Source organism: Myiozetetes cayanensis, unplaced genomic scaffold (assembly GCF_022539395.1).
Source record: "Myiozetetes cayanensis isolate MyiCay16 unplaced genomic scaffold, myiCay2020 scf3, whole genome shotgun sequence".
Classification (NCBI taxonomy): domain Eukaryota; kingdom Metazoa; phylum Chordata; class Aves; order Passeriformes; family Tyrannidae; genus Myiozetetes; species Myiozetetes cayanensis.
In genome coordinates, this window is record NW_026087521.1 from 67,981,359 (window position 1) to 68,109,477 (window position 128,119).

Sequence of the window (128,119 nt, forward strand, 5' to 3'; positions counted from 1 at the left end):
TTTGGAGCATAAGGCGTCTTCTGACAGGAGGTATCAGGTGCAGCTTTATGGAAAACAGAGATCTTGTTTTCATGTTCCTAAATAGCAAATTAGAATTACAGGTTTCCATTTGTGGGCTCAAAGATCTTGACAGGAATGCCTATCCACTGGATTATAGTTCCACATCGTTTGGCAGCGATCACTCAAGTTGTCATGAACAGTTTAAATCTCCACCAGTCACATAATTTTTCTCACTGGAAGCAAGTAGCTGGGTAAAATCAGATGGTGCAGGATCAAAATGTTAAGAGGTGCCCACATGGCACATGGGTCTAATAGACAGAGTTACAAGACCTCTAAATGGTACCAGAAGTAGGCGAGTGCCACATCACAGTTCCATAACTTCAGCCCCTTTCTAACTATTTCTGGACAGCAGCGTACTGCCTTGGGATTCGATTCCAAACTTTCATCCATCTAATATATTTATATTTCACCATCATAATGATCTATTTTAAAATGTTTCATATATTTAACCTTAACTCTGTGAGACATTAACTTTTAGATTTAGCCTGGACTGTTACCCTGGCTGTGGAACAAACCTCATTGGTCTTCTGGATTGACAGTTCTCCAGCCTCTAAAGCTAATGGCACTCTGAAGATTTACTGGTATCAACCTCTGAGGTGGTTAAATCATCTCAGGCATTATTTAGCTGCAATTTGCTCTATGGATATTTGGGAAAAAGCACTTCAGCCCAAGGGAAAATAAAACAAAATAAACAAACTGGGCTCCTCTCCATCAGACCCCTTAACATTGGTGTGTTTGCAAGACACACAGCCAAAGCTTAAAAAAAGGGCCAACAGCCTCTTATCTTCCTCTTTTTATGCTACTCTTGTCACTCAGACCTGGACTGGGTTGGATGGACTAGACATAACAACCTGACAGAGGTTGCTTACGAAAAGTGAAAACTGCAAACATCCCCAGAGATTTACCCTTTGGAGTACCCCTTGTCATTCTCTATGATGGAGCCTGTAAGTTTTTAGGAAGCTCACTAGGTTGATCAGATTTCCCTCACATCCCTACCTCTCTCCTTGTTACTCTAAGGTAGCTAGAGCCCATGCACTAAAACACCAGAGGAAAATGTAATCTTGATCACTGCCTGCCAACAAAAACCTGTAGGCTGACTGGTACAAGTTTAAGACATTTCCCATATGTCTACTCAAATTAAATGGCAAAAGATGTCCCACAAGCTGTAGCTTTTTTTATGGGATTTCAAACCATATTGTATTTCCTCTCAAGGAAAGCATATTTACTCTTTAGTTTTAAAAGAGCCACTGCTCTTTCCTGTTCCAGCAATAGGTGAGAGGTTTGCTAGCATGACATCTCTGATATGGGATAACACCTTCTCCTGTGGGAGCTGCAGTAACATGACTTTATATACTAAGAACTGTCCTTCAAAGCTGCATCTTCCGCCCGCGTCAGAAAACAGTGGTGGTGTTACACATCACACTGTGAGGGGCAGTCTCTATGCCTTCAGCTGCCCACAGCCACGTCCTGTGTTAATCCAGGGCAACATCATGTCATTCCAATCACTGGAAAGCTTCACAGAAGTCAGGGCAAAAAGAATCACCAGTGTTCAGTGAAAACAATTGTGAATCAAAGTTGCGCTGCAGCATCAAGACGTTCTAGATGGATTGTAAGGAACACAAGTGCAGAATGTCAGTGGCATTGGAAGGCTCCACTGAGTCTGATTTGTAGATTTTTCTTCCTTTCCCTCCCCCACTTTGGTCTCCTTCACCCCCACCTTATTTTCACCATGTCCCTTTAACAGTGTTCTCAAAGATCCCCATGTGAATTTGGTTCCTTTGGAATGGAGCCCTGCACATAAAATTATCTGAAGCAATCTTCCTTTTATTCTAATGCTGACATTCATAATCCTCTAAGGACTTAGAAGAAAAAGAAGGAATAATATCAATTATGGGAAAAAGGCTTTCATAAACTGTTTGATCTGTTTTGATCTGTTAAAGTAAAATTTAAAAAAAGCCACCATCATTTGCATAACATTTCCCAGGCTAATCCCCAATATAATTCAAATGACATGGTTTAGCATATAGAAAATAATAGAAATTCTTTCTATAGGACAAAACCACAAGGTTTTGTTTATTTAAAATAATTGCAGCTGTGGGACAAAGAACTTTTGCTGCACCAAACCATCTTCATTAAGATACTACACAAAATTGCTTTTTCCCTTCATTCTTTTTAGAAGAGAAAGGTGATGACAAAGAAAAAGAAGTCTAGCAAATCTCAGTTGTTGGCTATTTCAGCTCTTTGGAAGACACAGGACCACCTGTACTCCCTTCAAGGGCACAGGAAGGGACTAAAAGAGATGCCTTGCACAAGTAAAAGGAGAACATCCTCCTCCCCCCAGACAAGGGTATAAATAGCCCTGTGGGAGCTGTTAACCCCTGTCTGCTGCCAACAGGCCTGGTTTGTGCTGACAGATGATGCTCTGACTCCCCAGCTCCCCAGCTGTGCCCTCAGACCTGGGAAGATGCTCCATGTGATACCCCAACATATAAGACATCTGCAATTAAACACAAATATTGGCTCTAGACAGTCACTTGAAAACACAAGCATTTTAGGAATAAATCTAAAAAACTTGGTTCCTCTCCCCACTTCTATGTCTGCTTTCGCTCCATATCAACATAAAAACATCATACTAGCAAATTTCACTTACAGGTTAATATTTGGGAGGATTTAGCTTAAGTCCCTGCATTGTTCCAATTTCTACATTACTCCATGTTCAATGTAAGTATTTGTCAAACAAATAAACAAAATATTCAAGTCTTTTCCCACTTCCCTGAGGAACAAACTAGGAGAGTCACGAGCTCTGGTAGCCATATGCTTTTTCAAGCTGGGACAGCTCCAGGAATTATGAATCTCAATTATATTTTTATGCTGTGGTTTTCTTGTTCCAAGTGAAGAGCAGAGCCCTGATCCATGGTCTGGGCACCTACAGTTGGAGTCAGAGCTGGGACTAGGATTCACACTGCTCTAATTCTTGCTCATGCTGCTCCCCTGCGTGAAAGAAAACTGTCTTAGAGTTGTGCACTTGCTGTCAGACCAGATACATTCCCAGAGCTCCTGGACCCTCCACGCCTTCCTCTCTTCCCCACCTGACAGACCCCTCAAGCCCAACCTGGAAGACTCGTTTGCAGTTTAATGGATCCTGAAAAGAGACGGGGCTATTTTTTCTTTTCTTTCACTGCTGGACCAAACTTGTCCAGCTTTATTTTTTCTGTCCTTTGGTAATTCCCAAAAGAATATCCTGGTCTTTTGCCACATCTACTTCCAGTAGGAAGTCAGAGTTTCCAAGGCACACACAAAGTGTGGGATCAGCGCTAACAGTAGCTTTCCCAAATTTCATGTAAAGTATCAACAGAACAACCAGCAGCTGAGTTAAGGTAAGAGGGGTGCATTCATTTTCACTAACAGATTTCAAAATAGTTCATATTTTGAGTGAGTATTGTTACTATAACTCTTAAATCCCATAGAAATACCACCTGTCACATTAGCATACTCCAATAAATTGTTATAAAGTGCGTTCTTGTATCCAGGTGAACACAGACTGCATAGCTGACAGCCAAACGAGCAAAATTAATTGGTATTAACCTGTTTCTATGGATTTGCATTGATATATCTCACAGTGTTTGATGCTGATAAATTTTACAGCCACTAGGAATAAGGGCTTGTAACTTTTAAAGAAAAAATGTGTTTCTGAACCAGATGGTTGCAAAAAATAGCTAGAAAGTGTAACCAGTGTTTGTGTCCAAGGTTCAACACTCCCAGCTTCATACTTTGCATTTCACCTTATTATTAGACTCATGATTCCTCAACACTGAAGATCCCACAGAGGACTCACACAGCTACTGCACTGTGGAATTTCTTCCATGCCTTTCTGCTGCTTCATTGCTGTGGAGCAACCAGAAAACTCCCTGTCTGCCCTTTGTGCTGCTGTGTCCCACAGCCCAGTATGAACCACAGGTACTGTCAGACTTTGCTTTTTTCTTTAGCTTCAGCAAATGCAACACACATAGAAGCACAACTTAGAGGTCCTTAGAGCACACTGCTCTACTATTAATTTCATCCAGGAATGCTCTGCAGCCAGCTGGTTTCTAACCCCTTACACCAAAAAAATATCAAAACTTCAGACAATTTAAAATGCTGATTTCTGTAAGATTCGGGAGTTCAACAGTATAGGGAACACAAGCAAGAGGAACTGTCCCCCATCAAAGGCAAACAGATGTTGCTATAACCTTTAAGAAAACCCCTGCTCTTGGAAGTGTTATAGTAAATATGTAAATATGCTTTGAAATTGAATATCCTTCCTGAAGTGGAAGCCCTGGAGTACAAGGGCTCTTTGAGAGCATGTTTTGGTTTCATGGGATTCATATGCAACCTTGAGCTGTGCCCGGCAAGGCCAGGAGCCACTGCTACCACCCCCCTGGTAAGAACTGTGCCAGGGAGAGGAGCAGGTAAGGAAAGTGTGTGCACTGGGACTGCAGTCACAAGCCTCTCACTGGGCACCATGAATCTATCACCCCAACATACCACAGGTGGAGGGTTTCTGCCTTGATATAAAACCATCTCAAACATTTTTCATGTCCCTTCCCACCTCTTTCATGTGGAGTTCCCTCACCTCACTGGCCTGTTCATTAAGCTTCTGTTTCCAGCAATAAAAGGTCTCAGAGCTGGCAGAAGTTGCATTGCCATTACATCTGCACTATTAGAAATTAGCTGCACTTTCTTTGTTTACTCTGAAAGAGAAATGAAAGTCCAGCCCCCTTATCATCCCCGCAGCCTCTGCTGGACCAGCTCCAGGAGCTTCATGTCCCTCCTGTCCTGAGGAGCCCAGAGCTGGACACAGCACTGCAGATGTGCCTCCCCAGGGCTGAGCAGAGGGGCAGGATCCCCTCCCCGACCTGCTGCCAATGCTCCCTGGACACCATTGGCCTGCTTGGCCCCAAGGCACACTGCTGGTCAGGGACAGCTGGATGTCCTCCAGAACCTTCTCAAACATTTTCCCTTCTCAGAGGTTTTCCTTCAGAGGGAAAACCAGCCCAACCATACAGTGAAGAGGATTGGGAAGCAGGAGCACCTGTTGGTCTTTGTCCTCAGGAGACTGTTTCTAATTGTGGAACGTGGATTGGTGCTGCTACAGTGAGCTATGTCCCAGCTGTGGTGCAGGAAAGGACATTCCTGGGCCAGGAGAAAAGCAGAACAAACCCAGAGGGTTTGGGGGATTCAGCAAGAGCAGAAACATGGGCACCTCATGAAAGAGACTGTATGGTGCTGGGTACAGGGAATGTTCTCCAAGGGGAAGGCACAGGATGATGATAAGGTGCTTTCTGTCAGGCCACTGCCCTGACCCTAAAAACTCTTCAAGGGTGATATTTTGCCCTTGCAAGCAGCCAGTGTGAAGAGTGGGTAGCTCATGGTCAGCTTGAATGACTGAAACCAAATCACGTTACAAAGTATTTCATCTTCTGCACAATTCATGTCTCATAAATTAGAGGCAGGGGATTCATAAGCTACCCATTGCTTATGAAGTGTCTTCCACAAATATTCCCTTGGACCATCTCCAGGGGAAAGAGCGCTCTCTCTATTCTGTAACTCCTTCAGAAACCTACAAAAGGCATCTGGAGAGAGTTCATATGCAGAAAACCCCAACAGCCCTTTGCTTTATGGGTATAACCCTGAGAATTGAAAGGGCTTTCTCCTCTGAGGGGCTGCCAAAACCTCCTCTGTTCCAAGACAGACTGTGTAGATCACACAGTCACATAGCAGTGTCCACAGCTGCAGGACCAAGGGGGAGGGTTGGGCTGAGGTGTGACCCCTGAGCAGTGTGGGGAGGCTCCTGGCAAGGTCCCACCGTGGCTCCTGCCCTGGTGTCCGTCCCACACTGGGGCTGGGCTGAGCACAGGCAGGTAAGTCCTGAGGAGGAGTCAGTGGAGGCAGCTGCAGAAAAAGCACAAGGGACAAACAGCTACTGCTTGGTTTTGCTTTGGAACAAAACACAGGCAAGATGGGAGACACTTGATTTACCTAATCATGCTTCTAGTTTTCATTATGAAAAGACAGGGCACACTGACAGTGCGAGAAAAACCACCCAAACTCCAGCCTCATCCTTTATTTTTCCCTTCCTGCGCTCATAGAGGGGCTGGAAGTTGATCATTGGAGAGGGTCCTCATCTGCACTGTACTGATTTGCAAAGGCAGTCATTCAAAAATAATATTCTGGGTTGAGTTCCTGCAGAGGGATGTTGGGTTTTTGTGGTGGGGAAAAGCTGGCAACCTTGACTGTAAAAATCTTCCTTCACCCCTTACACATTTATTGGCTTGGTTTCACACCTTGCCCTCTTTGAAGGATTATATGCAGTAACATGATGCTGTCTGGAGCTTCAGACTTTTCAAAGGTGCATTCAAGCCTGAAGCAAAGCCTTGCACCCCAAAAAGTACCACCACCCCCCCCCCCCAAAGTCAGATCTGCACTGATTGCCTTCCTAAACTTTCCCTGCCTTTCTGTGTGTGAAAGAACCGTGCCACTTCTGTGTGTTCTAACACATCCTTCTTAACTCAACAAAATTGCCATATCTGAAGCTTTAACTGCCATACGTCCTATGCAGACATATGAAGCATATTTCTCCTTTATTCATATTTTATTGGAAGCCTTACAAAGCACACAGACCAGATGCCAGTACATCAAATTCATCGTGCTGAGCCCTGATTATCCAGCCCCTGAAGCCCCAGCACTGCCATACAATCCTTCCTTTCAGGAAATAAAAGCCCCAGACCAGTTTTCCCGCAGGACCACTTGTGGGTAGGAGCTGAAACCCTTATTACCAGAGGTTCCTTGGATACGATTTAAGGTTTGAAAGTCCCTCAGATGGCTGTTCACTCATCATAACATGCCTCTCAAAGGCCAGGCTTGAGCTCAAAGCTGGTACACCCACCCAAAACCAGGGAAGCACTCAGCCAAATATCTACTTCCAGCTTAGCTGCAGCAGCCTTCTCTTTTTCTCTGAGTAGGAATGCAGCAGATGAGGAGGGATATAAGCATACACAGAGGGCAACATCCCAAATATCCACCACCGGAAGCTGCTACTATGTGTGAGGAAACTTCCTGGTAGTCACAGCAAAATGGGGCTGTCCCCTGAACCAAATCCACTTTGCAAAGAGGAGATAAAAAAGAATCCCTGAGAGCTCAATATGCTATGCCATGACAAAATACCAATTAAAAATCAATTAATAGAGCAAGATTATCACTAGCCTGACATTTCCTCCTATAGTTTGTGGTGTAAATCAAAGCATGACACACTCTGGAATTTTAGATTTATTTACATGTGTTTGGGCTGACCATATTTACTCACTCAGGGTTTCCACTCCACCACTTGTTAACGCACTTGGCAGGGTCTCATGTAAATACATCTAGGATTTCAAAGGAGGGTCATTCTCTGTTCCCCCCTCCATGCAGGGTGAACATGCCAGAACTATGCTGAGGATATGGAATGAGATCACTCCAGCTCAGTCACTGTGGGTGGGTAACGATGAGGTTCCCTCTGGTGTGTGCCAATGTATTCCAAACCCTCATTATAGTCATGATATATTCATAGGAACACAACAAACCCATCTTTGAAAATGTTCCTCGATTTTCAGTCTACTTGCTGCTTTATGGCAGCCACTCCTGCAGTGCTTTTCTGCTGATGTAATGCTAACTGGCAGCAAACAGGGGGGAAAAGGGAGGGGGTTGGTGAACGGAGGACAAATGGATATAAGGGAATGCAAGGGAAGGATGGTGGAGGACAAGGATGGAAACCCAGGGCTCCAGCACACATTTGAGAGTGTAACTTCAGACCAGTTCTAACCCCTGATGGAAAATCACTATGAGGAGTCAGGTCTGTGTGGAAATCCCGATGTGTGGAAATCCCAACACTTCCATGTGTGGTCAGGCCAAGGGGAGACTCTGCACTCAGGTCACATTCACTGCACTCAGAGTCACACCCTGTCAAACCCGTGCTCCTTTTTTGTTATTTAGGGCTTGGCAGGTAAAGCAAAGCTTCTTAAAACTCAGCCAAGCACCGGAAGTTGCAAAAATTTCAGGTTTTTTTTTGTCAAAAAAGGGTTCAGTGCTACACAAGGGAAGAGGTGCCTCTCCCAACCATAAAACTCCTGCAGCAATTCCCTTCCTCTGTGAGTCCAAGGAATTGCCCTGGTCCTTACAGAGGCAATGCCCTGCAGTGCATAAACATCAGTTCTGATCCCAGCTGACATGGAAGTTTTTTCATATTTATTCTGTGCTGTTGTGGGAATAAAGTCTATGTTGGTCCTTAGCTTTATTTTTTAGACTTTATGGTAAAGAGTTTTGAATTTATTTTACTTAGAATAGAATTTTCTTTCTTTTAAATACATCTGGCTAGTTGGCGTAAAATAGAACTATAGCTGGCTCAATCCCTAGAGTTTAAAGGAATATTTCAGGTCACAGGGGATTTAGCTCAAAATTTATTTCAGGATTATGCACTCGAGGATTAAGGCAAAATAAAATCCATGCAACACTTACTATTTTATATTTAAAATTTAGAACTGCTTTGAAAAACCCAGCCAGAAAAAATATATTTCTTTAACTTGTAAAAGATTATTGTTAATCTTTCAAGTTTTAGTGATGAAGTTATCTTTCTGGAAACTGTACATATCTGTGAAATGCCTGTTTGCATGAAATGACAGGATTTCTTGAAGTCACACTTAAAGTGGGGGTTTTTGTTTGTTTGTTATTTCTTTTGAGGGATGTACCACATTGATAACCCAAACTCTTCTACTGTACTTAGGATGGGATTTCTGAAACCACTCATTATTGCATCTAACTCTAACCCAGCTCTATCCCAATGGTGCCTTAAATGGGAGCAGAATTATGTCATCTTAGAAGACTTTTGAAAATCCCCAATTCATCCCTCATTTAGACCATGATAACTCATTTTTGCAGGGTACTGAATTAACACTCTTAAGAACACCGTTTTTCATGGCTTGAGAGGAATGTAAGGTGGAACTTTACCATCTGGGTTTCTAGAAGCCCAGAAACATTGGGCTTTCCCCCAGGTTTGGGGGGAGACACCAACTGCAGGACCGATGGCCAGTGCTGTGGGGCTCGTGGGGCAGCTTTTGAGCTGGTGTAGGAGATACAGTTTTCAGTGGAACTATGCAGCTGAGCTGCTATGTCTAGCTTCAAACAACCTCTGCATGATTTCCTGAGTGGTTTATGTTACTCAAGGACAGCTGGTACAGGTGACCCCCTCAGATGAGACCCCCCTCCAGAGCTGCCTCCAGCTCTGGGGTCCCAGCACAAGAGTGACATGGACCTGTGGGACCAAGGTAAAAACGAGCTTGTTTCCTGCTTTCCTGTGTAACAACCCTTTCCCTACATCACGTTTAAATGTTGTCTATCTGCTGGTTCCTTTCCAGTCAGCTCCCACCAGGGCTGACCACAGCAAAACAGCTCTTGTGACCTTTGCCATGTGCTGATTTACCTGAATTCAGTTTTTGTATGAAACTACCCAGCTCAGATGAGGAGTACTCTTAATACTTCTTGGGAAGGCCAACAGCAGTGCTGAGAGGGACCCAGCACTTCCAGCAAGTGACAGAAAGAGGAGAAGCTCTGAGAAATCCACCACACGGATGAACAGCGCGAGGCTGGGCAAAAGTGCGTTTGAACGGCCATGAGCAGGAGCCCCAGCAGCCCGTTCAGCTCCTTGCTCCCCTGCTAGGACAGGTATTCTATGCATTGTTTCTTTCTCATCTTGAACTACAGTTTGACTGAAACTCCTCCTAAGCAAGCCCCTTCACTCCCCCACGGCTCTGCAGCACAGCAGTTGTTTGAGAAGCAGGAGTGGTTTTGTGCAGGGTTTGTGGATGTATCCGCCGTGGGAGGAGAAACTATTTTTAGACATATCCTGATGCCTCATTGTGTTTATGTAGAAAATTTAAAAACAGTTGGTCAGAGAAAATTTGCCTTTTACCATGTTAGCACATGAGCGAGAGCTGACTCACATTTTTATTATCTGAGTGGGTCTCATCTACTGGAACCATCATTTCCAGCAGTCATAGCTTGTACTTCTCACATCATCAGTTCCTTCTCTGCATATCTCCCCCCCATATTTAACCTTTCCAGTATCAAGAATAAGGGAAGTGGGAACACCCTATTCACTGCAGTATCCAAAATAAACCACTCTTTTGAGGTTAAAATCAGAACAGCAATTCTAGGATGCAGACAGTGCTCAGCATCTCCCACCTGCTTTGTGCAAAGGTGCTCTGGAAGGCCAAGGGGAAGCCTCAACAAGCAAAGGCTGCCATGAGTTTAATAGAGGAGTCTTTGCTAAGCTATACCAAATAAAGGCAATCTTCAGGATATCAATTTTTTTTCAGTGTGGTATTTTCACACAAAGATTAATACACCTGAGCTTTGTTGCATGAGACAGGTCTCGTGAATCATAAACAAGTCACACAACCATAAACCTGGAAGTCATCTGAAGACATCCTGTCACACAATGCTCCCATCCTAGGACAGAACCAGCCCTGAATTTTTCAGTTCTTCAAAACTTTTATCTATCCACTCTCATGTTTGGTGATAGAAACAACACCAATTTCCTGGGCAGTCCTGTCCCAGTGATTCAGATTCTTACTCTTAATTTTTTTCCTAATGTCTGTTTAAACACCGTCCTCCTCCTGACCACCACTGGTGTAAGGACCAGTTTTCCTTCTAACACTGTGGCTTACTATTATGGGAAACAAAGTTTTGAATAAGAGAAACATGATTTTTCTGAAAAACAAATTCAGTACTTGAGATTGCAAAACAGGAGTTTGGGGTTTTTTCCTGTTTTAGTGCATGTCTCTGCTTACTGGTTTTAGTCAAAAGCATTATGGAAAAAAGCTACCTTTATGGTGCCTCAGAAATCCAGTCACAATCTGATTATGCAGTAAATCAGAAAAGGCAGACTGCTCTCATGGGGCTGAGAGGCTGATTTCTGGACCAGAATGGTTTCAGGAAAGTTAACCCTTTTGATTCTTATCTGAACCAAGCTATTTGAAGCTGGCCTGCCACTTGTTAGTAGTCTTGCTTTTCACCTCCAGAGACTTCAGTTTAAATACTGGTTTAGGTCACAGTGAAAATGAGTTTGGTGGTTTGCATCCATGTCAACAGTGAGAAACCACCACCCAATCCTTCACAAAGGGAGAGTTTTGCTCAAGAGAAAGCCTGGACTGGAATCCCAGAGGTCACTGCAAGGCAGGACACAAGGGCAGTGCTGCAGCTGCCCGGAGAAGTGTAAACAGCACCTGCCACAAGGAAATGCAGGGACCAGCACTACAAATTCACTGCTGCCTTACCTGGGGCCTATTGATTGTTTGTCCAAACTCAGTGAGTTTGTCAAACTCATTTTGAAACAGTACCTTCACATATTATTCCCAAAAATCTGATGAGAACCTCATAATGAGCAATAGTGACAGGGAAAGTGATCTCAGACACTGCACTTGAAATTAAATGGTTTGCAATATGCTTTACCATCATCCCCACAGAAAAGAGCTATTAGAGAAATGATGTGTTGTACAAAAATATTTCTGTATGAAGGTATATTAAAGTCTGATATTGTTGACCTCATGGGAAATACTAAATATAAGGCAAGTCAAAATAATGGTGAGTTTCAGAACAGAGTATGGATTTTACATTTACTATATGAAAAAGAAAAAATAAGCCTAATGTAAAATTCAAAAACACAAATAATATCTTCCTTGCCTTTTGCTCCTGTGGCCCTTTTCTCTTTCAATCACATACACAGAAAAAGAAATTCCTTCTCAGCTGCTTTGCACACACCATGGTACAAAAAGAATTAGAAACACTACCCTTGGTAGGCAGATGCTAAGCCCAAGTTTCTCAGTTCAGGTGTTCCAAAGCAGCAGATGCCATCAGTGAAAGGGCTTCCCTGTAACCCAAGGACTAAAAGGACTTTCCACCAGCCTTCCAAAAAAGTTCACATATGGTTTTAGACCAGAGATGAAAAGGTTTTTTCATCGTTCTATTTTAAAATGGGAACCCAAGAAAATAGAACATGGTAGACAAGTAAAATGTCCTTAAAACAAAAGGCTCTTAAAAGCCTCATCGTGGCAAGAGAGAAGGTTCTGCATAGTTTAACTTCCATGTTTGCTGATGTCCACCCAGAAACATCAGGGATCACAATCCCAGTAACTGTAATACAGACAGGAGGTCTTGGGATTGGCATAAAAAAAGGCATCAGATAAATCCACGGCCAAGGCCTGTGTCAATAGCTATGAAGTACAGGAGGGCAGACTGAGCCCCTGTGCCCCTGACAGCTGGAACCTGGCAGGGTGCTGGGGGAAAATATAGAGGGCACTAATGAATGCCCCCATTAATCTAAATTATGCACTGCACTCATTATTTCCCAGCCATAAAGAAATTGTTTATTGTACAATTTATTTACCCAACAGAACACTGCAAAGGCAGAGAATGGACCTGAAAGTGGATTTGCTCAGATGAACACAGTATTCTACTTCTTCAAAACAATTTCTACTAAATTGACCATTCCACAGATTCCTTTAGGTTGGAAAAGCCCTCTCAGCCCATGGAGTTCATCCTGTGCCTGATGTCCACCTTGTCCCCCAGCCCAGAGCACTGAGTGCCATGGCCAGGCCTTCCTGCGACACCTCCAGGGGTGGGGACTCCACCACCTCCTTGGGCAGCCCCTTCCAAGGCCTGACCACCTTTCTTTCCAGCAAGAAATTCCTCCTGATGTCCAACCTGAGCCTCCCCTGGCACAGCTGGAGGCCGTTCTCTCTCCTCCTGTCCCTTGTTCCCTGGGAGCAGAGCCCGATCCCTCCTGGTTTCCCCCTCCTGTCAGGGAGTTGCAGAGCCAGAAAGTCCCCCCTGAACCTCCTTTTCTTCAGGCTGAGCCCCCCCAGCTCCCTCAGCTTCTCATAGGACTTATCTCTAGACCTTTACCAGATTGCCAATGTGATATTGTAGCTCTTTAGGAGTGAGAAAAATCTGTAAAATGTGACTCCACACATACAATTTCAGTGCAGATTGGATGTTGAAGTGCCAGATTAGACAAACCATTTGGATTTTGTAGGCTTTATTCCCAATGATAAGAGAGGCTAAAAGAGCTGGATATGGAGGAATCGGAGTGTTATGATACTTGTGTTCGTCTTTCTGCAATTACAGGGAAGAATTTAGATGAAACCATTCTGCTGTCTGTGGCTTTAATGAAGACCACTTGCCTTGCCTAATCAAAAAACCAAGAAGTATATAGTTGAGATCCAAAAATATCTTGGTTTAATGACGCACACAGGCAGAAGTTTGTAAGTGGGTAAACTTCCTTGCTGCTCAGCCCCAGTGTACCTGTGCAACAGCTGGATTTAATCTGTCAAGGACTGTATTTTAGTCTAGATTTTAGGCTAGAAACTGAACAGTACCCCACCCAGCCATGCTCCAGTCCACAAACTACTTTTAACATTTCAGTGAGGGTAGAACAATTGTATTCTGTGGGTTAAAGAAATCCAGGGATGATTTGTGTGTTGTTGGGAGCTGAAAGAGAAGAAAAAAAAAAAAAAAAAAAAAAGAGAGAGGAATTCAGCTAACAAAAAAACAACCCAACCATTTGGCCTAGTACAGCAAACAGAACATCTGGACTTACTGATAAACTGATTGATACTTGTGCTACATTCCTTCCAGAACAGTATGGACAGACAGGACTCTGGTCATTACCACCCAAGCTTGTGATGGTCACAGTTCCTAAGAAATAAGATCTGCACTTCTTCCCTATCGTTCAACAGTCACAGACCCCAACAGTCTGCACCAACAAACACAGACTGAGACACAGAGATCAAACACTGCCCAAAGACCAAGCACAAATAACTATCAGCCAAAGGCCAGAACAGTAAATAAGCCAAGCTCTGAGCCTACAGGATTTCCCAGCAGCGATTTAGGAAACCTATCTTTGGACACTTTTTTCCTCCTCCCCCTCCAATCATGGGTAAAATCTTGATACCACTGACCTAAGTGGAGCCAGGTTTTTAACTGTCAGCCTTACCATACACATCCATGTGTTAAACAGATGGTATGAGCTCAGGGTATGATCTCATACCTTCTCAGGCACATTATCAAAGCCCAAAGCATCTACGGCAAAGGACCTGCGTGTGACAAGACCACCTCAGCATCATGAAGATGAGCAGAGTTCTCTTTGCCAAATTTGCAGAAGGCAGGTTTTTCAAAAGGACCATAAAAATGTTGTTTGGCCTGCTCTGTGAGCTCTGACACTCCAGGACACTAATCCTAAGGCTAAAGGGTGAATACACTCCTTGAGACACTGCCCCTTCTCCCTTCCATTTTTGAAGCCACTCTTCCAGCACTGAAGTTCATTGGACTGAAAAGTGAAACACATCGTAATAAAATTAACAAATATCCAACCAAATATCCAACCTAAACCTCCCCTGGTGCACCTTGAGGCTGTTTCCTCTTGTTCTGTCTCATGTTATCTGGAAGAAGAGGCCAATCACAACCTCCTTTTCTCCAGGCTGAGCCCCCCCAGCTCTCTCAGCCGCTCCTGGTGCTCCAGACCCCTCCCCAGCTCCATTCCCTTCTCTGGACGTTCTTCAGCCCCCCAATGTCTTTCTTGTCATGAGGGGTACAAAACTAAACTCAGGATTCGAGGTGCGGCCTCACCATTGGCCAGCACAGAGACACTTTCCATCAGCTCCAGATCAACACCCTCTCTCACTCCATGGCCCAACAGGTATCTGATACAAAGCTGCTCCTCTCGAGAGGCTGATACAAACCTATCCCACAAGCCATGACGTTCATTAAATGTTAAATCAGTTAAACATCCATTTAGGCCTGGGACCCTGGATTGAGTTCCTTGTTTTGGGGCCTAATTATTTGTGACCTCAAGTGCCATTGCAACCACAGAAATTAAGAATCCTCCTGAGTCCGGTGACCAGGACCGAGCTCTGGGAGAAGCTCTGCTTTAGATCAAACAGGTCATTCAAGACTGAATGAAGTGGGAACACTTGCTTTTCATTTTAATGAGAGAGAGGGAGGGAAACTAGCTGCAGTTGACCTGAAGCAAATGTTTTTTCGAAAAGTTTTGCTGAACTGGAAAATCAACTTTTCACAAAGCCCCCGATCAACACAGGGTTTTATGCTGAATACAGATGGATAAAGCCCCCTATTGTATATTACATTTTTTTCCTTAGAAATACTATTATTTTCTTTCTTTGTACCATTTTTCCCTGGTAATTAGCTTTGCTTACACTAAACTAAAGTGTGAGCTTAGACACTCAGAGGTGCAATGTGAGATTGCTAATCCCTTAGTGCAGTCTATGGAAATGAGAAAACCTTCTAATTTTAAAGATTTATCAATGAGTTTCAGTCAATCAATCACAAAAGAAGGATCTCAGCCTGCACATATGTAGAAGGAAAAAGCAATTTACCAGACACATGCATTTGAAAATATAAAATAAGCAACCCCCAAACCTCTGCCCGAATAGAGCAGCAGATCTGGCCAAGGCTGGGGGGGTGAGGAGACCAAGAGACATTCCCGCGGTGTGAGAATGTGCACACACCAGTTACATCTGGAAACACACAACATGGGGTATTATTTGGGGGCTGAAGGTTTCACCACAATAGAGTGTAAGAGGGTCTTTCTGTTGGTGACAAGCCCTTTCACATGGCTGTGCCCTGAAAAGAAAGGAATGCCAACACACCAAGTCACTTCTGCATCTCCTGTCACCATATTTTTCTTTCCCATGCTCATCTCGGCCAGCTGTTAGATTGTCCCAGCTTCTCTTTATTTGAACAGCTTGATGGAACTCTGGAGCAGCAAGGCAGGCAATTCCTGTCCTCATCCCCAGCTCTTCCTGGTCTCATCCATATTTCATCACACAGGCACACAGCTGACTGACTGACTTACACACAGATAATGGTGGGTGGTAGAGCTCTGCAAGTAAATTCAGACTCTAAATTTCATTTTTTTTCTTTGTTTAGTTCTTCTTAGGAGCTTCAAAGCAAAAATTAGCCCATTTTCTTCCTTAACAGCAAGCTCTGCAGAAATTCCTTTTGCAGAAATTCCCAAGAAGCAATTTCAACATAGCTTTAGGCAAATCTCATTTTTAAATGGTAGCTCCAATTCTTCCACTTGCCTTTGGTCTCATGAAGCAACTAGAGATTCTGACAATGGATGCTGGAGTGCTCACCACATTTCAGTGCTCGTCTGACTCCTACATCACTGTGCTATTTGTTTGCTCAAATATTTATCTTAACAATACCCCTGAATGGTTAAGGAGTGTTCTGAATTTCCCATCTGTAAAACAGGAATTAGACACTGAGACATTAAGGACCAGATGATCTCCTCCTTTCCTGCCAAACTCCCAATAAAGAGAAAAGTCTGGACATAAGCATCTAATGTTCCCAAGGTGAAATTTGGGCTCAGAATGTGAGCACATTTTTCACAAACATAATGACTAGGCAAAACATTTTTCACAAACACAATGACTAGGCAAAACATTTTTCAGTAAAAAAAAAAAATAACATCTAAGTACCTAAAGTTTTCCCGCTCTGCTTGCACAGGACTGAAACCTTCTCATCAGGAAAGAGAGAAGCCTGTTTGGGAATTACATACCTGGAGGAGTCCTTAGGCCTAAAATCCCTTAAGGAGTCTGAGCATACCAAAAATACGTTTCCTATATTGGTTCAATACCAAACACAACTGACTTTGTTTTCAGCAAACAAATGACCAAAGTCCTGTCCTGCAGCAGAATAAAAAGCTGTCAGCCCCAGAACACAAGGATGCACTCCCCAGAGGATGCAGAACTGTGGGGTTGGAGCCAGAGGTGATGCAGATTTTCTGGCCACAGGAAGGTGCAGTAGCACATGTTACTGACCCAGTGCTCCTTCCCAAGGCAGGAGGCACAACTCTTGTAGAAAATCACTGCCAGTCTGCAGATGATGTGCATCTACTCAGGCAATTGCACTGGATACCCAAAAATCTCAACTGGCATTGAGAAAAGCAGATCCCTCTGGCCAAGGCCTCTCTCTTGCCAGCAGGGACAGATCTCTCTGTCTCCCACTGCGGGTCCAGTTGCGACAGAGGTACCTCGTGCGAGCAACCTCCAGCCCACATCACTGTGCTTCCTCTGCAGCTGCTCAGAACTCTAGGCCTCTCCACAGCACCCAGCCTTCCCTCAAGGCAGATTGTTTGTTTCTTTCTGACCACAAGAAGAAGGCTGGTTCCAGCATTTGCTTTGGCTAAAGTAAAAACACACTGTAGTGCAGGAACTCTCCTCATCCCTCGCTGAGCAAAACCCACACGGTTCCAGTTCACAGTTCCGACTGACACAGCAAAATAGTTCACAACTGCTTTCGAGGCCGTGGCACTCTGCAGGGAACCCTGCTTTGCACACCTCATTCACAGGCTGAGCTGCCACACGGGCACGAAGGGCAAGGTACTCACCAGAAGGGTTTTGAAGGATGGCACGGGACAGGGTTTCCAGGGATGGTGTAAAGCACAACAGAGGAATACTCAGTCTAGCATGGGAAGGAATGGAGAGCTACCCAGCCACAAACCCAGCTACCCAGCCTGGGGCTCCTCAGGCACCAGTTCCCCCTGTTCCCAGCACCAAGCCTTCTTGGCTCACCCAAGGCTCACTGTAGGTTAGGCATTCCCAGGAGGAAGTGTCCTGCTTTCACTCCTCTGACAGCAGCTTGGGAACAAAGAGAGAAATAATGCTTGGAAACCTTATTTTCCAACTTTGTGCTCCTCCTGGCTCCTGGAAGAGCTACTCCAAATCCTCCTCATTGCTCAGACTCTGCTCACTAAGGCTGCTGCCTTTGCCTGCACAGTCCCCAGCTCCCTGGCACAACTCCTGGCTGTAAAACACAGCCACCAGCAGAAACTTGTGATAAGCCTCAGCGTGGGTCCAATCCCACAGTTAATGGAGACAGAGAAAAACTATACTGAGCTGGGACAAATCTGTAAATTTAACCCCCATCTTTTGTATCATCTAACAGTATGTCAGAAGACCATAACACAGCCTGAAAGAGGGTAAGACAATGTGGTTTCCTGAGACTGGGAGGGACTGGAGCCAGTGACCCAGGAGGTCCCATCCCTTCCCATGCTCTTCTTTTCTTTCCATGCTCCCTTCTTGCTGTTACACATCTAAATTTAGGCTGTAAACTAATTTTAACTGTAAGGGACATGGGGTTGACTCTTTTGAGTGTCTGACACACTGTAGGAGCAGGGTAACTAAAACACAAATGCTTATGTAAATTCATCTTTGATTTTGTAATCAATTTAGTTCACTAATTTGTTGCAGGGATTGGCTGAAGTAACATGCCAGAATTTTTACTGCCTCTGCCATAAAACTGACAAGCGTAGGTTTTCTGTTTTTGTTTTTACTTCCTTTCAAGTGTAATAACTTCCCTTTTCATAAAATGCCAACATATTCTTTTAAAACTGTCAGGCTGCCATCAACCTGGTCATGATCCAGTGCCAGGCCATAGCCAGACAAGATGAGTTACAAGGTAATCTTTTCCCTGCCAAACAATACAAAGATATTGGCACCTTTCTCACGGCTGCAAATCAGCTCAAAGGGCCACAGAAATCAGAAACCCAGGAATCGCTTCTTCCTCTTTCTTGCCTTGCAAGAAAAGTGGTGTTCTGCAAGGAATCTAATGTTTTCATTAACAGCACCCTGGCTTCTTCCCTTTCTCCAAGCCTTTTCCTCCACTAAAGTCCTGGATATGATTTTAATGAAACTGAGGACATCCTCCCCCTCTCCAAGTTACACACTGAATTCCTGAACGCTGGTTTCAAGGAAACACTACTCCCAAAATGAAATACAAAGCAGCTGCACAGCTTTGGCAGGGGAACCTGCACAAATGCCACCAAAAAGTCAATCACTCTCTCAGCCTCACTGGAAGTGTATCAATATTCCTATTCAGGAAGGCCATCCAGCAGTGGAGACCATCCCCTACATATCGTAGAAAAAATAGCACAAAAGGCCACAGAACTGGAGGATTGACCCCATTTTTTCATTTGGCTGCCAGGGAAAATCAGGCTTTTCAAAGCTCCTCTGCTGGTAAATCAACACATCAGCACAGTCAGAGTTTTAAGAGAGATCTTTAAAGCAGTGGTAGTTTCACCTGATTCTGAAACTGCACTTATGTCCTTTGCTGCTGCAGTCCCTCCGAATTCCTTTTGCTTTTGAATTCTTTGAGATGTATATGTGGATGGTACCGAACTTCCACCTCCTTCTTCCACCCCCCATTTGCGATTTCAAAGGAGGACATGCCAGCCTCTTAATTTAATAGCTCTGAAAGGCCCTCAAGAATTGGGATGGAAACAAGTGTCTCCATGCAGTGTTTCCTGGGATAAGTGCAGAGTTGGCAGGTTTGCACATGCAGAGATCAGGTAGGGATTGCAAGAAGATCCAATTAGTGCTTCCGTGAGAATACAGTTTTTAAAAAATATTTTTAGTTGTATGACCATAGAGTACACAGTCACCCCAGCAACACTAGTGCATCAATCCTTGCTCACACCAGTTTACTGAGCAACACAGTATTTATGGTGGTCAAGCTGAGCAAAGTCAGCCTGGACTCTGCTGGAGACTCCCTGGTTTTCACTTTGCCTACCTGGCACCACTGGGAGCAGAGATCCCGGGAGCCAGACCCTGCCTTCAACTCAGTGTGTTTCCAATAAGGTAGAACAAGGGCACATTAAAGGCAGGATTTGCACCCACGGTAGCAAAACGGTTAATAATGCCAAGATTTATTCCCAAACGGAGAGAGCTGCACTCGCTGGCAATGCTTGCAGCAATAAAAGTATAAATATTAATTCTTTCACAACAGCAAGCATATAGGGATATGTTATCAGGTATTTGCTGATAATGCTGTGTTATGGAGCGATAATGGTATGGAGGAAAGGTGACATTTTTTCAGAATGATTTTTCAGATCAGAAATGTCCTCTGCAAAGCACTGAATTAACTAATATGTTACTGATAGTTATTGCTATAATGACTGGCTACTAGCACTGGAACTAGATATCCACACGTGGTACTCACAAAAACACCCATACAACAAGTGTAGTATCCATCACACACATCCTTTTTGAAAAGCGAAGCTATCATTGGAATTTACTCAGCTTTGGGCTCTACAAAAACTATTTAGCAACAGACAGCAGCCATTTACTAGAGAACTGCAGCAAGGTATTATCTTTGGGAAACCTGACTTGGAATTTCCAGCAGTAGGTTACAGGTCCCCGAACTGGTAAGGGCACATAACTCCAGTACTCACAATACATTATTTGCACCCTTTAATCCAACACAAAGTATCATTAGAAAGGTAATGTTTGCAGTCATGTTAGAAATCCCAGAGCCCAAAGCATGCAATATTACGGTGATGGCAGCTGAATATCAAACACACTATTTCAAGGTATGAGGTTTGGGACAAGCACACAGACTGGGATAGGAAAAGTTTTGCAATACTTCAGCTCAATTGTTCTGGAAGCATGAAAAGAATGATTAAAGAAAATAGAAAAGAAAGGGGACACAGCTCACTGAAAGCATGAAGTGATTTAGGAGTTTGTCTAGTTCTGCTTAGGAAACCAAACGAACCACTCACCAAGAGAAAATGATATCCAGTAAGGAAAGGAAATCAGATGAATACACAATTTACACATTGTCCAGATAAGAGATATTTACCTTCAGATAACTTTAAATTCAACTACTGAAATCAAGTATTTCCGGTCTCCAAAACTCTTGTGACTTAGACCAACATCTTTATAGCTCTAATCCGTGTAGTTTGAGATGGGGGAAAAAAAAAAAAAAAAAAAAGGAAAAAAAGAAAATCAAACAAAGCTTGAGGTACCTACACTTCAACTCCATCTGTTACTGGATACGCAGCAAGATAAGGTACAGTCAATAAGGAAGTCCTCAGGCAATCTTCTGCCTATAGAGCATTCCAAACAAAGTAGTCCTCTTTTTCTTCCTCAGTGTATTTCATTTGAAATGTTTAACTAGAAAATGGGATTAGATTAAAAACAAATTTCCAGGGAGAGCTGCACTTAGGCTGCACTCCAAAGCCAGTGAGAAATATTAGATATGCAAGCCATGATGATGGAGAAACCAAATTTCCACTCTTAAATTATATAGTATAATTAGCAACAAATCTACTCAGAAAAAGATTTTAAATATATTAGTGGTTAAGCAGCACTTTCCTTTCTGATGACATAATGCTGCTCTTTATATCAAATCCAGCCTCACTCAAGGGTTGCTTTTGACATTAAAGTGGAGCCCAATAATATGAAAGTACATTAAAACTGGTGTGAAGTTGAATTTTACATGCTCTCCAAGACATCTTGAAAAAAGTGGTCAGGGTTGTCTTGGTGTTATTGAAACCCGGTTTCTTTCCTAATACATGAAACTGTACCCACTGGATCTCTGTGGGTCAGGAATCAGCACCAGAATCATTCTCCTCTCCATCTTTGTGCAAGTCTCAATGAACAGGCCTCTCCTAATGTCAAAGAACTCAGGAGGACAAAGTATCAACATTCCCATTTTGCACATCGTGCCACCAGCTTGGAGGGTTTTGGACAAAAGCATGTGGAGGGGTGTGAGGCAAAGGGAAAAGCCTGCAGTGTGTCCACCAGTGAGCTCACCATCTCTTGTAAAGGGGGCACTGGTTTGATGCCAAAGCTCTGATAGTACACCAAATAAATAACTAAGCTAAAAGACAAATCTTATAAAAGACCAACCTAACTCCTCTCCTAAGGAAAGGACTCACTCTTCCCAGGAAATCTCATACGCTATAGGATGTACAGAGAGTGAGCATTCATTTGGGCAAGGACTGAGGTGCTGCATGCACCTATAAACTCAGTCTGGTTCTTGCCTCAGAGAACTTCCAAATACAGAGGTCAAGAGAGAAGACAGAGATTCAGGCAGACAGGTAAAAAGCCAAAAGGGACACAGGGACAAAGGAGAACAGCCTTGTAGAGGTACCTGCAACAAGCTGCAGACAAAACTCTTTGTAGGCATTCCTGAGGTGCAGGCTAAGGAAGATCTTGAAGGACAAGAACATAATATGTGATTTTGTATCAGAATCCTCTGACACACAAACAGTAGCAGTAGAAGGGAAGCTTGACATATTCAGCATATGGCAGTGCACAATTTTTAACAGAAAAATAACAAAATAGCTCTGGAAATGTCACCAACATACTTGAGCACAGAGTAATATTTTTAAATTATCTATATTTGTTTTGACATTTCAGCCTTTACTATTTACATACTCTCTAACATTAATGTTGAATCAATCTGGCTTTATTTTAGCAGGCAACACTTTATAAACACTCTAAACCTTCAAGTTTCCTCAAAAATGCCTTCAACATACAATTTGGATGACAGCCAGGTGTGAAAATCCACCTCTAGCTGAAAAGTACTAAGAAAAGGAATGAACTTTGGAATGGAGAATATGTGAAGTTCAGTTACCCAAGTCATGAAAAATACAGCAAACATGCAGAGTAGCTGGTGTGCCATCTCACACAGGCTGATTGCCTAATCCACCTTTCTCTGGTGGACACTTGCTCATAGCAGACTGGTGAGTAAAGCAGTGCCAGGGCTGTGAGTCACATTCACACCCCAGTTCAAACTTTCAGTGTATTTAACAGATTTGCCTTAAAGAAGAAACAGTCCCATAGTAACATCACAGTCAGACCCCACACCCCAGGCACCCTACAGATAGAAGGGGATCACTTTCTGCAACACAAATGCGAGTGAGAGAACCCTCAACATTATTTGAAACACCCAGCTAGTAACTTTTAAAAAGTAGTTTACCTTGCACATCCCTTTCCCCTGATGCTCCACCAGCATGGTCGAGCTCTGGGAGGAGGAAAGGTGAGATTTCTGGTGAATGGCAGGAGTCAGTTAAAAACTAAACACTTGTCATATTAAGTAGAAAGAATCTACTATCTATAGCTATCTACCGAAACTATGGAGCAGAGTCTGACCCCACCTACAGAGAAGTTGAATTACAGGCTATTTGTTACAACAAACAGAAAAATCCCAGGGGACCCAAGCCAGGAGTCAGGCTGGGCAGTGTGTCACAGCTCTCTCCCCAAAGTGACAACCTGTCCCTGCTGCAAAGAGCAGCCCTGCAAGGAAAAATGTGTTCCTTGCCCAGTCAACCTCCTTTTTCTCTCTTGGCCCCAAAGCCAGGAGGAAGACAGTTTTCCTGCTGTTCATCCCATAGGAAGTGCTGCACCTTTTCATACAGGGAATGGGAAATAAAATGTTACACATGAAGTGCAGATATCCTTCAAAAACCTTAAGATGGGAAAGGGTAGGCCTGTCAGTGGGAACAAGCTCTGTAATACACATAAATAGGCAATGTATATTGGCACAGTGAAGTGAGGCATGCCCTTGCTTCTTTGCTGTCCTTCACCAGTCAAGCAAATTACAGTAATGTTACTATTTTGCAAGGTGAAAAAGCATTTCTTACCATCCTGAGTCTCTAAATGATCATGTGGAGATGCTTCCCAACTACCAGCCCTCAGATCTTAAGGTGGCAAGAAGCAGGACTGCCTCAAGGAGGGCAGGGCATACACTCACTCCTTGGAATGCAGCCTATCACCTGCTGTGGTTTTGGCTAATTGATAAGAGAGCATGGCCACATTTCCCTTCTAAACTAGAAACAAGGCTCATGGCATCAGAACTGTTACAGCAGGGCAACAGTGGTAGGAAAGAGGAACATGCTCTGTGATCCCTTGATGTAGGAGGGGTGGGCAAACAGACCCCAGCTTGGAAAAGAAGTGTCTAAAACCGAGCCAGCTTAGGCCAAACACCTTGGATGCCCTGAACAAGGTCTGCACAAGAAATAGTAGATTAAACCCCATCCTCATCTAGAGGAGTCAAGTGTAAAACAGGAACAACTCATTTTCTGCTTTGGCATGCAAACCCAGAGGGACATAGAGAAAACCCCTCCATATGTCATCCCTCCCAACTTCTGCTGCTGCCAAAAACACAGAGGAACTGAAAACAAGTAGTTTTGCACCTTTTTTGCTTTCCATAACATGTCAATAGGATAGAACAAATTCAGAAAGTAATTTGGAATACAACAAATGCCACATAAGAGCTACTATTGCTGCCTCTGCAAGGACTGGTGATGATCCATTAGAGAACTAAGACAGCACAGAAGGCCAGTCACTGCCTTCCATATACAAACTGAATATGTTATAATTATATTAATCTTCTTACTTATAAATCAAAATTTTAATTGAAGACCTAGTTAATCGTAGGAAGCAAGGGCAAGTATAAGCCACAGCCCATTTGCTTGCCAGTGTATTTGAATACCATTACCATAAGTGCATGCATACAGCTGAAAGGTAGAACAGCTATAATTGAGGGGGAAATTTGGCCTCGTCTCTAAAATTCAAGCTAAAATGATAGTTAGATTCATATTAAGTAGAAAAAAAACCCCAACCATTAGTTTCCTAGTTTAAACCTCTCACTGAAAACACACTTTAAAATCTGATACTAAACAGCCCAGCCATAGTCCTGGTACAAAATACAGCACTACAGATGACACACTGGGAAAAATAAAACAAAATTAACATACCAATGTTTGTGGCTGGACCACTGTACCATTACTGGCATTATGCTTATGTAGTGATTCCATTGGTGTTTTGCATTACATGGCAAAACCATAGATTCCCCTTCTAAGAAAAGAACTGTTTAATGTGCCAAAGGGTACATCTGGAGAGAAGTACTGCCAGCCTGCAATGATAACAACAAAAAAAAGATTAATCCAGTGCCTGCTGGCAAGGTTTCTAAATGATGATGCTCCTCACAATATTCCTATTAAGAATCATATTTTGGTAATGTATTGCCTAAAGCTGGAAGGCTGGAAAGCATTTCTAATCATTATTCTATGGTTTTTTAATTTTTTTGGCAAATCCTACAGTTGCAGGGGAGACGACTGTGGTTTTGGTGAGATAACATGTATTATTAGTGCTTTGCTTTAGATTTTTAATTAAGTGATTCTGTTGCCTTTCACTGTCAGAGACACTATCAGGCACAGAAATCATTTGATCATCAAATGAGTAATTTAAAATGTAGCCTTTTGCCTGATAGTGTGGATTTAGTGGGGTCATGGGGTATTTATGGTTCAGTATATGCATCAGAGAAAATGGGTAGAAAGGACCTTTTAGGTCACCCATGGTCCATTACAACACGTACTTCCCAAGTGTATTACCACAGAAAGTCCAGTTGGCCCTTCCAAGCAGTGACTTCTGCCACTCCTCTGTGAGGTTCCTGCACAGGTCAAGCTGCTCCTGGCAATGGGATTCCTGCAGGAGGGACCTCAGTGCCCCCTGTTACAGGGATCTGTGTGGCTGAAAGTCTGCCACTGTGCATGAAGCCCTGCAGTGTAGCAGACCTCCAGCCAAAGTTTTACATTTCAATTATGCCTCCTTTTTAGCAAGGCTTTCTTCCTATTTTACTGAAAGGAAGCAAAACCATCCCAAGCATTTTAGAGCTCACAGAGTGATACAGGCAGAGCCAGATCTGCTGATCAACCCCAGTGACACAAAATACAACCTCTGCTCGCAGAAGAAGCCCAGCAGATGTTGTGGAAGATGCTACTGCAGCAAGGCACACAAGTAATTCAGGGTAGGTTTAAGACATCACCAAGCCCACGTGTCCCAGCAGACAGGGCAGGGGCACAGAGATGTCTTGGAGCAAAGCTCTGTGTTGCCTGAGCTGTGCCAAACCACCCGAGAGCACAACCAGGCAGACTTGCAGCTCTTCTAGAAGCTGCAGGAGCTCTCTGGTTTTCAGGTTTGTATCTTACAAAAGGCCATCCAAAGAATAGGAACGATGATTTTTCCACTAAAGGTGAGTGATTTTCCAACTGAAACACCTCCCTGATTCGGAGGTTCTAGGCATGCTTTCTGGAGTTCTTGGAAAGAGTCCTACCTTAGAGGTCTTGGAGCAGAAGTTCACCAAAACATGTCTCTGGAGTTGTTCACAACTAGTCTGAAATAGTCTGTGGAGCATATTAAATACTCAGCGGAGAAAAAAAGATGATGTCTTTTCCTAATAAGTATTTCACCCCAGAAAATTCCAGCATGCAAGCTGACATAGCTGAGGCAGGATATTTCAGGGATGACACAACAGTGCACGTGACAAAGCAGACACAACACAGGTGAAGTATTTAAAATTCTGTAAAAGCTTATGGGTTATAATTACACTTGTGCTGCTTTCTTAGGGCTGGGGAAGGGTGAGATGTGGCTCTCAGGGTTCCACTCCTCAGAAGCTGCCTTTATGTGTGAAATTTCTCCTCAGTTAGAACAAGGACACTCACAGAGTGGGCTCAGGGGACTGCTGGTTTCTAAGGGCACATATACAGCCCCATATATGGCATCACTGCTCATTTGGGTGTGTGGGACTGTGCTGCAGAACACCTGCAGAGGAGATGTACCCCTCCAGACTTCAGCTAGCTAATTACCACCATCCACAGCATCCATGACCATGGACAGAGTTAAACCCATCCTTTTCAGAAGTCTCTGTCATCCTCTCGCACACATGGACAAATTGCCAGGCGTCACAGGAAGCTTCCGTGTACCAACATGTGAAGAGTGCAAATCACAGTGACATTTATCAGTGCTTCCCACAGCTGGGAGCACCTCCTCATAAACTGACCATGTACAGTAAAAGACAGACTTGATGTTTGCAAATGAGTCAACTCTGGCAAACAAACTCACCTGTCCTCCAAATATATTGACATTTTTCATCTCACACAGCAGTTCCTTTAGTTTCCCAAAGATCAGAATTTTTACATTCCAGGAGGTAGTTTTCAAGAGTGCTCTCTAGTTCCTTCCTGAAGAAACACGTTTGAAAATTGATCTTATCTAAGTTATTTCCTTCTCTGACACAGAATATTGGTGGAAATTTGAACAATGGACTCAGAGTAGCATCCCTGTCAACAAGGGAATGAGGGGAGTTAGACACAGGCTATGGAACTTCCCAAACAGCTTTGGGGGCTCATCTCTACAAAGTCTTTTATTATTTGTTTGCTTTTAATGCTCAGACCTGTGCTTCGTTTTATTGAACAATCAGCTCTGAAGTCTTCCCAGGGGCATTTAACATGAGTCTCTTATTTTAGTGTCAGACATCAAGTCCATAAGTACAGCTCTCATGTCATGCATCGTGAATTTCTGCTTAACTTATTTTTATGCAGTGAAAATGTTGTACTTCCTGAAAAACCATGTAACAGCAAAAGAACAAAGTTCACAGTGAAAATAGATTTGAGGTGGTTTTATCCTATGATAATGTAACAGTTCCTTAATATTTAACTTTCATAATAACAGCTGAATTAGACACATGCTTCCAAAGACTAACTGTTCCAAGCCTGGCTGTTTCACAGATGGTGGATGCAAAGATTAAGTGACTGCCTGAAAAGTAATACAGGAAGTCTGTGGCAAAGCCAAAAACTGATTCAAGGACTCCTGATTTCTATCCATTGTGGGAACCACAAGGTTATTGTGCCTTCCAACTGGTGTTATTATTTTGTACCTGTATACAGTGTTTGCACTCACCATTAAAATTGCTCTCCATACCATTTGAAAACACCAGCTCTTACCTCCAACAAGCCCCATGTTCGACCTCACCAGCCCTAATGGCCCCTCAAACCTGGATGGAGCCCCAGGAGCATCTTGCATCATGCCCCCAGCACTGGCAGCCCCCCCTCCTCAGTCCCATGAACACAACCCCACAGACCCCCTCCTCGCCCAGCCTCCTGAACACGAGGTGCCTCGCAATCTGCCTGCCAAGCCTGCAAATCTGGCAGTATGGAATGGAAGTCTCACCTGTGCAGTGGTGTCTGCAAGATACCTGTGGTTCAGGAGCCCTTCCCAGCATGGTCTGGGAGACCCACACTCACCTGGCACCCAGCAACTCCCACCACAGGAACGAGCTGCGGGTGCTCCCGGAGGGACCTATGCAAATGTATCTTTGCAGAACTTCAATTCCAGGGAAAAAACCCCAAAGCTTTCACCTTTCATTTGGGATAGCTGAGAACATGGAAAATGAAAGACTGCAAGGGAGGGATGTAGGCAAACTCAGCTGGCTGTTACTGCCCGTGTTACTGCGTGCACTGTGCAGCCTCCCTGGTGTGATTTGTCTGCAGCTGCACAGCACAGCACAAATACAACCCAGGCACTGCACAAATACAGCCCAGGCACTGCACACCAGTGTGTCCTGGCACTGATCACCGTGAAACAGCTGCTGCACCTCGTGTTCACACGGCACTGCCTCGCTCACGGTCTGCCTAAGTCAGATCCTGATGTGCCAGAAGCCATCACCTCCAGCTTCCACACATCTGCTAAAAGTGTTGAGGGAAAAAAAACCCTTGAAAAATGTCTGTATAGAGCAATAAATGAATATGTAAGTCCATAGTGCATCTAAAATCTAAAATTAATCACTATTTTAAAAATAGCCATTACTCATCTTTTAAAAATTTCTTAATTCTCACAAACACACATACCTATGTTTATTGTTCCATAAGCCAGTTCATCCAGATTTGTTCCTATTAGCCAAATTCCATAACTTAGAGTAGATCAGAAATGAAAAGCTGGGTCCTGTCAAAGGATGCCAGAAAACTTGTGATTAAAAAAGATTTCAGGGATGAAGTTCCCCAAGTAACCACAGCAAAGCCACATATTGATCACTTGAGCTCAGCATTCTCCCTTTCCCAAGGGAAAGGACTGTTTACATCAGTTTGAGAGGAAGTGGTAGAAAGAATGACTGTAATAGTGCCCTGTCCAACATTATTTCCTGGCGCTCTCAGCATCTGCTGATCTTTGAAGTGCCTGTGCATGAAGTGTACCTTTGCTGAACTTCTCAAAACATATGAAATCTCAACTTTTTTTGGAACAACAAAATCAAAATTAGGTGATCACGGATATGTAAAACCAATGCCACCTTCTCCCTCTCTCTCAGTCCACCAGCAAAAATTTTTTTTGAACCCCACCAGCACCAGTGGAAATGTGTTATTCAGTAACCTTAGAACAGATTTTATTTAATTCATTTCTATTCCCTGTCTCCAGTCAGAATAGTTCCCACAGAAAAGTCAGGGAGCTGTGGAATGACCATGACAGCAAAGAAGGGAAAGAGTATTACCATCAGAGACCCTACAGTGATCTCTTGTCAATATTAGCATTTGCACGTTCTTTTTAATATAGACATAGAAATTGTGAGGAAATATTCCTTTCCAGCTATGACGTTCTCCCAAGGGTGATGGCTTTCAAAGGAATACCTTACTCATGCTATTCATGAACTGAATTGCACAACATGGAAAACGAGACCGTGCTTTTCCCAACAGGCACAAGGAGGAAGCAAACAGGCCTCGTGTGGAGGCTCAAGCTGAGCATTTGATCACCAATCCCTGGAAGACACTCAGTCATTGGCAAACTGTTCTCCTGCTCCACAACACACTGGACAACTCGCTGACAACTTCTTTCTCTGACAACTTGCTGTTACTCCAGGGTGTGCTGGGCAGCCTCCAGAAGATGCTCCTAAGCTCCCAGTGCCTCACAGGTTCCAGTACTGATCAAAACAAGAAAATGCTGAGCATTTTCTGTGAGGGTTCTCCTGTTTAGCAATTCAAAAAATTGAATTTATAACCCCATTCACTTTGTTACCTCACTGATAAGACAGGATATTTTCCTCTTTTAGGTTTATTTTTATGGAATGACAGGAGATAGCAGGAGCACAGAGAGTGAAACAGAAGGCATCTGCTTGGCATTCAGTGCCTGACAGTCGCTAATGCCGTGGTTGGAAAAGTTTAACCTAGAATTTGCCTTAAAAGAAATAGGGGAAAATAAGGGTAATAAATAAAAAGAGATATGTGACTGTGGTGGAGGAACCCTTGTGATCCTGCACTGCGAGAATCAGTGGATTTGGCACTCAAGGAGAAGGAGCACTGCTCTTCCCTCCATGCCAGCTTCCACATAATCCTCCCCCCCATCTCCAGCACACCCTTCACAGCAACATGCTGTCCTTGGCATGACCCATGTTTCCAGCTAGTAAAATCCCCCTCTCTTCCCCCCATTCCCTCAGAAGGCATCAGTTTTCTATTTTAAAAATATCAAGTCACCCTATCTCAGCTGCATTATAAACAAAGACAAACAAAACAACCCAAAACAGTTTTGTGTGTGTGGAACAAGAAAAAAAAGCACTTCAAACCCAAAGAAGTTTCCAATAAGTCACTCATTGAAATTCAGGAAGAAAAAACCCCAAAGGGTAAAAATACCCTCACGTATCCAAGTTCTCTGAGGCCATTTCTTTCCCTCATCTGTGTTCCATCATGTTCTTCCTTATCCAAAAAAGTTGTGGTGTCCGTGGGAGTATGAAAAAACATTGGTGTGACCACCGAGAGGAACTCTCTGTCTGGCAGCACAAAGCCACGCGTTATCCCGTCTCCAGGAAACCAGCCCTGCTCCGACAGTCATAAATATTCTCTGATGACAAAGCAAAGGGTGGTCATTCATCCACACTGAATAATACTGGAAAACCCAGAAAAGCACACTGGGATCTGTGCTCTGTTCCCAGCACCCAGTGCTGTCACCTCCACTCTCGGTGGAATACAGGCAGGAACACTGGGCTTCTCCCTCTCAGAGGTCCCAACCCACCTGGTGGCCATTACATTTATCTCAGGACAGTCTCAGCCAGAGCAGCACTGGGAGAAGGACTTCGGGGTGCTGGTGGGTGAGAGGCTGGACATGCCCCATCCCAGAAAGCCCCCGTGTTCTTGGTTGATCCCACAGCGTGGGCGGCAGGTGAGGGAGGTGATTCTGCCCCTCTGCCCCTTCAGGTGAGACCCCCCTGCAGAGCTGCCTCCAACCCTGGGGAACAGCACAGGAGGGACATGGAGCTGCTGGAGAGAGTCCAGAGGAGGCACCAAGATGAGCAGAGAGATGGAGCAGCTCTGCTGGGAGGAAAGGCTGGAGCAGCTGGGATTGTTCAGCCTGGAAAGAGAAGGCTCTGGATGACCTGACTCTCCTGTCCAGTACCTAAAGGGAGCCTGCAGGAAAGATAGAGGCAGACTATTTACAAGGGCCTGGAGCGACAGGGAGCTTTCAGAGCTTTACAAAACATTTATCCATGTGTTTTCAAAAGGGAGAATAAAACAGAAAAAAAAGACTTATTACACTACTAACTTCACACTACACTGCAGAATCAAAGATCTCCCAGTTTTCAGGAGAGTGTTACTTGACATTTTGTTGCATAAACACTCTGCTTGTGTGAGCAGATCTGAGTATGATCAGTAAGGTATGTCACAGGCTGGCAAAAGTTATTGATGAGGAAGTTATCTTTGTGACCAACCTTCCCTTAGTCAGTGGAAAAAAAAAAATCTAAATGTAATTCACTCTCCTCTGCTGGTCTCCCTTTCCACGCCCCAGCCTCAAAATTAGCATATTTACAATGAATAAATAAACAACCACTCTATGCTTACCTGTATGCCTTCTCCTCTTATGCTAGTCTTTTAAATTCGATTTAATCTTGCCACTCAAGGTAGAAACAAGTAATAAAGCAACCTGTTTATTAGTCAGCGCAGTTTGAGAATTCTGTTGGCATTTCTGCCTCTGAGGACATGAGGGGTTGTTGACACAGCAGAGGCCAACCGTGCATTCACAGCACAGGATATCACCGAGGGCCGCACCGTTTACTCCCTGCACAGGTGACTGCCACCAGAGAATGCCATTGCTCAATAATGTGCCCAGGGACCCACGGGAAGGACTCAAGTCATCTGAGACCTGTATTGGGAACCTGCCAGAGACTCCAGCACCACCTCAAATTTGCACGGAATGGAGGAATTGTGGCCGTCTTCCGCAACAGAGATCAACAGGACAAGGGAGAGAGTCAGGAAGAGCCAAAGAGGCACCCCAACCCAAAAACTGGTTACATTTTCAGCTGGCATAAATAAAGGGTTTAGTAGTTAAAAACTAAACAAAACAAAACAATCAAATTTTCAAGTTTTTGGTTTAAGAGAAAGATGAAGAAAAAACCTTACATTTAAAAAAAAAAAGTTCACATTTTTTGTTTTTTATTTTCAAGGAGTCCAGGATGTGGGCAGTGTGATCACCTGGCCACAGGATCCTAGCAAGTGTCAATGTCTCCTCATAGAAAATGATTATGACATGTTACTTTTCAAAATTTAAAAAAGTATTTTTCAGAAAATTGAACACAACTAGAAGGGGGAAAACTGTTCCCCAGACTCAGGAAATCAAAGCTGTAAGAGCAACAGATTTCCAAGTGGACAAGTCAACATCAGTGTGGTACAGTCCAGCACATGAGATGATCTGCACTAGGGAAAAACTACCTCACCAAGAACTGAAGGCTCAAAAATAGATGCAACACCTGACTGAAAAAATATTAATGGACAACGAAATCTTTGTATCATCTGCACTTTGGCTTTATTTTTTTAATTGTGTATCAAGTTAAAGTGAAACATCCAGTGATTGAACACCAGTGTGAGGTAAATAACAGCCAAAGCTCATTGAACTCTGCCAATCAAGAAGCACAGCGTAGGATCAGTGTAATAAATCAGAATAATTTCCATACCTCTCAAGGATGCAAGGGCCATAAGATGAGATCCAGCTTGGTGGGTGCCTGCTTTTAAGCCCATAACTACTTCCATTGATTTTGAGAACATTACCCAAGCACTTTAGTTCAGGTATATAGATATGAAAAATAATACCTGTGTGAGTGAAGGTTTAGGTTAGGAATTCATCACTGGAAGCACCGAGAAGCTTTCTGAACCAATGGAAATTGTAACTCTCTCCAAGACTCACAACAATATAAAGAGACTCTGCAGTTAAAGCGAGAATGACTGGAGGCCCCAGTAGCTTGGGCAAACCCAGAATTTACAGCCTCTCCCAGCATCCCACTGGAGAATTGTTCATGAATTTTCCAGACAGTTTAAAGGATGTTTCCTGTCCACCTTCCAACAAGACACAGTTCAGAAGAACCTGTCCACTCTAAAGGGTTCAGCCCCAACCCCACAACGAGTCATATGCCATGATGTGACGCTCAGCTCAGGGCCCACATGTGACTTACTCTACTTAAAAAAAAAAAAAAAAAAAAAAATCAATACTATAGCAGTTCTGCTAATTTCATGTTAGTCTTTCAATTTAGTCCTTCCCCCCATCCCTCTCTCTACTTCTCCCTCCCACCCTGATCTCATTTTTCCCATTTCCAATGAGATTTAGGAATCTGCCCAATGGCAGGTGGGTGGAGGCACTCCAGATACTACGTTTGTTGGTTGCCCAGCAGTTATTTGTGGTTGACTTTTTTGGTTGCCCACAGGAATTTCCAGGGTGGTGTAAACAGACAGATGTGGGCTCTTTTCTGCTATACAGATCACACCATAGAGAGATATCAAAGGGAAAAACCAAACCCATGAATAATGCACCAGTGGCAGCATCTGAAGCTCTGAACTTTAAAGACTGGCCTCTGAATTTATTGGTTTAATTGTTGGGTAGGGACATTCAGGCCACCAGATAGCTTTTGAAATCCAAACATCACTGAAAGATTTCCCAAATATTTAGAAGTGTCTACAAAGCATAAGTGGGCTCAAGTAGTGGCAAACTCTGAGCTGCTCCCGCCCTGACAGCACTGCCCTAATCTTACAGGCTGAAACTGCCCTTCCCTCCTTTCCCTCAGCAGCACAGTGGTTTGATCTATTCCATAGCTCATCGCTGCTGTAACACTGGGAAGAAAAGGGGAGGGTTCTGAGGGTAGGGGTGGCAAGGCAGATGTTTTGCTGGTGGAGATTAGTAAAACTCCACTGATCTCAGATTAACTCATTTTAGACAGGAAATTCACTCCCTTGTTCTCTTTTCTTGTTTGTTTCTACTGTTACCATTATATAAAAACTACCCTTGCCATGTAATTTTTGTGTGCCTTGTGCTTTCACAGAAGACACATGGTGACATCTTTTCCCTTGAGATGAACAAGCAGCCCATCATTAAAATCATGTTGAGTCAATGATGAAACTTACCAATCGTTCTTGCTCCGGAATTGCCAGATAAAGCTTTTCTCATTTATTTTTCCAGGAGGATTTGTATATGTTCCTGTCAGTCTATTTTGGAGCATGGCAGGTTACAGAGGCACTTTGATTCATGGCAGGACATGGATTATTTCAAAGTGAAGGCAAAAGGAGTGTTGGCTTTAACAGCCTTGCACTGTCATCTTGCGGTTGCAGCGCTCAGTTCCTCACCCTTATTTGGAAATGCCTGGAACAGGAATTTGATGTGAGCAGGAAGAAACGGTGATTGCCTCACTCCCGGGGCTCTGGTTTGTTTGGAGGTCTCCTTCCTGCCACTCTTGTGACAACAAGACAGACTGACCTTGCCAGCTCTTTCCACTCCAGTTCTTTCCATCTTCCTTGGTGAGAGGAGAGCGTGACCTTGTCCATAAAACCATCATTATTTAGAAGAATTATCTCCTCCAGACTTCCAGCACTTCCACCATGAACACATTTTTGGGGTAGATTTGTGCACAGTCCTCCCTGCTGCCTTAGCTTTACAGAGGGAACACTGCCACTGTCAGCTCCTGATAAGTGACACAGCTTTTTCACAACTGAGGCAAATCATTTCCAACACTTTCTCAGCTTTACTCACTTTTCCAGATATGCAAGCAACAATGATTTTTGCCTCTTTCCTGGACTGCTCAAGATACCAGCCAGTGTAGGATTCTCCTTGTAGACTTTTTCAGGAGTTATTTTCCTGACATTTTCTTCATGTCCAAAAGGTAAGAGAAAGCCCTGAGCCAGCCTGGTTTCCCTTCAGCTCCAGTTGTGCTGCTCCCAGCCAGAGACCTGTTCTCCCACCTGCCTCCTTATATCCTCCTGATGGCCAAAAAGAAACCATATTCCTCACAGACACTCAAAATCCATCCCCTCCCAGTGAAACCTGACCTCATCATTTATGAGTGAGTGACCAGAAATGAGGAAATCAGCCCCACTAGTTACTTGGATGTGCACAGATTCCAAAAGTTGCAACCCCTGTCCTCTTCTACAGTCAATACTTAAATCTCCTATTATAGAGATCCTTCCTTACCCTTTTACCAACACCAGGAACCAACAGCTTAAAGCCTACATTATTTCTATTTGTGCTCTTTACTTCAGTTGGTTTTTTTCAAGTCAGAGAAAAAAACCTCATAAGGTCACTATTGTTACCTTCAGTTTCAGCTTCTCTGTTTGGGCTGCCAATACTTTGAGGGACTGTTTATTTTTACAGAAACCACGTTAACGTTAAAAGTTGGGGCAAAAAAATCAGAAATGGGTTTCTAAGGGCCTTAGTTTAGTACCTTAGGGTACCTTTAGTTTTCTTAGGGAAAGAAAACACTGTATTTTGATTAGAACTGTGTTACTATTGTTGTCCTGAATGGAATATGGGGTCTGGATTGTGAATTCCCCATTTTCACAAAGAATTGTCTACAGTTTAAATATTGTAAACCATGTTTACTTCCACTTTTATATGTGAAAATTATCATGATCTTGCAAATGGATTGCCACAGATAGATCTGTGCATCAACCCAAAATCTCACTGCCACCAGAGGGATCTTCTGCGGACTTTGGAATCCATTAAAACACCATTCAGACTACACATGGGGGTTATACTTTAAAACTCCCAACATACAAGATATTTATTCAAGTTTCTTTTTTTCAGCTATAAGCGGTTTTACAATGTCACAATTATGTATGTTATCCTCACACTTTGAAAATGACTACATTTTGGGGTAGCTTTAGAAAAAAAACTTCTTTAGGGATAAAATGTAAAACTAATTCATAAAGAGGATTGCAAAATGATGGGGTGATATGGAAACTTTGGGAAGGGAGACCTACCACCAGTGTGACTGCTGCTATCAAACAAATGGACGGAAATTATAGAACCATCACAGAACTATGGAACCATTAGGGTTGAAAAAGATCATCAAGTCTACCCTGATGAAGTGCCCCATCCCCACCTTGTCCCCCAGCCCAGAGCACTGAGTGCCACAGCCAGGCCTTTCTTGGGCATCTGCAGGAGTGGGGACTCCAGCACCTCCCTGGGCAGCCCCTTCCAAGGCCTGACCACCCTTTTCAGCAAGAAATTCCTCCTCATGTCCAACCTGAGCCTCCCCTGGCAGAGCTTGAGGTTGTCTCCTCTCCTCCTGTCCCTTGTTCCCTGGGAGTAGAGCCAGACCCCTCCCGGCTCTCTCCTCCTGTCTGGGAGTTGCAGAGCCAGAAGGTTCCCTCTGAGCCTCCTTTTCCCCAGGCTGAGCCCCCCCAGCTCCCTCAGCCGCTCCTGCTGCTCCAGCCCCTTCCCCAGCTCCAGTCCCTTCCCTGCACACACAACTGTGAAGAATCTTACTTTTGGCAGCCTTAGCAGAGATGTCAGGAGACTAATCCAGCTGACAAAGGGTGTGTGAGATACCCCGAGCCCAGGCCTTGCACAGGAGGGTAGAGCAAACCCCAAGCCATAGGCCCTGCTGCAGCGCTGGGTGCTGTGGGAGCAGCCAAGGCAGAGAGCACAGCGGGCACACAGCACCAACCAGCTCCAGCTGCCGGGCCCTTGAGCAGGAGACCGGCTCTGTTCTGGGGCCCCACTCCGGCAGCAGAGCAGACGAGGCTCAGAGGGGCCTGCCCCGCGCCCGGCACTGCCCCGCGTGCAGCTGGCACCGGCGCGGCCGTGGTCGCTGTGATGTGGCAGCTCTTTGCCGAGAGCTGGACTGGGACCACCAACTCACTTCAGACAGGCCACTAAACACCCAGCTGAGGGTAACCACGAGGTCGCTCCAACTTGGGCTGGATTCAAACTGAGGACTGGGAGGTGAAAAGGCTCCGAATTCAATTACCAGTCCCCTGAGTCATCCCATCCACCCTCTATAGTTAGTTCAAAGTACTCTGGTAAGCAATATCTGAGGACATTACATGTGTTCAAAATGCTAAAAATACACATCTAAGAGGGTAAGGAAAAGATCAGATCACCCAAAAGTACATTTTCCTTTCTGTTTAAAAAGAAAATAAAGGAAAAAAAGAAAAAAATCATAATTCTAAAACTTCCAACTTTTTTTTTTTTCCAAATATATAAAAGGTTCCCCCTGCCCACACCCTGCTTTTCCATACCAATTAATTTCTTGCAAATACCTTTAGAATACTAAAGAGAGACTGTTCCTAGGAAAAAAAAAATATTCCTTTTACCTTTGTATTTTCTAAATAGCTAAAGCAGAACTAGAAAGAAGGAGAAAGTACTTGAGGGGGAGGAGGGTGAGAAGGGTAGCAGGAACAAAACAAAATGCTAAAAGCTGGATTAAAAAGGCCCCACGCTGAAAACGCCAAGTCCCGGGGATTCCACCAGGACTTCTCAAATGTGGGATTTGTTTGAAGAGCGACGCTGCCCTCTGGTCCCCCAGGATATGGCATTCTCAATGCAGCCCCACAGGGTCACCAATCCATTTGTGTCACCTATCCCCGGATCTGACAAGTCTCCCCAGGGGCTCAGTTAAACAAGCCTCCAGTTTTTAAACAAAGTGGATTTTAATTGAGAAGCACCTGTGGCGAGAGCCCCCTAGCATTATTAAGCAGCAGATTTCTCCCAGTGAATCCGAGAGGCAGGAGTGGGGGGGCCGCAGGGAGGCGGGGGCTGCCCATACGTCACACCTGCAACACAGAACCAGCCCTTTCATAAAACCCCCTTGGAGAAATGTGTAGGATTTGCCTGCACCCCACGACGAGTGTTTTTCCCAACAAGCTGTTCCCAGGGTGCTGAAAAGCTATCATTCATGAAAATGATTGAGGGGGAAGGAGGCACCAAAGGGGAGTTCAGGAGGCCACGGGCACCAGTGGGAGCTGCAGAATGAGATCCTCTGTAAGACGTGCACCTGTTTGTGGCCACCACAACAGCTCAACTAGAAAGGTTACAGTCCCAAAGTGGGGGGGTGGGAGAAGGGGGGAAACAGGGAAAACATAATGAAAGCTTGTCCTAATATCAAAATACACATTAACCCATGGGGTGCAGGCTCACAGCAGATGGCTGTAATTTAGAATAAAGCCCTGGCAATGAAAAGTACTCAGAACTCAGGAGGACACTTCAGACATATCCTGGTATCATAAAACAGACATAAGCTTGGGTCAAAGACTAGAATTGCACCACTTTATAAAATATGGGGCTAAAACTCCCACTTATTAAACAAAATTTAATGTTGAGCAGTTGAGAGGAGGTGCCAAGATCTGTCCAAACATAGTAATCAACAGCTCCTGTACACAAGAATTTACAAGGCATGGAAAACAGAGGGAAGTCGATGTTTGGATGCTACACAAATACTGAGAATGACGAAGAATGTGCTGCAGTTTTAATGACACTCTTTTTTTGCCTTGTTTATATAAATCAACCTCACTTCTAAGCAAAAATAGGATGTGCAGAAGAAGCACATGGTGCAGAATAAAGGGGCTAAGGAACAGAAATACCATCCCCCTCCCATTCCATAAATGGGAAAACAGGATTTTTTAAATGGTTTAGCAACAATTTCAGATTGCTTGGTTGTTTTTCTTTTAAAATCACCCTGAAATAATAAGCTACTGCTTGCCACAGTGCCTTGATCTGCAAAATTTGATTGAATTTTTTTTTTCTTTCTAACACTGACAACTTGGACTTAGATGGAGAAAGACTATTTACTAGAGCATGGACAGGACAAGGGGGAATGGTTTCAAACTGACAGAGATTAGGTTTAGATTGGATAAACTAAAGGCATTGCATAACAATTCTGCAAGTGGACAAACAGGTTTAAATAATTCCTGAATGACAAAAGGAAAAATTCAAGCAGAAATCCCTGTTGTACAATTTTGTCTCTAAATTGATGTTTGCTTGTGCTACAAAAATGAAAAGAAACTTCAAAGTTTAACATAACCATGTTATGGAAGTCATCTGAAGTTTAAACACTGCCAAGTGCAAATTATATGTGTCTTGCTCAGGAACTTCTGTGATGTTCCCATGGCATCACCAGTGCAGCAGTAGCTGCACTTCTGAAGTCAGTTGAGATGCTATGCAGCAAAAAACCAGCACGTTAAATCTAAATGTTCCAGGCTTCCCTTTGTCTCTCCCTCCTATGAAAAGTAATGCAAAACTAGAATTCTCTGATTTATTTGTATATTTTCTCTGTACTGTTTAAATATTATAACTTTTTTTTTTCTAAATTATGTACTACTTTTAAAGTAAGCTGTAAAGCTGCAGAAAATGCTGAGCATAACTGCAGAGCATCCTTGATTCCAGTAAGAACTCCAACTTTAATGATTCCATGACTGTATAGGGCATTTAAATGCAGTACAGAACCAATCCTGCCCAAATTACATTTGGAAGTTGACATCTCTTTTCTCTTCATCTGGAGAGGGGAGGCTCTTCCTAAGAGACAGCAAACTTCTGTAAGTGTGCAGAGAACAGGAGGAATGATGCAAACTAACCCTACTCTCTCATCTGACTGACAATGTGTTCTCCATCTTCCAGGAGACCTGAACTCCCCCCTCTCTCACCCCTCAAGATCCACACCCATTTGCTGCTGCCTTCTGCAGTCTGGGCAGTCCCACATCAGATGGACACCACCAGGCAGTTCTGAGGGAAGTGCTGGGAATCCCTCAGTTCTTGGCTTCTTTTCCAGCACCACACTAGTGAGATGTGGAAAAGGTCCTGTACAGACACTGGACTCAAGACTGGAATATTAATTCAGCAAATTTAGTAGCCCAGCTCTCAGGGCTGCTCTCAATATATAAACTAAGGTTTTTCAGAGCTTAATTATGGCCAAATTAGGGCTGGATTATGCCAGAGGATCACTCACATTTATGCTGGGAATAGATAAGTCTGTAAAAAATTGATTTTAGGGATACTATTGACATATGCAGAAAACAGTGCCAGTTTCTCATCCTCATAAATTCCTGGATGTTATCACTGGGAGAGGAAGCTCCCCTGGAGAAACCAGTTAAGCCTAACGCATGAACACCCTCCCCTGGAATGGTTTTGCCTCTGCCAAACTCCAAGCGACTGGAGCCGGATGACCCCACAGACAGGCTCGTTGGCAGCGCCTTGGGCAGCTCGTCAGGACCCTGGACAGCACCACAGGGATCCGGTGCCCGGCACACACAGGGATGATCACTGCACGGGAGGATGCAGGCATTGGAAAGGGAGGGGAAAGGCAAGGGAATCAGAGCAGCACAGAATGGGCTGGGCTGGAAGGGGCCTTAAAGCCCAGCCAGCCCCTCTCGGACTGTTCTTGCTCAGTGAATAACCACCCTTGTACCTGTTCCAGCTTCTCCTCTGACCAGCTCTCTGTCCTTCACAATTACAGTCACACGGAGCTCAGGTTTGTGCTCATGCCCAGAGCAGGGATCCTCCACTCTCCCTTGAAAGATAATTCTCAGCACACAGGAGCTGAATTAGCCTGAACTGCAGCATGGCAATACAGTGACTTCTTCTTGCTTTCCTAATTCCATCTGTGGTACAATCATAGAATAGAATCACAAAGTGGTTTGGGTTGGAAGGGACCTTAAAGATCATCTGCTTCTAACACCTTGCCACAGGCAGGGACACCTTCCACTGGCCCAGGTTGCTCCAAGCCCCGTCCAACCTAGCTTTGGACACTCCCAGGGATGGGGCAGCCACAGCTGTGCCAGGGCCTCCCCACCCTCACAGGGAGGAATTTATTCCTAAAAATGCATTCTTCTACATTCCTTCATAAATTCCCCCTTTTAATACAAAGAAGTCTACTCTAAGCAGACAGTGAATTCTAACCCAATGGTACAGCTCAGGCTCGGTACAAAGACTGAAGGTAATTTTGGGTACAGCCTCACCTTTTCAGTACTTTCTCGTTTGCAAATCAGGGGAGTTTTTTTCAGAGTCTCACTACACAAACACCTGCACCAACCTCAAAATACAAAATCAACTGTTAAATAAAGATTGTGACAATGGCATTAACTGCCTGGGATTTGGGGTTTTGTTGCTTGTATTTAAAAACACATTTTACAGGTACTTTACGCAAAACAAATCTAAATTATTAGAAGCAGTAAAAAAATCAGAGCTTTGCAAACATTTCTGGTTATTTCTCACAATTTGCAAGAAAGCTCTTCCAAAACCTATCCACTTATGATGAAAAAACTAACTCCCTATTCCCTTTTAATAACAAATAGATCTTAAAAAAAAAAAAAATCAAACAAATCTGACCACTTTCAAATTGTTTGAAAGCACTCAAAAGCAATAAGATGGTCACAAGACTTGATCTGCCTGTTCTGCCCCTTTACAAACTCACTAAAGCTTGCTTTTTATGACTGATTGCTGTGCTGTATTAATCCCTGAGCATATAAAACGAGTCTAATGGAGACTGGGACTCCACTGGGGAAGGACAGGGAACCTGTTGTGTTCCAAGAATTAATCCATCCTGGAAAATCAAAAGGCAGCCACTCACAATACAGTAATCAGCATGTTCTCTGCTGTGAAAGCCCTAAGTTTGCCTTTTAGAAAACACAACTATTACTTCATTATGCACCGAAACACATAAAACTCTTTTATTTGTGTTTGTTATTATTTGACTTATATTTACAGTCTCGTGCATATTCCACTGGTGAGTATACAACTGTCAAGTTAAAAAAAACCACCCTGTCTACTCCCATCTGCTTAAAAGGAAAGAGGGACTCCCACTGCTTTTTCCACAACCAAAGTTCTCTCTGGATTTGCTTTGTGAACAGCATTTTAACTCTTTATCACCCTAAATAAAAGGAAATTCTTTGCATTTTTCCTTACACAGAAAGTTCATTTTCTGTTCCGGACAACTCTCTGTATTTTTTCCTCAGTTTGTTAAATCATTTAATATGAGTTTCCTAAGAAGTGGCACTAAAATAAAAATGTTTGAAGCTTTATGTTACTCAGTTGAAAACAGCTTCATTTCAGATGGTGCTATATTTGATGGTCCTTTGTTAGCAAAAGTTTAACTCTGTTTTAAAAAGATGAATGATGCAGCTTTCTGAATAATGCTTTTTTGTATGTAAGAGTAGAATTCTTTTTTTCCCCCCACTTAGGGGTGAGAAGTATGAATCTTTCACTGTGTTATGGAGATAAAAATAACCCTCCAAACCCAACTGTAAATCTAATGTGACACACTAATGATGCTGCTAAATGACTTCTGGCCTAAACACAAGAATTAAGGTTTAAGGGAATCAATGAGAAGCCACATGCTCAAGAAGAAACACCACCTTTTCCCTTCAGCCAGGAAAAGGCACCCACCTTTATAAACAGCAACTTTATAAACCAGCATTTCACCACAACAGGGTTTAATACCCGACAAAATGTTCCTGTCAAAATATTTTTTAAAAGCAAATAAAGCACTTTGCTTATAGTCACATTTACTCCTTGCTAACACAAAGAACACTTCTCTCCCTGTTTGTTTTCCAAGTAAAAAGTCACTAAAAGCACCAAGAGTTAACGTCTTTGTTCCTACTGCCATTATACCTTTCTAGACCCCATTTACCTGAGAAAGGGCAGAAGACAGTAGTGTTGGAACCCCACAGGTGTCTAAAATCCCACTGGGTCAAATCCATAGTCCCACCAGGGCAGACACTGAGATCCTCCAGTTAACTTGAAACCATCTCAGCAGTCCAGCTCCACTCACCAGCACTTTTAAGTACTGCTGTGGCTTTCTCTCAGTTCAAAGGAATGAGTTTTTTCCATTTTTAAATCAAAAAACTGAACTGGAGGAGCATAAGCTGATGCACATGGTTGAAGGCTGGTTACAGACACGTGGAGTTTAAGGACATAAACCTGCCTTTCCGTTTAAGAAGGGATAAATGCCAACAAATTAACTTTCCTGAGACCTGTGAGTTCGAGATCACTGGAGGTAATCAAATGACAGTAACAGGACACAAGCACCAGCCCTATTGAGCTGCAATTCCTGTTTTGCTCGTGCATGGAGCGTTACACTTCTGGGCTTCCAGAGCAAAGCTATGGCACACACAGAGTTAACTGTGCCCCCCACCCCGGCTTCACCCCCCTTCCCCCCATCTCATTCATGCCACATTCCACAGTGGCAGGGTCCAACAACAATATAGGAGGGTACCCAAAATGAAGAGGCAGGGCCTTCCATTCTTCTGCCTCTCTTGAATTAATTAACTGGAAATGAGTTTTGTCAATGTTTTGGAAAGGCAGAGGGGTGAAAAGAAACTCCTAGAATTAATCACAGTGAGAAACTACCTCTTCAGCAGTCTGCCAGAGTTCAGAAAACCCATGAGAAGTGCAAAATAAAAGGAAAATGGGCTGACTTACCCTCCAAAGGAACAAATAAAATTCAAACAAACACCCAAGTCTCCAAAACAGAGACATGCCCCAGTGCAAAGGAATGCAGCATCTGTTGCCACAACAGCTTCAGCTTTGGTTTTAATACACTTGTCATGAAGACTGAAAGGTAACAAGGTAGAAAAGAAGGTTTACTAATAATTTAATTACACAGAAGGCATGTTGTGTTTAATTCACTAAATATTTATGTACATCCAACATCCTGTCGATCCTTAGATAAATAGAGATATTTGAGTCCCATGACTGAAAACTTTGATTGTTTAGCCCTGACTCAGCACAGATCTTTTACATGGAGAGAGCAGCCTGCAAAGCTGCTCTTTCTTTAGAGAGTTTTTTAACAACAGTTATCTCCAGGTTCAGCATAGGAAATTATCACAACCCAATACTGCATCTATGACACCCTTCTACTAAGGAAACAAGAATTCCAACCCACTGACAAGAAGGACTTTGTTGCACAGGCTGATTTACCCAAGTGTTCAGGAAACACAGAGGTGTGCTTTTGTTTACAACAGCAAGGCAGAAGCATCATTTGGCAGCTCTTCTGACAGGGAATGTAACACTTCCAGCAGACTGGGACTGAAAAGGAGGAAATCTTGACTGGCTGGGCAGGGAAAACTATTTTATATGAGAAATACTCCTTGGTTCAGGAGGGCTTTTTCCTGGCAGACCTCAGGATTAGCCTGCCCTCCTGCTTCTCCATCTCCAAGCCCATGCTCTCCAGGGCAGAGCCCTCGGCCAGCCCCTGCTCCTCCAGCCCTGCAATCAGCTCCTGGTTCCGCTCATTCTGCTCCGTCAGATTCCGGATGGCAAAAACTGCCCACTGGTTCACAACTGAGGGGCAGAGTCAAGGACTGGTTATTTATTTAGAGATGAAACACTGTTTATTGTGATTTATTACTGCATTTCCCTCCCTCTGCCCTCCTCCAATCCCTCGAACCCCAAAACCCAACAGAAATCAAGGGTTTGAAAAAGTAAGACATTTAAGACAGGTGTTGACACTGAACCTGCAAATACTTTCATATGACATAACTTAATTTATATTAATTTTTATATAGATATTAATTTTTAATAGAATGAGGTATGTCCATTAACTTCAGGTAAGTTTATCAGGGTTTGTGTTAGGAAAAAAACCCTAACAAAAACAAATGAACTGTAAGAATTAAATGGAGGTATTGTTTCAAACCAAAATTACAGTTAACTGAAATATTCCAATGATCTTCCTAGTGGGATTAAATAAAAAAAAATCAGTCACACTTTAACATTAGACTTCCAAGCTTATTTCCAAACAAAATAAGCTGTAAATCATGTCCAGGAAAGACAACTACTATTTTCACTGCAAAAGCTGAAAAGATGTAGAAAAAGAGAAATTATCCAGGTTAATATCTGAAAATAGCACAAATAATGTCACAGACACTTAAAAGTCTTTAACTTCTAATGTTACCTAAGCTGGGTCCTTTGTGCCTGGGAGCATTCACACACCTTCCCGGAGACCCCAGGATCACCAGCAGGGAGCTCCTGCTGACCTTGGAACGGGCACAAGCTGCAACTCACTCACCTTCTAAGGTGGTCCCTTGGGGCCAGGATTGAGGCACATGTCAGGGTTGTAGACAAAGGATTTAAATTCCCAGGATTATCAGGCAGGCATCTTCCAAGTGAACTACAGTGTTCATTTTATGAAGTGTCAGAGATGTTGGTCCCAGCTCTGCAGCTGAAAGGTTGTTTGATATAATCTTTCCCAAGTTACCCTTTCTGAATCACACAAGTGGTTTGCCTGCAGGGCACCAATTATTTACTACATGTAGCTTCACATCCAGGAGAGGAATACGCATAATTTACTCATCTCCTTGACGTCTTTTGGGTTGGAGAGTGTCTAAGCACAGAGATAAGATGGTGTTCTTCTGGTATTTGCCAGGGGGTGACTGGAGGGAAAAACTCCTCAGCTGGGGAAAATGGGAACTTCAGACAAAACAACAGAAGAGAGGAACTGGCCTTACACAATCTTACATCATCTATCTTACACATCCCCAACAGAGAGAGAAGGGTTTGGACAAAGAGCAGGCTGGACACACCTGGCAGGGAACCGCCCTGCACTGGCATGGGTTAGTGAAACAGTCTCTTGCCTTTTAGTAGCATTTTATATTTATTTTCACAGTCAAGAAGTCCAGAACTGAAAATCAAAAATGACAAAGCACTAACAACTACAAGGCCTTTTTTTTTTTCCCTCTGACAGAGCTCTTTACACTTTACCAGGAAACATGTTGCACACCTTCTTGGTTCAAAAAACTCCAGTGTGAGGTAATGACAGAGGAGAGAAATTAAGACCAAAAAAATGTATGCATCACATCAAGGCCTTAACAGGTGAACACGACAAAGAATATCAATGTATTCTCTTCTGTCAATACATCACTACTATAGTTAAGTGAAAAGACAAGTGCCAAGCCACACTGAAGTTACATAAACTGAGCATTTCCACTGAAGACTACATGTGAGCATATAAAACAAAAAAATGCCAAAGAAGTATAATCACATACGAGCAGACTCTCAGTCAGCAGCACCAGGGGTGAGAACGGATTTCAGAACAGCAAAGCACGCAAGCTCATGAATGCTGAAGAACCAAGGTTGAAACCTTGCAGGTCTTTCCCAGGTCTGATTTAGGGCATTGCACCAAGTGCCAAAAAGCAACACAAAGTTCTCCCATTGGACTGTGAGAAACATGCTACCACCCTCCCTGGCTCTGCTCCTGGGATGAGGAGCAGATCTTTCTTGTGTTCCTAAAATACAGGTCTGTGTAAAACACAGAACTTACAGAAAAGAAAACTTCCTTCAAGAATAACAGCAATTTTCAGAGTGGCAGTTCTCAGCCTCACCAAGTGCCACACAGACACAAAAGTCCTCGCAGAAATGCCTGTGTGCATTAGCCTTGGCAATAATCCTGTTACCATCACCCTTATGCCCTTCAACACAATCCCACTGCTAAACCCCATAGCAAACGCTGTTTCCCCATTACCAGATCCACCCATGCTTACATAATATCTCAGACATCCCCATTATCTTATGAGCTCTATCACCATTCTGGCATTTATCATTATTGACTACTGTAGCTGAAGCTGTAGAATGGTTTCAATAACATTTTCCTTCCTTCACAAACTCCTTTCTGTTGTAGGTTGCCCATTGTGCCTGCACCATGAATATTCATGACCCCTTGTTCATGCTGGGGGAGGCTGAGCCTTTGGGGGGCTCGGAGCAGACCTGAGTGTCAGCGAGATTAAAGCCAGGCCCCAGCTAATACTCACATTACCCTCTTGCTCCTCTCCAAAGACAGAGACACAGGGAGAAAATTAAACATATTCGAGAGTCTCTAATCCTACCAACACTTTAAGCACTTTATTGTATGCTCAGCTTTAGAAAGAGAGCTTCTAAAGTTGCCATAGCTACTACAAATAGGAGCATGAGCCTGTTTGTTGTGAAACTGCACCAAAGAGAAGAAACATAGCAAGTGCAGCACATCTCATGGCACAGACTTGTCTGGATTTTTCCAACAGAGTTTACTGCACTCTCAAATGAATTCACATTTCAGACAAGAGAAAATGATGATATTCTGTCACAGGGAAGAGAGCATACAAAAAGAAGAAAACAATTAATTTCATTTTGCAGAAACCTCATCACCAGACTACTTGTTTAGGGACTGAAAGCAAACATTTCTGTGCATTTAAAGCAACTCTTTTCCAAAACCCTTCAGTACTGTGTGCTACGGGATTCCTATGCTATTTTGACCTATACAAACAATATACAAATAAAAGTGGATCAACTTGCCTTGTCTTCCATACCTGTGTTAACAGCTTCATTCCACAATTTAAAATTTAAAATAATCTCCACTCCTCTGGGTTGTAACTTCAACTGTCAGGGAGGAGGGAACACAGAGAAAGAGAGGTGGAGAAGATCAGCCCTAAGGGATGAGAAATGTTACCACCTGGAAGCCATGAAAATCTACACCACTAAATCCTGTGGAATTTTGGCCACTGACTGCAAAGGAAACTTTTCACAATTCTCCTGCTTCTTTTCCCTTGGACTGTGGTCCAAGACACTGCTGGAGTCAAGGCAGGAGCCCAGTGACTGGTCTGTAGGTGTAATGGGGTGTGAAAGTACCCCCATGCCCTGCCAGGAGTCCCTAAACAACATCCCGTGGCCATGCATTACTGGGGAGCAGGACGTGCAGACCAGTTCTCAGAGAGGGTATTCCAGCTTCTCACTCCCATATAACCAATCCAGCTGGGACTGAACATTCCTGACAAGCCCAATGCAGCGATCAGGACCCCTACAAACTGTCCCATAAAGCAGTTTGGATTCTAGGTATGGCAGAGAGCAGACAAATTATTAATGAGGTTTGAGGCTGACAAAGTACAAGGAACTGTGGAAGTTTATTGCTTGAAAAAGGCAAGTTTTAGAAGTTAAGTATTACCATTAACTAATATAGGATACTGAAGAGTGATGACAAGGAGAATGATATACATAGATCTGTTTTCTTAAGCCCCCTTCATAGTTATTAATACTGAGGAATCTCTAAATACAACATTCTTGGTGGATGCTTTGATTTATTACACAGTGTAGGGACTTTTTTTGTAAGTTAGACCATTCCTTGCACTACAGTCAGTTTTCCATAATTAAATTATGGAAATTTACTTAGGAACTTATGGAAAATTACTTAGGAACTTTCTTCCTTAAAAGTAATTAGGTCTCATGAGAAAAAGGGGATATTCATTGTTCTATCCCATTACCTCATTTAAAATGGATTTTTATTATTTAAATATCAACTGCATTTTAATCAAATATAGGAGATACAAAACCTTATTAAGAAAGTCAACTCCCATGGGTTGGAACCCTCATCAAATGGACTGTTTATGCAACCCACAGCTAAAGCCATCCAACTTTATACGACCTGTTCTGGAACAGATCTATAGGGCTAAAACCCAGAGACAACAAAAATACAATTCTTGTTAATTGTATTTCTTTCTGGTCTGCAACAAATAACCCAATTTTCACTCAAACTTCTGTAGACTGGAATGAAATATGGAAGTGTCACGTTAGAAGAGTCACTTCCACTTGCAGACATGACTGGATTACACTGAAAAGACAAACCATTTCCCCTTCAAGCCTTTCAGTCCTTTTAAGCGCTTTTGTTTCACAGTACCTTGAAGATAAACCCTCTCCCCATTAAAGAGGTCTCTGGACAACCACCACAACTGCCCAGCACAGTTGGGAGCGATGTGCTGGGACTGCCCACGTGCAGCAGACAGGTAGTTCTGGTCCCCCCCATCAGCCAAATCACTTACACAGCTCTACAGGTTTCTTACTGTTGGAGGTTTTAGTAGTTTTAGCAAGTCCTATGAGCTGCATACGGTGATAGCAACTCTTTACAACTCCTCTACCTTTTAAAGTGAATTCTACTCATGCTTAAGATATTGCCAAAAATGTAGTAACAAAAAATGTAAAGAACTAAAGATTTTTATCTTAATTTACCTACTTATTTTCAAGAGCCTAATTTATATTTTTAGAATTAATGCATTGGACTCTATTTTTACCTCACACTGAATTATCAGCATCAGAAAACTTCAGAAATTCAGCCTATACAAACTTAAAATACTCCACCTAGAAGGTAAAATAAAAGAGTCTAAAATATTCCAATTGCCTGTATTTTCTTTTATTCCAGAGCAGTTCTTGCCACCTGTGACTGCAGTCACCATGCTCTGGGTGACTGAGTGAGCTTTCAAAAGCTAGAAATGGGCAGTATTGTATGAACTGGCAATGTCCCTCCTTCCTTGCCCTGCTCTTGCAGAGTCAACACAGCACAACCCATTTAACCCAGAAGCCTCCAAGGTACAGAGGTGCCCCTGGATGCTGGGAGAGGCTTTTATTCCTGCCCCCACTCATGAGGGATACGATCTGTAACACAGGGAAGGGAAAGCAGAGGTTCGTTTCTAGTGCAGGTAATTCTCACCTGGTACAAGGGATGGGTGGGAGGGCTGGACCATCCCGTGCCCAACAAGGCTTCACTGCCGCCACAGCGTGGCAGCAGAGCCTCACCGGACCCGTGTGCCATGGGAGCCGGTCCTTCCCCTTCCCTCTCCTCACCTGGCCTGTCCTTCCCTCTCCTCACTTTGAACCACTCACTCTAAAGTCACCCAAACAGTTTCAGTACAAAGGCAACATTCTCTGTGATTCACAGCCTACAGAAAATAGGAAACATCTGTAGCAGAAAATAATTGTACATTAAATAGTTTTTCCACTCCCCAGGCCCTCACTAACCTCCCACACCAGGAGCTCTGCCTTCCTCTTGCAGACAAGCACCATCTTCCTGGCTGCTTGTTTTTAGCTCAGCCTCTGAGCATCCTACTCATCATCTCTAATGATGAACTTTTTTTCTTTTTTTTCTTAAGTGTGCCCTGTGGGATACAGGGACTTGTATCTTCTGTATAACCAGAAGACAGGAATGTTAAATCTCACCTATGACTTTCAGTCATTTAAGTATCTACAGACAACAAATATCCTTTTAAGACCAGAATGGACAACTAAACCCGCCTTTTTCTGCATTGACTGGGAGATTCCACTGTGTCCCCAAATAAACTGTCCCAGGAGGTGAATCTCTCACTCATTACAGCCTGTGATTTATTTCTGGTTTAGATTTGTTCAGAATTGTTTCCAAACATTGATTTTCCTTATAGATTTTTAAAAAACAATTTCCACATCACAACCAAGGCACTCGGTAAAGCATCCTTGGCATTAACTAAAGAAAGGATCCAGAAACAGATATTAGCATGAACCAGAAAGTTAGCATGAACTAAAGAAAGGGACATATTCCAAGCTTTGCAAAATTCTTGTGTCCCTTCCCTCCATTTGGATTTTTCAGCATCCCTTTGGAAGCACAGGCACCAGAGCTAGGCAAAACATTCTGCCCAAACGTGCTGTATGTCTGATTCCAGGTGCAGGGCAGCTGCCTGCTCCCCCAGCCATGAGTCATTCAGAAAAAGTGAAAACCAGCAGCTCACAACATCCAGTTGCCCTCTCACTCCCAGCTGTGCTCCCAGCAGTGCAGTCCAAGCTCCCAGGGCCATTTTCAGCAGTGTTCAGTCCTGACAGCCAGAGCAAAGCACGCAGCTCATTCTGAGCTCCAAGGCTTTAACTACACTCTGTGATGTCCAGCTGAACAGCACCCCACGGTCATTAAATGGTGTTTACAGCTCCAGCACTCGGGGTTACTGAGGCATTTCTTACCTGCAGCAATACAGGGATTTTTCTCCCCAGATCACTGGTATTTCTGGGTTAACAGTTCACATAAGACACACAGAGGAGTATTATACATCCAGACTGTTATTAGCCTCTAATGCCTGCCAGCTAAACATTTAATCTATATTCTATGTCCTGCCTTTTGTGCTCTGTGGGACTTAAAAAACCCAGTGCCAAAACACCTTAGCATACTATGAACTTCAACACAAAATTTGGGTCAAGCACTCCAGAGCTACAAAAGCCATAGGACATGTTTAGCTCTGTCAGGGTATTTTTATTATAATGTCTCTTATGCCAAAACTTACAGAACTTCCAAAAAAAATTAAGCCATAACCTCTAGTTTGTTTTCCTTTGCCCTATACTCAGACTTGTAATACTAGCTTGAAACCATGAATATGACACATTCATTTGTGCTGCTTAGACTGCCAATTTTTTTTTAAATTATGACTTACATTTTTAATAGAAACCCATAATTTATGAGCAACTATAAATCATCTGGTTTTAAAACAGAAAGAATCACACTCTTGATCGATCTCAAGTTAGTGTTCCACAGTCAAAATATTCTCTTACAGTCCCTTCTCTTATACTAACCCCACATTAAGAGTTCATGACAAATGTGGTACCGGTGTTAGGAGGCTGTTATGTTACAAAGAAAAACCTTCCATTGTTGTTACCTAACTGTTAAAAATGCCTCAGTTTATCTTCTCTTCCCCGGTATGGAAAAAAAAATGCAAAAATTCCATCAAGTTGAAACTCGTGTATCAAATTACTATTAAAACCTGCCACAAACATTGAGATATGAAGCACAGGGGGGTGGTACCTGTGTCCACAAACTGATTACATATCACTGGTCCTTTTAAATATCCTGGGACGTGGAAAGAAAAAGGCTCCACCCTCACACAGAAATATATTCATGTGCATTTACATGCATGCATAGAGAAATAAACAGCTTTTCTAAAATGCTTTAAAATGGAGATTATAGAAGTCAAATAATGCTTTCAAGAATTTGGCACTACACTTAAAAACCCAACCTGGTTCATACCTGGCATGTGGCAAATTATAACTTACCACTCTAAGGTAGATGACAAGTTGAGCTGACACAATTTGGACTGAAGCTCTTTTTCTGTTTATAATCTCTAGGGATCCATCCATTTATACGGATTCCACAAGGATCTGAATGCCAGCTTATCTTTCAGCAAAATACGTGAGTATTTTATTGATTCAGGGTCTCTGAAGCAGGTCTGCTGCTTATGGTCATCTCATATGTCACTTTATGATAAATAATCAAAACAATGAAGGTAAATGAAACTCCAGTTCCATCCTCACAGACACCAACTGATGCCCAGTGTGCACCCAAAAATAACAGTGGTTAAAATAAATGGGTGTTTGGAAAGATGCAACTAAATTATAACCAAATATGAGTTTAGCAAAATAGCCATTAGCCACAATTCCATCTAGGATTTCAGGAAATGGCTGCATCTCCTTCAGGAAATCTCCACACGCCAGGAGACAGGACCAAACCCACGAGGTCAGCGGAATGGGCTGCAAATGCACCCTGAGTGATAGGAAAGGTTAGGTTTGGAACCATTTGGAAATCGAAAGAACAGTTTAGCCAAAATCTGAGGCAGGGAAGGCAAATCATTCAGGGCTCAGGAAGGAGCTACACAGGACAAGGCTTTCACCAGCTGAAGGTAAAACTGTTCTAGTAACAGTGACCAAAAATGGGGCAACAGGAAAATGTCAGAAAAAAGCTATTATGTAAAGCACCGGTCAGATGTCATCCCAATATTCTTTGGAGGTATGCACAAGAAAAAATGTCAAAACAACAGACTGAAATACGATAAGGTGGTTGTAGAAGGCATTCCATTCTCAACAATATTTCTGAACCACTCCTAGCTTTACTTAAAAAAAAAAAAAAAACAAAAAACACAAAACCTTTGGCTCTCAAATTTCTAGTGCTCCGTCTCAGCCCAGAGGGGAATTTGTCAGAAGAAAGTCTACAGAAAAACCAAGCAAGCTGTTTGAGCTATAAAAGCAGTGAAATATTATATATTTTCTTAATTTCCCTCCTTTTTTTTTTTTTTTTTTTTTTTTTTTTTTTTTTTTTTTTAGGGGGGGATGTCCTCCTGGTAACTAAAGATCTGCTTTCTTTCAAGAATTGAAGCCTGTCATGGATTTAAGTCCACCAAGAGGATTAGGGCAGAGGACAAATATGACAATATTTGGTTTAGAAATAAGAGTTATTAACTTTAATTCCTCACTTTTACATGCATGAGTTGGTGCCTACAGAGATTACTCCTCTCAGGGGATTAGAAATACTAGAATGTAACATTTGAAAGAGCCTTCTTGCATTCTGTACAGCTCTGTTACACTTCCTCCAGCTTTCACAGGGACCCTGAACATCACACGTTTCTTAATGACAGTTGTTGTCACTCAGCATTCCTGGGTCACAACTCATTGCTGGGCAGAAATGAGATACTAAAGAATAGATTCATATTCACATCTCTGCACATCTGCTTCAGTATCTTATAAATTCTCAAAGAAATTAATAATATCACCCCCCCTCAAAAAAAACCCAACTCTGAATTTCAGTATTTTTTAAGGTATTTTCAGTATTTTAATCATCATGTAGATGCTCTAGAAAAATGAATTTTAGAAATTATAGAACTTGCATCATGAAATATACTATTAGGAATTGTAAATGTCCAAACACAAAGTGTAATCTGTGGTCATTTCTGGAAGACAAAAAAGGGCAAATGCTTTAATTCCTTGGAATATCTTTTTCTGTACTGCACACTGCATTCCTTCTGTGGTCTCAAGGCTTTCTCATATGAGTAGAATGTTGCATTTGATACGAATAAGTTGTTCCTGGGGAACAGCTGGGATTACTGATAGAGTTAGTAGATGTGGAACCTCTCACAAGAAACCTCCACATTTTCGTTTTCATTCTAAGATGAAGTTTCTGGCAGTAAAATACTTCAGAAGTGCAGTCTTTGAGTCGGAATTTAGATCTACCAAATATCGTGCCTAATGCAGTAAGTTTTTTGACTGGTTTTTCACCCTTCACCGAGTTTTGCCCTAAAGAGTCTGCAGCATCAAGAAAAGATAAACAGTGGTCTAAGACCTTCAGATGGGCAGCAAATGTAAAGTGTGATTTAAAGCAAGATTAAGTTATACAAATGCATCCTGTGCCCCTTCCAACAGGGAGCATGCACCCAGATCCTCCCCCCTTGGAGCTCTGTAATAATCCCACTGAGGACATTTCAGATAAATACTGAAAAATCCTACCTGGAGTGGAATCCAGACCCCTTTGGTCCATTAACGCTGCTGTAAGAACAAAACTGGGTAACTTGCAATGCTTCTTTCAAGAGTGTAAGAATCCTCCTGTCCCACAGTGACAGCAATAGACAGGTGACCTTCCCTACTACTACCAGGTGCAGTGCTCGGGAACAGCTGTGGTTTTCCCTCTCACCAGGATAGATAACAAAAAGCTTGAAGCCTCTTGGGAATCACTGAAGAAACTGGCCCATCACTGCAGCCCAAAGAACCCCACCCTGATACAACACTGGGGGAGATTCCTTTCTGAGCCACACAGGCCCCTGGGATCCACTGTCTCTAATAAAATACAGCTCCAAAGAATTCCCAGCAACCTGCAGGAACAGGACAGGATCTGATCTGCTGAGTCAGGTGAAAAAAATAAGCCCTTCTCAGACTGTTCTTGCTCAGTGAATAACCACCCTTGTACCTGTTCCAGCTTCTCCTCTGACCAGCTCTTCTCTGTCCCTCACAATTACAGTCACGCGGAGCTCAGGTTTGTGCTCATGCCCAGAGCAGGGATCCTCCACTCTCTCCTTAAAGATGAATTCTCAGCACACAGGAGTTGAATTAGCCTGAACTGCAGCACGGCAATACAGTGACTTCTTCCTTTCCTAGTTCCATCTATGGTAAAATTATAGAATAGAATCATAAACTGGTTTGGGTTGGAAGGGACCTTAACGATTATCTGCTTTCAACCCCCTGCCATGGGCAGGGACACCTTCCACTGGCCCAGGTTGCTCCAAGCCCCATCCAACCTGGCCTTGGACACTCCCAGGGATGGGGCAGTCAGTGAGAACAGGCAGAGTTGACTTCCACTCGCTGATACTGTGCTTCACCTTTGGCACTATAGCAAACAGATTTATGCTCTTAACCTGCGCTGACAAGTCCCATCCTTCCACTGCTGACCTCAACCACTGCTGGCTAACTAAAAACTTGCTGTCTGCCATGGTTGTTAAAGTCACAGGGACGCAACGTACTGGCTGATAGAAAGTAACATGCTGGTAGTGCTCTGTGTCATCCAAGGATAAGAGTAGCAGCAGCAACCAGAAATAATGCAAAATTGAAGCCCTCTACCAAAGGATACACTTTCCTTTGGCCCAGGTAGACTTCAAACTTACTTATTTCAAACTTACTTGTGCAGGAAAGCAAGTGGCAAAGCGACAAGGAAAAGGGGAATTCCATAAAATCACACAACAGCCTGGGTTGGAAAGGACCCCAAAGATCCTACAGGTGGGCAAGACCTGACTGGGCATGAGGAGTTCACTGCTGCTCTCATCAGTACTCTGGGTCCTTTACAGATCCATATCTGCTCAATAACACGATTTCATGTATGCTTCTGAAAATACAGAACCAAAGAGGTCATATCAAGCTACTTAATGCACTGGCAGTACCTGAAGGGAGTTTTTCAAAGAAAGGCAACCACTACTGATGTGACATTATGCTGCATTCTTTGGCAACACTCATGGGATAGCCACATGTACGTGAAAATGCTCAACTCTATGATGGTTCACTCTAAAAACTCAAATCACACTCCTATTTTTGCTCTCCACTGGCTTCCATTCAGAGGCGAGGCTTTTTTACAGCATGTGGCCTGGTTTGGTTGCAGTCTGTAACTTCGAAATAAAATGTCTGTCAGCTCCCCCAGAATTCCTTGCTGGCATCTCCCAAAAACAAACTGCCATTGTTGTAGACCAGAGCAACTTGATTTCCTCCAGCTTCAGCCAGTTTCATGAACCACAATTATACTTGCTGCTGCCATGAAGTCAAAAGTATTTTCAATCTACCTCTCGGATGACTTTCAGACTGAATATAACAGAAGCAGCTTTGGGAAGGAGCATCTGAAAATTATCTTGTATTTTCTACATTTTCATACATCATTTAAACTAATGTTTAAATGTACGGATGTTCATAGCAACCACAGGTTTTCCTTTCACAAAGGCCGAAAACTCTTACTCCTAGAACACAGCCATCTAGGTGTTTACTTGTATAGATTATATATATGAGTGTATATACATACACTCATATATATAAACATTAATCCTCACAGCAGGATACATTTTCTTCAAATAACCTGAAAAACAGGATTTGGAGTAAATTTTTTATTGGCATTACCCAGATAGGCATGTCCAACCCACTCTGCTATCCTGTGGCAGGTTTAATTTTTTTGTTCCTAAACACACATTATGAAGGTAAAGCAAAACCTTTCCAACTTTTCAGAAGCAGAACAAGAAACTGAATTTTCAAAACTAAAATAAATAGCTCATGAAAGAACTTGTCCTTAATCTAAAGGCAAACTATTCCACTTGTATTTTGAAACAGTCTGACTTCTTTTAAATAAAGAGGAACAGTTATGATTAGGGGTGCAGCCAGTCCCAGACAGAAGATTTAAAAGCTACAGAAAAAGTGATACTCAACCTCCTCTGAAGTTTAACTCCTCAGGCCCAAAGGTCTATAACGAACCCAGTCTTACTCTGCTTAACTTTTCCCCTGTGCTAAAAGCCCAACAGCTCACAGTTGAAAATCTGGCATCTTACAGCATTTCTCCATTGAATTTACTTGGAAACACGCAAAGTTGTAGTAGTTGCAAATTTAAAATACCAATTTGAACTACAGAGGTACAGTAAATTTGTTCTTAACTGTCCATGATCATCTTGGTGTCTGCTACTAAGGAGGGTGGTGCTTTGCTTGTACTCACCAAATATTCTGAAGGAAAAAATACTACTTGTTAGTATAAATGGAAAGGTTACAAGCCTGAGATGTAATAAGACAAGGTAACAGTTCTCCCAAACTGGGCACTGAAAGATGAATTTAAACAATTAATTAGAGCAATGCAAACATGTCAGTTGAACTTTGTAAGCTACAAACTCCCTGGTAGTTCTACGAATGCTACAGAACTGTTCAGGATCTCACAGCACGCAATTTTAAGGCAATGACAGGTTTACAAAGGAATTTATTTTAGGATAAGAGCAGACCCACTTCCTCTTGCAGCATTCTTCCATACGCTACAAAGAAAAAGACTTATCAAAGAATTTTTCCTCTCAAAGGTAATAAAGAGCTCCTTTAACATCTAACATGGCAGTCTGGCTTCTCCTGATGAATCACATACTTTAGGGGAATCATTTTTTTTCATCCTATCACTTTTACCACCAAAGTTACATTTTTTTCTTTAGAAAATTTTGTACATGTAATTTGGAGGCAGTGAGAGGTCAGAGGATGGCCCAGGCTCTGCTCAGGGAGGCCCAGCAATGGCACGAGAGGAACAGGCAGGAACTAATGCCCAAGAAGTTCCACCTGGACATGAGGAAGAACTTCTTTGCTGGGCAGTGACCCAGCACTGAACAGAGACCAGAGAGGGTGTGGAGTCTCCTCACTGGGGATACTCCAGAACCATCCTGTGCCATGTGCTCTGGGATGACCCTGCTGGAGCAAGGAGGTGGCACCAGATGAGCCACTGTGGTCCCTTCCAGCCTGATCCAGCCTGTGATTCTGGGATTTGTGCTAGGCAGGACTGGGGTGCACAAAGAGAGCAAAGAAACAGCTGAATCTCTTCAGAGATGATGCAATTGTTATGCAGTGGAGTCAGGCCCCACATGCTGCTCAGGACCTGGTTGGTGGTGTCCACAAGAATATGCTGCAAAGCAGATGAAAGTAGAGACACCTGAACTGCAAACTCCTCCTCTGCTTCCGTGTAAGGCCCACTGGGAAAGCAGAGATGAGGAATGTTAGAGGCTGGAGAAGGGCAGGGGAGCACTAACGTCATGTTAGAGCACCTGGAACAGCAAGAGGTCAGAGCCATGCACAGAGCAGCAGCCAGGAGCTGCACTCCAAACGCTGATGCAGCAAACCTTGTCACAGCAGGCCAGTCCCCCCTCTGCCCACGTGCTGCTCACTCATCCATATCCCCCAGTACTCTGTGCTATGGATCAGTGCTGAAAGCTCACATTAGGAGGTGTTACCATGTCTTTAAAAACCAAGTAAACGAAGTTTTATCCTCTGGTAAGAAGTTTATGGTGCAGTCATAAAATGTCAGCCTGTATCAAAAGGTGTAAGAAGTCCCACATGGCTCAAAATGCAGTAAAGACTCCCAGGGTATTTTATTTTTACCTCATTCAAGATTGTAAATTAACTTTGAAGGCCTCCAACTTTATCCACTTTTACTAACAGCTAAAATGAAGGATTAATCCTAGAAAGACATTCTAGAAGTGGTTGCACAGCTGTGCTTTCCAGCACAGGAGTCACTTGGGACCAAAGCTCCCTACCCAGTTTTCTCAGGGCTGCTCTTCTGATTAGGGAAGGGAACTTTCCCTGCCCTTCCCACCTCATCCAACAGTGCCTCTTCCCTGAACTGCCCCACGGAAGTACAACTCTGTTCCTCAGTGCCCTGTCCAGAGCTACACTGCCAGGTCTCCAGGTACAGGACCAGTGAGGAATGTAAAACTCATGCACATAAAGCAATAAAGTAACTCAGAGGATGCTTAACACTCCTTGCTCCTCCACCCAGCTTGTTAGCACTGTGCTGTGATCTACATTATTTCAAGGTACATTTATATGTAGATGATGTTACACAGCACACAACTGAGAGAATATGCAACGTTTTCACAACTTTGTGTGGGGTTTTTTTTAATATCTGTTAGAAAGTAACCTTTTTCTTATCAATTAATTTTGAAACCCTGTTTCATGTGTTCAGTATACGAAACCTGACATGACTCTACAAAGGAAATGCATTTGCTTTCCAAACACACTTACCAGAAACTTAGAGCTAATGATCAGATGGCACAAAATCCCTCACTGAACACACTTGGCAGGATCCCTGTGCGCTGCTTGAAGAGATGGGTAACTCTGCTTAACAAATGCTTCTCTTCAACAGTTATTTCCCTCTAACAGCAATCTGTCTTGGAAAGTCTCTGCTCTTAAACCCCAGGAAAAAAATAACATTAAGCACAATGCCATTTATATCAAAATCTCCCCAACATTTCAGTAATTAGCACCACTGATTTTCTCAATTATACACATTCTTATGACAGCTTGTTAGCCTTGACTCTGTGCTTACAATAACCTCCCCAACCCCTTTTATTAAGTGCAGAGAATTGATGGGGTATTGTTTCAGTCCCCTGAATAGATGTTTCAATGGAAGCAGAGGCTCCAAGATCTGACACAATGGCCAGAGTCTGAAATCAGACTTCTGTCACAGCTGGCTCTCTGAACTGACATTCACAAACCAGCAATATTTATTATTTTAGGAAACAGAATATAACCACAATTCAACTTACTGAGAATCATGAAAGCCTATTTGTGCCTTTGCTCACTTGTGAACCATTTAAACACAACTTAGAACATCCTGATGCCAGTCACACTTGGGCACCCAGTGAAAGCAGTGCTGGCATCAATCTCTGAAACCCCCACCTCTTCTCGTGAGTCACACTCAAAAAACAGAACTCTTTTGTGAAGGATACAGGGATTGTTGTCATCAATGCTGCAGTTGTCCAGAATCAAGGGGATGCCATCCAACTCATACACCTAAATAAAAGCAGAAGTTTAATTTAACAGATGTCTCAACAATACAAATAATGTTCCATGCAAGAAATAAGTAAAATATGTAAAAAGGTAACAGGGATGTTTCATCAAAAATATTAAACATACTACCATGCATTGCAGAGCAAATCTGGTGTCAGCAGTGAGTATCAAAAAACAGTGACACAAGCAGACACTAATTTCACATTCTGCCTTCATTTAGCCTGTGTTTGACTGAGGTATTTCCTGTGGGGCTTCTCACATGGAGGCAGACAAGCCATGCTCATTGACAGCTCATGTTTGCTTCCAGAAGGAAGAACCAGGAAAAACTCCTGAGTGGAAAAATGGGGGGAAAAAAAAGTTGAAAAATACATCTCCCCACATACCCAAGTTCACAGGGAGCCACACCTCATGTACCTTCAGAAATCATGTGTTACCTGTATGTGCCCATGCACAAATTCTTTATATCAAGTAAGAGCCACTGACATTTCTCCTCTGAGAAGGTGTTTTTTATGTTATTAGCAAACCAGCAAAGATGAGAATTAGGATTTTTTGTTTTCTGACCATACCCCACACAGGGGAATTCACAAATTTCACTGATCCATGTGTAGTGTGTGTGAGATAACAGGCATAACCCTAATACACACACCCACACCCCCATACTACCCAGAACTTGGGACAAGCTGATGTAACAATAAATATGGAGCAGGATTATCTAAGAGAAACACATTTCCTAGGAGATTTGTGCAGATTTCTAAGGTTCACTGCAACATCATGCATGCACAGTTACAGCTTTAGAAAGTGCTACGTACTTAAACAAAATCTTGTTCTAAACTAGCTGCAAAATTTCAACCTTGAAAATAACTTAAGACATAGGAGCTTTTTTTTCATATTACAAAAGTAGTTTTAAAAAACCTTGAGAGGATGAGGATTAACTGATTATATTCTTATACCAATATATTATTTATATGCTTTAAGGCACCTGGACATTGTCCTGGGCAACCTGACCTGCATTGAAGAAGGAGGTTGGACAAGAGGTTCCTCCATAAGTCCCTACCAAACTCAACCATTCTGTGATAGCCAAATTATATTTGTCCAAATCTTGAATTCTTTAATTCCTTTAAATTTAATCTCAAACCAAGAACTGTCAGGTAAAGGAATTTAAACAGAATTTAGGCCATGGTTTGATGATGGGATTCTCTCTTCCATCTTTTTTGTCCCAAGCAAGATGCATTTTTATGTACCAAGGAAAACAATATATCCCAAAGTTTACACTGCAGGATCATCATCTTTCTGAAATGCAAGTTCTGTGATAAGAGAAGTAAGTCAAGTAGAAGGAGATTTAGAGGTGAAAACCCCAACAGCCTATGGACCAGTAAAACTGAATTCAGAGACAAATCTGAACACAACCCTCTTACAAGTGTCTTTTCAGATAATCCTACTGCAGAGTCTCAAGATAAAACATGAGAAAGTAGCAGTGACAGACAGCACACACAGCCAGGCAAGCCTGACATGTATGAAAAGCAAAGAGCTCGGTCAGGTCTTAAACCCCAACTTCCACATCTGTGCTGACATGCACAGCTTTACCTACATGAAGTACAGTTAATAACACAGGGTTAAAAATATCCACAAAATGTTTGTGCTTTCTCCAGAGGCCATGTATGATATCACACTTCAAAGCCTGAGCAAGCAGTGACCTCTCAGTAACACAGCACTTGCACATGCTGGGGAAATGCTGGCTCTTTGATGTTCAGGCTGCAACCAAAGCCTGATGCGCCTTCAATGGTACCTTTTATTGTCCACCACTGAAATGCTGAACAGCACAAATTAATCTGGATGAAGTGCTGTCAACTGAAACAAACCATGCAATAATCTGCTCCAGTTCAACTCAAACAAGACGTTTGGTTAAGAAAGTAAGTATTTAGGGAAAGCAAGATTTTAATTAAAATCCACACATGCTTCAAAAAGTTGCAGTGGGAATATGATGAGATTCCTTCAAAAATAGGAGCAGCAGCAGCAAACCACAGCTTCAGTGATACCTTCACGTACAAACCAGTTGCTAACTACCTCTGCCTCACAGCCACTCTTGAGACTCTTGACTTGAGAGACTCTTGAATATCACATAATTAAACTGGACATGTCATTTGCTCGACTTAGGCACAGCTTTTGTCACGACATTAACAGCTTTGGTATGTCACCTGTGACTTCCTACACAGGGAAATGAAGCAGGGGAAAAACCTTACAAGTTATCCACCCAAGACAAATCTGTGTACTCCTGAGTGACTTCTGAAATGAAGAGACCAAATCCTGAGCAACCAGCACTAGGAAAGTTCCAGTTCATGCCAGTTGTTCCTGAACCAGCAGTGATCCACTGCAAGGGTATTTTATGGCACCCTGAAACGTGTGCCTGTGTTCAGTAGTGGTCTGGCTGCGATGTGAGTCAGTTCAGCAATTGCTGTGCAGGGCAGAGCCATTTCTGCAGCGAGAGTGCCACAGACAGTCCGAGGGGGGAATCACCATCCCACCCAGGGGTCCCACCTGCACTGCTGAGAGTCTCTCACATCTTCTCACTCTCATCTCCCTGTAACCTCCCACAACACAAAAATGTGGTAAACGTCAAGAATCGTCCTACATCTCAATCATGGGAACTGCACTGCCCAATTCAAAGTGCTCAGGAAATTTTTCCCACTAGTTATTTGCCTTGGAGTTTTTGCTCCGAAGAGAATTGTCTGTGAAATGCCCAGTGCAGAGCAAGGCAGGGGACCTTTTGAAGGGATCTTCTGCAGGGCTTAGGGAAAGAGTCAGTATTGCACAACACTCTAATCCTGCTTTAAATATGGTGTGAAAGTATCCTGTGAAAAAAACACCTAGTGGCTGGTGTGAAACTGGTTGTAATCCATCCAGATTTTGGGAGAAAGTATAGACCGAAAATAAGAAATAGCACTGTTCTGGTGTCTGTCTCATAAACAGAACTGCTCACACTGGTCTGTGTTACACATCTCATTGAATCCATTACCATGTAGCCTATTTACTGAATCCTTCCTTCTAGCAGCAGCAGTGCCAAGCTCAGGGGGAAGAATGCAAATTCTCCAAGCATGACAGTGCTTGTTGCTGGATCTGTCTGCATCTGGAAAAATGCAAACACAATCTCCAGGTCCAGCAACTGCACTGACAGAAAGAGGAAAAATAAAAATAATCCAGTAAAAAAAAAAAATCTCTGCACAGAATGATTAACACTTCAGGAACTGGAAATACTACCTAGTCAAGTAAGAGTACTATTCTGCAAAAAGAAAACTTGTGCCTTCAGATAACATAAGTTAGAACATGAACTGCTCTCCCACCAGAATGTGACCGATTTTCAGCCTTCAATTGACACAGAAAGCAGGATAAGAAAGGTCTTTGTTTCAGGCACAGAAATACTCCTGTTTCATAGAAGTTGAGTTTGGTCAAACTATAGATAAGAAAAAGGAAATGCACTCTCAGAAATAAAAGAGAACTAGAGTTTGAGTGTCCCATGCTAACACTTGTTCCTCTCTTTAATCATTACCGATAAGCACTGAAAACTAGAAAGACAAATCTCTAGGTTAAAAGAGGTTTGGGGCAGGAAACATGTACTATAGAAATGAGTCAAAACCCGGGAACAAGCAGGAACCATTCATATGGAAAAACTCCAGATACAACATTCATTACACATCACCAGTTTCCTACCAGACACAAAGTCTGTCTCCAATCATGTTTAGCTCCACAGTATTCAATTTCAATTCACATTATGGAACTTAAAAGGTTTCTGGGAGCAATAAAACAGGCAAACTTCACATTTTTATGGACTTGGCTCCTTGCTTCACTGTTTGCAATGCTCCCAGTTGTGTCACACAGCTGAAAGCACCAAGCCCACCAAGCAGCAGCACCTGGTCCACATGTACAGCTGTGCTGAGCAGTTACCAAACTCAGCCTTAGTTCACAGTGGATCTGGGCTCAAACTGCCACTACACAACTTCCCCTCCCAGAAGCACCTCTTTGGTTGCTCATCCACCTATCTGCTGATTCTCACGAGGCTAAAAGTAGGAGTCTAACAATAATTCTGATCCCTGTATCCCTCAGACAGATTAAACTGGTGAATGCACAGGGCTGTAACACACTGAAACACGAGTCCCAGGCTCCTGGGGCAGATAGGTCCCCACAAACCACCTGACAAACCTTAGCCATGAACACTCCACCTGGTCCTGCCCTGGGCAGGTGAATAGTTATGACCCTTCCAATCCCTTCCGTCTCCTAAGTCTACATGACTATCTTAGTCAGAAATGACACCAGAATGAATTATGCCCAAGAAAACGAATCAAATTACACACACTTGGGGATCTGTTGCCAATCTTTGGTCATCATTAAAGATACTTTTAAGCCTTTTAATGGAAGACCATCTGAATGTACCACATGAGGACTACATAATGACAGTGTAACATAAATACACCCCTCAGACTCTGACACCAACCAGGCTGACCAACAGCAGTCTCTTTTCCTCCAGTCTATTTCCTCTTTTGAGCACGACCTGCTCAACAAGTAGGTAATTAATTAGTGATTAGACATCTGAGCAGAATCCAGCACTCAGTGTGAGTAACAGGGCAGCTTAATAGAAGTAGGAATGTATCAACTGGTCAGGTTCCCAAACGGCTCTTCCACATCTATGATGGTACCAAAAAACTTATTTATTTCTTTTCATTTCTGAGTCCTGGGTTTGGGCTTTTTTGCTTTTCCAAGCTGCACAAGTGACAGGAGATACATGGGAGATTCTACTCCCAAAGACAAAAGAACCCTTCGATCCTTTGGTGCCAGCAGATTCCCGGGCCTACTGCAGACTCCACGCACTTTGGCTTAGAACAGAGGCAGCTGCGGCCATCAGTCTATTACAGGAGTTCACCACATCCTGCAGATCCACTGAAATACTTGTGGACAGAGGCTCCCTTCTCCAGGACATCACAACAGACTTGCTTAGCTGGTCTGAGAGCTCCTTGCATCGGTTGGAATGACTTTGGGAGCCAAGAGGGACCTTTATGATCCTTTCAGCCAAGACCACGTCCCCAGAACACTCTCCCTCTCTACACTGTCCAGGTAAGCAGGTACTGAACATTTCAATGGCTGAAATTCAGAAATCACAACAACAAAACCTGCTGCTCCTGCTATGTTAATGCCAAATACATTCTCCCTCTTTTGGCATTATTTCCCAGAGAGACGTGGTTTATTTCAACTCTCCCATAAGAAGCAACCCTTACAATAAAAAAAGTCTTAGAATCTAAGATCAAAGGTACCTTTGTGACGTCCTGAAAATCTGTGCACAGAGCTAGTTTAGAAGATGAGGGTTTTGGCCCCACACAAGAGGAAGGGATGATGAAGGTACCAAGCACACCATCAGGTCTGAGCCAAAACAAGCAGACACTGGAGTGTCCAGCTACCAGGACAGGGTAACAAGCCATCTCAGCTGCTGAATAGTTTTTTCCACTAGTCTTTCCAAGAACAAAACACGGGATTTTCCAACCATTGAGACGACAATATAAACACTTGAGAATTGAGAATAGGTTCCCGCAAAAGACAGTAACACAACTGGAACTTTTGGTTTTTTTGAACAATTTTTAAACAATTCCACTTTCATCATTGTCTTGGACAGTTCCTGAACCAGAAGCCACTTTTCAGTAACAAAGAGATGCTGCCATTAGGAGCAGGACGTTCGCTCTGTTTTAGACCCGTGACCTGACCTGGATAAAGGGAGGTCCAACACAAGACTGATGTTGCTTGAGACACACCACTCTTGCCTGTTCTGGCAGCAGCAGTGAGAGAGAACAACAGTACTGAGCATCATCCAGGATGAAATCCTGCACTTCAAATCAGCTGAGTGAGTTTGTACAAATCTGCATCAACACCACAGCACACTTTTAGGTACTTCCAGTCACTCACTCTCCTGTTCTCCATCCATCAAACCCAATAATCAGGTAATCTCAGCTTGATGATTTCCAATCACTGCTATAAAATTGGTTCTCTTAATTTTCCTCTTTCATCAGAACAAAAAGAAAGTTAAAGCAAATTAAGTGTTAAGAATCAGCTACATGACTAAACCCAACGTGTTACAAGAGCATCAAAATTCCAAAACTGTATTTGGTTCCAAAGCAGAGAGAACTGAAGACTTCAACTTACTTCAAAGTTCTGAAAAAACAGGGATAGAGGTTGACTAAGCCACACAATTCCTTTCAGCCACTGTAATCATCATTGTAATAGGAAGTTCCCAGTCACTCTGGCAAGTTGCCACTGTTTTGGTAGGTATGGTATTTTTGTCTCCCTTGTCAAGCTTTAGAAAGCATTTTATGAATCTCTCCATTAAAATGAGGGACTTTGTTTTGTTGGTTGCATGTACTGGGTTGTGATTTTTGGGTGGGTGTTATTGTTTTGTTTGTTTGGTGGTTTTTGTTTGTTGGTTTTTTGTTTGGTTTTTGTTATTGTTGTTGTTGTTGTTGTTTTATTTTTCACTTTCACATTTTGTATTACATCAGGATAGCTCTTCTTCTGGAACAACATTCCAGGCACTCCAATAAAATATCCCCATTCTGAAAATCACTGACATTACCACAGAATGTTCCTGTTGAAGGTTTCCTCATTACTGTCCCACATATGATCACAGCCAAAAATCAGCAGCACAGCCTGTGACTGTCAGACTCTGCTCTGTTTCTCATGCCAGCTTTGGTACTTCATTCTCCTGCACACACCTGCCTTGCTGCTCCTGAAACACAGTCCAGCTGAAATCCCTGAAAACTGCTGGCTGCTTATAGCTTGGAAAGAGTAGGAATGGAAAAGGAAGAATAGCAATCCAAACTCATACTCTGTTTGGATGAACACACACCCCTACAGAGGCCACATGTGTCATCACTCTCACACATCACTACTGCACTCCAAAATGCTTCCACTCCCAACCTCATGGATTACAACTCTTACTTGGAAATATATGAATTCAGCAAGGACAAATAAATGCCAGTCGGATGTTCCACTCTCTATTGATGACTTCTGTTGTGTTTGGCATTACTTAACAATCTCACTTTTATTTCACTTCGAAACAAGAATTTAAAAAAAAAGAAATAAATAAAAAAGAAATCAATGTCAGACATATAATTTCATTTGTAGCAAATGCTCAAATGACGAAAACCCTGTGTGTGAAAATATCGAGGATGATTTCAAAACATGCAGTGCTTTGTGCCAGAGATTGCTGCATTTCCTGGTGACATGAAATAAACAAATACAAGACCCAGCACACTGAATCACCAACAGCCTACAGCCTGAGAGCAAAGTCCCACAGCCACCCAAGTGGGGGTAGTTTCCCATAATTCCTCGGAGTTTCCTATTGCAATTGTTAATGACTTTAGCAGTGATAAATTCTTTGAAGGAGCTGTAAAGAATAAGTTATTGAGCATGTTTATATCACCCCAGTCTTCACAATCTAGGCGGGCTGGGATGAGAGGAGAAAAGGAGAAACTTTGTTGGTTAGAAGACTGGAAACAGCACACAGACATTCATCAATGGCACTCCCAATTCTCTGCTTCCACAGTGTCTTGCAGGCAGAGCTTCCAAGATTTTAGTGACAGGTCAAAGAACAAAGCATTAATTTTCTAGGAGGTGTGTAAAGGACGTGCATTCTGTTACGTGTTAAGTATAAAACTAGGCTTCACGATAATTAAATTTTTCAGTAGTTTAAAGCACAGTAAAACAAAGTATTCCAGGAAAGGACTGTAAAATGTCTTTATCATGCAGAAATGGTAAATGGGAGACTCCAGGACTCAGCTGGTTACTAAAGCCAGCCGACAGTTTAATGGTGTGTGCTGCTTGTGTTTTAAATCAGAGCAGTCAGGGAAGCCACAGAAGCCCCGAATGCTGCAGTAAATAATCTGCCACTCTGAGCAATGTCAACCTCACACTGCTTTATAGAAAATGTTACCTTTTCGGAGACACACATAAATAACACAGCTACGGGCCTTTTAAAAGGGACAAACCCAAACCAATCCCAAATCTTGCAATTACAGGAAGAGTTTTGTTTCAGGACTAACAGATGTGGTCTCACTTTACTGGGTGGGGTCCAGAGGAGGCCAATGCAGGTGCAAAGGGAGTCTCAAGCTGAAGAAGCTTTAGACATGCACTGTTCTCCTGAGATTGATCCCTGACTCCCTCCCAGTAACTTCTTCCTTCATGACACCTCCAAGTCACAGAGCATTCTTCATGCGAAAGTAATTCACTGGTTTCCTTTTTATTTTATAATCCTGTACAAAACAGCAATCTTGGTCTAAACACTTCCTGTAAAGCCCCTTCCCACCCAAACCATCCTGATATTCTGTGATTTGCTGGCCAGCTCAGCTAAAGAAGTGGGGGAAATCCCTGTGCGTGCACACTATTCAAGCATTTCATGTTCCTCACATGGTAGAGCAGAAAGGTTTTTACTTTGGTTTGGGGTCTTTTTTTACAGTTTTTATAAAAACAGGATCAAACCTTCAACAATTCCAGGATTTTGCCAGTAGCAATGTTTCCTTTTTAACTCCAAAAGAAATCTGAATGCTGATCTTTTAATGACTGCTCAGCATTCTTGACACCTTTCATCCCTTTTGCTAATGGAACTGCAGTTTTCCCACTGACAATCATTACAAAGCACAATTCTGGTGGCATAAAGTTTTCATTACATTTCCATCATATTTTTGGAAAGTCCCAAACTGCCAAAGCACAAAGCTTTGTGCCAAATGATAGTCTGGGTTACACCAATACAGTAGTTCAGTACCTGCCCCCTCTCAGCCCTGCTCTACAGCCACAGTAACCCATGAGAGCAGAATAAATCCCTGCACTGGCCCAGCCCTCCTGTGGCACTGACAGTGTTTCTTTGCTCACAACCCAGACTTACAGAAAGTTGAGTAATTATCCTCTGCATTTACCTGAAACTCCAAGAACACACATTTTCTTCTAATGATTCCCCAAGCGTAACCTTTGCACAGGATCAGATTCTCTTATTAAGATAAATTTAGCCACCTTGTTGAGATTAAGATCAACTTTACATTTAGAAAACAAGGCTCCTGATGTTGTGATTTATATGTCTATAAAAGCCATATATTTATTATGCATGATATACAGTAACTAAGGTATGCACTAAATTTCATGCTGAAAGCTGCTGATGCCTCAGGCTACTGAGCGAGATGATACATGATTCTGTACATAAGGAGATTGCAAAGCAGTTTCTTAATTTACCTCCAAATTACAATTACCAGAGGGTTTTCTGAGTATTTGTCTCTAAACGTCTTGTAGTCTGGTAATAACAACTGCAGGTACTATGAAAGTAAAATTGCCAGCTTCTGGCTGAACTTGTACATCCATGATGGACAAAATTCTAAGTTTTTTAATGTGTAAAGGTGTTGTTCACATGGTTTTTAGAATGCCATAATAAATGTATCCTTTCCTATTGTCAATTCAATTGAAAATATTATTGGGCAAAACAAGGCATGTACATATACACACTCAAGCACTAAGCCAATTGTTTATAAAATTTTAAGTGTTCTGGTTCGGTATATAGTTATTTCCTTTCTTTAACTTGATTACAGGCCTGTGCCTATAAAAGTCAAGACTGCAGGTTCCAACTGAAAACTAGAAAGAGTTCTTGTTTCAAGACAGTTTCATTACTCTACATTAAGTAAATGTATGTTAGTGAAATATCATTAAAGGAAACCTATCCAGACACAGCAACTCTTCCCAGTAAGTCCATTACAGAAAAACAGATCTCATCAGAACAGAGCTGGAGGGTACATTCCAAGGGATGAAATTTGTACCAAAATAAATGCACTCATAAAAATTAGAAATGGTTTTAAAAAATTTCAAGTCCTACAAGTCACTATTTTTGATTATTTTTTGAAGACTTCTCTAGGAGTTTAGTAATAACCAGTGTTTTGTTTGAAGCTGATTTTCAAAGGGGCAGGCCGACACTTTTACAGCCAAGCCTGCAGGAGCAGGATGACAGTAATGGTGGGTCAGAAGGTGAGAGGAGAAAAAGCCTTGAATCAGAACCTCCATCACCTACCACCAGGTTGATCTGTTGTAGTGGAACTAAAAATGACATTTTTAGTTTTAAACTTAAAGACACCTGTAAGCTTGGGTTTTTTTCTTCTCAGCAGCTCAACAAATTCTAAAGGCACTAAATGGTGAGGTGCTTCTGAAACTGCACAATTCCAGAGCTGGAATTAAGAAGCAACACCAAATACTCCATTTAAATCACAAGTTCCAGAAGAACTGGCAGTAGTGAACGTCCTGTCGAATTGCATCAGCTCCTCATGAGTGGAGCTGTGGGGAACAGGCAGGGCTGAGAAAACCAAACAGACCTGGCAGGAAAATGCCAAAGGAGCGACATCCATGCACAAGGGAACACAAGTTAGATGCAGCTTCAAGGGAACGTACCAATTTATTATTAATTTCTTTGAACCAATTTACATGTATCAAACCAAGGGAAGGTGCAGACAGGATATCACACTGCCAGCATTTCTGAAGTTTCCACAGCACTTAAATAGTGTTCCATGATATCACACATAAGAATCTAAGTAATTTTCAAGACACTATAAGGCAATATATATTATATATATATTATATAAAATATTTTCAGGTAGTTTATAGCAAGTTAATACTCAACTTCCACTGAAAACACTAAGCCTGCTTAATTGCTCCAGGGGCCTTTGAAAATCTCAGCAAAAGAGAACAATAAGCAGTAAATCAACCCTTTCAAAATGAGAGCAACCCCCTCCCCTCCACTGTCATTAGGTATTCCACAAAAATGTATTTCACTTCCACAAACACATATTACATCATAGCAGGTCAGAGACAGAGCTATGCAAGAGTGATTAACAGGACTAATAAAACTTTTCAGATATATTCAAGACTTTGATTATATACTCTAATACAAACAGGGAAGTGGAAGATCATTTCCATCTTCCCCATTTAGAAGACCACACTATAAGAATTTGTCAGACAAAGACACTTTGGGCAGTGCTTTTCTTGCTGAAATTAAGTTAGTCTAACAAAATTCTGGAGTAAAGCCACATCTTTTATCACTCAAAGAAAACAAACAATTCACATTTAAAGCTTGCTGCTTTTTCCTCTTTTTCCTCACTGTGCAAACAAAATTGATTTTCTATGCAGGAATTATAAAATAAAAGGTTCCAAGTGGTTTGATAGAGGCAGACTTACATAAAATAAAAGGTTCCAAGTGGTTTGATAGAAGCAGACTTACATTTTTAAAGTGACATGAAAAATGGAGGGACTAATTCAAAGATTTAAAATCAAGTTCATGTAACAATTCCCACCCACTTGCCTTCAAATTGAAGTTGAAATTTGAAATTTAGTCTCAGACTTTTTTTAAAGAGTGCAGAAGTGAGAACCACAAGGGAATTAGGCACTGGTTTGCATTGTATAGGACTGAAGTAAAAGGTAGGCAGGAAAACACTGCATTGTTATTAAAAAAAAACCCTCAGCATAATTGTGAAAGTAACTCAAAGACACACAAAAAAATCACCTCCTTTACATGACCAATTCCAACCTCTATTTCTAGACCAGCAATACATTCACATCAAGGTCAGGTATCTGTTTACATGTCAGAGTCCTGCCAGAACAACGTGTAAACTCACCTTGTCTTGGTTTTCCTTATTTTTGTAACACAAATTTCCAATCAAACGAATGAGATGAGATTTAAAACCCACAGCTGGATGTGAAACTTCTTCCTGCCCTGTCACAGCATGTGTGGCAGTGAAAACATTGACAGCCTGTTTCCCAGCGAGGTGAGTTAATCTCAGGGTATCTACAGAAAACAAAACGACTTTAATTCAGTACCACCTGGAAATCAGTATCACTTGGCACAGAGCTTCACTACTGATTGTTGAACTCAAACAACACAGTGTCAGATCCTCAGCACCACGTCAGAACTGTGACAGTCGGCTTCCTTTCGTGGTTTGTGGTAGTACAACCATGAAAGACCACCCCAAGAGGGGATTTTTGCACACTTCTGATACACTAACATAGTTCAGACATGAAGTCTGAAGGCACCACAAATACACTGCTAAAACCAATGGAGGTTTGGGGTTTTTTTTTAACCTATTTCTCTTCACAGTCCATAAGCTTTTATAATTTACTCACAAAATGGCAGCATACCTCAGTCTCAGAAAGTGATGAGACTTAGGAAAGCACAGGTCAGGGTATGTGCACCCCCTCCTCATTCCTCCTTGAGTACACAGAGCCTGTCTGGAACATCCTGGTTCTTTTCTTCCCTTGCTCTTTCTTAGCTTCTTTCAGACTGTCCTTTAAAAGTCACTGAATTTAGTTAGTAACATTCTCACTGCACTTTACTTTCAGTTTTCAGAAATTTGGGAAGGAAACAGGCATGGAGGAAAAGCCCTGTTTGTACTTCTGGAGGGAATTCTTCCATGCATCTTCTGTGCATCCAGCTGTGCTGCGCCTTGCACCACTCTGTGTACAAACAGCACATTGCTGACACTTGAATCAAGGCTCTGTTGGGCAACAGGGGCAGAAAATTTCCAGAAACAAATGAAATATTTGAAAATGTAGATTAACCACATCTCCCATTTATCTGTTTTATGGCAAGGTCAGAATCGTAATGACCACCTGCTGTGGAAATCCCATTTTCGTTCTCAGAGCCCCCGGGGTGGAGAAGCCACCAGATAAACCCTGGGTGCTCACTCACCGATGGCTGTTTCCAGCAAACCAGGCAGAGCCTGCAGATGTTCCAGCTGCCCAGTGCTCGAGGTCATCTCACACAGAACGTCGAGGAGACGAATTGTCACCAGCGCTTCCTGGGAATGGAAACGGCAGTTCTGAACACCCTTATGAGGAATATCGTAGAACAGAAACCCGGGGATATAAACTGGGGGCAGGAACTCTCAGCACCCCAGGTTCTTTGCAGGTCTTCTAAAACTGCCAAGAATACATTTATATAAAATGAGGACATCTTTCTAAAATAACAATAATGTATTACACTGCAATAACCTCTTTCCTACAGTGTTATATGTGCCTGAAAAACCATGGGGAAACCAAAACAGAGCCATAAGGGATAAAATTTTAACAAAAACACAGTAGCTTCCAAAAGCAGAAATACAGAAAATTGCTAGCTGAGAAAATTATTTCTGTATAAATGTTTTCTTTGAGTTTATTCAGTCGGAGTGCCCTGCTTTAAAGACACAAACACCGCCTGCAAGACAGCAATTTGTTATCCGCAGGAATTCTGTAAAGTTCTGTGGTCAAATGAACTTTGGCTGCGAGAATTTACATTACTCTTGGGTAAACAGAGTTGGGATCAGAGATGCAGCATATTGGTGAGGTATGAGACACACCATTTTATTTGCATATTATTTATTCAGCCAAAGAACTATTTTTTCTCATGGAAAATACGTTGGTGCTGTTCATAATGACAGTCCAGCACTCAGAGAAACTACCTTGTGAGCACGTGGCACAATCTGGGACACCACCTCTTGCTCAGGAGCCAGGCTGGGGCTGCACGATGATCCCACTCAAGGTGTGGTACCTAAACTGCAAGCAGCCATGAAAAGGCTCAGACACAGGTCACAGGAACTATTCCTGCCTTGTGTGGTCCAGGACAAAGACAGGCTTTCTTACCCACAGGATAGTATTTGTGAATCCATATAATCGATATAATGTAATTAAAATCATTAACAATACTGCTGAGTGATTAAGTATTATGATTATATCCACTCCTTGCTCATTGAAGACACCAAATCACTACAGGGTCCAGGTCCTAAAGCTTAATTTCCATTTTTTATCTCACACAGGTGTAGGAAGGTGCAAGTCCTGCCCTAAATTATTCAATAAATTGCCTTCAACAGCACACAACCAGACCGTAAAAATACATTCTGCTACTAATTAGGAACACTCCAATTGTATTTCAGAGACAGTAACTAGCTATTCACAACTTTCAAGAACAACAAATTATTTAAAAACCACAAAAGAACTCCCAAACTCTTATCTACATTTGAAACTCAATAATTTCAAAAAAACTGTTTAAACATCTCAGGTTGGCTCCCTCCCCTGCTATCAACCAAATTTTGTTTTTGCCTTTCAGCTTTATGAAAGGAAGGTAGTAATGGAAAATACTTCCTTTTGAAGTTCAAACCCCCCAGATATTTTGAAATCTGGAGAGCCATCTTGATATGGATGAAATGTGAAGAACAAATAAGGAAATAATCAAAGAGTTTTAAAATTAACATATTTTGAGAGATGCACAAAAGATATTCCTTATAAAGAGATGAAATAAGGACTTCAAGTCCAGGGAAGGGTTTTATTTTGCAAGCATGGTTGAAAGTTAGTGCAAGCAAACTCATGCCCAAGTCAGGCTTAGAATGGAAAAGCTATTTTAAATGTTGGTTTAAGCACTGCAGAAGCATATGATTAACTTCTCATGGGTTTAAGATGGAAGCTACAAACCTGAGGTTCCTTAAGGAAAACCAGCAGTGTCTACATATAATAAATTAAACAGTGCATGGGACACCCAGACAACATTTTGGGAGTCAGGCCAGTTCAAGGACTGTTCCCAAAATGCAGTTTTCAATGTAGCCTCGGAGTTTTGGAGTCCAGGGCAGATAACTGGGACAGAGCCTGGCCAAGGCCCTTGGCTGCAGGGCCACAGAGCAGTCCAGGCAAAGCTGAGCTCAGTGGTACACATTGCCTAAAGCATTTTTCATGACAGACTCCACATGCACAACTGCATTTTCTGCAGTCAAGTACAACTCTTATGCAAAACCTAAAATATTTACACAATTAAGGAGAAATCAGTGCAATTCTTGATGATTTCTTGTAAGAAAAGAAACAGCTTTATGAATTTGGGCTGGAATTTCTCTTTTCCTGTGGCAAGCACACGTTATGAACAAATGTACACACACAGTGCACATGTACACATACTGCCCTCCATTTATTCAGTTATTAGGGCTCGTATTCGGTGTTCATTCAATGAGCCCCACTTCCCACAAACAGTGACACTCAACTTAGAGCACATTATGTGAGAGAGGAATAAGAACTCGGTGTCAGGCAGGTCACTCAGTAATATTCACAGTGCTGCTGCCCCAGCACCTTCAAGTTGGACAGAGACCTCCTTCTGCTGGGTGCAAATGAATGGGTTTTTTCCAAGAACTGAAACCACAGAATACTTGGAAAGTAACCACAAAGGATTAAAAAAAAAATGGGGGAAAAACCCAAAAAAATGAATTGCTTCAGTATATGTCCTGTTACTGCCAAGCTAGTACCTTTTCCAGAAACAGCCAATTAAGACAAGAAGAGTTGTTGTGTGGTTGTTGATTTGTGTCTGTTTGTTTTCTTTTTAACACATACAACTATTATCTTCTCATAAAGTGATTTTTAGTATCTTTCATAACACCTCTCAAATTTAAAATCCTTGTGCCTATTTAAACAAACAAAAAAGTCAGCAAGTACAACACTGTTTAACATTATCACATAAAAGCATTTAAGATCAGTGTTTCTGCAGTGCACTCTGCCACTGCTTTACCAACCTAAACTGGGAAGTAACAAGTGCCCCTTAGGTCACAGTGGCAGTGAGGACTCACCACTTTAATATCTGTAATCAGTCATACCTCATCTTCTGCCCCAGCTGCATCAGTTAACCTGAGCACAGCTCCACACTGCTCCTGGAAACAGCCCGCAAGGAAGGTGGCGTGTCTCGCCAACACCCTCATCTCCTCACCGCTAACACAGCTCTTCTCGCTCACCTTCGACATCATCAGCTCTAACAAAGTAACCCTGGAAGCACAAAACAACTTGTTAATCACCGAGCCGAAGAACGATCAGTAGAATCTTTCAATTAATACTATCTGGCCAGACAGTCAGTATTTTTCTCAAATCTATTTGAATTGCTAACTTCTTATGCCCTAACAAAATGTTACTGTGACTGCACATTCCCTCTGTCTAAAGTTTCCACCAAATCAGCTCTTAAAAGCTGTTGTTAAGTTCAGCAAAATAAACACAGACTTTTTGTCAGCTTCTGTTTGAAAACAGCAGCTTTTCACAACCCTTGCCTTGTCCCCAATCCTTCACTAGTTCTCCCCCATGACCCCAAACCAATTCAAAAAAGCACGAACAGGAAAATAAAAACTGATATGTACTTTACACATCAACTGTTCTTTACAGTTTTGTAATTCCCACTTTATGGACTAAGCAAATCCAAGTTAATTACTTGTATATTCAGTAAGAATCACTCGGCATATTAAGCCAGCAAGTAAGTGGATATATAATGAAGCTCCTCTATAAAGTGTACTTGGGTCATTTTTCTTAACAGCCTCAATGTCACTTTATTTCCAATATCCCTTCACAATGTCAGGGCAAACTGGAACCAATTAGTGGAAGCAGGGTTTGGAGGTGGCAGAGGCCCTCCTACAGATGATCCCTGCTCCGCGTGGGCTCCCAAGTCCCTCGGTCACTCTCTCAGCCTGAAAGGGCACTATTTATTGAATGGATTCAGGAACAGGCTCAGGGTTTTCTTTCACTGAAATATTTGCAATTCAGATGGAAGGACCAACATTTAAACATGTGGAATAGTTCAGATGCTTTTTCTTTTAAATTTACCAAGCAGGTTGTCAGAAGGGGAAGAGAAATGTCTTTCTCTGTGGAAAAACCTCGGTCACTGCTTTATTAACCTCCAAGAACCTACCCCTATTAATCACATAACAGCTCCTCAGTCCTCGCTGAACTCAGCCCTCGGTGTCACTGATACAGCTGCACTAAACCATTCTCTGGAGGAGCACAAAAACCTTTTCAACACCGTGGCACAGAAACACTCCCGGTTCCTTTGGGAGGATGAGCCCCCTCTCCCAGGCTCTGCTTGGTGCTGCTCTGCACCACACCCTGCCCATCTCCAGGCTGACAGAGCCCAGCTCCCCAACACCCCTCAATGGCCAAGGCTTTCCCACCTGGCCCTCGATACAAAGCCCAAGCGATGTGTCATTCACCCCCAGACAGGACTGGGCTTGACAGGTCACTTGACACCAAGTGCAGGGCCTTCCCAGCATGTGCTGAGAACACAGGCTGCACACAGACTTTATGAACACAGGAACTATTCCAATAAAACACTACCTCCTGCTTGGCAGGATTCTAGTCAGCTCTTGTTGCACCAATAATCCAAATAATACCCGTTTAGAAGTGACAAGCAATCCTTCTGTGAACAAGCTGGAGGGTCATCACATAAACTATTCAACAGATTAAAGGGTTGCCAATAGGGAATGTTTTGCATGACTCTTCCTCCTGCAATATAATTTGGTGCCTTTTTCACAACCATAATCCTTCCAGAAGAACAGGAGTGATGTTAAAACACCACCTGCATGATATTTCTTTATAAAGTTTCCTCTTCTCTTTAGGCATTCAAGTCAAACCGTTTTCCTGAGTTTTATTCCAAGCACAGTCGTTCAGGACATGCCCATCTTTCCCTCAATTTCAAGCAAGTCTTGCCATTCAGCCCATAATTTTCTGAGAGCAACACGCTTTGTTCGAGTGCAAGCTCCCTCACATTCCTTTCTTCTATTGTTTCTCTCAGTTTTCTTCCAAGACTCACCCTAATTTTTCCAAGTTAGTTCTCCCATACAATGCAATTTGCCCATTTCCTTTAAATGATCTCACGACTGTTTAGCCATTCAGATGACAGAGTTTATTCCTACTTGTTTGCCTAAATACAACAAATATGTATATACTTGGAGCTGAATACAACACATATGACAACTGTTATTACCAACTGAATTTTTCTAACACTCAGTTAAGTATCTAAAATGTAATTCTGTACATTTTATTTATGATTATACTTCTATTTGGAAATAATCATGCCCTATCATTTTCCTTTTCCTTAGGTACCACCGAGGAACATTTTTTGTGAATCTCTTGCTTTCTTTCCTCTAGCCAAATTTAAACCAGTTCTTCTTGATGCTGACTAAACTGGCATGAACCTACCAGAAGGAAGGAGGGCTCTGCAGAGGGACCTGGATAGACTGGAGAGATGGGCTGACTCCAATGGGATGAAGTTCAACAAGGCCAAGTGCCGGGTCCTGCACTTTGGCCACAACAACCCCTGCAGCGCTACAGGCTGGGGACAGAGTGGTTGGAGAGCAGCCAGGCAGAAAGGGACCTAGGGGTGCTGATTGACAGGAAGCTGAACATGAGCCAGCAGTGTGCCCAGGTGGCCAAGAAGGCCAATGGCATCCTGGCCTGCATCAAGAACAGTGTGGCCAGCAGGAGCAGGGAAGTGATCCTTCCCCTGTACTCTGCGTTGGTGAGGCCGCACCTTGAGTATTGTGTTCAGCTCTGGGCCCCTCAGTTCAGGAAGGATATTGAGGTGCTGGAGCGGGTCCAGAGAAGAGCAACCAGGCTGGTGAAGGGACTTGAGCACAAGTCCTATGAGGAGAGGCTGAGGGAGCTGGGATTGTTTAGTCTAGAGAAGAGAAGGCTTAGAGGTGACCTCATCACTCTCTTCAACTACCTGAAGGGAAGTTATAGCCAGGTGGGGGTTGGTCTCTTCTCCCAGGCAACCAACAACAGGACAAGGGGACATGGGCTCAAGCTCTGCCAGGGGAAGTTTAGGTTAGATGTTAGGAAGAAATTCTTTACAGAGAGGGTGATCAGGCATTGGAATGGCCTGCCCAGAGAGGTGGTGGATTCACCATCCCTGGAGGTTTTTAAAAAGAGATTGGACATGGCCCTTAGTGCCATGATATAGTAATTAGAGTTGGATCAGGGGTTGGACTTGATGATCTTGGAGGTCTTTTCCAACCCAATCTATTCTATGATTCTATGATTCTATGAACTTAAGACAGCTACAATAAAGTATTTGCAATCATCAGTAAAACAAACTTCTGTCTCCTATAGCCTGCAAATAAACCACAGCATTCAAGTGCAATTTAAATCTGGAAGCTCATTATTACAAAATACAGTGCTGTCTCAGTAAGCCTAAAACTAACAGTGTAAAATTCTATTGATTTTATTATCATCAATGTTTACATCAAGCATGCCAGACACTGAGTACCAGACACTTGGGACATTCTTCCTCTAACTTAGACTCCTCTTTGCTGAAACACTTCCCTGACAGCAATGGTTCCATGAGACAAATTAGGTCCTTCCTCAAAGCTTGTACTTCTTTCATCTTCAAATGATGCTTGCAAGCGTTGTATTAAATGCAAAATGGTAAATTCGTGAGCAGCTGTAATTCAGTGCTACTCTGTGTCTGTGAGCACTGCCAGGGACAGAGACTGAACACGAGTACGAAGAGGTGCCACTCGTGGGACTGCAGTGCCCCTTTCCCGGCAGGCAGCTGGATCTCTGGCTCCATCCTTCCGTGAGGACACCCCCCATGGCACAGCACAGACACTAAACCCTGAGCAGCTTAGGAACACCTGAAGCTATTCCCCTGCATTTTTCTTGCTGTTAATCAAGAGAAAAACCCCTTCCTAAAAGGGACAGCACAGATGTACACATCCTAAAGATTCTGCAATGTAATTAAGACAATCAAGGCATTAACTGACATTGTCCATGCTCAAGGCTAACTTGGATGAAAGCAAAACAGGCTTTTCCTAAATATTTTTGCCAAATACCTGCACACACGTGCAGGGACATCTCCAATCTGCTAAAAAATTCAAGAATCTCCACTCTTTTAGCTCAATACTGTGGCCAAATGCTTCTCCAACAGGCCCCTGCAGAGAACCAGCAGCACTGTCACAACCTCATGGGATCATCCATGTGATCCTGCACCAAAAGCCCTTCAGCCAAGGGATCCCATCCCTGTCTGCACCACGGGGTGTGAAACAAAATCAGCCCACACCTCTCTGGAGATTAATTACACCTACTGCTTTAAGGACACCAGGACCCTCACCCAGTCCTGCCTGTCCTCAAGGGCATTATGAAAACATACAAACCACCTGCCCTTCATGGTATTCCCCAAATGAATTAAACCCAGTTCATTCACTTAAAACAGTCTTTCTCAGCTGGTAGCTGGTTAAGGAGCCCCTGCCTCCAGGCACATATTTGCTCAGCTCATATTTGTTCCCATTTGGTCATCCTGAATTATGGAGGAAGGCAGTATTTCCCTCCTCACCATTCCCATCCCATCCCTATACATTAATGATACTTAATTTACAGTTCAAAACCATACTCTTTCTTTGCCTGACACCCCTTTTGTTTCCTTATAGTCTCCAATCAGTGTCTGTACCCTCATTCATAATGACACCAGAAACATAACAAAACACAGTAAAAAACACAGTAAGGCACTGTTTTGTTTAGTGCTTTGTCTCTCACCTGCAAAAACTGTGAAGGGGGAACTTACACCTTCCCTGAGCAGATGGGGAACAAAGCAGCCATGGTGAACACACAAATAAGACAAGATCTTCAAGCAGTTGGAGGAGCTGTAGAATTCTAGGACAGGGTTTCCCAAAGTTCATTGCCTTAAAGTAATTTTTTTATCTTCCCCAATTCTCTATTAAAGCAATTGTAAGTGGACATTTTCCCACTATAGCAATGGCCATTTCCCATCAATTCAGCGCATATTTACTCAAGCACCTGAAGGAAAACCAGCTATGCTTCTTCAAGGTGAAGGTTCGCTGAAGCTTCTGAACAATGAAATATTGAAAGATAAGCAATCACAGGCACCTGCACATGTAGGTTTTGCAGGTTCTGCTCACCCATACTGGACAAACTTGCAGCTTTAGCAAAGACCTCCTTTTAATTTCCTGTCATTACAAAAGAAGTATGAACAGTTGAGGACGTTTCTAATGGAGCTGTAAAACCCTGCAGGGTGTGGTGCTCTTCTGAAATCAAGAGCCAGGCATAAAATCCTGCCCTTTTTTTGTGTGTGAAGTATTCCTTTACCAAGTAATGGCGCCAACCTGGATTCTGCAACCCTACATAAATCACTGCCAGTTGTGGCTAAGCTGTAATGTTAACCAACCAATTTAAAACCATTACTGACATAGAAACATGTATTTAGAGATTTTGTGCCAACTCTGAAAACCACACAGTTTTTCAATCATGTGAACAGGATACTCTATATGGAATGCTAAATACTGAAAGCCACATTGGGTTTTGGGGTTACCTTTCTTGATTGCTCAGTTTGGCATAGAGGGCTTTTACCAGCTCAGGACACTGTAGCAAATGGTCTGTAACAATCAGGAACCTGAAGGAAGAAAGGAAAGTGTTACTGGTGCTACAAAAGCAGCATCTACATTTATTCCAAATAGTGCTGCTTAGTTTTACTTGTATATGAATGGGTGACTTGCTTTTGCAAGTCAGAAATAGCCACAAAATAATTGTGCATTGTTCTGCAGTTTTTCCTAACACAGTGAGGACCATTTCCCATCAGTTCAGCACACTTTTACTCATAGGCTAGAAAGAAAGCTGATCAGTCTTTGGTCAGTTACACAAAAGGTACACCACAATTCAAACAATAAAACCCTCATCCAATCCTTTATGCACCTCAGTGTTGACCAAAGGTCAAGACTGAAAACTATTATTCTACTCATCACAACATCACTTTTAAGCCCAAACAGTCAAAAAAGTGGCCAAATTATTTATTTTTTTTAAACTTAAATTGATTTTTTATTTATTTTTTCATCTAACAAACCATCAAAGCAAACAGCCTCTCTTAAAAAGAATCCATCCAGAACTGACAACAGCCTATTCTTTCTTCTTAATACTTTCTCTGGAAAGTGTGGCCAGCCTGCCCTTATGCCAGTGCCAGTATTTACACCCACAGCAGTCCACAGCAGATGACTGTCCTTTAATTTCAACCCAGACTCGTACTCCCAGCATGATGGGAAAAAACAAAGTAGGTAAAAATATTTATCTCTTCAAATTACACTCCTAAGAGCATTGACAGTGCCATTTATTCCTCATAGGTACACGCAAACTAAATGATGTATTTTTAAAGCAGCACGTTTGGCTACTAAATATACAGTAATGACAGGTCAAGTCTCAGAGCATCATCTCAGCTGATGAGGCCACAGAGAAAGAACTCAAACCAAGTGATTTCAATATTGCCTCCACCTCTTCCCTAGTTTTCCCTTTGTTGAAAGCCTTTCTTTTGTGTGTAATCCACTACACAGCTACCAGGTAGATCACACAGGAGCCTTCCAGCTGCAACAAAGTACTTTTTAGACAAGTGGGGAAATAGGAGAACAAGAGGTCCAAAAGATTAACAGCTATTCCATTTCTAACAGTAACTGTGGACTGAGCCAGCCCTGGTTCAGTTACTGTAAATGACATTTTTTAGAGAGGGAAGGACAAAAACTGTTTTGTGCTGTGTTTTTTTTTTTACTGTTATTTGTACATTAACAAATGGAAAAAACCCAGCAGAGGCATAGGGAATCAACTTAAAAGTGGCATGCTGGGGAGTGAAGAATTAATTCAAGAGTTTCTGAACACAAGTTTGACAAAACAAGGCTCCCCCAAAATCAGGAGCAAGATGTGCTTCACCCGAGCTGCCGTCACACCTGAGCCGAGTCACCAGCAGAGCAGTCCAGGGGAACACTCCCACTGTCCAGGGCCAACGACTCACAGCCACCCACCCTAAACCTTCCCAGTGGTAACACCTGACCTTATTTTTCAGATTTAAATAGGAGCACAGGCTTAGTCTGGAGCTGTGAAAGGAAGCGGCACAACCCTCCACACTGTGCAGAACACTCAACTTGGCCTCAGTGTACAAATTCCAGCTGACAATGCAGCAGAGTGCAAGTGCATTCAAGGATACAGCCTGAAGTCCCACTTTTTTTCTGTGGTAGAGACTATGAATTAAAATCTTAATTTTCATGTTTAACATTACTTTGAGGAAACCTTGAAATCTGCCTTGTAATTAAAAAGTGATCCATAATTACCACGAAAAAGACCTAATGCTCCCAGGTGCACATCCCTGGTCATGACTGCAAAGAAGGGCCAGGGTTCAGTCATTCCTTGGCTCTACACTCCTGTATTTACACACATTTTTCACATTCACTAGACCTCTACTGCTTGAGGAGCTTGCAGTGTTTCAGACTTAAGTTTCTGCTTACCCTTTTGATTTCATGACACAATGTAACACCTCAGAAAAGAGAAGCTGTGGCTGCCTCATCTGTGAAGTGTCCAAGGCCAGGTTTGATGGGGCTTGGAGCAACCTGGGCTAATGGAAGGTGTGTCTGCCCATGGCAGGGGGTTAGAAGCAGATACTCTTTTAAGGTCCCTTCCAACCCAACCATTCTGGGATTCTATGAAGTGTCTGCTTCTGTATTTAAATGTCTCTTTTACCTTGCCCACATCCTGCACTACGGCATCATGAAGAATAGAGCATGAGCACATTTTTTACAAGAGTATCACCAAGAGATAACAGATAAACTATTAGTGGAGAAAAGCACTTCCAGCTCTTTCTACCATGCCCAGAAATTTTGGAGGTAGCTAAGCAAGGATGCAGCAAACTCACTCCAGTGTCTTTAGTCTCAGCTCTGTTTTTCATTTGGGGCAGGGGAAAAGAGGATGAAAAGTAAGCCCATCCACAGCCCTAAAATAAAGACATTCAGTTTTGGGTTACTGACTGAACATGGCATTTCAGATGCACACAAAAGGCTTTGGGAGGAGATCGAAACTCTCTTTGGGGACCAACAGCAGAAACACTGGGATAAACTGAGGACCACTGTAATTTAGTGAAGGAAATGGTGAAAATTAAAGCTGTTATGCAAGCGTAACACAGGAACAAATGAACAGTGTTAAATCTGCCAATTTTCTTAACTTTTTAAAAATTGTTTGGTCAAAATCCTAAAAAAATCCAGTGCTTCCATAGCAGATAAATACAGGAGGAGATGTTCAAAGACTTTCCAACAGCACAAGGCCTGTATTGTACCAGACTGAAGCTGAGAAGCAGCCAAGACGACGTGGTATGAGCTGCATTTGCACTCAGTGTATTCCAAATGCCCACTAAGATTGCTCCAATCCAGGCTGGGTGCAAGTAATCAGCTTCATCATCAAATGTCATGCTCCACATTAAGTTGATTTGATCCCATTAGCAAGTTTAGAGAACAGGCTCCTCAGTCTCAGAAAATGAGGAAGAAAACCCCTGTAAATGCTTTCAAAGTACGAAGAACTAGCCACGGCAATTCTCTACTTGATCAGCAACTTTCTCTTTCAATCTCAAAACCAAAAGCATTTTTCATCACCCTACAATAATGCCACTATCCAAAATATTTAGTAAGAAGTAAGTAGCTATCTTTTTACTGTAATTTAACTGACAAATGTAACAAATCATCCAAATTTTGAAGCAAAAATATAGAAAATTCAGATGGTTAACCTTTCAAAGCCTTATCACCAGCCTTTTTAGATGCTTAAAAAGCAATGTGTCTCATGAGGAGCTGTTTGGAACCAGAGCATATTTTAGAAGCAGAAGTATATTTTGTCCTTGTGCAAGAAAACAACCCTGTCAAAAGCATTTAATAAAACCAATCACAAGTATAAAGCTATTTACTAACAAATGGAACATGCGTTGTCATAATATCTCTGTAAAGGAGATAATTCACTCCACTCCAACACCAGCACTTCTCACTCAAGAGAAGAATAAGGACACCCATGCAAGGCTCAACCCCGTGTCACAACACTCCTCTCCTGTGGGCTGTGCTCCAAGCACTGAACATCCTTCCATCTTCCAAAGGCATTCCCACAATGGAAGCATCCTGTCCACAGGCCATGGCAGTGGACATGGCAAGTTCAGATTATGTGCAACAGTTCTCTGATTCAGAAGACACTCCCATTCAATTTGATGCCCACCTCTGAAAGGCACTGAAAAAGGATTTATTTTTACTTATATGTGAAATTGAAACTATTTTTTTCTGAAGAGCTCCCAAGAAAAACTGGAAGATGATGAGCAATAGCCAATAGCACTTTGTGCTAAAAGCACTTCCTGCTCCCCTCTCTCCACAACACACACAAGAAGAAAGAGGTGACAAGATAATGAAATGTGTGAGGCTGGGCTTTGAAAGATTGAGGAGATCTGTGCCAATTCACTGCTACTGTAAACAGAACGTAGAAGCTGCTCAGATCTCTACAATTAAGGAAACTTTTCCCAATTGTCAGTACTATTTAAAACCACAGTTGAACTTGGAACCTGCAGAGTAATTCCAACTTTCCTGGAATTAAAAAAGGAATTACTTTCTGGAGAGGAGAAGGAGGGGTTGGGGGACATCCTAAACTGCCCAACAGAAGAAACAAACCTTCCTTCCCATGCCAAACAGCTGACCACACTCTTAATATCACTCTTCTGGAAGCCAAAAGGCACATTATGCCTCTTACTTCAAAATGGAGGATTTTTCTCCCTTGCTCTTCAGGAATCAGAAATACCACCTGATTTTCCTTTCCTTATTAGCTACACTGCCCCACCCACACACTTGGAAAAACTGATGACACAAGGTATACTCTCATCTCTAATGGAGGCACCAAAGTATTTCTAAAATAAACAGCTTTTAGAATACACATTGGTCTCGGTTAGAATAAATTATAATGTAATTTGGTACTACTTTTTCCTAATTATTTTACAAAACACATATGTTTGCAGGTCCAATATTCTAAAATAGATCTCACATGACGTTCTGTGCTGGTTTCTCTTCTAAATACAGCACCTTCCAAACTGTGTGACACACTGTGCTGCTGCTGATTAACACAGACCCCAGAGGGAGTGGAAGTGGATGTCTGGAGAAACACAGAACAAATACCTTTTAAAGGCTCCATGATTTCCCAGAGCCTAAGGCATAGCTCTCTATATATTTAAGAAACAGCTTCAACTGAAAAATCAAATAAAGGGGTAGTGCTTGGCAAACCTTTCCAGCACATTGCACCTTGGGAAGAAGGAGAGAGAGTTTGTTACAGAGGGCTCTCCATGCCTGGTAGAAATCCCACAGAAAGAGGGAGTAGGGAATACATTTCAGTTACTGAACAGTGTATTCCAGCTCTTTTTCCTAAAGGAAGGATGTGTCCAACTCCCTGACAGTGTTTTGTAGGCAGCAGCTGCTGCAGGCAAGCAGCACCGGAAAAGGGAATTACCTTGCAGAGTAAGGATGTTTGCTTATGTGTTTAAGATACTTAAACATTAACACATTTAACTGTTGGAGCAAGTCCAGAGGAAGCCACAGAGTTGATAAGGGGACTGGAGCAGCTCCCCTATGGAGACAGGCTGGGAGAGTTGAGACTGTTCAGCCTGGAGGGGAGAAGGTTGAGTGGAGACCTCACAGCACCTTCCAGGATCTGAAGGGATCCTAAAGGGAAGCTGGAGAGGGACTGTTCACCAGGAACTGGAGTGACAGGACCAGGGGAACAGCTTCCCACTGACAGAGAATAGGATTAGATGGGATATTAGGAAGAAATTCTTCCCTGTGAGGGTGGGGAGGCCCTGGTAGAGGATTCCCAGAGCAGCTGTGGCTGCCCCATCCCTGGAAGTGTCCAAGGCCAGGTTAGACAGGACTTGGAGCAGCCTGGGCTAGTGGAAGGTGTCCCTGCCCATGGCAGGGGGTGGGACTGGATAAGCATTACAGTGCCTTCCAACCCAAACCATCCCATGATTCTGTATGTTCAACTCAGTATGTCAGCAGCTCAGAATGAAATCCACGAATCATTAGAGACACATTGGAAAGATGGAAGATACAGAGAAGATGAAGTAAGGCCCTGGAAAACCTGCTCATCCCTTTGAATAGAAATGTAAGATGAAGAGAGGGGTGGAGGAAACAGAGCCACAAGATCACAGTTGAAGAGACAGATCTGCTGCTTCTGGCAACTAAGTAACACTCAAAGGGGAAAAAAAAAAGTCTCAAGAGGGTGGAAACAACAGAAGTAAGAGGTTTAAAAACTTCCCATGTGCAAGGAAGCCTTTTAGAGGGAATGCTAATCCCAGATCTGATCATGAGCAGAGCAAGCTGCAAGTAGTAACAGATCATTAGCTGCCCCTGAAAGGGAGATAAAACAAATGCAGTATTAGAAGAACAAATGAAGGCAAAGACATGGGGGGAACAGGTATAAGATGAATCACAAAAAGGCTCTAGAACAACTAAGATTCAGAAAAATCAGCCCCTTTAGAGCAAGGAATTCTCTCTTTCCCTTTCAAGGAAATGCTGTTTGAACACCTGCTCAATGTTTGATATTACACTGGTGCAATGCACTTTTTGGGTTAGATTTTGCACTTGTGAATGCACCTGACCTGTGTTGACTTGAAAACAGTGCCAACATTCCTGAAAGATTTCCATTTATAATTCAGACTGCACAAACTGCCAAGAAACATACTACAAACTCATCACTTTTTCTTTCAATTGGAAAACCTGATAATGAGCTCTGAGACTTTACAAGCCAATAAAGTACTAGGAAAGAAAACCAAATGTATTATTTTCTTAAGGGCTGGAAGAAATTCCATTGCTTTTCCCCATACAAGGAACTGAGCATTCTGACAGGAATCAGAGGGCAAACTTTCTGCAACTGCCTTATGGCAGGGCCAGGGTTACTCTTCCCACTCCTCTCTTTACCTTCATCAGGGTCTTTTATCTTGTATAAAACTTTACCCCTTTTTAACTTGAAGACTACCCTGAAGAGAGTTTCCCACCCACATCAAACATCCACAGTGGAGGTAAGACATTTTCATCATAACATCCACAGAATGCACTTAAGACTGGGGAGATCAGGGAACTGGATCCCTCAGCATTCATTTTGATGCTGCATTTATTCTGTAATTACCATCAAAACATAAATTTACCACCACAGCTTTCATTACTCAGTCAAAACACATTTCAGCCTATCAATACATAAAGAAAATTAACGATTATCAAGATAATTATCTGAAAACCAACCCTTCTGTTACTGCAAATGACAAAACTAGACTTAGCTTGCCACTTCTGCAACAGAAGTCTCCATCACCTGACCCTGAAATTTAGTTTGCTTTCTGGAAACTATTTGTGTCCTAAGCAAATTGACCTTGTCATAAAAAAAGCCCAGCCACAAACAAATTTAAAGTCATTTTTTCAATACAAAGGCAAACTATAAAATGACATTTGATTTTCATTGTCATCTTTACTCTGTTTAGAGACTTTCTAAACAACTACTAAATCCCCGACAATTCTTCCTAATTAAATTTTGAATTTAAACATGACCTTCAAAAGAATACTACAAAAACATACACACCATTTTTTTTCCCCTGGGAATACATCACGTAACAATGAGTTGAATGTGTGTCCTTGCTGTGCAGAGCAGAACACTTACCAAATGCATAACTGACAACAACATTTACAAGAATGGTCATTAGCAAAAAAAAAAAACCCACAAAAACTCAGCAGAATAAAACCATTGATTAGATGCCTTAAAGTATGAAAATAAAGATTCACAAACAAAACTTGTTCTGTTTTGGTATAAAAATGATGGCATGTTGCACTAGACAACAGATCTGTTAACAGAAAAAAAAAGAAAACCCCCAGGTTTTGTGTGGCACTCCCAAGCTCTACTCATACACGTGTTCCTTTTCTGTGCTAACTTTAAAAAATCTCCACAGACCAGTACACAGATATAAATTAGTTTGCATTCTAGAACCCTGTTACATTAAAAACAGAAAAATAGATCATTTGAAAATTCTCTTATTCTGTATATCCTCAACAAAAAATGTACCCTTATCTTAGCAACATTCAAAACAGCCACTGAAACTATCATGAAAATTTTCTCTGTACTAAGTGGCTAATTCCTAAATATATCTTCATTTACCACTTAGCAGTGACACAAATGCAGACATTTGAACACAGAGATTTACACCAGGAAAACACAGCTCTGAAGATACATACGACCACTCAGACTCCAACTGCTCTTTGTAGACTCTCAAGACGTGCAGAGCCACAGCCAAGCTCCCGGGATCCAGCAGCTCTCCCACCTTCTCCGAGTCCAGGCAGGTGAACAGGACCATGCAGCAATAGGCAACAACCTTCTTGTCACTGTACGTCAGGCACATCCTTCCAGAGAAAGCAAGGAGGGAAGAGCATGGTAAATGAGCCGGGACAAACAGGCCAGTGGCACTCAGGCCACTGAGCTGCTCTCACAGACAACCACGAGTCTGTCTCTGCCGGAGAGGGATGGAATGCACCCACAGAGAGGAACACTCCAAGTCCCAGCTGAAGGGCAAACTTGACAGGAAATTTAAAAAAAGTCATGCTAAATTAGAACTAACTGAAGAGCTAGAAATGGAGGGAAACAATAATAAACTGCTTCTCTCTTCATAAGGTTTCTACACCCAGTGCTGACAAACAGGCTTCAAAAACCTGCTCAGAGCAATTATCAAGTTGAACGGAAGTGGTTTTGTCATCAGCTCACTATGAAAAGTCTGGGCAAACACATCAATTACACTGCCGTGTGTCTGCACAGAATAGTTTACATAGTATTTCATTACATAAACATCATGGAACATCAGGAAGATATTCTGGTGAGCTTTGGAGGGGGACAAAAGGATTGGAAGACACAACGATTAAGGAACTTCTGTAAATTCCGCGTGACCAGCAATACTGAAAGGTCTGCACAGGAGTGAGAAAAGAAAACGCTGCCTTCTTGGAAATGAGTACAACTGCTTCAAAACACATCTGAAATAAAGCTCATGTCTGAAGCCCGTCATTCAAAATAGAGTTTTCTTCCAGTTCCACTAAATTAAATCAATTTACGGTTAGCGTAGAACAAGCAGGTTTTGAAAGGTCCTGACCCCTGCGGTTGACTAACAAAAAACATCTACAGGATATGGTCTCAACCATCCCCTCCTCACCAAAGTTATTTTTCAGAGTTTCATGGTGCAAAGGGCACAGCCACCATGTCCAAGAGATTTGAATACAACCACAGAAATGACACCAGAAGAAAACCCGCATCCATGCTTACAAGAAAAGATCTGGGAAAGCACACTTCCAAAGGCTATTCTGGGAATCTCCATTTCCTGCTGCAATGTTTCCAAGAAACTGGAGACTACAACGAAGAGCTGAAAAAAAACCCCAGAAAATAATATTAACAGGAATTCAAAGCAACACTAATACATTTCATATAAATGACATTTCAGTATTACAGACACACAGTGCAGAACCTTCTCCATGAAGATTCAGGTGCAGGATTTCACTGCTACTGTACATAAATATTTGCATTTTCTCTTCTAATGCAAATATTTTACGAAGTGTTTTAGAATTATACACAGGACTTGTTTGAATATTAAAGACTGGCAACTGGTGATGACAGAAACTAATTGACAGTTCCTTGCTGCTCACATTACATTCTGTTTAGCTGGTCAAATCATTAAAGAATATGATGATGTACTCAATACTTGCTAATTTCTATCCCAGAAAAATCAAAGCCAGCACTCCAAGTTACTTTGCCTCCAATTTTAACACTGACCTCAATACGGCAGATTTCTGCTCTTACTACAAGGGATTTATTCTAGTCTCCTCTCAATAAAGGTTTAAATATGGCAAGATATTTCACCACACAAGTTAATATCCTAGAGCAGCCAAAAGGTGTAAATTCACAAAAAAGAAAAGCATGAACCCACAGACCTCACAAAATTAAAACACTTTTGTTGGCCCTATTGGCAGCTCTCAATAGCCTGGCCCTTGTTAACAGGCTGGCAAAGAAACTTCAAATTAAATGTTCAAATTCAGTTTAAGAGATATTACAAATATCAACCTATTACAGATGGAGGTGGCTGACATTGCCAGGTTCTGCAAATCTAAAATTAGGTCTCTTGGAAGGGTATTGTGCCAGCTGGTAGCCAGATTTCCTACAGAAGTCTGGGCATACATTCCCTTGGGAACAAGAAAGCAAGTCAAAAATGAGGTCACTGGGTCTTAGGGAATAGTAACTTTTCCTTCTATATAAATATATAGATTTTTAAGGCCAAAATATCTATGTCTTATCCATAATGCACTTTGAATCATATTCCCCTCTAGTTCTGAGGATCCCTGTTCTCTCCCTGCACATCTGCAGTGTTTTATTATTTCCTGCTCGTCTCTGTGTTTCTGCTTTTCCTGCCCATCTGGTTCCCACCCTGCTGACTCAGGAGTTTTCTGAGGGACAAGCACAGGCACACCAGAAGACATTTTATGGGAAAAAACCCAAAATGGTAGCAAATCCTAGGAACAAGGTATTGCTTCCCTTAGGGAATTCCTTACCCACACTGTGAGGAGAAAGGCCTCCCAAGGATAAAGGAGGTTGGCTGATTATACTCAGCCTTTCACTGGAATTTGCTTGACCTTTTCCAGCTATGAATTACCCTTAGAGATTAGACATTAGAGATTAGTCTGTCCAAAAACTAATACAGACTAGGGAAAAAATGCTACAGATCTTTTAAAGTTACCATTCTTACTGCACAGACAGTGCTTTTCTCCTCTGCAAAAACTTCATCGCCATAAAATCATAGAATCCTGTAATCATTATGTAGAAAAGACCTTTAAGATCATGAAGTCCAACCATCAACCCAGCACCATCATGTTTCACTACAAATCATGGCCTCAGGGGCCATATCCACACATTTTCTGAACACTTCCAAGGATGGTGACTCCACCGTTTCTCTGGTGGAGTCACTTCCAATGCTTGACAATCCTTTCCAGGAAGAAATTTTCCCTGATATCAAATCTGAACCTCCCCTGGCACAACTTAAGGCCGTTTCCTTCCATTGCCTTTCCACATCCTTAGAGCAAAAGCAAGAAAATCTAGAAGCCGATGAAGACAGCCTTCCATCTTTCCATCTGCTCAATGTGCTTTCTGAAAAGGGGAGGAAAATGGAAAAGAAAGAAAAAGAAAAAAAACTACAAGACTATTTCAGTTTTCCCATGAAAATGTACAGATCTTTATGAATTAAAAACCATTACCAAACACTGACTTAAATAATTCTGTAGCTATCAGCACAGCTAAAGCTTAACTGAAAAAATGTTACTCTGTGTGTGGTCAACAGGACTATTTTTAACCTGATGGTCAACCACTGGGAAATTACATGTACTAAGATGTAACTTCTGATACACAGATAGACCCTAGAGCTGAAGAGATTTCCGCCCTCAGTGAGACTTCAATGGTTCCTGTAAAAGAAGGGTGTTCTTTGGCAAATGCAAATACACAGAATGCACCTTTGCCTTCTCAACCAGCCTGCAACGGGTTATGGACACTTCTCTAAGTTCTGCAAAAACAATTTCTTTGTACAACGGTGCAAGAGGTCCAGGTGGAAACACTGACTCTTTAGCTAATGAATACTGGTACCTAAATGTTTGTCTACATGTCAACTGATCTTTTAGAGTCACTCCAGGCCACCCATGCAAGAGGTGAGGCAGCAGATACTCAATGGTCCTGCAGGAGGATGGTTTAAATGCACTCCAGCAGTTCAGTACCTTCAGCATCACAGCTCCCTCTGTTCCTTGCAGTCCCTTATGATGACACAACAGCTGAAACAGGCTCTAGTGCACGCTTTTCATTTCATTATTAGCTTGAAATTATATCATTTGATAACTATATTATATGGTCTGAAGGAAGGGACCACAGTGGGGCACGTGGTCCCACCTCCCTGCTCCAGCAGGCCATCCCAGAGCACATGGCACAGGATTGCATCCAGATAGTTCTGGAATATCCCCAGTGAGGAGACTCCTCTGTTCAGTGCTGGGTCACTGCCCAGCAAAAAAGTTCTTCCTCATGTCCAGGTGGAACTTCCTGGGCATCAGTTCCTGCCTGTTGCTCTTGTGCCATTGCTGGCCCCCCTGAGCAGAGCCTAGGCCATCCTCTGCCCCCTCCCTGCAACCCCTGACACACATGGATGGGGTCCCCTCTCAGTGTCTCCTCTGGAGGCTGAACAGCCCCAGCTCCCTCAGCCTTTCCTGCTCCCAGAGATGCTCCAGTCCCCTCATCATCTCCAGCCTCTGCTGGACCCGCTCCATGAATCTCCACAAGCCTGACCTGTATCTTTCTCCTCACAAAGACATCATTTCCCACAGTGTCATTTGCAGAATTGGATTTTGTATTAGATGAAAACTTAATGCCTGAAGTTCTTAGGACAAAGACTTAAAGTATTAGGATTTTGAAATACAATACACTGTTTCCTTCTGCTCCACATGGTTGGAACAGCAGCCCTTGAACTTGCTCACCAATCACTTTGGAAAACCTTGACAGCAACTGCAGAGACTTAAAACAGTCCTAAGAGATTTCTTTTTATTTGGGGCAGACAGCACAGTGATAGCTGTGATCCTCTGCCTTTACTCCAATTACAAAACAAACAGAGATATAAAATAAATCCAACCAAAGCTGTACAGCATCACTGGGCAGACTGCACACATAGGGCCTGCAAACCTGCATGTCTCATGCAATGCTCTGCTAATCACTAACATGCAGGAAGGGTAGAGCTGGAGTGCCCTCTTTGCACAGGGCAGGCACTGAGGCTGACAAGGACCTGGAGCACATCCCACTCTGCCAAGCGCCCTCCAGACCACCTCTCCTTGTTTGTAAACAGTGCAGAATGCTCTGTGATACACTGCCACCCCTGGGAAAATAAAACCTCCACCTCAGCAAAAGGTGTAGACCTCTATTACTACAGAATTTGAGTTTCCACCACTATCATCCGGTCATTGACTTGTTTCCTTGTGGCTGCAAGTTAAAGCAACTTCCAGTCATAAAAAGAGTTATTTGCCTCTTCACCACCATGAATCATACCACAAATACTGATGAAAATGTATTTTCCTTGGAAAACAGTCTGTCTAGACTACTCAAATTGAATGTCCAATACATATATGGGCTCTGCCATTTAACGTTATTAAAGTAGTGCTCAGTATTTTATTTCTGTAAATAAAATGAATGTCTAGCTACCGATTTGATTTCCGCCTTGATCTTCCTGCACTTGCTGCAGTGCAGACTAGTAACCCACTTTTACCATCTGTGGAATACCAGGAATGTTGTGTTTAATAAGTTTCTGCTCCCTCTCCTCATCTCCTCCACCTCCAAAACAGAGTCGGACTCTTAATTTTTTTTTCTTTCCCGCCAGAAGTGCCAACTCTAATATTTCCAGAACATTCCAAGCACTGACTGGACAACCTCTCTGTTCTTGGAAGATAAATGTCTAGGCAGAGTATCAACACTGTGTTCTGACTGAACAGGAGAATTTGATTCAAAGGCAAGTGAAATCCCCACCACGCTATCAGGAACATGGAGTCACAGATGAATCAGAAGAGAGCTGGAAGAAACCATCAGACCACGCATCAAATCAGCCTCTGATGCAAATTAAGTTCTAATGAAGTCTCACAATGGGAGACTCAAAAAAATTTATTTGTGCATTTACTAGGAAGGAAAAGAGTCAGTTTGACAGACCATTGAGGACATGAAGTTCACACTGACTCTGATTCAAACAGCATTACCGAGGCTTATTAAATACAGTAATATTAAATACAGACATTTTCTTTATCTCCTGGTATTTTAATTGCATTGTTTTGTTTTTAGAAAGTAAACATAAGTGTTCTCATTTCTTTAATAAATTATCTACTAAAATCTCAAGGTATATGATTGGGACTCCTGTTACATCCCTACAAGCAGCAAAAACACATGCCTGAGATTAGTTTCCTATGTGAAGTAAAACACGTCTAAGTGCTTGCAGACCTGGAACTGCATTTATAAGCTTCCTGCACACATTAGCATGAAAATCTTGTTCTTGAATCAGCCTAAAAGCTGAGCCTAAATCTAACACACATTGTCTCTTTAAAGACCTTGCTGTAGCAAAATCAGCAAGTTTGAAGTACTGGGGAGTCTCAACCTGAGCTTAAATCATGCCACGAAACCAAGAAAAACAACAAGAAGGACTGGCCACCCACTACGCATTACTCGTGGTGTCTGACCCTATGACACACTCCTACATGAGACCTTGTATAGGTCTGAAAAAAAAAGTGAAAAAAGGAAATTATTAACAAGTAAAATACTAACCAAGATTATGAGCAAATTTCTCCAATTATTTTTGATGGCATACTGTGGATGTTGTTTTATTTAACCCCAAATTCCCACCTAGTGTTTATACTTTCCCTCAAAAAGCTAAAGGATCTTTTTCTGTAAGTCTGTGGAAAGGGTATGGGACTTCCTCCTCTTCCTTGTAGCATTAATATTCTGCATCTGCCTAATAAATGGACCATGGGCCTTTTGCAAGGACAAAGAATGACAAATATACTTACATTAAATATTTTTACTTGCATATCCACATTAATATACAGCAACAATTTTAGCACCTACCTTTTTGTGCATTACCATTTATTTTTATTAATTTTTGATACCAGTAAAGGCAGTTTGCCTCTTCTCATAGCCATATTATGGTCCCTTTTGTATCACACGTGCTGTATTGCCCAGAGGATAGAAGAAAGGGAAAGAACTCGATGTCTCTTGGTAAAAATCATGTAACTCGGCAATATTCCCTAAAATTATCACCAAAAAGTGAATGACAGGTACAAGGCATTTCTCTCCAAGCCCACAGCTGGTAGCAAAAAAAGGATGTTGCAGAAGGGGAAATAAATGTTGTAGCTTGTGGCTGAAAAGCCACAGTCACACAGCTCCCTCTTTTCCACCAGAACAATGCTCCTGTAACTGGAGAGTCTGGAAGCTGTGCCTTGGCAATGATAATCAAAAGGTTGAGAGAATGCCATGGTGAACTTCTACACAATTATAACCCCTTGGATTTTTATCCTAACAAGCAACAGTTTATCTAAAGACAAGCAGATGCCTCCCATTGTTCTCTCTGCCCAGACCTTCCTCCAGCTTTTTTCCATCCCCTTCCATCTTCACTTTTCCTGAAGGAAGAAGTGCAGCATCCTTGGGCCTCTGTGGGGGGCTCTTTAGAAGGGGTATTTCCTCTCAGCACATATGAAAACAGTTCAGTTCCTCTTCCCTGCATTATATTTAGGATATTCTGTCTTTAGTAAGCTCTCTGCAATTAAAAGGTTGGTTTGCCCCTTTTTTCCCACCTTTATCTTGAGATCCTGATGTCCCTGCTGGAGAAGACACGGCAACCATATTAAATCTACAGATATTTCTGCAAGGTTTGATTCACATATATTTATGTAGATCAAAACCTCCCTCATTATGTCTCTTGCTGAGACTATTTGCTGGTAGGGTAGGGGACAGTAAAGAACAAGGAAGGAAGGAAGGAAGGAAGAGAAGGGCTTACAGAACACTGTATTTAGAGATCCACACAAATATATGCATTACTGTTCATTTCAAGCCTCAACCAAAGTAACCAGAAACCATTCCAATTAAATAGACATCAGCAAACTCCTATTTCCTTTGTGCTCCAAGTGGATATCAGTCCACATTAGAAAACCACTATGCATGTGGCATAAATCAGCAACATCTTGGCAGGCTGTACTAGAAAGCCTCCAAATTGCAGGAGCAGGAGAAAACCAAACCAGCCCTACACGCTGTCTGAAAGCTGTACCAGCAAGGGGAGCAGGGAGCCCACAGGGCAGCCCACTGACCTGCTAATTGTGCTGCCTGAGGGATATTCCCTCAGGTTGGTCTCTCTCCTAGAAGGAGCAAATTGCTTTACACTGACATTGAGACATCACCACCTCTGCCTCCCAGTACAGCAATCAATGAGTGCCATGGGAAGGACACCTTTGACCATCAGTACAACAAATACCAAACTGTCAGAAAACAGCAGATTTTTAGTCACTGTTTCAAAGTCTGTTCCCAGTGCCATCCATGCCATCAGTACCTGGCAGGAGAACCTCATTAGGCAGGATCTGGTCTGTAGTTCAAATTGTACCTCGAGAAGGTGCAGAAATAAAACATTTTTATACTCACAGTCCACAGTAAATAAAATAATTCAGCTCAGCACAGCTTAAATGGAGAGAGACAGGACAAGGGGAACAGCTTGAAGCTGACAGAGTAGGCTTAGATTAGATATTAGGAAGAAATTGTTCCCTGTGAGGGTGGGGAGGCCCTGGCACAAGTTGCCCAGAGAAGCTGTGCCTGCCCCATCCCTGGAAGTGTCCACATGTCCAAGCTTGGACAGGCTTGGAGCAATGTGGTCTCGTGGAAGGTGTCCCTGCCCAGGGCAGCAGGTTAGAAGTCAATGAACTTTAAGGTCTCTTCTATCCCAGGCCATTCTATGATTCTAAATCAGTCAGTCACTGCAGAAGCAACAGGACTGAGGTAGAGAATCAAGCCCACAGAAGGAAAAAACCACTACCAAGAACCACAGGATTCAAACACAGTAGGACCAGATCTAGGAAAAGGTTTTAAAATGAGAGGGACTAATAAAGGACAAACCACAGCAAACCGGAGCTTACTGCATTTCGACACCAGAGCCTGTGATGATCCAAGCCCTGCTGGAGGTTGGAAGCCCCACTCTCTCTCCTAGGGCTGTAACCCTTGCCTTAGGTGTTCCACCAAAGTCAGCAGAGACAGAGCAGTTGTACATGTAGGACTGCAGAGCAGGGCAGGACTGGAGGACTGTGCACGTGGTAACTCCCACAGCCCAGCAGCAACTCCTGCCTGCACCACCAACCAGCCAAAGGGCAACTGCCCACAGCCAGAAATCCCTGTGCTCGCCTCCCACCAGAGATGTTTCTGGTAGATGCTCACACTCACAAGAAGAGCTCAGACTTGGTTAAAAAAAACCCAATAAATTAAACAAAAAAAAAAAAAAGAGCCAAACAAAGGAACAAAAAACCCCACCCCAACTGAACAACCCCAAATGGTACAAAAGAACAAACCAATTACTTAAAACCTTCCTGTCTGCTAAAGTAGTAAAATGCTCTGAGCTATAGTAATTAGGGGATAGCAAAACTCAAAAAAACAGAGGATTTTCTCAAGCTATGGAAACATGAAACCAAAATCCCAATACAAGTGCAACTAGCAGTTTACTCCTACCAGATAGTGTATCAACTGATTGTTAGGGCACACACTCTGCAAATGCTACAGAGACCATGAAAATCCCAATATTATTTTTACAGATTGGAAAAACACAAAGGCCAAAAACAACACCAATAACTCAAATAAAAAACTCATGCTTATGTTTACATAAAAGTTTGATGAGTATAATATATTCGTCACGCTCCCACAATTATTCCCCGAAAATACTATAAATATTATTTTGACAATGTAATTATAGTTTTTACTTTAACAGTGGTAGCAAAGTGTTGGCACCAATCCCCCATACAAAAAGCCTAACAGACAAAGCAAAGATCACACATAGGAAGCTGGCAACTCTTAGGAATATTCCTATGTCCCTTAATCTCATGGTTAAAAAAAGTCTGTTAAATTAGTATCTGGTTTATTTAAGCTGTAATACACAAGTAGTTTTAATTATGCTAGCAGTAAGCAAAAGGAAAACCCCAAACACAAAAAAATAAATGGCAGTGCAGATTTTTAAATCCTCTTTATTTCCAAGCAGCTGAGAAATGCTCCTTTCCTGCTGCTGTTTGGGAATCACCCCCACGCACTGTAGGTCCTTCTGGGAACTGCTCTCTTCCACTTCCTCTCCCTCAAGAAAAGCCAATATGAACCTAAACTGACAAATGTCACCCATTAACAGTTCATGATTGGCCTCTATGACAGGTAAAGTGATTCCAGCTTTACAACCACTCACTCATCCCACATAAATCACCACCTACCATGACTCCTACAAAAAACTCTGCAGCACAAGAATTTCAGTAGAACCCTCAGAAACAAAACAACAACAGCAACAATCCCCAACAAACAGCACGCCTTCTCCTCCAGAGATAAACACAGGAGGCACTGATGTGGGAAGAGAGGCAGGATTAACTTTCCTTCCTTAATCCTATTGGTTTAACAGCCATTGTGTATGAGAGTCTCCAGGACACAATTCGGAAGTTACAGCTTCTCCAAATCCATATAACAAAGCCTGTGTGAAGAAACGTGTTCAGACAGCTACAGACCCAGGCCATAGATAATAAAACTCAGGGATGGTTTCCCAAATGCACTGGGTGAGCTCTGAATATCTGCTCTACTATGATGTCTGTCCAGTCAAAATTTACAAAATGTATTCCATAACACCTCCAGGCACGCTTTAAAATATTTATTTTTTATATCATTAGTGGTGATTTGGAATGTAACCATTCAGTGCAACAGGATTAAAGTACTACAAAAAGCAAAGACAGCAAAATGCAATTTTTTAAAAGAATAAAATAGAAGAATGAAAGTTACTGGACAATACATAAAAGACAAGCACAAAAGAGAGTGACTCCTTTGGTCAATATTGGTATTCATTAAAGAAAATTCAGGTTCCATAACTGACCACTCTGTTTCTCTTTCCTGTTCATTTAAAATACACTGCTGAATGACCAGGCATTTCAAGTGACAAGGTACACACTAAAGTATCAAAAGTGGGGGGGGAAATAGACTGTGATGCCAGTAGATAAGCCATAAATGCTCAGATTTTCAAACTAATTAAGGCTTAAGTATTCAGATTTTCCATCTAACTGGTTCTGCAAAGGTACCCCTCCAATGCACTCCAGAAAGGTCTAAGTATTTACTTCTAGCTCATTGTCCTACTGCCAACACAGTCTTTTTAAGAGGACCAAAAGTAGGAGTGCTGGTGCTGCCACTGCCTTCTAGGGGAAGAAAACAAATAAACAGATAAATACTGACAAGAGACAGAAAATGGTTAAGGACACGTGGCTGCCCATTAAAGAAAGAATACAGGAAAACCAATTCAGCATGGTTTGGCAGGTTTGAGGCCATCTACCCTCCCTGCCCTTCCCTATCTTCCAAATTAGCCAGTCTCAGTTTTCCACTGCCATTCCAATCTGCCAGTGTTTCAGTGCAGAACTGGGAAAAGGTCAGAGCAAAGAAACATCTCCTGGTTTGTTTCACTGAGCCATGACAGAACCGAAGCTTTATTTCTCCCAGCCTCTCTTAAAGAAGTAGAAATCACTGCTATCACTTCACTGGTATTCACCCATTTTTGCTTTCAGGAATGCTTTTGCAAACAGAACAATTCAATCCTGTTTTACTTGAGTTCTTATTGAGAAAAACCAAAACATTTGATTAAACATCTCCTTTTCTGTAAATCTTTGACAATGACTTTGAATTAACAACTTTTTAGAAGGGAGAAGGTACCCGGTGCAGCTGCTGAGAATCTTCCCATCCATTTACAGGGATCTCTCATAACAAAACTTCAGCGTGATTTTCTAGTACTACATGAACTCCTACAGCCTATAGTTCAGTGGCTTTTGAAGCACCGCATGTCTTCACCTTCAAAAGCTTACAAAGAAATCAAGTATCCTCCTTTGCTCAACCCTGGGATGTTCTTCTGCAGACTTCAGGAGAGGTCTTGTTACTTCATTAAAGATTAAATGCTTCCATCCCATCTGGCTTCTGCAAGAAACTCATCTCTGAACCTATACATAGGCCTAGGTCCCTTAGATCTTATTTCTGAAGCACATCCACAACCCCAGGTTATTTTTTTATTTTTAATGTCTACAAAGGAGTGATATTTTTACTTGGACAGAGCTTTGACTTCCAAGGTTACTCAGAGCTGTCTCTTCTGTGCTGACAGATTAAAACACACTTTCCAAGGTCACTTGCTTCCTAGACAAGGAGCCACCCCTGAAGTACCAAGGGGTAACTGGGGTTTTCATTAACTAAAAAAATATGCATTAGAGTTGATCAGGTCCAAACCAGCCAGAGCATTTAACCACCACTAACTGAGGCCAAACCCAAGGGATTCCCAAGGGATTAATAACGCTCCTGGTGGGTAGAGAGAAAAGAGGTGGCAGAAAAGGAGAGAGAAAAAAAAGAGAAGAGCTAAAAAAGGAGGAGAGGAGAAAAAGGGAAAAAAGGGAGAGAGGAAAAAAGGCAGGAGGAGAAAAGGGAGGCATGAAAAAGGGGAAGAAAAAGGTAGGAGGAAAAAAAGGCAAGGAAAAAAAAAGTGGGAAAAGAGGCGGAGGAAAAGGTGGCAAGAAAAAGGTGTGAGGGAGAAGAAAAGGGCAGGGAAAAAAAGATGGGAGGGAAAAAAGGCTGAAAGCAAGAAACATTTTTTTATAGCTCCCTTGTAAGAACGTGACATTTGCAGTGCTCAAAAAATGTTTAAAACCAGATATTCCATATTTTCTCACACCTCCTCCCTGAAGAAAGGAAGCATGAACAGGTGTTAGACACCTGATATTCATGTTGCTGAACATCCTACCAGAAAATGCTCAAGTTACCATAATAAGCACAGTATTAAAAAATTTACACGGGGTCATCTTTCAGCACTGCATTTAAAGGAATGCTTTAAGTTCTGTTCTGAAGAGAGTATCTGTAGCTGTTTAATTACACCTGAACACTCAGCAGAAAATTGGAAGCAAAGTCAAATTCCTGTTCAAGGATATCATCCACTACAATTTACCCAAAGTTTCTAGGCTTTGTAGCATTCAGAGCAGTGAACACCCCAAACCTTACTCCAACAGCCAGCATACCTGGGCACTAATTTTGGCTGAGATCCCCAGCAGTGCCGGTGTCATGAACACAGGGTGATCACATTTTGCATCAAAAAATTCTGCATCAGCCACTGTGTCTCCAGAAGGACAAGGGCAGGGATTGTGCCCCCGTGATGTGTCCAGTTCTGGGCCTCTCATAAAAGACATTGAGGGGCTGGAGCATGTCCAGGGAAGGGACTGGAGCTGGGGAAGGGGCTGGAGCAGCTGGGGGGACTCAGCCTGGAGAAAAGGAGGCTCAGGGGGGCAGGGGGGACCTTCTGGCTCTGCAATTCCCTGACAGGACGGGGGAGCCTGGAGGGTGGGGGGGGGCTCTCCTCCCAGGGAACAAGGGACAAGATGAGAAGAAACACTCTCAAGCTGTGCCAGGGGAGGGTCAGGTCGGACATGAGGAATTCCTTCCTGGAAAGGGTGTTCAGGCACTGGCAGGGGCTGTCCAGGGAGGTGGTGGAGTCCCCACCCCTTGGAGGTGTCCAAGGAAGGACTGGATGTGGCACTCAGTGCTCTGGGCTGGGGGACAAGGTGGGCATTGGGCACAGGGGACTCGATAACCTGGGAGTGCTTCTCCACTGATTCTGGGGTTCCCCCATAAACACATTTTGAGGTAGCTTACCCTGGTTGCTTAAAACCCAAAACTTCAGGGCCACGGCATCAGCACAGCACACTACCACCAACATCTGTTGGTTTAAAACAAGCTCAGCATCCCCAGGAGCCTGGAAGTTTGGAATGCTGGAGCCATGCTCAGAGCACCTTGCAGGCACACACTGAGAGCTCAGTTCTGCTCAGAGAGGACAATCACCTCATTCAGAGAACTTGCACAACAAATTGTCTCACACAGGGCAGCTATCAGACACTCAATGCCTTTTCATCTGAGAGGGTAGGAAAGTATTTTGGCAGGTGAATCGTTTTTAAGCAATTACGTTGGAATTCAAGGCACATTCTTCAGCATGGGCAGTATTTTGAGGTGGTGAAAAGTTTGAGATGATCTGTTTACAAACAAAAAGATTAAAGCTCCTGTGTCCAAGCTGGAGTGGAAATAAATGAGGATCAAATGGGGCATGCCTATAGAACATAAGTTTGCTGCAAAACACACATGCCTTCCCTTGCAACTTACTATCTTTTCCTTTTTTTTTCCAGATTTCAGAGGTGAAACCTAAATTCAGATCTCTCACTCCAGAATTTAAAGATCCATCATCTTGACAAACCTCAATGTACCTTCCCAAAGTTCTGCTGGATTCTGCTGGAAAGTTCAGGATTTGCCATAGGAAAAAGGAAAAACAAACCTAACCCCCCAAGACACATGCAATGAAGTGAAGGAGATTTTCTGCTTGGGCTTCTGACAAGGATATTTCCTATGTCCGCTACAATCCCAAACATACTGAACTACTTCTTAGCTCTTAAGAGATGTGGGTCTGCTTTAAGTTCAGATAAAGTTCATCTGGCAGCTTCATCAGCTACTCCTCTGGCAAGTGCTTTTTGCCTTGGTACCCAGAGCAGGAAGAAAAAAAAAAGGTTATGAGGAGACTTTTCTTCTTTCAGTTAAAAAAGTAACTAAAACAAAAGGGATGTGGTGAGAGCACTGTGAAAATTCCACTAAATCTACATTCTGCAGAGACTTCATTTTTTCCCTATGACTTAAAGTAAAAAATCGAGTATCTCTGCTCCCAGAGAACAAGGGACAAGATGAAATAGCCTCAAGCTGTGCCAGGGGAGGGTCAGGTCAGGCCTGGCCGTGGCACTCAGTGCTCTGGGCTGGGGCACAAGGTGGGCATTGGGCACAGGGTGGGCTCCAGGGGCTGGGAGGGCCTTTTTCAATCCTAATCATTTCATGATTCTCTGAACCCTCTGCACTCATCCAGCTGTTGGGTTCACTGTGCAACTCCTTAGAGCAGGGTCCCTCCTCCAAGCAGTAGAAAATTGCTCAAGACAGATTCCTGCTATTCCTCCAATTATGAGAAGAGACACGAGGCTGTGGAATGCAACTCAGAGTAACCTGGGAAGGAAGCTGGGAGAAAGAGTGAGGACCAACAGTCAACTGCAGCAACACCTTACGGGAAAGGCCTAAAACTGTTTGGGGTTTTTTTAATGTGAGTATGAAAAAGAAAGGAGAATATTATTACAGGGTCAGCTGGCTTGCAGGTGGGACTGGACAACCCTTAGAAGCCATATGTAAAAATTAACTATTTATTTTTAAACCTATCTGAACCCTTAAGAGCTATTTCAGGACAGGCACTCCAACTCACCTTCAAGTTTTCTGGCCCACTGCCTTATTATGTACTCAAAACAACAGCTTTGTCCATGGCTGACTGGGACAAGTACTTCACAAGCACACAGGAATTTTTTTTGGTACCATTAAGAAAGAAAAAAAGAAAGATATAAGCTGAAAACTCGCAGTAGAGTTGTTTCAGTAAATATATTGAAGTGAGGAGCCCAATTAACCACATATATAACACCTGGGCCTAATATAAACTATTTTTAAAGTATTTCTCCTAGCAGAGAAGATGCAAAGGATTCTGGATTTAATTGAATAACTACTAGCAACAGTTTTTAAGTCACACTACTTTGCACAACACCTTCTTTTTGGCTGCTTTGATCACAGCCCCTCCCTCAAAACCACCACACTGGTCACAGTGGCGGCCACAGAATACATACTTTATTTCATTTCTGGTTTTATCCATTTCAGATTGTACTACCCTGAACCCTCCTACAAAAATTACCACACCACTCAGACTTACAGACTTTCCAGGGGATAAGAGTGCAAACATACCACAGATCAGGTTAAACCAATTTTTCAGTCTGCAGGAAGAATTTTCAGTCTCGTCTTCATCAATACAATAATGCTGGAACCTCATATTTACTCAGCCTACAATGATTTGCTCTGGGAATTTTTCACAGGAACATGGTCTGAAACACCATTTAGTGCTGTTCACACTGCAGTACAGCATTGCCTCTTTCTCCTTCTATTTTGTTGCTGTGGAAGCAACATGAAGAAGGTACTTTAAAAAACCCGAAGATATAAACAGGCATCAAGAGGGATCATCCAATCCAAGCAGCCATTTGAGGGAGGAAACAGGACACATATCTGAGTGAACAACTTGAAATATTCCAGTTTACACCTAATTATCTGCTAGAACAAAATACACATGCTACTCTAGCCCTTTGACCTGATTCTCTATATGAAACATGAGGGAATCATGAAGCAGAATTATAGTTAATAAACACAGTACCATTTACTAATTTCATGTGTTTCTTTTGTTTCAACAGTGCTATCCAAGCCAAATTTAGCAATTTGCTTCGCTTTTGAAACTACGACTAATAATCCACAGTCGAACTGAACTGTTCCCTTCTGAGGTACCCCCTGCAGCAGGAGCTGGTGCTCGAGTTTCCACTTAGACCAAAGTTCATCAGATCACTCAGCAAGGAATTAGCAACACTTGCTTGTTTAGAATTTTGCTCCATCTCCTGCAGCTGCTGGGCATCCCCTCTGAGCCCACCTCCCCAGGACAGCTTTTGGGACCCTCTGCTGTCCAAGGCTCCAACAGGGACAGCATCAGGCTGGACAAAGGCAGCATTTCAGCTCCCATCACTTTGATCTCACTGGTCTACAAAGGGGTTCCCAGTCCTCCTGTGACATGGCTTGAAAGTCACTCCTGGGTGTCATCAGTTCCCCCTCTTCTTGGCCACTGAGCAAACCCTCTTTTAGCCACCCACAGGGCTTACAGTTCTGGCCCTCCCACACCGAAGGGCCATGCTAGCACCGCTGCTCCTTCCCTGGCAGCGGGATTCCAGTAAGGGGTGCAGGAGTGACCCTGGCTTAAGCACAAAGCCTCATGGGCCTGGAAGGCTTCGTTTTGAGCCAAACACAGCAGCAAAAGGAAACCCAGTGTCCTGGACCCACTGCTCCCCCCAGCTGCAGAAAGGTGTTTGAAGGTAAGGTACTTAGGACAGCTGCTTCACTTGCTTCCACAAAATGACACAAAAGCTGCAGCGGGAACCCAGGGAAAACCTCATCCAAGGAATGGGAATGAAAAGAAATAAAAGTGGCAAGACAAACCAAATGTTCCTCATCACTCTCTGAAAATGCCTTAATCCAGTGAAATGAGTTTGGGAGAAATTAGTAGCAATAACTACCACTAGGGAGGAAGGGCTCTGTAGTTACATTTTCTTTTCACTGCATAGAAAGAAAAAAACCACCCACTAAGGAAACATGAACACTACTCAAATCAGCACTTAATTCTTGGCAGGTATCATCCTGACTGGACAGCAACCACCATGCACAAGTGAAAGTTTAAAAATCATTTTTAAAAAGTCACAGCCACAGTCTGCTTCCTGGAATCAGATAAATTATTTCAAGTTTCATAAAAAAAAAATCATTTCACTGCATTTGCATATGGAATAAAAAGACAATAAAACGGCAGAACATATTTTGAATGAAGGTACTACAAGAACTTTTCATTTTTGCAATCCAGATACCCTGGCTCATTTTAAAGAGTTTCCACATATCTTTCCTTTAACAATGTACAGGGAACAGTTCATGGAAAATACAACTGGACTAGACTTGAGGTCAAGATTTTTTTCAAGCAGTGTAAGAGAGGCTCCCCCTGATTCTTAACTACAACTGAAGAAACAATTCACCTTTATCAAACAAACACATCAGTAAAGTGACATCACAACTCCTACATAAAAAAAATATAATACAGGCTATACCGTTAACAAAACCCCCAGCCTTACCAGGCAATAATAATTCTTCTTTGGCTTGCATTCCATGAAGCAATTTGATCAAATGGACAGATGTAGAGATGAGACCCAAGTTCCTATTTTTAAATTGAGAAAAAAAAAATAACAATTTGCTCAATATGAAATACACTCAAATAAAATTAGGAGGCTTTTACCCAAAGTTAACAGCAAACCTTTAGCCTCTTCAGGATCTCCAAAATAAAAACCAGTTTCTACTAGTTCACTGCCTATCAGTAGCCACATTACTGCCACCAGAAGCAAATCTAAGGGGTTTACAGCATCAGCCTGCATTCTAACAATTCTGGATACAGTACCTTCAGAGCTAAGTACCCTTTCCTCTCTTTTTGTTATTCTTCTAACCAGATGTTAAAAATTAGCAAGTTATTCCTGTAATTTGAACAGCTTTACTTGTGTAAAAACTTTGCTTTGTCAGAAGGCCGTCTAGGGAAAGAGTCATGTACAGCACTTTGTAATAAACTTGGAGGCTTTTCAATGCCAACAAAGCAGTTTGTGACACCATCAAAAACCAATGGGGCCAGCTCAAATACACAACTCTCAGAGGGAAGCAGAGAAGGTCAAGTAAGCATTTATCCTTCCTCCAGTGAGGAGGAATCATAGGTGCCATCTCAGAATGGTTTGCGTTGCAACTTTTGTGGCGTTAACAAAACTCTGCCCCAGCACAGAAGCTACGACTTGGTCCCAGGGCAAAATTACATTTAGTTCAATAAATCAAATTTGACAAGTCCCAAGAAGCCAAATTTGAAGACTGTAATCCACAGTAATTCTTTGTGATCCAACAAACTTGTAACAGGCCTTTGGGGTTGTGTGTTTTTTTTTTTTGGTCAGTTGGTTTGAGGTTCTTGGGGAAGATTGGGGCAGGGAGAGCGTTGCTGTTTTGTTGGGGTTTTAATAAAAAGCAGCCAGACTACCAGGTTTTCACTAACTACAGCTGGTTGTATCCCAAGCATCCCTGCAATGCTGCAAGAGACATAGGCAAAAAAAAAGAGAGTCTAAATAACTTAAGGAGCCAGAATGACTTTTCCTCCATTAATATCAGTTTGCCTGGGCATGTATCACGGTTAATATGCACAAGTTCTACATGCTGTCCTTTGCCATGAGGGCCAGACAGATCTAAATGTACCTTAAAAGACATACTACTCCTGTAACTGATAATTAAGACTATTTACTCATTCATTATGTTATCCAAAAAATTGAAGAAAGAGAAAAAAGGGTATTTATAGAGTCAGGCTTCCAACAGGCTTATATCATTTGCATCATCAACTTGTATTAAGGACCCTTGTTCCATTATTCAGGAGGGCCCCAAACTCTGACCTACAAATGGGCAGCTATTTTTGTTTCTTGCACATTTGATTTCAAGTGATTGTATCAAGCAGAAAATGTCAGTTAATAAATCAACAGAGCAGTGTCAAATAACAATCTCTGTACGAAAGCACACAAAACATCAGAAGGTGATAATTTTTCATGGGTTAAAACAGATGCTAACTGTACCTCATGAGGTGTTGGTTCCTGGCACACTCCACACAGGCATTCCTCAGGCACCTGAAGCACTCGGCTACGAGCAGAAGGCAGCTGTCCAGATCTGCCTGCCCACAGGAGTCCTTGCAGCTCTGCTCAATGGAACGTGAGGCACTCATCAGGATTTCCAGGAGATCCCGAAATACACTTTCTTCTGCCATTTCTCTGAAATAAATAAATTTGCAGTGAAAAAGAGAAAAAATGCTCTGCTGCCAAAAAGAAGTTACACTTCTTACTGTAAACCCGAAGATGTTTCTGCAACAACCTTTAACTATTCATAGTATACAAAGTCTTTCAAGTGGACAAGGAAAATACATCACACAATCCTCCCACCAGTGTTTTCAGAAAAGGGGCTGTAGAAGAGTTCCATTCCCTTAGTATTCCCCATGACTTTTCAACATCTCTTTGAAATTTTAATGAAAAGGAAAAAGTCTCCCCAGTGCACACAGCTGGCTTGTTTACACATGACACTACTGCTTTAAGAGGAGATACTTTAATTAATTAACACAGTTCAGGTGTCCAGCATTAGACCACAGAATCATGAAGATCCTGAGTTGGAAGGGGTCCACAAGAATCATCAAGTCCAACTGGAACGGAGATGAGTTAAACACATGACACACATTGCTAACTCTGATATCACATGCTGGTGAAGAGGAGCCACACCAGAGTTCATGGCATTGCTAACGGAAGTTCAATCAATTTGCTCATCCAATACTTCTGACAGGGTCAGAAAAGGAAATCCAGATGCAGCCTCCCTGAACTTTAAAGAGAATTGCTGTGTAATCAAGGTCAAACAGAAGAAAGTGAAATGAGACCAAATGTAAAGTAGCACTAAATAAAATGCTCACACAGAAAACTCTCCCTAAAGCCGAATTTAAAACTTTCTTGATCAAACACTTGTAGATGATACAGTATTACCTGTGTTCTGCTGCTCACTCAAATGTCTAAATATTCACACAATTAGAAATTCTACCTCCTCTTTCATAAGTGATCACGTCCATAAATCAAACCACAGAATCACTGAGGTTGGAAAAGACCAAAAGATCGAGTCCAACATTAACCAAACACTGCCAACTCCACCATGTCCATACACGTCTTATCTATAATCCCTTAGACATGTCTGGAGACATCATTTCCCACCCCTGGTGCTGTCATGTTTTCTTTCCTAGACTAAACAAAACTCGTTCCCTCAGTCTTTACTCACTGTTCACATTTTCTACGTCCCTCATAAGACCTGTTGCTCCAACAGTGACACTGCTATGTTTGTCTGTATCTTACTGGTAGCACAGTGCATCAACATTGAGGGCTGCCAGGGTGTGCAGGAAACTTACAGAGAAGGGAGAGCACATGGGACTGGAAGACACAAAACAGTGCACATTAACAGCCCTAAATTGCTACAACATTGGATTTCAGATTCCTGGGGAGTATGTATTTCATTCTGCAGTCTCAGAGCTCATCAAGAACAATACACTTACACATTCTCCATCTACATTAAAATATTTAAAAACCCACCACAGCATCACCGAGGATTATGCGGGGGAAATAACTACATTTTACAGTCGTGCAGTACTGGGAGTGAAGTACCAAAGTGGCACAACAAAGACCAAAACCAGAGCTGGCCCTCAGCCATAATGAAAACAGTGGAGCTTACATAACCTGAGAGGTCTGGAATTTGGTTTTGTTTCAGGACATAAAATATATTCGTGGAAATGGAACCTTCCAATTCGCAAGAAGTGGTGCAGCTCCTGCCACTTCCTGACGTGCCAAAACACTGCTCGGTGCCTGGGGCAGCTGTCCCCATGGGAATGCAGCCCGGGAGACGTGTGTCTGGCAGAGGAGCCACGCTCGGCAGGAGTCCTCAGGCGTCCCAAACACGCATAAGTGTGTTTTCTCCATCGAGCAGAACGATGAGCTGTGAGGCAGCTGCGTCCTTAGACACTGACACTGATCTAAAGTGGCAACACGCAGCGGATTCGCTGCAGTTTCCTTCCCATCAGCCTATGCCATGTGTTGGACTATCGCACGGAACTGGATCCGTTTCGGCCCCCCCTGCTTTTGGCAGGAGCCGGCGGTCAGTGCGGGCCGTGTGAGCGCCCGGCCGGGCCCCGGGGAAGCCGGGGGTGTGCAGGTGTTCCACGGCGGAGGCTTCTGCGGCCACCGAGCGCCTCTTTCCCGGTTCCGCCCGGGGCCGGGCCGGGCCGCCCCGGGGACCCTCTGCCGGCACCGCCGCCCCCCCCGCTACCTGCGCCGCGGCTCCCGGAGCAGCCCCGACAGCGCCCGCACGCTCTCCAGGCGGGCCAAGCCCAGCGCCGCCGCTCCCGCCACCGCCATCACGGCCCGGCCCGGCCCGCCCCCGCTATAGCCCGGCTCGGCCCCGCCCCGCCCCCTCCATGGCCCCGCCCCGCCCCCTCCATGGCCCCGCCCCCTGCCCCCTCCATGGCCCCGCCCCGCCCGGCCGTGACGCGGATGGCGGCGGTGCCGCCCGCCGGGCGGAAGGAGTTCTGCGGGAGTTCTGCGGGGCCGGCGGCAAAATGGCCCCTGAACAAACACTAAAATACATACAAAAATACATCAGTTACGCGAATAATTACATCTCGCATAGTATCTACAAGTGTCCTTGCCCGTTGGTGGGACTAAACGAGGAGTTGGACTCGATGATGCTGCGGGCTTCCTTCCAACTCAGCCTGTTCTGTAATTCTGTGATTTTTAAGCTATCTTCCCACCCAATCCATTCTTCTGATCCTGTGATTCTGTGACATTAATTTGCTGTAATTATTAAAGTATTAACCAGCCGCAACAACAACAAAGTTGTTTCATTACTCATTTTCAATTAGTAATATTTGTTTTTAAATACAGTTCAGCATGTTCTAAACATGTATATAAAAAGATAACCTATATACATGTAGGGAAAACAAATATCAAGCTTCCCAGGGATTAAAAGACTTAATTATGGCCAAACACTGTAACTCATAGGTGTTGTACCTCAAGCTCATCTGATCTGCCCGGTTCTGTGCACACACAGAGATCCCTTAAAAATCCAGCTTTTCCCCCAAAGAGCTTAGAGTGTAAATAACATTCATTTTTGTTAGCAGAGATTTAGAGGACTGAAAGAGGGAAAACAATCCACCTAGATCCAACTATTCCATCTGAAAATAAAATTATGCAGAATTTATTTTTAAGAATTCTCCATCAAATTAAGAGGTAGACCAGACTCTTGAGGCAGTGGTGTTTGAATCTGGACACAGAGAAAGATCCATCCCAGCAGAGAATCTGGAAGACAGAGCAAATGCTGGCTCTGCAGGAGGAAAAGCAGGTCAAAGGCTGTGAATCCCTTCCCATATCAAAGGCTAAGAGATGGCCACTCATCATCACAATGTATATATTGGCCTTGCCCCTTCTTTACTGGGGGCAACTTTCAGCAAAAGATAAAATTTGGGCTCTGGAAAAAGTTACTTTACAGTAAAGAGCAAAGCCCGCAGCACGTTCTATTTCCGGCATAAATATTAGTTTTCCAACTCTTATTTGGGGTCTGTGTTAAATTAAGTATTACTTGGGCCACAGTGCTTTGAAGCTGTAGACCAAATGCTTTTATTTTTGTTCTAGTATTTAATAAGATCCAGTGAAATTGGTTGATTCACTTGGAGAAATGCTTTTGATTAGCCTTTGTTGTTGAGCAGTGAGTCCCTACCCTCATGCCAGCCCTCAGCTTCACGCTTACACTGGGCAAAACAAGAATCATTCCTTTGTCAGGAATTCTGAACACCTGTATTAAGATGAGGAAGAGCAGATCTGAGAGGAGGTAGCACCACCTTTTTAACTGCCAGAGGTGGAACACAAACAAGCTTTTAAGTTTTTTGGATGTTTTCAATAGCAATGAAGAATCCATATGAAATGGATACCACAGGCTGTCTTAAACCCAGGAATAGCTATGGCAGTCCAAAGCCAGCTCCAGAGATTATTTGGCTTCAGATGAGATGTTACACGTGTGTCTGAGGGCCATAAAAGAGCAGTTGCATTTGATGCTGGGGTGTATGTGTCACCCCTTTGTTATGCAATATCAGAAATAAATTTAATTCTTCATCAGAAAGAAATCGTCTGGAAAGCAAAGCTGCAAGGCCTCGGAGGGGATGTTCAAAGCACTTACACCTTTGTCTTGGAAACAAGTGGTGTCTTCCAAGAAGTAAGCACGGATGAAATGCCGTCTGCTGCACAGTTGTTGCTTGGGAAATTTAATTCACCTGCTGTCCAGCCTGGCTCCTGGAGAGGTCTGATAAAGATACTATTTGAGAGATGGGAATACTTTCTGAAATTATATGTTCTTCCCAGAAAATAAAAATAAATATCCCTACTAAGAAGCGGAAATAGCCAAAAAGCTCCTCACCACCTGGTTGCTGTTGAGGAGTAAAAAGGCATGTGCTTGAATATTTTCAAGGTACTTACAAGTTATGTTCTTCCCTAATAGATGTGTCAAGCCTGGCCCCTCTTGAATGGATGAGCAAAGGGAAATGCCCTCAGGGAATCCCGTGTTACTCGGCCCTGCTCCCATTTGTCAGCAGTGCTGGACCTTGTCAATGCTGAGAAATTTGCTGAAGGGAAAAGACAAGGGCTAAAAGAGTGAAGAAAAGAAAAACCAATATAGTGACTCAGAGTATCTCCTATTTTGAGTTACTGCTGGTGACTGGAAGTGGAGAATTGTAGCTGTGATCCTGACCATGCTCCTTACTGTGACATAGGGATTAAATCCTCCACCTCTGTCGGCAGCCTGACATCTAGTGGAGGTACAACAGTGGGCAGCAGAACTCAGCCTGAAATCATCCGGCTGCAGAGTTCATTTATCCACTGCAGGTGTGAGTTCATTGAATTTATTAATTCCATTTGTGAAATATAAAATAATGAGTTAATCTACTCATCTTTATTGTACACTAAAATCACAGGAGATGGGTCCCTCCCAACTCAGGATAATCACAAGGATTCAGAATCACAATAATCCAAGACTTTAGAAGGTTTTCTGTACCTACAATACTTGTTCAGCAGATAAGTTTTGTAAGATGAGTGCAATGGGCCTGGGATTGGTATCTTCATGTTAAGAAACAAATACCTACAAAGTTTGCTTTTGCAGCATTTCTGAAAGCCAGTCTTATGTCACCTAAAGGAATAATATTTGGGAAGATACTACTGGTAACTAGAAGTTGCCACATACATTATCTATTTTCTCTAAGGACAAAATATACCCAGTTGTTAGACTGACAGATACAGATCTGAGAAATAAAGGGTTAAACTTCAATTCTGCAGAATCTCTTTCTTTAGGTCTCTGTTAATTTCTGCAGCTGTAAGAAACGTTAAAATAGTCATGAGAAAAGGGTGCTGAAAATTGTGAGCATTCATTTTAATATTATCCTACAAAGCTCATGAAGTTCTAGTTAAAAATCTCAGAACTCATTTTCTTAGAATTGTCCTATGCCAGCTTAATATTCCTTTGAAAGACACACACAACCTAAGCTTTAAAAAAAGGAAGAATTATGGCTATTAAAATAATATCTCTAGAAGGTTTCAGAAGGTTTGTGGATATGGGGATATTTTATTGCCTTTTAATTTGCAAACCTTAATGCACTGAAGAAATATCTGATGAAACTTTCCTGTCATACCTGTGGATCTGAAAACAAGAAAATTATGTTTCTTTTAAACCAGTATGTAAAGTGTGGCAAAAAAAAAAATCTAATTATGTATCTGAAGGAACCTTTTGTCCATTCATGTTTTATATGACTTTTTCCCACAATGTCATGTCAATAGACTAAAGTGATAGATTATTAATTTTTTTAAACTGACATCTTCACTTTCTTAATCAGCCACAAATATAAATGAAATTATATACTTTCTTTCTGCATTTCCTGAACATAAGATTCAGCCTCTGCAAAAGTCATTATTTGTATTTATATGACAGGCTTCTAAATTTAAAAATCCCACACTCTTTAATGACTGGGAGTAAGAGTGCTTTGGAGCTATAAATACCCCAGCTCCCCCGGAGATAAAAGCAGATTTTGAAGGAGTGGGTTGTCCATCTGGTCACCTGTGCAGTGTCCTCCTAAAGCCCCAAACCCATCCAGGCAACACCAGCCCCGTGTCTCTGTGTGCCACACGTCACCCACCTGCCAGATCCCAGCTCCGTGGGCTCCATCAGCTTCCCCTAGAGATCACCGGTCTGGGTGTACCTCATACCGCAGGAACACAGCAGGCAGTTCCTGCTCTAAATTAATAATTAAAATATTAACTATTAATGCCCTGCAAACACAGACATGATCAAGACACTGCCAGGGAAGGGCGAGCCTGCTTTTTGATCTGAGCAAGTGCCGATATTCATGGAATACAAATTCTGGTTTCACCGGATGGGGAAACCAGGAGAAAAACCAGCGGTGAGTCAGAGGGGGAGCCTCGGTTGACAGGAACTGAGTCTGGGATCTGACTTCTCTTTTCCCCCTTCCCCTTGCCCATAATTTTTATACCCAAGACTCAGCACTGTCACGTTCAGTGGGAGAAACGTGGAGTCACTTGATAAATCAAAAGCAGGTAACAGAGTCAGTTTTTTCTAGCAGAAGACAAAGCTTTGTAAGACCATCATGTTAGACAGAGAGTCTGAGCATGGTGTGCACCTTCATTCCTGAAGCAAGGAGTGCCTCTGCCGAGGAATCTGTTATAAATCACATTTTTAGTGAGAGTGGCAAAGCCGCATAACTCTGGCCTCGGGGAATCTGTCTAATTTGTCAGCTAAAATTCAGTCTCCCGATAGAAAACTAGTCTATTCATGCTCTGCAAAGGCTAATTACCCATGGAAGGAATCTGCTCAGGGAACTGTCAGCAGTGATGTGGTGTGGCACCATCCTTGGGCTGGGAGCTTCCCAGGGAAGGTGGGCAGAGTTCCTGCTCCTCCTGTGCTGAGCCCCAGCCCTGCAGCCACTCTGCCCATCTCTCCTGAACACGTGCACTGGGAGTGGGATGTCCTGAGGGAGGTGTCCCAGTGGGATGGCTTTGCAGGGAAACCCCTTGCTCCCAGCAGCAGGCTGCCCTCTGTGCCTGGAAGCAACAGGATTGTCTAAAAGAGGCAGGATTTGCAAGAAAAGGGATGTTTGGTCACACCATCAGCACAGCTCAGAAGCCAGGGGGGTTCTTAAGCACCCACATCCTTCAGCCCTGCAAAGGAAGCTGCTTACAAACTCACTGTCCCTTATGTGTCCAGACAGAAAGGACACAAATAGCATACAGCAAATAGGAGCCTCCAAAAATAATCCTGAAAAAACCCCACTCCTTAAATTCTTAGGAATTTGGTTTTTATAATCACTCATGTTCATTGTGAACTACAAAAACTCCAGCATTGAATAAATTGCCACAAATTTAACATTTCTTATTTCAGGAGAACTGAGTTTCTTTACTGGACTAATAAAAGGTGTTCCAAAGATTTTCTAATTACAATAAGAGTTTAATTCCCTTCTATAATGTTCAGTGTGTAGTATGTTTGGGTTTTTTTCTTCTGGGATACTATCCTCTGTCTTTTGTCCCAAACTTTGATGAGCAAAGTCCCTCTGTAGCTCTGTTCCAGTTTAGTGACATTTTTAAATGACCATGTTTTAGTGCTACTAAATATGTAGCCCAAACTTATAGTATGTCCCTAGGATAGCTGTGGAGAGCTTTGCAAAGCAGTGGCTGCTTGACCGTGGACATGACTGCTCGGATGCCTTGCAGCTGCTACAGGTTGATAACGAAGGAATGCAAGAAAACAAAGCCCAGCTGTCCTGGTAAATTAAAGGAAGAACTGTCTCCAGCAGGAAGATGTTATGATTTGGACACTGATACCTTTAATTAGAATGAAACATAACAAATCTTGTTTTGAGTTCTGTTCTCTGGGAAAGTGTTCTGTTCTCTGGGAAAGTGTTCTGTTCTCTGGGAAAGTGTAGCCTTCTGATTTTTGTTTTCTAAAGATGTGTTTCTGTATCTATAGCAAATCCTTGTAGAGAAAACAACCTACCACCCTCATTCTGACCAATGCGAGCATTGCATGCTGTTCGCAAAAATACCATATAAACCTTTGTAAAATCTTTAATAAACGAGACTTAAAGCAATTTTCTGCTCGTGTCTCCCAGCGTTTTGCGACAGATAGCAATGGAAATGGGAAGAGATTTTGGAACAATTGTTGATTCTTGGGGAAAAAAGTGATCATTCACAGTTACTTGCAACCATTAACAACTAGAGGTTTAGTACCTGTCAAGGCCAAGTAGTGATCCTGTAAGAAATCTCTTTGTTTGACCTTTTAACTTACTTTAGCAGGTTTTTTTGTCATGCAGTTATGAACTGCATGACAGGTCTCCTGGACTGAACTAATTGTATAAAATAAGGAAAATAGGTATGAACAAGAAGATGATTGCTTGGATAACAGTTATGTCCAGCCCCAGTCTGTAGCCACTTTTTCATTTATTATAGGAAGACTTATTTGAAAAATACTGTTAACAAAAACTGTTTGCTGCAATTGAACGTATAAGGCAGAATGACCAAGTAAACCTGACTTTAGAGGGTGCTGAGTGCAAGTTTGCAAGAAACTGAGCAGTCTTGGGGTGATTGTCAACCTTGAAGTAATGTCCTTGTTTAAGTTTCTTGATGTAGCAAGGCCCCTCTGTCCTGTTTGACTCCATCAAGTTTGTGTGTTTGTTCTATTAGATGGCATCAATAACCAGTCTCTTCTCAAAGTGCTGTATGGAAAAGGGGGCATAATTGTCTGAAGAGGCCTGCTAAGTGTTTGCTTTTAAATCAAAGAACACTTTTGAAATATTGAATAAAGAGGGACTACAATATATAAGTCACTCCAACCCATCTCAAAAATACTGATGCACATTAATGATTTACTCTGGGCTCATACATCTATTTGCTTTTGCATTTGAAACACTGCATTGTTACCTTGGTAACCCCAATATCCCACACAATTTAGCTTATTCTCCGTCTAAAGTACACCCTCTTGAGGAAATTCATACAGGTTCTCATGAGAGTACTTTTCCCTTTTCCCCCCATTGTTTGTAAAGGAAGAAATGGTTTTGTCATGAATGGGCCACTTTTGTCTTTTCTTCCTCCCCTCTCCCATCCCATTAATGACAGCTGAGTTTTGAACAGACACACATTCAGCCCGAGCTCACCATTTAACAATGATCCCAGTCTTAAATGAGTTTGGTGGCTCTACTCCCATACTGATATGCTGCAAATGCCCTTTCTCAGGAATTCCTCTCCTTATTTGGGAGGATACCTTCATCCTCAATAATCTCCTCTCACACGTGTTCCTCTACACGAGGTGGGGGCTGCAGGACGTGGGGCAGGGAGTGTGAGAGGGCAGGATGGGATATCTGGCATTGCCACCTTCCCACAAAGCCTGACAGGGCAGGTGATTCTGGGGAGGGAAGTCAGAGCTGGAAAGGAAGACAAACTTTGCAGTTTGTGCTGTGACACAGCCCAGAGCTACAGCAAACCCAAACTAGACCCTAAGCAAGCCCCAGGCAGCTCCTGAACCAGAAAATGCCATCCCCATCCCTCCTGTCCCCTCCTGGCACAGGGCACCATGGGGCTGCCACACCTGTGTGAGCACAGGCCAGAAAGATGCCAGTCAGTGGAGAGCTCTGGAGAATCACTCCCAGGAAAAACATGCCCGAGAAGGGGTGTATGGAGGAGTCCATCCCCTGAGCAGGGACAGCACAGACACAGCCACACACTCCCTCTGCTAACGCCAGAAACAGCAACAACCTACAACCTGTGGGCTACAGCACAAATCAATGTTTGTTCCAGATACTGATTTTTATAATTAAGTAAATTTCTTCAGACTGGTAGAGAAGAAATGAAAGAGGTAAATGCAAGCTTAAAGCTACAGAAGAGTTTCAAAGCTTGTTACTCAACATTATTTACTTGCTGTGTAATCTCTTCACTCACTGACCTCCGGCGAACAAAGCTCTGAGCTGACAGCAGCTTCCAGCTTTTCTTCCTCAAGCCCTGATTCTTAAAAATACCTTCTTTTTAAAGTTATATTTAAACCTCTACAGACACTCTGTCCAAAAGTCTCTCTTAAAAGCACCATCCTACCTGTCTTTTGCATTTAAGAAACTTGAAGAGGAGTTCACAGTAAACCGGGTGGGGAGATTATTTTTCTTAACAAAACTAAAGAAGAAAAAATTCCAAAGGAATCGAAGCCAACCTACTTACAGAAAGAAACAAACCCTCTTCTCTGATTTTTTTTTCTTGATTTTTTTTCTCTTTGATTTATAAAAACATCTTGTTAATCCCTGCAGGGTTTCTGAGAGAAAAAACATCTGAGATGATCCCTACACAGCAATATAAGTTAGATACATGTGAAGAAGAAAAGATTGACTGATTTAACGATTAAACGAAAGGAGGAGATATAAATGACTGAGGAATCTATCAGGGAAACACATTAACTGCAGTTTCCTGATCTGTCTACCTTTGCATTCTTAATAATTCACTTGGAGGAGATGCTGAGGTGAGTGTCTCAGCTCTTCCTAACCTTAAGCATAGAGAGGTTTTATCCATTTCTACCACAGAAAACCCCTATCAGATTGTATCCAGTTTGCTACAGTTAATAAGTCTGTCTCAATACTGATGCAAGTATTTTCTATTATATCATCTTTATACATTTTTAATTAAGAAGAAATAAAGTATTTTTCAGGTTGCTTTTACAAAAACAGTAACTTTTTTTTTTTTTAGGCCATATTATTCTCTGCAATTCTCCCGGTTTTGAAGTGAGGATAAAAGATGTTTAAGAGCATTTTAATGTGAAGGAGGAAAGGAAAGTTTATGAAGAGATTTACAGCATTTGGATAAAACAAGGGCAAATAGAGTGCATCCTAACCTGGGTAGGAATGACAACACACAACTGCTTTTATAACAACCATGTAAGTACAGAACTGCAAAAACTAAGTGCCAGCAATACAGTCTTAAGGAATACTGTGAAAAAAGTACTGACTGAATTTGCTGGTTTAGCGACAGAAACTACAGAGTGAATTAGTCAGATGAGTCTAATGAGCTCAAGTGACAGTATTTTTTCCTGTCACACCACACAGAAAGGGAGGGCATTTTATAGGAGTTATCTCCAGGAGATGAACCTCCTGCTGAGCACAGATGGAATGTTAATGGCTCTGAAAATGAAAGTTGCCTGTGCATCTAGGAGCTACTATTGACCTCAGACAAGGATGGCTAAATCAGACATGATTCACCATCTTATGGTTCTACCTTTGCTGAGGGACATCCATGAAAATTCTGGAAACTGAGACCCAGGCTGTTTCTGTTCCTTCATATGGGAAAAGCTCCTGCTGTGATTTGTGCTGTGCTCATTCTAGGGGCAAACCCAGACATTCTACAATAAATTCAGACTGATGCAAGAGGAGGTGAAATTTGTGTGAGTAGAGCAGCCTCTCCTCTGTGTTCTGGTTGGGAACATGCTCAGTTACAAGGGGCACATTATCTTCTCCTCCATGAAAACTCAGCTGTGTTGCCTTGCAGATTATTGGAAACGAAAGCCATTCCTGTGTGATCACTTCCACGTTCCTCCCCTCACAGCCCTGCAAGAGCCACCCCACAAAACCTGTTTGTGCAGCCCTGACCATCCACAGCCCTGTGGAGTGGTCTCATGTGCCTGTCAGGGTAGGGAGAGGTGGGAGAGGAAGCTGTGGCTGAGGGGACAAAGGAGAAGCCTGGAAGGTGTTCTCCTCTTGCCTTATCAGTGTGGGAGCAGAGAGGTGGGGGGAGAAGGTCGTTCCTGGATGTAGTGCACATTTCCCCAGCTCATCTGGAGTGCTCGTGCTTGTGGTTCATCCTCACAAATGCCATGTCAGGCCCTGGGCCAACACAAACACCAAGTCTGTCTTCAATATATGCAGTGAAAAAAAAACCTAGCTCCAGCTCTCTCCAGATCAGAGTGTTTGCAGCCAGGGGGAGGAAATGAGGAGGGCTCTGGTTGTTGTAGCTGGGCAATGCTGATCTCTGCCCTCAATAGGCCCTGTTGTGGAGAGCTCAGCTATTTCCCCTAAGCTGGCATGCTTTAGAGGGGATTATAATACAAATAAAAAGGTGTTCAATCACTCCGGGAGAAGATCTTGAAGGAGCACATCTTAATTCAGTAGGAGAGCTTTGACAGGAGTGCGAGCACACCCTGTGATCCGAGAGGTGCTTTATGCCCCATGCCAGTCGGAAACCTCCAGTGTTCCTTCCTGATAAACACATGTTAACAAGGCACAACATATTTGATGATTTTTGTTTGTTTTCTCTTTAAAATATCCCCATGTTGTAAAAGTCTGTAAAATCACCTCCTCCACTCTCAGGTGTTGGTAAAAACATTCAAGGCCATCATTTAAACAGGCTGAGACCTTGAAGTTTTTGTCGTTTTCTTGTGCCTGCAGAGCCAGTCATGCATGGAGCAGAAACAGCACAAATAAAAACAAAAATTAAACTAAACAAGAACTTTGCAAGAAAGACAGCAACTGAAACGGATCCTGTTTGATCACAGCTGAAGATATGAAAAATAATAAAAAAAAAAGTTTACTTTGCTTGCAGGAGGTTGGTCACTAAAAATGAAATAAAAAACAAATGATATCATAAATTAATAAATTATTCATGTCAATTAGGTTGCCAAGCATAAATCCATGCAGTTTTAACTGAGAACCAAGATCCCAGCCTGGTTTCCTGGCCTGGATCCAGATAAGGTAATTACATTGTGCCTACTCTAATTTCCCCTTCAGTTCAGCCTGATGTACTTGTCTTCCTCTCTGAAAACTGTTGTCTAACAAATCTAAAAGCTGCCACTTTGCCTTTCAGTGTTGGGAGGCTTTGGGGTTTATACAAGACTCTTTTTACCTCTACCCAACCAGGCTTCATATTTCTTCACCTGATAGCGCTAAAAAAACAAAGCTCAAGCCACAGCGTTGCTAAGTGCGAAGATCTCTAAGATTTCCATACAATTAAATATCTCACTGCTCTTGAGTGAAAACTTTTAGCTGTGCCAAACCCACCCAGTTCAGCCCAGTCTCCAGAAGCTGCTACAGGGTTCCAGCATGGGTTAGGAAGCGAATTTCAGTCGGGCCTCCCTCTGCAGATACAGACATTGCATCCTAATGCTTCCCTGTGGGCTGGGGATTATCCATATGGGACCTGGAGTTTTGGAGAAGCTCACAAATGCTTCAAAAGCACTGAAGGCTGTTCCTGCAGCTCCACCTTTTGGGAGCTGGTTATGCCTTTATGAGAGAGGGGCTTAACCTTGTTGTATTTGTGGCTGACATTAATCCCTAAAATCAAAAAAAATAAAGCACCTTGGAGGTTTTGAAGATGCATTGATTCCTCCTGAAAGCTCTACAATATGCTAGACTGGAGATACTTTTATTCTGAATAGTTTCTGAAGGCTGCCCGATATCAGCAAGGACCCTGATTTATATACACACTTATCATCACCATCAAAATGTATACTTTGGTGCTTTCTGCTTAAGATTTACTTGGAATCCTTGTGCCAGATTGGGATGTGCTCAAAGTAGACCGTGTCAAATATGACAGCATCTGGTCCACGTGGAATTCAATATTATTCTTGTATGTTTGAGATGGAATTGTTTTCTAATCCTGCAGTTGCAGCCTGGAGCCTTCATGCAGTAAAGTGTTGAGTACCCTCAGCACAGTTGGGTGATTTCTGTGCTCCAGAGGGAGGCTGAATTATCCCATCCCTTTTTGAGAGTCCAGCACAGCAGGAGCAGGTGCTACCCTGTACTGGGGGTCTGCAGACATTTCAAACATGCAGAAAGCAACCTGCATGCCATGAATTTCCCAAACGCCTGGATCTGGACTACAGCACTGGTTCATCTCTGCTGGAAAAAGCAGGGGTGTGTTGGAGACTGAGGGGGCTGATCCAGAGCCCACCAGAAGTTCTGACACATATCATTCCACTGGGACTTGAACCAAGTCCGCGGTGGGTTTTAAGATGAAAAGACATTGTGGCAGCCAAGAGTGACCTTTAAGAGAAGAGACTCTCCCCAGAAAAAACATCCTCACTGTTGGTTCCTGAAACTGGGGGGACGAGTGAAAAAACTAACTCGCAGATCAACAAAAAAATCCTTTTTACCACTTTTCACTCTTCCACCATGGATTAAATTGCTTTGATGAATATCAGACACATATTTGCCTTTCATCACTTTTCATGTTCTATGCCCAGACTCAGCATCTCTGTTTCAGACTACTAAATATTGTATGTGCACAGGAGCAATTTGGTGTATATAATGATAGGCATGATTGTTAAATTGGTTTCCAGTGTCTTCCAGGCTGTGTCCCTGCAGAATTGCAATTAAACACTTGACAAACCACAAGGCTATGCTAATCCCACTTCAAAAATCTCTGCTGGCAAGGATGGCAATCTGCCTTCCTTCTCCACTGAAAGACAGGGAGACCCAGCATTACTCAGGCTCTTCTTAAAAATACTATTTTCTCCCTCTGGTGGTTCATGTTTCAGCTGTAACATTCTGCCTGAGTTGGCCATTGCTGTGTAACAATCTCCTCTTTGTTCAGCCCTGCTACCTCATTCCTCTCTATTAGCCTTTAATCCCTGTCAGGGTTTCACCTTTGCAACGATGAGGTCACAGCTCATGTTGATTGGGAAAGGAAATCCTGATGATTGTTGCTGACAGAAAGCTGATAATGCTGGTTCAGGCAGCAATAAATTCTCAGTCTCTAAATGAAGACTAATCTTTGAGCCAGAAATCACCTCTTTCAGTAGTTTTTTTGGGCCTCATTCACAAATACTTTCCCATGCTCAAGCTGCCTGACCTTTGGAGCATTCAATGCACCTATGTTATTGTGCAGAACTGTTTTCCAGGGATCCAAATAAGCAGCCATCTATCAGTGAGAGGCAGGTGAAACTAGGAAGTAAATCAATGGTGTTCTCCTCATTGGGAATGCAGCCCTTGGAGCTCTCTGTAACCTCTGCAGCCCTAAGTGCCAAACTGCTCTGTGCTGCTGAGCCATTCTGTCCTGTCAGCATTTTTATTTCCTCAAATAATTGGTGTTGTCAGGACCAGTTATTTTTTATTTTTCTGAGACAGAAATACAACATTCAGAGAGATGAAGAGGTAAATAGGAAGCATTTGTGCTGTTAAATTCATGTTGCTGACCTGATGAGTGATTCAATAAAGACGGTTCTTGAATAACCCTGAGCAATGCAGATGCTCCTTTCACAACATCATAAATGCTGCCTTCGGTGCAGTTCACCACCTTAAATCAAGCGTAGCCGTTCTCGTCTGCATTAGCCATGACATGCAAACCCCTTGCACCTCCTGCAAAGACACAGCTCCTTGCCAGGAGAGAAGTTCACCAACAGTTGGACAATTTCATTTGAAATCCAAAATTTCAAATAATCGACAATACTGTCCAAAACTTATCTTCTGCACATTGTATTGTCTAATTCTTTCTGTTCCTCCTGCTGTTCCCCAAAACAGATGTTCCCTCACACGCTGCAATGTAATCTACCCCCATGTCTTATCTACCTGCCAGAGCCTCAGTGCTCCCCAGTGCAGCTGCTCTGTGCCCTGATTCACTCCCGGACAGCCAAATCCAGGCTCAGTGCTCCAAGAAATGAGAGGCCGGAGTTGAAAGCTCCAGCTCCCTCCCTACCAGCTCTGCCTGGCTATTGTTTTTGTCTCTCAGCAGGCTGTGCTCACCCCTTTGATTAAAACAACTCTGGTCTGAATGCAGATTTGAACTTTACAAATTGGGTTTCCCCCAACTAACAAAGTGGGCATTTACTCCCTTTCCTGCCAGCAGTAACACAACTCCCCGCTCCAGCACACAGCTGGGAGCACTTTAGTTGAACAATCCATATGTAATCTGTTATAATTTTTTTCTTCCTTCCACAGTGTGTTGGTCTTTCCAATGGCAAAAATCCACTATTACTTGGCCATAATTCTCCCTGAGCACAGGCTCAGGAGGAGCTCCTGAGAGGAGCAATTCAGATACCTGAACACAGATGTGCAATGCCACAGTAGGTGATCTGGGCTGCCAAGATACCCACATTGGGCTGGCAGAGGGGATGCAGGAGCTGTGGAAGAGACACACTTTTCTGAAGGGGCAGAGGCCAGGGGGGGCTGTAATGGAGCCTCGACAAGATCTCAGCTGGTTTCAGACACCTGGGCCTGTCCAGCACCGTGCCATGGGAGGGGCAGATGCTCCTGTGCTCACCAGCAGAATGGATGGGTAAGTTTGCACCATACATTATCAAGGCTCAGAAATGGATTGTTGCATGATGCACAGAAACCAGCACTTCAGTGTTTACACTGGTATTCCCACCTTTGCAAGGATAAACCTCAGCATGTTTGTATTCTTATCCTTATGCCTACAGGTAACGACTTTATGTATCTTATACGTCTGCATCCATCTGCAGGTATCCTTCTGTCAACTGAATCTGCTGGCCTGTGGGTTAAACTCCTCAGAGGCAAAAGGGGAGCTTTGGTCCTTGAATTGCTTTTACTTTAGGATTCTTTCCTATCTTGGTTTACAGAAAACTCTACTGTCAGCTACACTTCGTGTGCAAGAGAAATTTCTCCCTTGAGAAATCTGGCTGGACCAAGACTCCTAAAGCTGCCTCACATCCCCAGCCTGGAGCATCCCACTCTGCTGGAGCAGCTCAGGAGCCCACGGACAGCAGCAAACACCAGAGCTGTGGGGCAGACCAAGGTCCAGCTCTGTCTCAGGCCACAGAACTTGAGCAGATACCTGGGAAATGCTCAGGTAAACTTGACCCAGGGCAGTGCTGGCCCTGGAACACAGAGCCAAGGAGGCAGGGTGCTGACAGGCTGTGTGACAGGAGCACCTTCCAGATGAGATTGACTGACTGCAAGCCCAAGGTGGAGAGGCTGCAAGTCCTTCATCAGTGACCTTCTTCCACTGTTTAACAAGCGACTGTTGGCTCTGCTGTGTAGGTCTTTTATATTTCTTTGAATCATATTGCCTCAGAATCTTATAAAATATCAGCATTTCTCTTCCTCAGTCCCAGCTGAGGGGTCAATACCATTGTCCACTTGCTGCAAGTTTCACATACATAATTTCTGGTTTAAATTTAAGGATGGACACAGGGAAAGCACAACATTACTTTCTAGTAACTCCATTATATTTTATTTTCATGTTCTACTCAGGGAAGGATGGCATTTAAAGAAATTACTTCTGTAAATACCTTAGCACATACTTTCTTAATTGTTATACAGCCAAATTTTGACGAGATTAAGAACTAGATAATAAAAAGCATTGACATACCTAAATACCACAGATAGCTAATCTGTCTTGACTCTTACGACAATGTCAGCAGGCATCTCTAGATTTTCAGGAATCTGGCCATGTGGATAATAGTTTCAGATTCACAGTACCTGTCAAATATTTGTTGCATTCCTCTCCATCAAGAGTTTCATTTTTGATAAATAAAAAAGAAGTTTGATATGTTATGAGGGATCTAATTCATCTAGCATTGTAAAAGAATTGAAAAGAAAACAGAGGATGGGGAGAGAGACACCAAAAGATGCCAAGTCTTTAGTGAAATTATCAGGTCAAAACTAATGGCAGTGCTCCACGGACACCAGGAAAGTAAATTCAGGCCACGAACCACAATTGAAAGAGAATGAAAATGTATTACCTGGACAAGCCAGAATGCAGTGTAACTTCGGAGTGGATGCTCTGCAGTTGTATCAGTGTGTTGCGTTTCTGAGACAGAGCCAGGGCTGCACTTACCCAAGTGCTCCTTATGTGAGTGTGAGTTCAGTGTCATGCAACATTTACCAGCTGCAGAATAGAGCAGAGCTTGATCTCCAGATCCCACCTCAGCTGAGCCCTGTGCCTGTTCAGGGTCCTCGGCCCCTGCCTGGGTAAGCCCGTCTCGAGCTCTGCTTTAGCTCCTCTCTAACCCTGTCTCAGTAGGCAGTTCTGCAGATCTGGGAAATCTTGTAGGTTTAGGGGGGGGAAAAAAGGCATCTCATTTTGTCAGAGCCCTTCAACGAGAGCAATCTTTTAGCCACCCACACCCATCAGGTAACTGTGCTTGGTCAGACACCAAAACCAAAGTCAGGCTTGAGCCACCAGTGATTCCAGTGTAACCTTTTCCTGGGAGGGGCTTGGGGAAGCTCATGTGTTCTCAGACTGCATTAATGCCCACTTGGAATCTTTGCTGCCTCTTTCCCCCATTTCACCCACATGGGCACCTTCTCTGGTCTCTGTCTGACACAGGACCAGCAGCTCCACAAGCCCAGTGGCTTATGGGGACAGAACATCTCATTGCTCTTTGACTGACAGTCATTGGCATCCAAAATGCTCTTTCCGTGTTCCCAGCTGTTCCCCATCTGAGAAAACTAAGGAGGGGGAGGTGGAATAAGGGGTCAGGTGTGACTCTTGCTCAGGGTAAAAATGAATTATAGTTGTAAATCTTCAGAGAGCTCAGCAGCCACAGGTACATGAGTTGGAAGGAACAGAGCTGTTTGCACGAGTTGAGGAACCATCACTGAAATCAGTCTCACATAATTCAAGACAAAATGAAACTCACTGTTACTAAAGAAAGTAAAGTTTACATGATTTGTTAACTGATGGAGTCTGATTACAAAAAATAAACTATGAGATTTATAGGCTCCAAAAGAGGTCCCTAATCCATAAGACATGAAGTGCATCATAAGCTGAAGGCTACAGAGTCCATTTGTCCTCATGCTCTGTATAGTTGTTTTACAAACTGCTACTTTGTCCTCTCTTGATACCACGGATAACCTGATGCTTCCTGGTAGAGCTGGACAAATGCTCACCAGCTCAATAGGTACAAATGCACACAATTTTTCCACTTTGGAAGAGAAAAATTCCACTTTTTTTCTAATTTCTAACTACTAGACAGCTGGCCACAGTTAAAGCACCATCTAGTACTTTCTGGTTAGCCTTAGTTATACACATATTTGTAATTTTCAAAACCTAAACTGTAGTTACAGAGTTATGATGGTATCCATTACACTGGTGCTTTTTTATCATTGTTACAACTTCTGCCCAAAATGTTGGCAGTATTAGGACAATTCAGCAACATGTAATTTAACTTACCTCGCATCCAGAGCCGAGGGCGGTCCCTCTGATCAGGTTCGAGGTCACTGATGGGGCAGGTTCAGAGAAAGTTGTTCTTGCCTTTGGCAGGGTCAGCCTGATGAGGGAAACCCAAAAGCTCTTTTATCAGCTCTCCCACACCACTGTGTGACCTGCACCAGGTCTCCTTCATGGGAAAACCACACATGGCCAAACCAAAGAGCTTATCACCATCCTGGGAGTCAACCTGCCAGTGTGGTTCTGTGAGCACTGCCAGGCTGAGATACCCATTCCCTGTGGTGTGATACACCACAGCTGGGTTTATTCCTTCTCACTTATTGGTGTTTCATTTAAATGGGGCCAGTGACTCCATTTCCATCCAAGGAATACCAAAGCTAGGTGTAAGCATAAAGCAGCTGTGCTTTGCCCTCATGGGCCCTTAACCCCCATCAAACCCCTCCCTGCACCTCTGCACTGTGTGACTTCATCCTGCTCAGGCTGTGACCTGCTCCTGCCCACAGGGAGGAGCAGCCCCTACAGCCCAGTTGTCACTGATGGGGCAGAAGGGAGCGAGCCGTGTCTCCTGGCTCCCGTGGCCCAGTGCCAGATACGGAGTTACGGAGCCACTGGCAGATGTTCAGTGAAGATTCAGAGGGGCTGGATCATACACCCAGGGATCAGAATAGCATCAAACAGCCCAGATCCTCAATCCTCACTTTTTGTCATTACCAAGCACTATTTCAGCATGAGATGGGGCATAAACCTCCCCTGGTTGCTCACAGTTGCCTACATGACCTTTAGTTAACCTAGTTCAGCTATTAAGCTCATCTTGTTCCACCCCCTGCCATGGACAGGGACACATTTCACTAGACCAGGTTGCTCCAAGCCCCATCCAACCTGGCCTTGGACACTGTGGGGAATGAAAATATGGAGAGAGAGAAGAGAATCCAACAAAGGAAAAGGAGAGGGAAAACCCCCGATGAAACAGGATAAGGTGAAAACAAAAAAAGGGCTCATTATAGAACAGATAGTGCATTCTTAGCCACAGCAGGAATGAAAAGTCTTTCATCAGGTTCATGGTTTGGAGGCTCAGAGAGTGTACTTTATGTTTCTCTTGCCTTGGAGCAGCAATTCCCATTTCCAGGCAGCCTCACACCTCCTGCGCTCACAGCGGGCAGTGGGAACACAGCATTGGGAAAGCAGTGATGTGGGAAGGGCTCTGGCATTCCCTGACACCTGTTCCCATCAGACCAGAGGGGAATTGCAGGAATGGGAGTCCTCCACGTCCTCCACATCTGCAGGGAGCCCCTGTGGGATGGGCAGGAGCTGAGGACACAGAGGGCAGGATGGAAGCCTCAGCCAAATTTGGGATACCAAGATATAAATCACATTCTGGTCCCTTTCTCTTTCCCTATGGGAAATGGAATTCCTTAACCCATGGCTAGGCACGTGCTGGCCAACCTGAAGGGGCTTCAGCCTTGGCCAAGAGAGAACAATTAAATGCTCTTTTTGAGGACGACTGCAAACCTTTGAAATGAGCACCCCTGGGAGACCTCAGCTGACATCTTTCAAAGAGCCAGCAAAAATCCCAGCTTAGGGAAAATAAGGATTTTTTTATATTGTTGTTACTTTTAGAGATAATGCCTTTTCCATAAATCAAAAAGGATATGTTTAATTAGTTGTCATAGAATC

At 42.7% G+C, this 128,119-nt stretch overlaps 1 protein-coding gene across 1 annotated transcript; it reads right to left on the minus strand.

Annotated features, from left to right (window-relative positions):
• Window positions 1-43,519: 43,519 nt before the first annotated feature.
• Window positions 43,520-109,680, minus strand: ATXN10 (ataxin 10). The gene is made up of 11 exons (XM_050323316.1): window positions 109,572-109,680; window positions 107,303-107,494; window positions 105,788-105,870; window positions 89,502-89,598; window positions 88,430-88,594; window positions 80,707-80,787; window positions 75,221-75,386; window positions 72,307-72,415; window positions 71,237-71,406; window positions 59,504-59,567; window positions 43,520-44,282 (listed from the first exon to the last, which is right to left on the minus strand). The coding sequence occupies exons 1-11, from the start codon at window positions 109,658-109,660 to the stop codon at window positions 44,095-44,097; spliced, it is 1,404 nt and encodes a 467-aa protein (XP_050179273.1). The 5' UTR covers window positions 109,661-109,680; the 3' UTR covers window positions 43,520-44,094.
• Between the last annotated feature and the right edge of the window lie 18,439 nt (window positions 109,681-128,119).

What these genes read in the sequence shown, in the direction of transcription:
- ATXN10 (XM_050323316.1), bottom strand. Translation starts at nt 109,660, where the DNA reads ATGGCGGTGGCGGGAGCGGCGGCGCTGGGCTTGGCCCGCCTGGAGAGC. An exon ending in AGAAGAATTATTATTGCCTG is followed by an intron (nt 89,599 to 105,787) that starts GTAAGGCTGGGG and finishes GTTTTTTTTCAG; the next exon opens with CTCTTCGTTGTAGTCTCCAG. An exon ending in CATTGATGACAACAATCCCT is followed by an intron (nt 44,283 to 59,503) that starts GTATCCTTCACA and finishes TCTGCCCCTCAG; the next exon opens with TTGTGAACCAGTGGGCAGTT.